General features: G+C 37.2%; 2 protein-coding genes and 2 long non-coding RNA genes across 5 annotated transcripts; 2 read left to right on the forward strand and 2 right to left on the reverse strand.

Moving 5' to 3' along the window:
- Nucleotides 1-1,554: 1,554 nt before the first annotated feature.
- Nucleotides 1,555-33,904, reverse strand: NSFL1C (NSFL1 cofactor). The gene is given in 11 exon segments (XM_031954171.1): nucleotides 1,555-1,983; nucleotides 4,219-4,383; nucleotides 15,407-15,544; nucleotides 18,948-19,057; nucleotides 20,574-20,666; nucleotides 21,754-21,919; nucleotides 25,367-25,441; nucleotides 31,944-32,041; nucleotides 33,535-33,680; nucleotides 33,683-33,722; nucleotides 33,725-33,904. Coding segments are annotated over 11 exon segments (1,374 nt in total). The 3' UTR covers nucleotides 1,555-1,820.
- Nucleotides 33,905-42,759: 8,855 nt separating this feature from the next.
- Nucleotides 42,760-59,566, reverse strand: LOC116421158. The gene is made up of 2 exons (XR_004231464.1): nucleotides 59,269-59,566; nucleotides 42,760-42,842 (listed from the first exon to the last, which is right to left on the reverse strand). It is a non-coding gene; the product is annotated as an uncharacterized LOC116421158 (long non-coding RNA).
- Nucleotides 59,567-59,697: 131 nt separating this feature from the next.
- Nucleotides 59,698-97,794, forward strand: LOC116421725. 2 transcript variants are annotated; one of them, XR_004232220.1, is made up of 6 exons: nucleotides 59,698-59,837; nucleotides 63,398-63,533; nucleotides 64,567-64,728; nucleotides 65,589-65,684; nucleotides 82,139-82,181; nucleotides 95,998-97,794. It is a non-coding gene; the product is annotated as an uncharacterized LOC116421725 (long non-coding RNA). The 2 variants fall into 2 exon arrangements; XR_004232221.1 differs by having other exon boundaries at nucleotides 59,717-59,832.
- On the forward strand, nucleotides 75,056-76,239 carry LOC100917991 (protein SET-like). Its single transcript, XM_003757045.4, has one exon. The coding sequence runs from the start codon at nucleotides 75,362-75,364 to the stop codon at nucleotides 76,184-76,186; it is 825 nt and encodes a 274-aa protein (XP_003757093.1). The 5' UTR covers nucleotides 75,056-75,361; the 3' UTR covers nucleotides 76,187-76,239.
- Nucleotides 97,795-117,165: the final 19,371 nt, after the last annotated feature.

Genomic DNA, 117,165 nt, shown 5'->3' on the forward strand with positions numbered 1-117,165 from the left:
ACATCATGACTCAGCACTAGGCTCATCTCTTTCTGAAGATGTATGATCTATATTGCTGATCACAAAATTGTTTTTCTTCCTTGATCTTGACTCAGTGCTAGGCTTATATTCTTTTTCCAAAGAGGTAGCTGGTCTATATCACTGATGACAAATTTTTTTCCCCCTTGGTCTTCAAATGTCCTACATCATTCCCTCTTGTTCTTTGATTTCTCCATATGCCTTAATATATACTGCCTCACCCCACTTCCATTTTAAAATTATGAATAAGGTATGCCTTTCTGGAGCCATAATTGCTATGCATCTCATCCAACCAAATTCTAGTTATACCTATGAGATCAAATTGTTTCCTTGTATTAGGATCTGATTCTTCTTGCTTCTGGTCTGTGCTTGATCTATCTTTGCACAAATACCTAAGGCATAGATTTCATTACTGGCTCTTTTCTTTGGTCTGATTTAAGTCTCACAACAACCCTATCAGATGATATATTATTTCTGTTTTTCAGATTAGAAAACTGAGGAAGAACTGACCTACTCAGCTAAATTCCCAGTAAATATAAGTTAGGATTAAAACCCATGTCTCTTTCTTTCCTCTTATGCCCAAAGTTCTAATTCTGTGTTCTAATCCCTTAGGATCACTCATATTAGTCTGTGACTAACACACCTTTTAGCTACTTATGTTTACATTGTTAGCTATATTTTGAAACCTGTTGAATACAAGAGAAATGGGTATGATGCTAGAAAACAGAGGAACAAATTCTTCTGGGACTAAGAGAATGGTCCAAATGGGAAGAAAAAAGTGTGACCTGCTATATTCAAGGCTTTATTGAATTCCATCTACATTACTGCAAGGGCCTCCTATTTGGTATCCTTAGCTGAGGTCTCATCCACACCGGGCCACTGACATATTGTTGTCCAAATGATTTTAAGAGGAAATCTGACCATGTGATTTCCTTACTTAATCAACTTCTATTCTAGGATAAAATATAAACCCTGTTTAACCTTTAAAGACCTCTACAACCATGTCCCAACATATCTTTCTATTCTCCTTGGACATTACTACCTTTAGCATTGTGATCCAGCCAAATTGGCCTTCTCTTGCATCCTCTCACACAACACTGCCTTTGCACTGGCCATTCCACATGGTGGCAATGCTTTCTCTCTTCACCTCTGCCTCAGAATCCCTCTCTTAAAATACAGCTCAAGCATTACCTTTTATTCATTTTTATACTTATGCTGTCTAATTTCTGTATGTATTTGTGTTTCCCTCCCTCCCTTTCCAGAATGTAAGCTCCTTTTGAGGGAAGATTGTTTCATTCTTTTGTATTTGTATCTTCAGAATCAAGGACACAGTAGGCACTTAATACATGCTTGTTGACTGACGATGCAAAATCTTGCCATAATACCCAGATGAACAGTAGAGGAAAGATAGTCAGAGACAAAAATTTCCATGCAGCATAATGGAGACTCACTTTCCCTGATATGGAACTATGTAATCTTAAAGCAAATGAGACCTACTTCAGTGGGAAAGGCTTTTCCCACAACAGGCTGGTGATGTTCTTTCAAATTTTTTTGTTTGTTTTTATTAAATTTTTTTTAAAGTTCACTGATCATCACAAAAACCCAGTAAATGCAACTAAAGATAAAACAAAATGTCCAACCAAGATCTAAGAATCCAGAGCTAAGGGGAGACGTGACACTGTGCTGCACGGTGCGCACATAGGGCAAAGTGACGCATATGTGCAGCAGACAGCTGTGGACAGAAACAAGAGGAAAAAGAGAGTGTGTGTGCAGGGGAATGGGGTGGGGGAAGAGGGCAGGTGTTATATTAACCGCTGGACAATGACAGCGTTGAGCAGGTTGGCCTCCTTCAAGGTCTGGCTCTCATCAGCCAGCTCTTTGTTCGGAAAGGTGGTCATAAGGACAAAGCTCATGGCTGCCATCGCTGGCCGGGCGTCGACAATGAAAAGCCGGATATCGCTGATCCTAGTACAAGAAAGGAGAACAAGAATGTCACCCTGGTACACTTTCTGATGCTTCAAGGAAGGTAGTAAAGGAATGGAAGAGACCCTTTGACCTCCCCTCCCCCTTCCCAGGGTCCTCCTACTATTGTTACTGCCTAAAAATGGGGACAGCACACATGACCATCATCTATGAATGTATTGAGGACAGCAACTTTTAAATTAAAAGAACCACAGAATATTAAAGCCAAGAAGGATACTTAAGATTTTTTCTAGCCATGGGATCAGAGTTCTAGACCTAGGAAGGACCTTCAAAGAAGGAACAGAAGCTAAGTATGAAAAAGCAATGTGCTCCTGATGCACTGGTGGAATTGTGAATACATCCAACCATTCTGGAGAGTGATTTGGAACTGTGCTCAAAAAGTTATCAAACTGTGCATACCCTTTGATCCAGCAGTGTTACTACTGGGCTTATATCCCAAAGAGATCTTAAAGAAGGGAAAGGGTCCTGTATGTGCAAGAATGTTTGTGGCAGCCCTCTTTGTAGTGGCCAGAAACTGGAAACAGAGTGGTTGCCCATCAATTGGAGAATGGCTGAATAAATTGTGGTATATGAATATTATTGTTCTGTAAAAAATGACCAGCAGGATGATTTCAGAACGGCCTGGAGAGACTTGCATGAACTGATGCTAAGTGAAATTAGCAGGACCAGGAGATTATTATATACTTCAACAACAACAATGATGATCAATTCTGATGGACGTGGCCATCTTCAGCAGTGAGATGAACCAAATCAGTTCCAATGGAGCAGGAATGAACTGAACAAGCTACACCCAGAGAAAGAACTCTGGGAGATGACTATGAACCATTACACACAATTCCCAATCCCTCTATTTTTGTCCACCTGCATTTTTGATTTGCTTCACAGGCTAATTGTACACTATTTCAAAGTCCGATTCTTTTTGTACAGCAAAATAACTGCATGGACATGTATACATATATTGTATTTAATTTAAACATATTAAAAAAAGAGCAATGTGCTCAATGTCACCTGATAAGTTAGTGGCAGAACTGACATTATGATCCAGGCCAGTACTTTCTTGACAGAAATGCCTTAGTAGTTGTAAACTATCAGATGTAGTTGGACCCTTTCCTCCTCTTTCCCCTTCCTTCAGGAGATAGGTTTCAGATTCCCATTTAAGACACGAAATCTATGTTATAAAATACTTTGACCTTAGAGAAGAACATAGTATATGGGTGTCAGGCCATTTCCTTTACAATCCTACAGTAGGATATAAAGTAGGATATATCCAATATATGCTGCTCCTTTTTTCTTCATGTGCTTAACTACTACTGTTACTAGTAGAGGAGTTATATGCTTGATGCATTCAGGTCTTTAAAACTCAAAAAAATAAAAACCTTCCAGCAAATACATTTTCCCCCCTGGGTCTACAGTATCAATTTTTACATGTCTGTGCACAGAGCACAGACTGATAAAACAGAGATTCAATAGTTCCAGTTCATAAAGGAAGGTCAACGTTTATGGGTACATATTCTCAGGGTTGAAATGTTCCCTGATCTGAGGAAATAAGAGGCCAAATGCCTGTTAGATTGCCAAGACTGGCATCCCTTTCTATACTAACTCTGTTAATGAACTGGGATGCCTGTCTGATTCTATTAGAAGTGGCATTTCTTTTTGCTCTTTTTGTGAATTGAGGAATGGCTGAATAAACCATAGCATATGATTATAATGGAACACTACATGTTATAAGAAATTGTGAAAGGGATGTTTTCAGAAGAACCTGGAAAAACTTCTACAAACCGAGGCAAAACAAAGGGAGTAGAACTAAAAGAATATTGTACGTAGTAACAGCAATATTATAATGATAAACAACTGTGAGACTTATTCCCTCTGATCAATAAAATGATCCATGACAATTCCAAAGGACTCATGATTATAAATGCTATTCACCTTCAGAGAGAATTGATGAACTTTGGAGTGTAGGGCAGTATATTATTTCTTTATTTTTCTCTCTTTCCCCCCCTTAGTGGGGCTAATGTAGGCCTGCTACAATATAAATAAAATGTATTTATATGACTTCATATGTATAATGGGTATTGTATTTCTTATCTTCTCAATTGGTAGGGGAAGGGCCAGAGAAAGGGAGAAAATCTGGAACCGAAAATAAAATTAAAAGGAAAAAAAAAAGTGGTCTCCACTCTCAAAGATAATTTTTGGGTAAGAAAAATACTATTTTACCTGTGACGATGGTTAAACTTCTGCACCAGTCTCCCGCCATCAGCAAGCCGGATTTGGATGTTGGTTGTGGGCTCTGATTCATCAATTGCGATGGAGGAACTGGCTTTGGCTTCGTTTTCAGCTTGCTGGGCTGGAGAGCTTGTGTTCAATACCTGGGGGGTAGTGCTGAGGAAGGAGAAATTTTTGCACAGAAACATTCACATTTTGGAATAATAATGCATTTTAAATTCTTATTAAAGTTTCGTACCAGTTCTCCAGAGATGTTTTCTTTCCTGTAGTTTTTGGTATTTTCACAATGACCCAGATATTGGGGGTATCCATTAAATGGCCAAAGTAATTAATATCTTTATTCTGTATGTCAAGTTAGCACTCCATCCTAGAATTTTGTTTGTCATTTAATTTCTTTTAAAATTTCTAATCTTAATCCTTTTGAATCCTTAGCTTGTGACAATTTGCTTGGCAACTTACCTGCTAAGCTTCACTTTAGTAATTGTTATGATTACTAAGACTGTAATAATTATTAAGACTGTTATATGGCTATAAATAATGGAACTAAGGAATTAAAAATGAGCATTCCATAAAACAGCAGTGAAAAGGAGATAGTGAGTATGAAATGCCTTCAACAAATTAGGAACTCTGAAGAAGGGGAGAAAAAATGTGTCTTCAGGGAAATGCATTTGATAGAATCTCTGTGATGTACTTTAAGACATAGTCAAAAGTTACACAAGATGGGCAGATATGGATGGAGTGTGATCTGTACTGCTGGAGGGAATGTCCAAATCAATGAAAACAGACCATTTTGAGTACTAATAACAACAAACAGCACTTTTTTTGGTTACAAAATACTTTATATACACACACCTCATTTGATCCTCAAAACAACACTTATAGTATGCAGAAAATCTTATTATCCTTATTCTAGAAACAAAGAAATTGAGAACAAGAAGGTTAAATTGACTTGCTCCAGGTTAGCTAGTAAGTGGCAGAAAGTAGACTCAAATCTGACTGTGCCCACACAAATCTATATCCCTTGGCTTCTCAGCTGCTGGGCTGACACTTGAAGGACAAGATATTTATTGAGATACCAAGGTACTGAATCAAATCACAAATATTTCTTGAATGGCTAATGTGTCAATAGAGGATAAAAGAGATAGGTCTAGTCAAGGAAGACAAAATATAAACATCAGTAGAATTAGACACATAACCAGACAAGATTGGTGAAATAAAGACTTGCTTGGAATAAATAGAAAGCAGCTAGAAAATAAGGGAACAGTACAAAAAAAAGTTAAAGAGTGAAAAAAAATGCTAGATGTAGAGTCAGAAGACCATGCTCTGAACTCCTACTCTAACTGCTCAGTAGCTATGTGACCCCTTGTACATGACCTTTTACCTCTGTGCCTCAATTTCTATATCTGTTCTAAGTCAGGGATAATAATGTGCCCCTCAATTTGGGGTATGACTGAACAAATTACATTGTATTGATGTAATGGAATTGCCCTGAGTAATAAAGAATGGGATAATTTCAGAGAAATACAGAAATATAAGACTTTTACGAATTAATACATAGGGAAGTTAACAGAACCAGGAAAACACTTAAATAGCAACATGGTAAAAATAAACAACTTTGAAGGACTTAACTCCATTCAAAGCAAAGACCAACTAAAGTACCAGAGGACCAGAATACATGAAGACTGACAGTTCTGACATGTCCTGATAGAGGTTATGGGATTCAAGGTAGAAAAACAGAACTTTTCTTTCTTTCTTTCTTTCTTTTTTTTTTTTTTTTTTTTGACAGTTTGAAAATTTGTTTTGCTTGATTATACATATTTATTACAAGAATTTTTTTTTTCCTCAATGGGAAAGGGAAAGTGAAAGGAGAGAAAATAAATTTCTGTTAACTGAAAAAATTTATTTAAAAAATGTAAAAAATTTGACTATCTATTTCTTAGTTGTGATAAAGTGTTTTCCTCGAATTGAGTTCATTATCATTTCTCCTAAATTCATTCCTCCTTTAATTACTATTTTTATCTGTGCTTCTACAAAATTTACCTAGTCTCTTATGTTTAAACCTTTAAGTTATTTTAGAGTTCTTCTTCTTTCTCACTTCTCATATACAGTTATCAAGTTTTTCTGATTCCAATTCTATAACATCTCTTGCATTTCTTTCCTTTTCGCTATTCCCATCACTAGCATCCTAATACAGGCCTTCATTACCATTTGCTTAGACTATATAGGAGTCCATTTAGACTTCCCACAAATACTCCTAAGTACAATTTATGTATCATACCATTAATGGAATAATCATTCTCATTCTTGATTTGGACATATCATTTATTTGCTTAAAAACCTTTGGAATTCAAGACCTAAAATTTATCACCATTCTAAACCTTTCCAGCCTTACTTCATATTATATACTTCCATGAATTCTACTCTGATGAAACTGAACTCTTTTCCTCTACCCCCTCACCAACATGCCCTAGTTCTCATGATGCCTTACTTTTACTCATGCTGTTCCCTATCTCTGAAATGCCTATCCCTATCTCAACTGTTATATATACATACACTTATCCTTTAAGGTCCAATTCTGGACCTCAGTCCAGTCAGCTGAAGATAGTCTCTGCTCATATTAAGGACAGGCAGTTGGAGTTAACTGCCAATGAAAGGTAGCTGAGCAAGGCTGCATCTTATTAAGAAAAGATAAAAAGGAAAAAAGAAAATGAAAAAATCGGGAAGGCAGTATGTCTGACAGTATCAAATAGCCACAATATGCATACAAAACACAGGTTGATCTGCCTCACAGAAAAGAAAGTAAATAGCTAAAGAAATGTCTTCTCCTAGGTTATTAGAGAAAATGAAGTGTTCCTTGAAGGAAGAGAATAAATGTTTCATGAAGAAAAAGTATTTGTAGAGGCAGAATGAAATCATTAAGCTGTGTAAGGAGGATGAAGGATTAGAAGAATGTAACTGGAAAAAGGAAGGGAAGAATGACCACTAAACACTTGGAGCTATCCAACAGTTATGAGAATCTTCCTTTAGAACAGAGAGCTGGGCCAGAGCAGGCATTCTGAGGTCCAAGAAATGATGATATGCATACAAAATGTGGAACCACCAGGAGAGGACATACAATGATGGTTAGAGAAAGAAGATGAAACAAATAGTGGTAACTTGGTTGCTACATGTTAACTTACCATAAATGAAAAATCTGTCTTCTCTTCTTTCTATATGCTCTTTCTTTTAGAGATATTATCAAACCAACAGGTTCAATTATCATCTCAAATCATATCATTCCCATATTTATTTAGCCAATCCTACTTCTCACTTGAGTTCATATTTTGCATTTTTAATTGCCTATTAGACATTCTGAATTGGAAGTCCTAGGTAAGGGATCTACTAAGTGTATGTTATTTTCATCACTGCAATCAAGAGAAGACAGAGATTTCAGAAGAGAAAGGAATACTTGAAATATAAAACTGCCTAAGAAGATTTCATATGAGAATGGAACTGAAATTTCTTGAACACAGCTTGAAACTTAAGATGATTCATAGTAGAGAAAAAACTGGATACTATAGCATATGAAAATAGTCTGAACGAACTAAGAACTTTTAGATTGGAGAAGAAAAAATTTCAAGGAAACATGATAGTTGTCTTCCAAGTGATCTGAAAGACTGTCAAGTGAAAAAGAGTTTAGACTTATTTTGTGTGTCTCTAGAAGGCAGAAATAGGAGGTATGGGTGGAATTTTCTCAGTGGTGGCTTCCTAAAATGACAACTGTGGAAATATGCTGTCTTAGGAAGTAATAGTTTCCGCTTGCTAGAGGGTCGTCGAGCAGAGGCTGAATGACCTTGTGTCAGGGAAATTTTAGAATGTTTTTTAAGTGGAAGGTCTAAAACTTCAGTGTGGGCAACTTCTTTTTAGGCATTCCTACTTTGGAGCTTGCAACTTATATTAATATTTTATTTTTACCAGAATTGCACATGATGTTCTCTCTTCTGATCAGAAGCAAACCTTCTGGGTATATTTGGTCAAGTTCTCATTAATATTGGGAGAATAAAAGCTACAACTGCTTCTAGGGAAACAGCAACCACAGCTGGAATGAGGTCGTATAGAAACCAAGTGGGGCATATTTCATCAGATTTCTTTGAGAAAAAGACAAAAGATAATTGTTGTGAAACCATCAGAAATACAGAAGACAAAGGAGCCTTTGACTGGGAAACCCAACAGAGAAGAGAAAAATTATTTGAAGTTTCCAAAATCCATGCCTTGTATCTCTAGGATGGCTATGCTTTTCGTGCATAAGGATAGTTAGAGAATCAGGTGACAATACCAGTCAAATCTGTTCCCAGTATGGTAGAGTGGAAAGGACACTGGACTAGAAGTCAGGAGACCACGAAGGGTTAAATTTTGGCCCAGCTGCTTATTAGCTATAGAAGTATGGACAAGTCATTTCCTCTCTTTCATCTTAAGTTTCTGCATTTGTAGAATCTGCATTTGGAATGTCTGCATTCTTATTGCACTGTGAAGAAAGCACTTTACTACCAAAAGGATAACTCCTTGTTTTACACTTCTAAACTGAAAGTCTTCATCTTGAACCACGTTTTTGCCAATAAGATGTTATCAACAAGAACCCCATAACTGTAGAATCTTGGAGTTGGAAAGGATCTTTGAAGCCTTTTAGTTCAATTTCTATTGGAACAAGAATCTTCTCTGCTCTACAGTATCCCTGACAAGTGATCTTCTAACAGACTAATAAACTTCTTTCATAAGTTTTTTTTTTTTTTTTTGCTGAGGCAACTGGGGTTAAGTGACTTTCCCAGGATACATAGCTAGGAAGTGTTAAGTGTCTGAGGCCAGATTTGAACTCGGGTCCTCCTGACTTCAGGGCTGGTGCTCTATCCACTACACCACCTAGCTGCCCCCTTTTTTGTTTTAACAGCCAACTCATTTTTAATGCTTTGATTATACTGTGATTTTTGAACACAGATACAATTCTTTATGCTAAAGAAGGGTTACACACTTTCTACTCTATGTGTAGCTGGAATCAGAGCTGGAAAGAGCATTAGTAAATAAAATGTTTAAAGCTAAAATAGAACCCTGAGGTTGTCTAATCTAATACTCTAATTTTTACAGATGAAGAAACTGAAGGACAAAGATGATTAGGGAGTACTTTTATCACATCACTTTCCTGCTCAATAATCTTATCTCTGCGGCATCCAAAATAAAGGTGCTAATTGGCAGACAAGACTCTTAAAATTCTGGCTCCACTTTCCCTAACATATCTACTTATTCTTCCCCAACACCCTCCTGCTCAATCAGTACCTTCTCCTGATTGAGGAGTAAAACCTTTACTTCTGTCTAGATTTGGTCTCTCTTCTATTTATTTTAGTTTCTTTTCCACATTAAAGTGGACCTTAAAATAAGGGATCTTTTTTTCCTGTATTTTTAAAACATTTTTTATTTTTCCTAGTTATATGTGAAACAATTTTTTACACGTTTGTCAAAATTTTGAGTTCTGGATCTCCCCCATAGTAAAAAGGCACATATAAGTTATGCAAAACATTTCCATAAAAATCATGTTGTTAAAGAAAATATAGATTTCCCCCCCCAAAAAGCCCTCAAGAAAAATAAAGTTTATAAAAAGTATGCTTCAATTTGTATTTGGACACAATCAATTCTTTCTTTGGGTATGGAAAGCATTTTTTGTCCTAAGTCCTGCATAATAGTCTTGGATCACTGTACTGCTGAGAATAGCAAAGTCATTCACAGCTGATTATCTTACAACATTGCTATTACTCTGTACACAGTGTATTTCACTTTGCTTGAGTTAATGGAGGACTTTCTAGGTTTTTCTGAGAAAATCCTGCTCATTCTTTCCTATAGAACAACAATATTCCACATATTCCACATACTCACATACCACAATTTATTTAGCTATTCTCCAATTGATGGGCATGCTTTTCAATTTCCAATTCTTTACCCAAAGGTAAAGAGGAAAGAGCTGCTATAAATATAAATAAATAAATAGATAGGTCCTTCTCCCTTAAATTGGGGAATGGCTCTTATATTTTATAAATCTGACTCAGTTCTCTATACATTTGAGAAATGAGGCCATTATCAAAGAAATTTGCTTCAAAATTCTTTTCACAATTACTACTGCTAAACTGCATTTCCCCTTAAAAAAGGAATCTTAATTCATTTGCAGGCGCAGTAAGAACAAAAGTATCAGAAGAAAGCCAAAGCATAAATTGAATTTTAGGCTACATTAACAGAAATCTAGTGTGTAGAATAGGGCAGCCAGAGGGTACAATGGATTGAATGCTTTGACTGGAGTCAGGAAATCTCATCTTCAAAAGTTCAAATCCAGTCTCAAGATACTTTCTAGGTATATGATCCTGGACAAGTCACTTAACCCTGTTTGCCTCAGTTTCCTAATATATAAAATGAAGTGGAGAAGGAAATGGTAAACCACTCTAGTATTTTGTCAAGAAAACCCCAAATGGGATGAGGAAGAGTCAAATATAATTTACAAACATAAAAAAGTGTAGAATGTGGGGATATCGTTCCTATGGTTTTCTGCACTGGTTAGATGTCATCTGTAAAGCTGTTATTTCTGGATATCAAATTTTAGGTGGGACTTTGACAAGCTGAACTTTGTCTATATCATATCACTGAAGAAAATAAGAATCATCTTAATTCTGACATTTATCAGCTGTATGGCTAGAGGCAAGTCTTTAACTTTTTTGAATTTCAATTTTCTCATCTGTACTGCTTAATGCATAGTGTTAAGAGGAAAATGATTTTTAAACCTTAAGTACTATATAAATCTAAGTTTAGCCTGGAGAAGAGAAGATTGAAGAGAAGTCTGGATCTATCTTTAAATATGTAAAGGCTTGTTAAGAGGAAATGATAAAGATAAGTAATTCACAATTCTCTGGTAAGGTTTACAAGATACTTTCTTCACAACAATTCTGTGGGATATGAAGTACAAGTATTATCTCCATTTACAGTTATCATAACTAAGAAGCTAAATAAGTAGTATGTCCAAAGTCACAAAACTAGGTTGCAATCTAATTCATACACATGAAGCTAGGAATTCTAAAAGATAGAGATGAGGAAGGAATATATTCCAGGAATGAAGAAAAATTTGTAGAAAAGCAAAGGCAGGAAATGGGAATTCTGGAATATAGGAACAGTAAATAAGCCAATTTGGTTGGAATGGAGAGTATATGACATAAGTAGTGTGAGAGCCCAGGCATTTGGTAAGCAATGTCAAAGGTAGGTGTTTCAACTACAGCATTCTTTCCTTTGGACCACATAAATTTTAATGGCCCTTTCAACTCTAAGATTCTTAGTCTATAAAAATTATTCCTAATGACCTGAGCTCACAATGCTTACATGTTTTCCTTTTCTACTTATTTTGTGCTTACTATATATTGTACAATATAGCACTTTATTACTTTACCTTGTTCCCATGTATATATCTTGCCTCCCAATAGATTATAAATTCCTCCTCTTGTAATTTTTGGTAGCTTATGCTGGTAAATCGCCTAGAAAGTCATCATTTCCAAATAGGCCTAATTTATGACCCCTGCTCCAGCATTTGCAGTGAAAAAAGTTGAAGTGGGAGTCAGGGAGAGCCTACCTACTAAAAAATCTCTTCAGTTCCTCTCCTCTCCCGAGAAAGATGACAAAACACTATTGCCACAATCTATTCTACATAGATTGTACCTACAGGACCTAGAATACTAATGCCAACCAGTAACAAGAAGACAAAGGCCTCAAAGGAGCAAAGGTGGATAGGATTGGAAATAGAATCATAGACTAATAAAGGTTTAGAAGTTTATCACATCCCTTCATAAGCAGAGGAAGGAGATGAAGCCCAGAGAAGGCCCAGAGCAATTTGCTCAAGATGATAAAATGAATCAGTGATGGTGTGGATCAAGTTTCTTGATTCAGTTTGGTGGTTAGAATTTATTTTTTACTATGATGTTGACTATGGACCTTGCTTCAATTCATGGATGAAGAGATGCTAGTTCTAACCCATTACTTCTAAAGTGCAGGCCTAATGATACAGTTCAATAACCTTCTAAGGATTCCCTATCACCTCCAGGATCAAATATAAAATCCTATTTGGCTTTTAAACTCCCTTACACCCTGAAGCCTTCTTATCTTTCCATTTTTCTTTCACTTCACTGCCTTCCTCATATGCCAGCAACCCTGGTTTTTTGGTTATCATTTCCCAATTCCAGGTGTTTTTAATAGTTGTTCCCCATACCTGAAATGCTTTTCCTTCCATCTCTGCCTTCAAATCTCAGCTCTAATATTCTACATAGATGTCAGCCTTTGAAAAGAACAAACTTTTGAATGTATTTTAAAAAATAATTACTGTCAATGTGATTTACTTAGGCATATCATTTTTGAACAGTAGTACTTTTTGCTTGTTTGTGCTGCTGAGTGGACTATATAATAGGAAGTCTGTAATGGGCTGAGGCTTGAGTTGACCCACTGAGGTCCCAAGCACGTGAGGCTAAATAGTAATTGGACTATATTAATATACATGCTTGGAGAAAGAATGGCCCCCACCCACTCTCTGTGCAAGTCCTGATGTGTTATATAGGAAATGACGATTTTGGTGGGTGGAGGCACAGGGGCAGGAAGAGAGGCAGGGAGAGACTGCTGGCTGGGTTCTATTCTGGTGGCTTCTGGTCTAGCTAGCTTCTTGACTCAGCTGCACACATTGCTATTGCCAATTCTCTTCCACCTCTGATCTTTCTTCACTGAGAATAAAGATTGACGATTTTCCCCTAACCTGAATTCCTGACTCCGGCTGATTTTAAAATATGCGGTCTTCACAGAAATCCTATGAAACTGTGGATAGCCAACTAGAATCTACTTGATGTCTTATCAATTCAGCAAATATTTACTAAGCATCTACTATATGCTATGGACTGAAGTGATAAAAAATGAGTATAAGACATAGCTTCTCCCCTTAGAGATCTTTCAGTCTACTCTGGAAGACAAGGCAATTACAAGACAACATGTTCAAGATTAAATTCAAGGTTATACCTCCTTTATTGACAGCCTCTCCACTGTCACTACACTGTGTAGTGGAGAGTCAATAAAGGAGATATAACCCTGGGAAAGCCCCTTTCTGTTTCTGAGCCTGCTACTCTTTTGTTAATACTGGGAGGTTAAACTTAGACTATCTATAACTTTTCTGTTAGCACTGATGTTCTAAGGTCCTTTCCAGCTTAAATATTCTACATATAGCAAAAAGAGACCTGGATTTGAAGCCAGAGGACCAATGTTTGACTTTTAGCTCTATAACTTATAACAGAGCTCAGGCTTCTCATTCCATTTAGAATATTTGGTTGCACTGTGTGATCTCTATGCTCTTGTCTATCTTAAAGCCATCAGCCCACAGGTTCTTGGGTTCTAAGGGGTCCACTACTATAAACCTTTTACATTTTAAGGTGCTTCCATTTTAGGTTGCCTAGGATTCTTTAAGTTAGGAGAAGAGGGACATAAATGAGGAATAGAGTCATCTGGCAGGCTCTGTGGATTTCACTATTCCCTCATTCACACTGATTAGAGAGTGACTGTAATATCCAAGCAGCAACCTCTCAGCACTGGCAATGTGCTTCTTTAAACATCACAGCAATACTCTTCTTAAGCTTGCCTAGACTCTTATGTTAAGGAAGAACAACCACCAGATAATAGAAATTTTTACTACTCATCAACAGGTTATTTCCTAGGATTCTATTTTACTCATATAGCTTATCACTATCATAACTTAATCAATTTTATTACCACACGCTAGAAAGGGAGGTCAGGAAAAGAATATATTTGGTGTTTCAAGTGTCAATCTTATTTTATATTTCTCTCAGCAGTATACAACTTTCAAAATCTTTTTTACTTTGCAAAATAGTATCATACTAAACTACCAATAGCCAGGTACATTTTACTCAAGAGCAGCTTCGTGCTATCCAAAGTGAGCTATTTCTCTAAAAAGGTGGGTTTTCTTAGTACTGATAGCATTTCACCTATAGGAAAAGTGGAGTACGTTCAAAAGGAGGAAACACGTGAAAAAAAAAAAGGGGACAATTTTCATGGTTCAGTGCCTTTTTTGTCTCTCTTTGCAAATATCTCACAATTAGGATAAAGAAAAATAAATCTGAAGTAAAATGATTTGTTTTTCTTTAAAGTATTTATTACTTTCCATTGCTTTCTTGCTATTACATTGCATGTTCTTTAAAGTCCTAATCTAACAGTTGCAAAGAACCTTCTATGACATGTAGAACTTATTTAATTAAAAAAAAAATACATTATATTTAAAAACATTTGTCTCACTACATCCATTCACAGGCCTCATCTTTATATCAGAGATGATCAGACAGATGTATAAAGCAAAATTGAGGAATCCCTCTCAATATCCAAACTTTAAAAAGTGCTATATACATGTGAGTTGCCATTTTAAAGAGATGTCAACTGAGGTCTAGAGAAATTAGATGATTTGCCCAGGTTAACAAGTAGAAAAGTCAGTACCTACTCTGATCTCTAAGCCTTTTCTTACATGGAGTTACTCTTGAACTCCTCAAAAGGGTGATGATGGCTAATGGAAAAAGGTACAGAGAATGAAAGTCACTGATGTAGCTGTTGCTGACCACTTCAGGCAGCTGTGGAGAGTGCTAATGGGGATGCCAATTAATTATGTGCTCCTCAGGAAGAATGATTTTGTTTGAATCATAAAGCAATACTGTAGTGGTGGGGTGATATAAGACTAAAGTTAATCAACAAGTAGTATTTATCAAGCACTTTTTAAGTGTCAGAGGTTGAAATTACAAAGAAAAATTAAGCAGCCTTTGCCCACGAAGAACTTATATTCTACTAGGGAACCTAAGTTTCAGTTCTGGCTCCATCACTTACTAAGTTTATGATCATGAGCATCACTTAACCTCTTGAGCTTTAATTTCCTCATCTGTAAAATGAGAAGGGAGGCAGTTGGCTGATAGGAATTTTAAAGCCCCATTAAATTTCAGAATTTTATTACTCAATCAAAACACGTTATGTGATGAGCCTTGATAAGTGTTTGCTCACTGAAGACCCAAATTCTTGACACTTGAAAGAGAGCCTAACTAGCACTGATGGAAGGCTGGTTATAGTTTTTGTCTCTGGCTTGTATCTTTCTTACCTGCCCAGTTTCTGACCCTCGCCAGTAAATGCTTTGAAGGTTCCCTTGGGCTTTACAAAGTCTTCATCACGATGGTCCTCCATGTCCAAGTTGACCTGTCCCCCACGTGATAACCTTCGCAGCTCTGTAGGTACTTCCCTGGAGAAGAAAGGCAGCCATGAGATTCAAAAAGAGAAGTTAGCAATTGTTATAGTAGTGGCAATGCAAATATAAGGGGGAGAAGAGTTATAGGGGTAGATTAATCTACAAGGTAACAGTTTGACCTTCTTCCTTCAGTCAGGTCAACAAACATTTATCAGTACCTACTATGTGCAATATATAGTGAGTTGATGCTAGGGGAGACACAAAATTTAGATAAGACAATTCTTGTCTTCATGGATTTTACACGCAAGTAGGAGCATAAGACAAAAATGTAGATAGATATAATATACAATCCTACACATAAAAAAATGCAATAGTGGGGTATTTTATAAGGTCTATGAAGAATTGTTGTTCTGTTTATTCAATGCCATTGCTGTGGATCCTACTGACTTCCCATGAACTACTCATCCACCCTACTCCAGCCACAGATAAAGGTGATCATATCCTTGATCTTGTCATTAGTCTCACAAATATACTACCTTCCATCTTCAAGAGTGCTGCAATCTCCTGACCCAACTATAATCTATTGGTTTTTATCTCTCTGACTTCTCTTACCAAAATCTACTCTTAGTTTTCACTGTGACTTCCAAACTCTTGAAGCTTTGAATTTTTTCCTAGGCCATCTCCCTTGAACTAGCTACTTTTTTCCCCCTATCTTGATTCCTTAGTGAACTAATTCCATACTGTCCCTCTGCTCTTAAATCCTTACCTCTCTTACCATCCATTTACACCCAGCCAAGCCTCAGCTTTGGATCACTCCCACCAATCGCCATCTTTGCTCCTTCACACATGCTGAATGAAGTTGGAAAAAAAAAAGGTATCACACTAATCATTCTGACTGGGTCCGCTACAAATTTGTTACAAAATTTTAACTGGCTCCTCACTGCTTTAAGATGATTCTTCTACACTTGTCATGTCAACTCACTATCCAACTCTTCACAGTAAAGCCTCCAAACTTTTTCATCCCTCCTTAAAGTTCTCATGGCATCCTCTCCTCTCCTCTCCTCTACTTGTCTCAAACCCGACCTTACAAAGAAAAAACTGAGGTCATTCACAGTGAGCTCCCTCTTTATACCCTATCATTTAAAGCCTTCTGCCACCATCTCCTCTATCTCCCACCTCCCATGATATAGTCGCCTTACTTCTTTCTAAGGATAATTCCTCTTCTGCTCAAAACAATTCTATTCCATCTTGTCTTTTTCAAAACTGCCCTGCTTTCATTACTCTTTCCCTGATTTTCCATTTCTCTCTCTTTACTGCCTTATTTCCCGTCACCTACAAATATACCCATATTGCCTCCATCCTGAAAAGACTATCACTTGATCACTCCATCTTAACTTTTATCCTTTATCTCCTCTCTCTTTGTAGCTAAATTCCTTGAAAAGGCTGGCTACAATAGGTACCTCTAACTTTCTTTTCTCTCACTTTTCTCACCCTTAACAATTTGACTTCTAATTTTATCATCTCACTGAAACTACTCTCTCCAATGATCTCCATAATTACTAAATCCAATGGCCTTTTCGCTTCAGTCTAAAATCTTCTTGGCCTCTCTGCAGCCTCTGACACTGCTGGACCCTCATCTATATCTACACCCTAGGTGTTCCTCAGGGTTCTTGTCCTTGACTTTCTTCTCTTCTCATTAATGCCCCCCAAATTTATTATATCTAGGCTAACATTTCTCAAACCTACCCATAATGCCCCAAACTCTCTTTTGATCTCTAATTTTGCATCTCCAATTGTCTTCAGACATTTCGAACTAGATATCCAGTAGACATATTAAGATAAACATGTCTAAAACAACTTATCTTTTCCCCAAACTCTCTCTCTTACAATACAGGACAGCACCATACTCCTAGTCCCTCAGGTGTGCAACCTAGGTGTTATTTCCTCAATTCTTCATTATCTTTTACCCCAGTCCAAGCTGTTGCCAAACCTGTAGATTTCACCTTTGAAGCATCTCCTGAACAGCTCCTTTCTCCTAATACTGCCACTACTTTAGTACAGAGCCATATCATTTCAAACTTGGAGTACTGCAATAGCTTGTTGGTAGGTCTGCCTGACTCAGGTTTCTCCCCATTCCAATCTGTCCTCTATGGAGCCACTCAAGTAATTTTCCTCAAGCTCAGGTCTGGGTGTGTTGCTCCATTCTGCTCCCCTACTCAATAAACTCCAGCAGCTCCCTAGAATCAAATATAAAATGTTCTGTTTGGCATTCAAAATCCTTTATTATCTATCCATTTCCAATTTTCTAGTCTTCTTATACCATACTTTCCTACCATGTACTTTTCATCCAGAGACCCTGCCCTCCTTACTATTCCATGAATAAATAGTCTCATGTCTTGGCTTTGAGCATTTTTTTTCTGGGCTGTCCTCCATGACTGGAATACTTTCTCTTCTCTGCTCTAACTACTAACTTCCCTAGCTTCTTTTAAGTCTCAACTAAAATCCCATTTTAAACAAGATACACTTGCCAACCACTCATTTCTAGGGCCTTCCCTCAAAATTATTTACAATTTATTGTGTATAAAGCTTGTTTGTATTTGTTTGCATGTTGTTCCCTGCTCCCCATTAGCATCTTAGCTCTTTGAGGGTAAGGACTGTTGTTGAATTCCTTTTGCATCTTTAGCACTTAGCATGGTATCTGGTGTATATTAATTTATTAATTATTCATTATATTATTTTAATTAATTTATTATCAATTTTAATCATATATATATATAATTTATATATATTTATTAATCAACTAAACTTACTACTTGTTTATATTTAGAATCTACTCTCTTTCCCCCCATGACTAGTTTCAAGGTTGCTGTATTATACTTCCAATTAATATTAGAACTAGAAGACCTTAGAGATTACTTAATTCAAACTTCTAATTTATAAAGAAAGAAACTGTGGCAAATGATTTATCTAAGGTCACAAATAGTTCTGCAAAGATGGTGTCTCCCTACAGACCCACTAATCGGAATTTTCTACCCAAGCCCAACCTCTCTTCTGCTCTTTTTGTAGAAATCGACTATGGCTTGGTGGCAAACTAGGTAGATAGGATTTTTACTCCCCCTCCCCCCCAAAAAAGTAACTTTTTGTAACTGATTCAATCAGAATTCATTCAAACTCTCAAAGGGATGTCCCCCATAATATGCAAAGTATCATATTAGACATGGTATTTTGGTTTTGGAACAATATAAATTAGATGGAAAGAAAGAGCTCCAGGGTGGATTTATGAAGAAGTCAAAATGGTTAACCTTATATATCTTTAGGTAAGATGCCTAAGGAAAAACTCCAATGATTATACAAATACAGGCTGTGGAATTGCCTTACAGAAGAATGCATACATAAGAAAAAAGCTAGATATCCATCACCACCACCACCCTTGTGTACAAAGGTTGCTTCTGCCTACCCTCTGCGGATAGACTCCAGAAACTGGGCATTAGATGGGTCTTGGTAGCTTCTCAGCTCACCACTGTCCAGGCTGAATCCACTCTTCCAGAGCTTCAATACTATATGCACCTGGAATTATAAGAAGACAGCACATTTAGAATAATTCAGCAGTAAGCCAAATAGCTTATCCAAATGACTAATTTCCATACTAGAAATTTAAACTCAAAATCTGCCAAAATTATCTTTTACTCCCAGAGCTTTTGCAGTCACCCTACTCTTAAGTGCCTAACACTAGTTTCATTCAGTTCTCTATCTTTCTGTCTTACCAGGGCTCCAACTATCCTTTCTAGACTGAAATAACTTGAGTTGAAAGGGTCTTTAGAAACACTTGAGCCTAAATTTTTATTTTTTTTCAGATAAGCACTATGTAAATACTAGCTATTATTATCACCACATCTTTACCTCCTGCTCATCTCTTTCTACTCATTCTATGATTTAACCAGGAGTCCTCAAACTACGGCCTGCAGGCTAGATGCAGCAGCTGAGGATATTTATCCTCCTCACCCAGGGCTATGAAGTTTCTTTATTTAAAGGCCCACAAAACAAAGTTTTTGTTTTTACTGTAGTCCGGCCCTCCAACAGTCTGAGGGACAGTGAACTGGCCCCTATTTAAAAAGTTTGAAGATCCCTGATTTAAGCCCTCATCTCCTTTCACCTGAATTATTTCTTTCAAATTGGTTTCCTTGTCTCAAGTCTCTCCTCGGCGCACTATATTTTTCACTCAGCTGCTAAAGTGGTCTTCCTAAAGTACAGGTCTAATCATCTCACTCCCCTGCTTAATAAACTGCAGTGGCTTCCCATTATGTAAAGCATCAAACAAAACTTTTTATGTGACATCAAATTCTTTTACAACTTGGTCCCAATTTACCTTTCCAGTCTTATTATATATTGCTATATTCCATACACAATGTACTACAAATTTGCCTTCTTTTTTCCTCTTCCATGATACTCCATTTCCCACCTATGTGCCTTTGCATATGTGTCACATGTCTGGGAGAAGAGAATTTACTCCTTAATCTGGGCTCTCAAAATCCCTAATTTCCTTCAAGGTTCAGTGCAGGTGCTATTTTCTACAACAGACCCTACTTGATTTTCACTACTTTCAGTGCTTTCTCTTCAAATTATTTCTACGTACGTACATACATACATACATACATACTGTCTCCCTCAGTTAGACTACAAATTCCTCAAGGACAAAACTGTTTCATTTCTGTTTTTTATCTCCTCAGCAGTCAGCACTGTGCCTGGTTATGCCTGGCATATACTATGTGCTTAATAAATGCTTGCTGACAACTTCTCTTGTCTTCTGCTCCTTCTATGCAAATACATTCAATATCCTCTTTTCTACTATTCATCTCATCTTCATCTTTCAATCCTATTCCTCAAATGACTCAGTCTGATAAGTTTAAAATGAGTCGTTGGAAATTTTTATTCTGTTATTAACTTTCATTCTATAATTCAGAAAAAGCTTCTTGTACTCCATTGCTATATTTCCCTTCAAAGGTGTCTAAGTAAGAGAGAATTTCCTTCTGACAAAAAAGAACATACTGAGGGGTATCCCTACAGAGGTTAGGAGCATACTCACATCTTGGCCAGAATATTGTCGTCTTTCTCCTGCTACATAGGCAGACTCTTCCTCTGGGGCTGCCCCAAGACGGTATCCACCCCCTGCAAATGGCTACAAGAGATGGATAAGAATTATGAGCATAATAGGAATTATGAACAACATCTTAAACAATGGCTGGAATTTTATTAAAGACAATGACTTAAAAGTAAGATAACTAATGCCTTTAAATATTTGAGCATAATGGAGATGAAATCAGATATCTTCAAACAAGAGACTGAAGTTTAATCTAGAAGACAAATGAAGATTAAAGTAAGAACTTTATAACAATTAGCATGGTCTGACAAGAGGTTATTTATCTTGGAGATGGAATGTTATTCTGTCATTAAGTCCAAGAAACAGGTTTTGTCTTAGAAGCAAAAGTGAAGTATCATCCAATTCCATCTCTTCAGGTTACAGATAAAGAAACTAAGATCCATGGAGGTTAAATGACTATCCCTAAGGTTGAAAGTATTTAAGTAATAGGATACACCATCCAAATTTAGTGTTCCTTTCATTCTATTACCTTGCCTCTTTAAGTAGAGACAGGGATATTGTTGGAAGGATTCCTTTATAAGGGAGAAAGTTGAATTGTAAGCTGTTTAAGGTCCCTTGTAATTCTGTGATTCTAAAACAATGCATTTTAGATGGAGGGCTATATATATCTTTTTCATATAGTTGTTTGAAAGTCGTCTCTTCATTTGACTTTGAGATCCTTGAGAGGAGAGCCTATTTGTGAGGCATTCTTTGTATCCCCAGTACTTAGCAAAGTATCTGGCACAAAGAAGGCACTTAATAAATGCTTACTGATTTGGCTTCTAATTTTTTTTCCAAGATGGAAAAGACTATAACTTTTTTAAAAAGGGGGTAATTACAACAGTTAATTAGGAACAAAAAGAAAGTCACTTTTGTGGTACAAACAGTCACTTGGGCAAATTAAATCATCTTTCTTAGCTTTCCATTTCCTCATCTGAAAACCAGGGCTAAAAAAAAAAAAAATCAGCCATGTATTCCCTATTGAACTCAAAGAATCAAGTTAGGTGAGGGACATGGAATGCTTTGCAGCTATTAAAACATGAGTTAAGTTATAGTTATTTTCAGGAAGAATTCCTTTACAAAAAGAAAACAGTGCAGAAAGCAAACATGACCGCAGCCGTCTCACTTTTGGCTTGCTACTCTCGCCAGGACTCTTGGCCATTCGATCAACAGCCACTGCTCCATGTTCCTTGGCACCTTTGAAGAGATCTTCCACCAACTCATTGGGGCTTTTCTTTCTTGGGGGGCCAACAATTTGCTGTCCACTTCTCTCTGAGCCTCCGGCATAAAACCTGCATGGAAGAAAGGCTTCTGATATTGAAGGTCTGGGATTAGATTGTGCACTGAGCTTGGAATCAACCAACCTGTTTGAGTCCCAGCTCTATCACTTACTAGCTGTGGGAAACTTCCTTTACTTCTCTGAACCTCAAGTTCCTAAAATGGGAATACTAATCCCTTCCTTCCATAGCTATGAGACAATTATGAAGGTCAAATAAACAATGTATGGAAAGGGCTTTTGAACCATCATTATGCAAATTTAAGTTATTAGTTATTCATTTGATCAATAACTTTCCAAGAGACAGCTATAGGGCTTAGTTAGCAAAGATATATTTTGGAAACCAAATAACCATTGAGGATTAGACTCAGAACTTTTTAACAGCTTTTTATTGGTAGTGCTAAATATGGTACAGAAGAAATAGTCTGTTATGTGAGCTTGGATAAGCCATCTCTCTCTGGGCCTCATTTTTTTCTTTGTAGAATGTCCTATTTCTCTGACAGGAATATAAAACTCAAATGAAATAATCATTTATATAATATAATATATAAACATATATATTATATATAACATAATAATATATATAAATAACTAAAATCTAAACAAAACTTAAAGATTACAAAGCATTTTCCTTATTTTAACCCTGTGATGGAAGCACTGTATCACTCTTCTTAATCTCAGTTTTGGGAGAACTGAAGCTTAAAAGTTATATGACTTAAAATTCAGGATTCTTAATTACAAAAGATATTGTAAAACTGTAGAGTATGATATGAAAATATACTATAATCACGATATAAATTCAGTACATAAGTCATGGGAAACACATCATTGTGGCAGGTACTGGGGGGAGGGAATACAAAGATGAATAAATGAAGGCTTTGCCTTCAATAAATGGAATTTATTAGTATTATCACATTTTCATCCTTGCAACAACTCTGAAGCACAGATATTGTCTTCATTTTACAGAAGAAGAAACTGAGGCTGAGAGAAGTCTCACAGTAATACATTTTTTTTAACCTTACTCCCTAGGTCTGGTCAGTATGACTAGGGGATGTTAAGAAGAGAAGGGCTAAGTGAGGTTGGAGTATCTATCTTGATTTTATTGACTTCATTCTCAAAATAAGGATAATTCAGAAATTTTGGGTTTTTTTTTTTTTTTTTTTTAAATGGGTAAGGTTTTCTCTTGTTATTTGCAGTACAACAAACGCTTGTTAAATGATTTGAGTATACAGAGCACCATGTTAAGAAGCAACAAGGCTTATACAAGATATGATTCCTGTCCTCAAAGAGCTCATAGTCTACATAGTCATAGTCACACAGATTAAATATACAACATCAACATTAGAGATGCAAAAAAGAAAAAAAAGCATGATGTGAAATTGGGGCAGATTTAGTGCAGACAGTGTCATTTGAGTTTGTGCAGTACCTTGTGCCATGGCCTGGAAAGTAAAGTTGCTAGCTTGTCAGGCCAGAACTCATTCATTCCTCTGTCCTGTTCCACTCCGTGATTCTGTCAACAGCACCCGGCTAGCCAGCTATGAAAACCAGTTTTTGCCTTTGGTAATCTGAGCTGCTAAATGATTTCTCTGACTTGTTCCTTTGGTGGTGAAGATGTGTGGCCAAAATCTTCAGCCAGCCTAATACAAAAAGCATCAGCTTCCCATGTGAAATACTGAGGCTACAAGGCAGGTGTCAGGATCAGAGTACTGAAATGTCTTGGGGGAGAGGAAGGGGGGAGGGAAGGGGAGGAACCATGAATTGAGGAAGGCACACTGTGTGGAAGTGGACAAGGGGAATGAAAAGTAGGTATTGACAATCAACGTACTTTGAACTCAGAGAGTTCAAAGTCCTAGTATAAGCTCACTTGTTAACCTAAAGTCTACGACTGCTTAAGTGGGGTCAGGGAATAACACAGAGTTGGCCTCAAACAGGTTGAGACCCTTCTGATACAGATTAGTTCAAGTCTCACTTCTGAAATGTACGGCTCTAAGAAATTCACTGGATCTCTCACTTCTTCCAAGGGTAACTTTCTAACTCCTCTAAGGAGGAGCTGCAGAAGAAGTGCTAAACTGACTTCGTACAAGCAATTATCCCCAGCAAATTTATTTCACCAATAAGACAGCAGATCTGGTCTGGAGTGATCAGAGGATTTATGGTTGATAAGATATGGTCGATAAGACCACCTTAGAGGTAATCTAGTTCAAACCCCCTCAACTGATAGCTGAGCAAAGTGTGGCTAGAGACATTATATAACTTGCTCAAGGTCCCAAAAGCATTAATGAAGTACAACAGTAAAGGTAAGAAACAGAAGCCGTCTGTCTCAATATCAAATTTTCTTGCAATCCCATCATGTAACAATTAGATTCTAAAACAGATTTTCTAACTAGTATAGTGAGAAAGGATCTAGAGATAGGCATCAAGAGTCTTAAGATTTTAGTCCCATCACTATCAGTAACTCAATATCTTATCTCAGACAAGTACCTTTCCCTCCTCTTTGGACCCCAGTTTTCTAATTTCTAAAAGGAAGAAGGTTGAACAAGATGGTCACAAGTCCCTAATATCCTACCTACTCCTAAGGTTATAATTCTCCAGTGAACTTGTAGACCACATAGTGAATGGTAAGGAGTCCCTTATGATCCAAGCCTTTCATTTGCTACCTGTATAATCATGGCCAAGACATTTAATTTCTTTCTACCTCTTCAGATCTCAGTTTCTTCACTTGTAAAATTGGGGGTGGAATCTAAAGTCTTTTCCAAATCTAAAGCTATGATTTTTCATTATATTTTTCAATTAAGTAGTAACCACGGAGTTAGAATATTTCCTTAAAAATATCATTTTGTATTCTCCTCAGTGTAAGAGAATGTTTTCTGCTCATAGTTTGGTGTTTACTGAATAAATAAACATATCAAAGTATATGAAAGGTGATATGATCAGCTCACTGCTGTATTTAAGTATAAGAACAATTTGTTAAATATTAAATATCACACAGCTTACTGAACTGCTGAGACTAATTTCCCCCTCATTACTCCCCTCCTTCCCCCAACTAAATCCCACTCTGATTTAGGATGTTAACTAAATGATTCCTTTCTTCTATTTCTCCTTTCTTTTCTGCTTTAGCACCATTTCTTCAGAACTGTCCCCTCTGAATCAACGAATAACATTAAGTAAGTTGTTATTCTTCTATTAAATAAATTCTGCTTACTAGGTTATGGAATTCTTATAAAATTATCTCAGAACCTTGAGAAACAGGAGATTGTGACCAATGTGAAAGCCACAAAGAACTTTTTTTTGGCAAAGGAGCTTATGGGGAACACAGATTGAGAAGGATTATCTAACATAACGAATGATATTAACTGGATTACTTTATGGATGTATCAATGGGACCATATTAACTGTAGTTCTCATAAGGCAAGTGTGTCCTTTTCAAAGGACTGATGGCATATTTTAATAAAGACCCACTCACCGTTGACCCTCTTCATCATCATCATCATCTTCTTGAGCATGAACCAGGTCTCTGAATGATGTCACCCTGTTGTCACTGCAGAATCAAAAAGAGATAAAATGATTTTCTGCACCAAAAGACACCAAGTTCCTACTTCTAGACCAGGTGTTAGGTTTTTTTTTTTGGGGGAGAGGTGAGAGGGGTGCAGTAGGGGTTAACTGAGACTTACCCAGGACACACATCTAGTAAATATCTGAGGTTGGATTTGAACTCACTCCAGGGCTGTTACTCTATCCATTATGCTACCCAGTTGCCCTTAGGGTATGGACTCTTAATTTGGGATATGTAATTTTTTTTCTAAATATTTTGTTTAAAATTCTTCCAATAAAAGGTCCAAAAGCTTGACCGGACTGTGAAAGAGTTCCATAGCATACATACAAAAGTAAACTTGTGTTCTAGAGACTTTTTATTTTAAATTAATATTATTACTAAAAATAACAATAGCAACTAATCACATTTACAAAGCACTTTCTTTATAACTCTAGGAATCAAGTAGTTCAAAAATTATTATCCTCACTTCACAGATGAGATGCAGAAGTATTGAATGACTTCCCCAGGATCACACAGCTTCTAAGTAAAAAGGGGATGGGATTCAAACCCAGGATCTGACTTCCAATCCAGTGCTCTTTGCACTATAACATGTTTCCTCTAGCTGAGAGATACAATGGAGCTATCTGAAACACTTGTGTTATGTATCCATGCATTAATAATATCCAGGGTTAGCTCAAAAAGACAATGTGCTATGGCTGGCCTTGAAGTCAGGAAGACATGGGTTCAAATTTCATCCCCAATATATTGGCTGTGACAATGAGCAACTTACTTAACCTTTTAGTTCTCTAAACCAGAGCTGTCAGAAACATGCAAGCTCACAACACTGCCAATCCATACCAGATTAAAATATAATTGGAAATTATTTAACAAAAATAAATAAAAATACAATAAAACATGGATAATGTTAATAGATGTTTTTCTTTTTTTTTTTTGGCAGAGGCATTTGGGATTAAGTGACTTGCCCAGAGTCACATAGCTAGGAAGTGTTAAGTGTCTGAGACTAGACTTGAACTCGGGTCCTCCTGACTTCAGGGCTCATGCTTTATCCACTGTGCCACCTAGTTGCCCCAATAGGTGTTTTTCTAAGTCAAAATGTGACCCATAGGATCTTTGCATATGGTTTAGTAGTCCCTATTTCTATCTGAGTTTGATAGCACTGCTCCAGGCAACTCTCAAAAACCATAATTGGCATTAAAGGTGCTGAGCTAAATGAATAAAGGGAATTACCTCACTTGAGATTTGTCTTTATCACTGAAAGGGTGGTTTCCATCCCTGTCTTGTTCAAAACAATGTTACATTTTTCTCCTCAAGGGACATGAGAGAGAACCAATGAAGAAGTGCTAATTTGGGGAGCAATGTTATTATCCCTTTTAAATAGGCAACCTTAATTTAAGCTCTCACAGAAGCTGGGTATATACAAGGTAAATAATTTACTTTTAATGGGCTGGAATTACTTACTAGTATATTTTTAAAAAATACTCCATAATACCATTATTAACATATGCAAAACTAAATTAGACTAGTCAAAAGGGGGTTAATTCACTTTCCATAATTTTGGTGCAGTTTTCCTAGTATAAATCTGTCCTCAAATATTACTCTGAGTTTTTCAGATGGCCAAGTTACAGACAAACTATCTTTCCTTGGTATTTTGGAATAAAGAAAAAAATCAGATTCACTGCAACATAGGAAAAGAAAAAAAAAAAAACCACACAGAACAATGAGGATAGATATAAAGGAAGGAATTGTTTCACTAAAAAGAAATCTCAAGCCGAATTGGAAGGGAGAGAGAGAGGAAAAGACCAACATTCACAACAATGAGTACGATTGGGTGAAAGAAATCTCTGAGGTTCCACCCTCTAGAAATAAGAGGACAATGATGGAGTGAATCAGCAAGTCGATTCCCTGCCAGGGCTGGCTGAGTTCCCCAGACCTTGCATCCAAGACAATTCTAATGATCTCAATAATGATGATTCTATGACTTTTCATGAGAGATAAATTTCACTAATTTATTTCATGATTAAGAAAGTTTTGTTAGATTTCAGTCAAACTCAAGCCCCCTTCAAAAAGACTGAACAAATCTTGTGTCTGTGATGTTAAAAGTTACCTAAATACTTTCTTTCTCTTTGAGTCATTGACTTTGGCCAATGGTCTTTGTCCCTAAGTCCATCCTCAAGACAAATTTTTTTTTAAATTAAGAGGCTTAAAACAATATCTATTAAAATACATAGAAAACCAGTCTTCAAACTGCCTACTCATTCTTTCCTCAATGCTACTATTCTCCCATGTTATCAATCTATATTATCTTTTATCCCAGTCAATGTGAAACTAGAAAGAATGAAAGGTCTCCATTTGTTTCATACACTTTACCACCTTTCATTCTTGAATCTCTTGTAATCTGGGCTTGTAACCCTTAAGTACTAGTACTTAAGTACTAGAAAGGCTTCTCTCAAGTCACCAATGACCTCCTAATTGCTAAATCCAAAGGTCTTTCATCATTTTTCTTCTGGGGACTGTATCTTATTTGCATGAGCTTGTATCACTGCTCTCTCCAGGTTCTTCTATTTCATTAACCTCCTACACTACCTCTAACTGTGGATACCTGCTAAGGTTCTTTTTTTCTTTTACACTTCCTCACTTGAGCTCAGATATTCCAGCAGAAACAATCATCACATTGCTATGTAGATGACTCTTAATTCTATGTATGTATAGAGGAAGAAGAGAACAGAACAGAAGCTCAGGATATTCCAGTATGACCTAAATGAAGATCCAGCAACAGAGACAGAGAAGGAATAGCCACATAGGAGAACCAAGACAGATCAGCCATGAAAACCCAGAGATGAGAGTAGAGGACAGGGGCCAGGAGTGATGAAGACTGAGGATAGGCCATTAGGTTTGGCAATTAAAAAATCATTGTTAACTTTGAACAGTCTCATTTCAGGTGAATGATGAGTCTGGAACCCAGACTGCTAAGAGTTAAAAAGTGAGAGGAAAATAAGAAAGTAGAGACACTGAATGCAGACTGCCTTCATATCAACTTTAACAGTTACCTTTTAGTTCTACTTTCTTACAGATCACTCCTCTTATGCCTAGAATGTATCCCTTTTTCTTAAACCCTTCCATCTTCAAATCTTACTAAAGTCCTCTGATTCTTTCTTCCCAACACTTTTTATCTTGTATCAGATTTATCTGTACACAAGACTAATTCCCCAAATATAATATGAACTTCTCAAAGGCTATAATTTTTACATCTCTGTATTCCCAGAACCAAGCATAGTGCCCTTGTACATTAGTAAACATTAAATTTTTGTTTAATTTGAACTCAGCAACATCAGGTTTCATCAGGTTTAGGCTGAGCAACAGCATATTGAGTGGGAAATTCAAAGGCTATTCAGGAGACTCTGAATAGAACCATTTGACTGAGGCAAATGGAAAAAGAAAGGTGAATTTTGGATGAAACTGGGAAGGAAACTGAGTGACAGACTGTGGAAAACTTTAAAAGCCAGAAGAACTTGAACTCTATTCTGAAAATAAATGGAAGGTTTTTAGGCAGGGGAAAGAAACAATCAAAGAAATGGAAGATTAATCTGGCAGCTTGTGTAGAGGAAAGACAAGTGTTTGAAGAGCTAATTAGGAGGCTGCTACCATAGTTCAAAGATAGCGGAGACAATGGACTGGACAGAGAAACGGTGAGATATGGGATTTAGACTTGGAAGTGACCTGAAAGATACTGAAGAACTAGAAGGCTTAGTTAATTTAACTAAATACTGAAATAATTGAATCAATAAGTATCCATTGATTGTCTAGCATCAATCATTAAGAATTAATTAATTATCTATATGTCAATTACTATGCTGGGTGCTGGGAATATAAGTACAAAGAATGAAATGATCCCTACTTGCAATAATGATCTGAATTCCTAGACTTGAATTCAGACTTTATGAAATTTCCAACCCAGACTATTTGAGGTTATTAGTTGTGATGGACTAAGGCTTTGATTCTAACATCCTGGGCACCTTAGAAAAAGAACAATGTCAGGAAACTATTACTGCAACATTAGCCTTATCTCATTCTACTCCCCTTCATGTACTCTGTGTTCTAGTCAAAACTAGATGACTTTCCATTTTCCCGTTTTTCTGCCTCTGTTCACACTTTTCTCTAAGAGTGGTACAGAATTCAATATTTTCATCTGTATTTTAGAAACCCTCCCCTCTTTCAAGGTTTAATGCTTATCATTTTACATCCTGGCTAATCTTGAATCCCAAAGAAAGTGATCTTTTACCTTCTTCATGTTCTCAAGATACTTTCTTTTATCATGCTAATTTTATTTTTTCCTTTGTTCCTAGAAGCTTTGGGAAGATTGCTACTGGATCATCTTTGTATCCCCAACACCTACTCAGCACAGTACTTCCTACATATTAGTGCTTTAAGAAAATGTGACCTGAATCGAACATTTCAGACCTGCAGAAGGCAGAAGTGAAGGACAGTAAGAGAGTCCAAGTTTTCCTTTCTGAGAGGTAAAATTGGCAATAAGAAATGCAAATGTCCAGAGGCAGAAATTGTGTGGGTGTGCATGCACATGTTTATGTGTGTAAGCATTATGTTCATGTACGTGTCTCTGGGGGGAAAGTAGAAGAGAGAAAGAAAGAAGGAGAGCGAGATAGACATACATGGAGAGAGAGAGGATGGATAATAAAAGTACATTATTTTCTGTACAAAATAAATCGTAGTGAGTAGAAGTGAATGAAGTCATAGTAGAATCTGGCTAATCTGTTCTTTAAAACAACTATTAAAAATACTTTCTTACTGGTGGAACAGTGGATAAAGTGCTAGGCCTAATATCAGCAAGATTTGAGTTCAAATCTATCCTTAGACTGTGACCCAGAAGAGAAGTTATCTAGCCTGTCTGCCTCAGTTTCCTCAATGGAGGTAAAATGGGGATAATAAAAGCACTTAACTTTCCAAGTTGTTGGGAGGCTCAAATGAGATAATATTTGTAAAAGCACTTAGACACACAGTACTATACAAATGCTTATTCCTTTTCTTTCCCTTCCATCAGGAAGTCCACAGGTATTTCACAAAATCATTCTTTGGGGATCGGATCAAGAGAGAATAGATATAGGTGAAAGTAGCATTGCTGACTAATGACTTTGAAACATTTGAAAGCTCACACACATAATTCTTTCATAAATCCAGTTCCCCTCATTCAGAGGAATGCCTGGAGCTCCTTCTTTCTACACACATGGTTTTCAGCCTACAAATTGTGCTCTTTTGAGACCTTTTTTCCCTCCCTTCAAGGAATCTTGTTCATTTTAACTTGACCCCAGAAACCCTAGGGATGATTCCAAGCAAGGATACCATACTTCAGGGAAGCCCTAAGTACAAAGACATCCTTAGAAATGATTCTCTGATAGTGAAAAAATCCCCAATATAAGTATGTTACCAGGTTGTACTCCAGTCTCTGCTGTAACATTTCCTCTGATAGAGAATTTAATCTCTTTTATTTTTTATGATAGCAGAAACTTAGTACTTAAACCTTTCCTCATTCACAGTCATAAATGCATTAAAAAGAAATATGGAATTTGAAAAATCCTATGCAGATGAGGGTTTTTCCTTAATTAACTTCAAGAAAAACTAGATTTTTCTGCTCTTATTCATTGATTCCAATATATTTATATAACATTGTAAGGCTTTTGGAGAGTTTTCTACCTTATTCCATTTGATTGTCACAAAGACTTCAGTGAGGTAGGTGCTATTATTATTGACATTTTACAGATAAGAAACTAAAGCTGAGAAATCATAAGTGACATGCTTAATCATATCACTACTATTTGAGACACAGTTTGAACTTCTTGGCTTTAGGGAGATCTACAAACTGTACGTCTCTAATAATGCAGTTACACCCCATACTTTTAAGAGCATTAACTGAATTATATAATCAAGAGTCTATTGAGTGTCTGGTATATTTACAAAGCTCTGACAGGTTCTAGGGGCAGATGCCAAAGAAAAGAGATTGGCAAAACACATTCTTTCTCTTTAGAGCTTATAGTTAAAAAGGCTAAATAAAATAAGTCAAAGAGTTAAAGTCCATAAGTAAGATGCAAAGGTCATATCAGGATGCTGAAAACAACGAAGACTGCATGATGGAAATGTCAGGGGAATTAGGACTTAAAGAAGGAATAAAATTTTAATAGGCAGCAGTGAAAATTTTTATGTTTGGAGAAGGAAGGGGAACAATTCATGGTGGTAATACTCCTAGAAAAGGAAAGCAGCTTGAAACAAAGGAAAAATTTGGGACATATTAAAGAATGGGAAATAGCAGAGTCTGGGCACAGAGTTTGCCTAAGAGAGCAATGTTGGAAATGACTGTGGATAAGTTATAGTCTTTGATACTAGGGTGAGGAACATAGACTTTATCAGGAACATAATAAATGACCCGTAAAACTAATTCATTTAGTATGGATTGATAAGATCAGAAACTGGTACTTACCTGGGGGCTGTGCCTCTGGACACTGAACTGGGTGTTGGCTGGGAAAGTGAAACAAGGTCTTCATCACCTCCATCCTCATAAAAGCTGGCCAGGGCAATCTGAAAGAGAGTCACTGGCCCCTTAGAAACATTCCTTCATTTACCTGATATTTTCATTTCATTTACCTGGGTATAAATCAGATATACCACAGAGAAATCAAATTCTTATTCTGGTGGCACAGATTTATTGAAGAGACTAAGAAGCAGCTTTGAGTTTTCTCTTCTGTAAAATCCATGGTTTCTAAGGTCCCAACCACCTGTGACGATCCGTAAGCTCTGCCCAAACAAAGTTTGCTTTTCTATCATCACAAACACAAATTCTAATTGATCCTGATTAGGAGGAAGTAAACATTATGCAGAAGACACAAACAGTAGTAACTGGGTCAGATCAAACTTAAAACAGTGTTGTATTCCCCAACACAAATTTGAAGTGGGGGAGGAAAACAGTTCAGTTCAGGGCAATTTAAAAACTGTTTTAACTGGGTATTTAAACTGGGCTAGCTTTCCCTACTAACTCTACTCCTGGAGGAAATTTTGTGTCTCTTTATTGGGAAATGCTACCAAGAAAAGGCCCCCCCCCAAAAAAAAGACTGAAGAAACCTTGAATTATTTAGAGCTCCTGAACCCAGCCTGGGCGGAGGCTGGGGGATAAACCAAGACGTCCCCTAAATACTATCCTGGAAATTGGTTTGAATTCTTTGAGGAGGTGTGGGTGTGGTAAAAGGTGAGGAAGCAAAGGAAGGCGGGGAGGAGAGGGTGAGTGAGTTAGCAATGGCTGAGATGGTCTGTGGACTCAATCTGCCACTTATTAGAGGTACCACCCTGGGCAGGTCGAGGTTGTCAGCCTCAGTTTTCTTATCTGCAAAACGCAGAGAATTTTTGCAGCGCCACCTCCTCCTTCGCCGGGTTTCTGGGGCTAACGGACCGGCCCCCTTGACAGCGGGGCGGCCATGGGGGTTATCACCGCGAGCGTACCAGCTCCTGGGTCTCCCCGGAGGAAGCCAGCCCCCGGGGGACGCCCCCCGGCTTTCCCGTCCGTCAGCGTTAGTACCGGCGTCGGTGGCGCTCCCCGTGTGTCAGCCTCTGCGCGGGCCGGGGGAAGGCGGGCGTCCGCCTGAGTGTGCCCATGTGTGTCCCTGCGCGCGGCCCCCTCGTGCACGGCGCGCGTCGCTCGCACACACGCACGCACACACATGCACCCCGCGTCTCCCTGGCCGGGCCAGGGCGGGGACGTGTCTCTCTCTGGGCTGGCTCAGGCCTGCTCGTCCCTAGACGCAGCCTCCCCCAGGCAGGCGCGTCCCGCCGTCTCCCGGGGAGACGCTGTCCGGGAGCCGGCTCGGGCTGGGGCTCTCAGGAGAGGGTGAGGGGCGAGGATGGGGGCGGGGCCTGGGACCGGAGCCGAGGGTCCCCGCCCCCGCCTCACCACCTCCTCCCAGTCCGGCCCGGCCTCCCCCAGCCCCCGGATGACTCTGCGCTTCGGTCGCCGCGGCCTCTCCTGCCCGCCCCAGCCCCACGTCCGCCCGCTCGCCCGCTCGCGCCAGCCCCGCGGCTACCTGCAGGTCCCATCCGGCTGACTCGAGGAAGAAGCGGGCCCGGTCCTCCTCGGCCCCGGTCACTGCCACGAACTCCCTCAGCGCCTCCTGCCGCTCCGCCATCTTGCCCCCGGTGCGCCGCCCAAACCGCTCCGGCCGGCACCGCGCTGCCCCCGCCCCCGCCGCGGCGTTCCGGCCGCAGCCCCGCCCCTCCCGCCCTGGGCCGCGCGTGGTGTCCCACACAATGCCCTCCGTGTGGGAAACGCCCGCGGCCGCTCGGACCTCGCTGCGCCCCCTGGTGGATCTCTCCGAGTAACTTCAGTCTCGTGGCGCGTTCCGGGCCACCGATGGCCTAGCTAGTAGGCTGGTTGTTTACAGCATCCCTCGCCATTTAGGGGGCGTCCCAGAATCACAGGCTATCAGAACTGGAAGAGCTCGAGCATGATACTCACTACTCCCTCCGTAGGGCATCCCCCCCCCCCCGAAACTCAGTTTCCCTACCTGTAAAATGGACCCCCTGGACTGGAGTTACAGCTCAGGCACTGCGTGCGGCATTAACTTTCCGAATATCTCTATGGGCGATTCGGGAAATCCTCATCAAACGGGACCCCGGTACCCACAGATGTAGTGGTGACGTCTTCACTCGTGCTCATAAAAAAAGCCCAAAGTCAGGGAAGGGGAGGGCGAGCTTAATGCTAACCCTCCTCCTTCAGCCTGGTTATTTGGGGGGGGAAACACCCCGTTTCAGCACGAGAACCAGAGAGGAGAGAGCATGGCCCCTTCCTCCCTCCGACCCCCGGAGGTGCGCGCAAAAACCGCCCAGGAAAGCTAGCCCTCCCACCATCTCCACCTAAAGAACCAAGAATTAAGTCTGCCAGCGTTCCAGAATAGGGTACGGCCATTTCTTCTCCTGTGGGGTTCCCCTCACCGTTCTAGAAACCGCCGGGACTCGACTCGTGCAGTTTTCCAAAATGGGCCCAAATTTTTCCCTAGAGTTTTCTTTCCCGCCACCCTTCCCAGTTAACATCCCGATTCCCTTTGAATCTCACTGTTAGCCCAAACACAGCCACTCCCTCATCCTCTGTACCTTAGGCCCACATTTAACGACGTTTTTAGGCAGTAGAGGGTAACAAGCATTTATTAAGCGCCTTCTGTGTGCCAGGTACTTTGCTAAGCACAACGAGAATACACCGAAAGGCAGATTTTGCCCTTGTCTTTAGAACCCACAACATGTTCAAACAACCCATGTTGCAAGACATAGACAGGATGTCATGGCCAGAGGTGATGGCAGAAGGTGGAATTTTAACTGAGACTTGAAGGGAGCCAGGAAGCAGAAGAACTGGGAACTTCAGAAATGGAAGATGCCAATGAAGATTTCAGGGCATGAAAATGCCTTGGACTTCCTTGTGAACAGCGGTGTGGAGCCAGCTAATGGATCATATCTATGTGGAGAGGAGAAAAGTAGGAACAGGACAAGAGATGAAGGGCCTTAAAGCAAAACAAGATTTTTATCTTTCATCATGGTAGCACGAGGGAGACACTTTCAGTGTCTCAAATAAGTCTCTTGAATAAGGGAGTGACATGGTTAGATCTTCAATTCAGGAAGATTATTTTAATAGCTGAGTGGAATTGAGGCAGGGAGGTAAAAAAGGAGGCTATTTTAATAGCTCAGGCATGAGATGATAAGGATACATATGTCAGAAGATATATGTGAGCTATGTTAGGAAGGTCAACTAGTTAGAGCTTGACAACAGATTCAAGAAGGAGGTGTATTATGGTGATTTGTATTCCTATTTATTTTCCTCCTTCTTTTGAACACTGATTAGATTTTTTGTTATCGCTATTATTTATTGTTCAGTCATTTCAGAGTCTTCATGACCTGCCCTGAGTCACACAGCTAGTGTCTGAGGTCATATTTGAATTTAGGGGTTCTGGACTTCAGGTCTGGCACTCTCTCTACTCTGCCACCTATCTGCTTAATCTTACTCTAATCCATGATCTAAGTATACTTTAAATTTCTCCCAGTTATCAGCAAAGATCTCAGCATGCTGTAAATGTTTGTTGAATGCTTGGAAGAGTAGGTAAAAGTTAAATGAATCTTCCTTCAACTAAGAGAGTACAATTTCCTAATAGGTAAAGGACTTTTTTACCATTCAGATGAAAGAACCCCAGGTCCAGTGTCCAAGAGTATGGGTTCTCCTGTAGCGGACTCTGTTACTAACTAAGCCATTCCTTAGAACACGGCCTGGCACATAGTATACTTAACAAATGTTTATTGACTGACTGACTGATGACACAGCCTTTTCCAGGTAATAGGGTTAATATTCTTTCCAGGTAAGTGGAATAAGTATTATTATCCTCCATTTGACAGTGGAGAAAACTGAGACTCAAGAAAGTTTTATGACTTGTCCATGGTCACCTAAAGAAGAGAGCAGATTATCTGCCTCCAAATGCTGTGCTTCACTATAACCTTATATCATTTTCTCTAATTATGTTTATGTGTCTTGACACAGGGGTATAATTCTGTCCTCACTTCAAAATCCTAGATATGCTTTGGGAAAGAGAGGTGGAGGTGTCAGAAGAGGAGGAGGGGGAAAGGAGAAGGGAAAAAGTAAGTAGGAAGGAGCAGATTTGAGAAGAGGGAAGTGATGGGGAGGATGGGAAGGTATAGGAGAGGGAAGAGGAGGAAGAGATGGTCTGGTTCTAAAAGGAGTTTAATAAAGAAGTTGTATATCCAAGAGGGCAGGGAACCTCTGTTTTGTAGAGGCTAGGGCAGGAGGTCCTCAGGAATCTGGGTGAATAGGTGAAAACACAGAGGCTTTATTTCAGGAGAATTGAGGGGAGAGAGACAGAGAAATGGAGAGTAAAAAAAAGAGAAAAAGAAACAGAGAGAAACAGACAGACAGTGATTGAGAGGGAGAGATAGATAAACAAAGATAGTTAGAGATGCTTCCCATCTCAGCTCCACCTTTCCCAGAGAATACTTCTCCCTCCTTCCTGTTGATTCTCCCAAGACACAAAAAGGTTTCAGGGACCAGCACTGGGAGTCTTGCATCATCTTTGCACTAATCAGTCACCAAAGCTTTTCCTTTGGCCAAGTGCCATCTTCTCTACCCACTTCCAATGTCTAGAATCCCTCCTCACCCTGCCCATATGTAGAATTTCTACCTATCTGCGAGGTGTTGTGCCAGTTTCCTTTTATTGTCTTGTCTCAGTTTCCCTAATTGTCCTGCCTCAGTTTCCCTAAATTGTTCTGCCTCAGTTCCTTGAATTGTTCTGCCTCAATCCTCTGGTTGGATCCCCCTTTCCTGACCATTAGGACTGAGATAATTAGGGCTATAGAGATCTGGCATTCCAAAAGATAAAACTCCAGATGTCCTAGCTCAGATACCTAATTGGTATCCTCTATCTCTAAGTTCCAGACTTTCTGTCTCTAACTAACTACTCCCAGTTTATCAGAATTTATGGTCCTATCCCCAACCTATCAGAACTAGATTGATGGTCCCTTTTTGGAAATTCCCACTCTCAGTGTTCTGACTCTGCCCCTGCCTTTGTCTACCCATATCGCTTAGAGCCATGTATATAAAAACCATTGGAATCTCATATTTGATGCTGCTGCTGCTGCTAAATGCTTTGAGACATCAACCCCTGGAGCCGAAATGGATCCTTTGGTCCCGGAAAATCTCTCCCTCTCAGAAATCCAAATAAAATATTAAAAACTCTTTAATTTCTATCTTGCCTCTGTTTCTCCGGCATTACAGAGGTTTAACTCAGGTGCCTCCTCCAACTAGATTTTCCTTAATTTGCCACCCTTCTCCCTTCCTGGCCTAAATGACCTCCAGCCTCCAGCCAGTAATGACCATGGCAGCTCACTCTGAGCTCACAGCACTTGGGGCTCTTTTTATAGCCTGATTCGAAGGGCTTGATGTGCAACAGGTACTTAATAAATGCCTGCTTGCTTAATTTATTTCCCCCAACCAAGCTGTGAACTTTTCACGGCTCTCTTAAGTGAGCGCAGTGGGCAGAGCACCAGGCCTGATGTCTAAATCTGGCCTCAGACCCTCGCTAGTTATGTGATCTTGCACAGGTGACTTAGCCCTATTCACCTCAGTTTCCTCATTTGTCAAATGAGTTGGACAAGAACATAGCAAACCACTCCAGTGTCTCTATCAAGAAAACCCAAATGGGGTTATGAAGAATCTGACAAGACTAAAAAAAACTGAACAACTCTCACAAATGCCTGACAATATTTATATAAATGAATGAATGAATATACTGGCTATAGCATCATAAGATTTTATTTAAATTAAAAATAGAATTATTTAAAAGCATTCATAATACCAACACAATAGCTACAGTGATTTTTTTTTGTTTGCAATTTATTATATTCTTCTGTTAATAGAACATATTTCATTATGCTGATGAAAATGACATATATAAACAAATTTGTGCTATAAAACAATAAGAATCTCTTTAAATTTCCATATGCAAATTTACCTCTCCTCTACCCCCATTATATACTAGACAAAGCTAATGGCTATTAAAAAGATCACTTTGACAAGGCTCTCTAAAGATAGTAGTGTGTTAGCTATTAAAAAATACATTGTACAATTTAAAAAACAAATTTTATCCAGCTTTACATTTTAATTTTTTTTTCTTTAAAATGAGTGAGTTGTGTACAGAGGGTTTAAATGCTTTATAAACAAGAAAGAAAAAACTATTCTAGAACCAACTTATTCGTTGTCATTTTCTTCATCTCCCTCATCATCTTCATTTTCCTTCTTTTCTTTCTTCTGCTTTTTCATTACCTTCTCAGCTTTGACAATTCCTCTCTTTTTACCTACTAGCAGGTGCTTTATCTTTTCATATCTTCCCTTCAGTTTAGCAGCCTTCTTTTGATAATATTGCTTGTCATCTGGAACAATGTTATTTCATGTCTCCCAAGTTTTTTGTCCACATTCTAATAGAAAGACCAGGATTTTCTATTTTGATTTTTGGATGACCCTCAGAACAGAATTTTTAAAAAGTTCAAAGAAGCCTCTTCATTGCAATGGGATTTTTGAACTCTTTTGTTTCTCCTATAGATGGTATGTAGGTTTTTAATTTTCTTTCAAAATGAACCTTATTAGTTTTTCCAGTGTCTTCAAAATTTTTTTTCTCTCTCTAACTGACCTTGTCTTCTATACTTTTGAGCATTTTAAAAAGTTTCTGAGAAGCTTGCAGATACATCTCCTCCTGGCTTCTTAGAATCTTTGCCTTTGCCCATTTAAAATTTTACTTTCCCTCAGCTCTGCATTGAGTAATTCAGTGCCTATCCAACTGTTCTTTGGCCCAGTATTCATTGTACTGTCATGGCTGTCGATCATGAATTTAGAGATGGAAAATACTTTATCCCTACTCAGGAAATAGATAAGTGGTGCAATGGATAGAACATTGGGCCAGACCTGAGTCCAGACTCAGGAACTTTTGAGTTTAAATTTGACTTCACTAACTAACTGTGTGACCTTGGACAAGTATTTGTGTACTTGGATAAGTTGCTTAACTTCTTTGCCTCAGTTTTCTCAATGGTAAAATGAGGAAAGCCGGGTTTTGAAGAAGATCAGATGAGATAATATTTGTAAGGTGCTTAGCATAGTTCCTGGCACAAAGTGGGCATAAATGTTAATTATTATTATTAATTTATTCCCTTCATTTTATTTTATCTTTATTTATTTATTTATTTTTGTTGAAGCAATTGGGGTTAAGTGAATTGCCCAGAGTCACACAGCTAGGAAGTGTTTAAGTGTCTGAGACCACATGTAAATTCAGTTCCTCCTGACTTCAGGGTTGGTGCTCTATCCACTGTACCACCTAGCTGCCCCCTCTTCATTTTATAGAGAAGAAAACAAGTGAAATTACCAGTCTAATAGAGGGCAGAACTGAAAGCTTCTGATGTCAAATCCAAAGCCCTATGCCAGGAAATTGACAGAGGAGCCAATTTTTACTCAATACATGGAAAAACTTCTTAGTAATTAGAGCTACCTTGCAGTAGAATGAACTGTCTTAGGAGCTATTGATCTTCCAAAAATGGGTGGTGTGGGCACTTGTCAAGGCTGTTGTGGAGAGATCACAGGATTTAGAACTTGGTCATCTAGCCCAATTCCTTCATTATATAGATGAAGAAAACAGGCTTGGGGAGGTACAATTACTTGTTCAAAATCACATGGTATACAATAGAGGTGGGAATACAACCCCAGATCTTCTTTCTATAAATCGATAGTTCTTTACTGTTGGAATAAAAACTAGAGGCCCTCTAAGATTCCTTCTAGTTCTGTGATTTTGAAACCTACATAGACATATTTAAATGAGTTTTTATATTATTTCCAGCTTCTGCTCATTAGAAAATTAATACTGACTTCTTTTAGTAAGCTGGATTTCCCCAAATCTCAGAGGCAACAGTACATTTCCTTTTTTAAAAAATCATTAGCATTTCATTTTTAAAAATTTTACACAAAATTGTCAACATTTATTTTCTGAAAAATTTTGAGTTACAAATTTTTCTCATTTCCTTCCCTACTTCCTAAGATAGTTAAGCAATCTGATATAGATTTTTGCAAATACATTTCTTCTTCTGGAAGTATACCTTTGGTACTTACTGCCTTTGTGATCTTCCAAACTATAGAATGGAGGATTGAACTCTAAGGTCCCTATTTAGTTCTCACAATCTATTCCTATGGTTTTATGACCTTAAGTCTCTAAGGAAAACTCATCCATTCATTTGTGGCACTCTTTTGCCATCAACTCAGATGATGAAATATAAACTAGTCCATCTAGTTCCAGAAGATGTTTCTTTTTTACATGCTACCTAATCACCCAGGCCATCTTGTCCCACCTTACTCAATTGCTTCTGTTATTTTCCCATTAGCTCACTAGATTCTTTCTTGGTCAGTTATTATTCAGTATTTTTTCAACTAGATTTAATTCTTCATGATATTATTTGGTGTTTTCTTGGCAAAGATACTGTAGTGGTTTTCCATTTCTTTCTCCAGCTCATTTTAGATATAAGAAAATTAAGGCAAACAACATTAAGTGACTTGCCCAGGATATACTTGCTCAGGTAAGTGTCTGAACTCATGAAGATGAGTCTTCCTGACTGCATGCCTGGTATTCTATCCACTTTCAACACTTAGCTTCCTTAGTCATCACTCTTCTACTTCTGTAGTGTTTCTCAATTAAAACACAAGCTCCTAAAGACTCTGTTTCTTTTTTCTTTTTATAAGGGCAGCAATTAATATAATTGCTTAAAGTTCCTTCTAGTCCTAAAACTCTCTATTCCCTGCTATTAAGGAATTCACAGTTTAGTTTACACACATTCAGTAATTAGGGAACAATCTAAGACAGTTTATAACATGAGCTAAATTTTGTGGGACTGTGTGTGTGTGTGTGTGTGTGTGTGTGGCCAGCATTCCAAATTGGAGAAGGAACTTTATATAGAGAAGGAAATTTAAGCTTCTGTACCAGACATTGGATGGAGACATTTGCTCATCAGATCTTAAAAATGGAGGTGGATGGCAGTGACTGGTTTTGTGGACCCCCATTACCATCACTTTTCACATTGATTATCTTCTCTGGAAGATAAAATGAAATAAAAAGAATTAGAGCGGCTGCATTCTGTATCAGGATGGCAAAATAAAATAAAGCGAATATTTATATAATGTCTACTATATGCGGGGCACTGTGCTAAGTGGTTTATAAATAGTATCTCATTTGTTCCTCACAACAATCCTAGGAGGTAGTTGCTATTTATTATCTCTGTTTTACAGATGAGGAAACTTTGACAGAGATTAAACTGTACAGGGTCACATAATTAATAAGTATCAGAGGTCAGATTTGAACTCAGGCTTGGGACTCTATCCACTGTGTCACCTAGTTGCCTTTTAAATGTGACCTGGATGATGAAATATCAGGTAGATGTGATGAAAAACCAGGTTGTAGGAGAGTGGGTTTGGAATGAGAAAAATCCATAACATTATGAACATAGTCACAAGGGCCCTTTATTGATGTGAAAAGGCTTACAGGCAAAATTAAATGATTTAGTGTGGGTTGTGAGTGAAGGGGGGCTATTTAAGATCAGAGAGAAGAGGGAGACAGGAAGTAAGGGCAGGGTCTAGAGAACTGGGGAGGAGTTAGGGAGAGTCATAAGTGAGAACAACTGGAATGCACATTGTCTGTGTGAGCAACTACATGACGAGACAGTTGAGTATGCCTTAGATATGCTAACAAGACAGTCCCAAGAATTTGGCCTCTTTTTGTGGGTGACTATAGGAACAAGATGGACTCAAAGTTCTCATCATTCTTGACAATAAGATAGGATGGAATGACTGGGTTGAGTTCACATCACTGGAGTTCATAGGTTCAGAGAAGAAATGCTCAGGAGAAACTATCATATCTTCATCACGTTCTTCTTTACTCTTGAATTTAGAATTATTGAACATCAGAACTAAAAATTCTAACATTAGGAATATATGAAGTATGACTTTTATTTTACAGAAATTGAGATCCAACATACTAAATAATTTCTCTAAAGTCACATAACTTTTTAGAATCAGGACTTTGTCTTCTGATACCCAGAACAGGTCTCTATCCACTTATACCATTCTGTCTAATGAGTTCAAGGCCAAAGGCAATGATCCTAATGACGTTCCTCTGACCCAATTTACATTGAATTTGGTCCTGCAATCCCAACTTGCATGAAGACCCAGGTAATGAAGTCTAGTGAGGATTCTTCCTGGAGCCAGTGGCACTTAAAATAAGCTTCAGAAATGAACAAGAAATGAATAGTGCAAAACTGGGCTGGGGGAGGGGAAGCAAGCACCAGTTTTACTTTCTAAGGCTTCTTCATATTTTTATTACTGCTTTTCTTTTCCTTTCCTTTCACTTCTTATTTTTCTTTTCCTTTCTCTTAATGGAACCAGAGAGAAGTTTTAAGAACATGAGAGATCAGAGCTGAAAGGAGACCTAGAAGATAGAATGTTAGAGCCAATTGAGCTGTTAGAACATGGAGCATAGTGTTAGAGTTAATAGGAATCTTTTAATGATTTGACAATTGACATTCATAAGATCTCCAAAATGTTTTATCCACATCATCTCACTTCATTTTCATAATAATCTTCGAAACCTTTCTCGATCTTCATCCATCTTCTCTTCCTTGATTCCACTCTCAGATCATGATGTGGTTCTTTTTGCCAAAGGTAATCTCTCTCTTTGTGTTCCTGATCCAGTCCTCTCTTGGCTCTTCTTGTAATTTGCTTTGTCACACTCTTTCTCCCATTCTCAGGTTTTCTTGCCTACTAGTGATCAAATGAAATTACATTTGTAAAAAGCAGTTAGCACAGTACCTCGTACATAGGAGAAGTAATGTAAATGCTTATTTCCTTCATCTCTCTTACTGATTTCTTTCCCACTGCCCACACATATGCTTAGGTCTCCCCCATCTTTAAAAAAATCCTTCATTTGACCCTGACAACTCCTCAAATGTTGTCCTATGCTTCTCCTTTCTTTCACTACTGAACTGCAAGAAAGAGAATCTTCACTGAATGCCTCCATTTCCTTCCCTCAACCCCTCATTTTGAAAACAGCTGATTTTTCAGGCAAAAGTTATCAGTAACATTTTAATTACTAAATCTAGTGACCTTTATTGAATCCTTATTCTCTTTGACTGGGCTCTGCACCTTTTGCCACTGTTGCCAGCCAGTCAACCCTTCTGCCTCCAACATCTTTTCTCCTGACTTTTATTATTTAAAAAATTTGTTATTATTATTTTTTTTCTGAGGCAATTAGGGTTAAAGGACTTGCCAGGGTCACACAGCTAGGAATATTAAGTGTCTGAGATCAAATTTGAACACAGGTCCTCCTGACTTCAGAGCTGGTCCTCTATCTACTATGCCACCTCGCTTCCCCACCTGATTTACTTTTAATGACATTAATGACATTGCTCCCTCCTGGTTTTCTTTCTACTTCTATGATTGCTCCTTGTCCTTCTCTTTGTTGGCTTATCAATCATTTTCTAAATATGGATGCTTCATAAGACTCTGTCCTAGGTCTTCTTTTCATCCTCTGTTCCTTTGATGATCTCATCAGTGTTTGTAGATGTTTCTCAAATTTGTAGGTGAATCTCAAATCTAAACATTACATTGTAATCTCTTTCCTGAATTCCAGTATACATAAATTCCAGAACACATACAAACCTGTTTGTAGGTGTCCTGTCAACATCTCAAATATTTCATGTTCAAATCCATCATCTTTCTCAAATCTGTTAATGGAACTACCATTAAAGTAGTCACCTAGGTTCAAAACCTTGGAGTTATCTTTGACTTTTCTCTTTCTGTTACATTATCCTCTTCCTTAGCCCCACTTCCCCACCATGTTTCCCCATGTCTTACTGATTCTACCTTCCTAACATTTTTCAGTTTTCCCCTCTATGCTTTCCTTCCATACTTTCTACCCTAGTTCAAGTGCTTATCCCTTCTTGACTGAATTATTATAAAAATCTCTTAATAAGTCTTCCTGTCTCCAGTTGTTTTCCTAGTCAATTCATCTTTCACATAGTTACCAATATAATCTTAAAATACAAGTTGTTTTTGTTTTTTTTACCATGTTTATTGTCTGACCTAGAAATTTTGTGTCTCTCCACTGCCTGTAGGTTAAAATACAGACTCATAAATCTGACATAAAATCTTTCTCAATCTGGCTCCAATCCATTTTTACAGATTTATTTCACATTATTACTTTTCATGTTTCAGACAAACTAGACTGCTCACTGAACTCAATATGCTGTCTCCCATCTCGGAATCTTTGCACAGACCATACTCCATTCCTAGAATAACTTTCCTCCTCATCTATTTTCATAATTCTTCTTTTCTTTCAGAGTTCAGATTCTTCTCAAGTGTTATTAGAACATTTTGACAGGATATTTCTTTTTCCTATTTAGCCTACAGCCCATTCCCTTCAAATATGAGCCTTTTGAAAGCTAGGCTCAATCTCAATTCACTAGTCTCTGTCATTATTTCTCTTTTGCCAGGACAATCAGAAAACTTAGTTCAAAGTAAAAGGTATTTAATTAAATGACAAGAAAAATAAACCATGTTCAAAGGGGTATACTTTCTCAATAATTCATATGTCGTGGAACACAGGAGAAAAGGAGACACATGGGAGATAGAGCCTCTTCTATCTGGGAATATACACAGAAAGAGGTTCATTTATAGGAAAACTGACTCTTAGAGATATGTTTCAGTGGCAACCTATCTCCAAAGACTAATTTTTTTTTTCTTTTCCCATTTAGTGGCAAGCTATAGTTGTTCTCTGCCAGATTATTATCCATGCTGACTACTTCTCACTGCATATTTATGGTATATTTGCACTAACTTCTGCTCTGCAGATCTTTTTGCTGTGTGAAGCTGCTGATATCTGCTGCTGTTTTGCTGAACTGTATTCATCATGAGGCTTCTTCTCTAAAATAGGGATGTCTCACCTCAATTAGCCCACACATAGCCTTAGGAACTATTCCAATTTTTGTGTGTGTGTGTGTGTGTGTGTGTGTGTGTGTGTGTGTGAATTAGATCCACATCTTCATTGATCTGTCTGGCAAAATCCCTAGATTGGGTTTAACAATTTAGATTCCTTGTCTTTTGAACTTTTACTTTCTTGCTCAAATTGCTAATCTGAGCCAATTGTTCAATTTCATTTGGGATTAGTATATTCTTTTCAATTCTTTCTTGGTCCTTTTTACTAGTCTGGGCGCAAACAAATTGTCTTGGGAGCTTTTCTTAGCAAGATTGTTGGGAGAGGTCCAGGGGCCTTGTTTTGCCTTCTTTCAGGCATCCAAATCATTGTTCTCCCTACACTGCTTGTCACTCTCTGTCTCGCACTTATTTTTATATGGATGGTAGTTCATCTAGCAGAATGTTTGCTTTTGGGGGGGAGGGGAAGTTTTGCTTCATTTTTATTTGTATCTCCAGTAGGAATTTAATGCTTGTTTAATAGGATTTAATTTTGGTGAGTATGGCGGATTTTAATGGTCTCCATTTTGCAGATAAAAAAACTGGGAGATGAGAGAAGCCTCAGTTAAGTGATTTGGCAATTTATTATTATTTTTTTTTTTTTAACAAATAATGTCTTTTTTGGAAGCAGGCTTCTTGAGAGAAAGAACATTTTTATTTTTGTCTTTGTATTTCCAGAACCTAATACAATCCCTGGCACATAAACAGGTGTTTGATAAAGGCTTATTGAATGAATTTTTAAAAAATGACTATTTAGCAGAGAATGTTGCAGAGAATGGAGGTACAGAATATTAGACTAGGCTCTGGGAGAGAGATATTTTGCAGAGAAAAAAAAAAAAAAAAAAAACCAAATTGAGGCTAACTGCAACAAGCTGATTCTACTGCCCAGTTCCACATTTCAAAAGTCCTGCATCATTTCCCATATTCTCCATGACTACTCCCAATCTCAGAGAATGAATTGGCTTTTCCCTTCACTAAGGCTAGTCTTTCTCATTATGCTTTTGACCTCCTTCCCTTCTGTCTCTTCCAGAGGCTTGCATTTGGTCATCCTTTCTCTCTTCCCAATTTTCAGTCTTCCCTTGTCCACTGATTCTTTTTGGTTGCCTGCAAACTTTCTGGAACTATTGTAACAGTCTCCTAATTAATCTCTCTGTGTCTGTTCTCTCCTTTTTCTAGTGCATCTTCCATACAACTGTCAAATTGGTATTCCTAAAGCACTTATCTGTATTGCTAATGAAGCTTTAGTGGCTCCACATTATCCTTAGGGAGTTAAACAACGCCTGGGTTATATATTTATAGCCCTTTACAAGCTGGTTCAGGGAACTAGGTGGTACGGTGGATAGAGTAACAGGTCTGGAGTCAGGAAAATTCATCTTTCTGAGTTCAAATCTGGCCTCAGATATTTAATAACTGTGATCTTGGGCAAGTCACTTAATCGAGTTTACCTCCATTTTCTTATCTGTAAAATGAGCTGGAGAAGGAAGTGATTAACTACTCCAGTATCTTCGTCTACAAAACCCCAAATAGGATCATGATGAATCAGATATGACAGCAATCACAACAAACTAATTCTAATCTGTCTTTTCAGATTGATGCAGTATTGTAGAGGACATGCTGGAACTTGACCCTGAACCCTTGATTAGTTTATGAAAATTACTAGCACACTTTCTAAAATCATTAACATAGGTATATTTAGATTGCTGAGCCCACAGAAGGAACAACTTGCTTAGGAAATACTTTCTTGAACCCAGGTAACCAAGTTGCTGTTTAACTAACTCAGTTTTTAACACAATCTGTTACTATACTACTATCTGAAAAAGATTCTGTTTTTAGCATCTTTAGTTTTCTTAATATGGATTAGAGCCAAAATTTTGGTCTAAAAGCTTTCTTCTTCCTAACCCTAATTGCCAATAGTTACCCATGTGATTTGGCCCACCTGATTTAGTAATAAATAAAAGAAATAAAACTTTGATTTAAAGAGAAGCCTGTGTGAATGTTCTTACTCTAACTCTGAACAAAATGTTTTCCTGCAGAAATATTATTCCCTTCTCTCATATACTCTATGCTCTAGCCAAATATGCTACTACTCTGTTCCCTTTGGACAACAACTTTTCTCTATCTTTACATGGGTGCCTGTAATCTGGTCCTTCTTTACATTTCTTCCTCTTGGAAAGGCTTTTTTTTTTTTTTTTTTCTGAGGCAATTGGGGTTAAGTGACTTACTCAGGGTCACACAGCTAGGAAGTGTTAAGTGTCTGAGACCACACTTGAACTCAGGTCTTCCTGACTTCAGGGCTGATGCTCTATTCACTGCATCATCTAGCTGCCCTGGAAAGATTTTTAAAAGTCTCAGTTAAAAATGCTTCTTCTATTTGTGACCAAAAAGATAAAAAAAATAGATAACTTTGATTATATTAAGTTAAAAGGTTTTTGTACAAATGAAGCTAATGCAGACAAGATTAGAATGGAAGCAATAAACTGAAAGCATTTTTATATTCAAAGGTTCTGATAAAGGCCTCATTTCCAAAATATATAGAGAATTGACTCTAATTTATAAGAAATTAAGCCATTCTCCAATTGATAAATGGTCATAGGATATGAATAGACAATTTTCAGTTGAAGAAATTGAAACTATTTCTAGTCATATGAAAAGGTGTTCCAAATCACTATTGATCGGAGAAATGCAAATTAAGACAACTCTGAGATATCACTACATACTTCTCAGATTGGCTAAGATAACAGGAAAAGATAATGATGAATGTTTGAAAGGATGTGGGAAAACTGGGACACTGATGCATTGTTGGTGGACTTGGTGAACAAATCTAACCATTCTGGAGGGTAGTTTGGAACTATGCTCAAAAAGTTATCAAACTGTGCATACCCTTTGATCCAACAGTGTTTCTACTGGGCTTATATTCCAAAGAGATCTTAAAGGAGGGAAAGGAACCCACATATGCAAAAATGTTTGTGGCAGCTCTTTTTTGTAGTGGCTAGAAATTAGAAACTGAGTGGATGCCCATCAATTGGAGAATGGCTGAATCAGTTATAGTATATGAATGCTATGGAATGTTATTGTTCTGTAAGAAATGACCAGTAGGATGATTCTAGAAAAGCCTGGAGAAACTTATAGGAACTGATGCTAAGTGAAATGAGGAGAACCAGGAGATCATTATATAGCAACAACAAGACTATACGATGATCAATTCTGATGGATGTAGTTCTCTTCAACAATGAGATGATTCAAACCAGTTTCAATTGTTCAGTGATGAAAAGAGCCATCTACACCCAGAGAAAAGACTGTGGGAAGTGAGTGTGGACCACAACATAGAAACAACATTTCTGTTGTTGTTTGCTTGCATTTTGCTTTCTTCCTCAGGTTTTTGGTTTTTTTTTTCTTGATCCGATTTTTCTTGTGCAGCATGATAACTGTATAAATATGTATACATATATTGAATTTAACATATATTTTAACATATTTAGGGAAAGGGGTGATGGGAAGGAGGGAGAAATTTGGAACAGAAGGTTTTGCAAGGGTCAGTGTTAAAAAATTCCCATGCATATATTTTGTCAATAAAAAGATAAAATAAAAAAAAATGCTTCTTCCATCATTAGACCTTTCCTGATTACTTCATTGTTAGTACAATCACTATTTATTGTAGATATATTTAATAGTTATTTATTTGTGAGCATATTGTATCACTTCCAATATAATAGATTGTAGGCTACTTGAAAACGGAAACTGTTTCACTTTTATATTTGTTTTTCTAGCTCCTAGAACAGTGCTTGACACATTAAAGGTACTTAATAAATTCACATTGGTTAATTGTTGAGAAGGAAATTCAAGTCCATTGTTCTTAAGTGACTTACTTAAAGGCATTTAGTAAATTTAGGGGGTTATGGGACCTCTTCTTGTTGAAACTCTGTTGGTTTTTTGTAATCACCACCACTTTCACTTTAAGTGATCGATTTATTATCCTTTTACTAATGTTTATAGAATTTTGGTAGGAATCCAACTTAAGTTCATTGGACTGTGTTTTTTTTTTTTTTTTTTTTTTTTAATAATAACTTTTTATTGACAGAACCCATGCCAGGGCAATTTTTTACAACATTATCCCTTGCACTCACTTCTGTTCCGATTTTTCCCTCTCCCTCCACCTCCTCCCCAAGATGGCAAGCAGTCTTATATATGTTAAATATGTCGCAGTATATCCTAGATAAAATATATGTGTGTAGAACCGAACAGTTCTCTTGTTGCACAGGGAGAATTGGATTCAGAAGGTAGAAATAACCCAGGAAGAAAAACAAAAATGCAAGCAGTTTACATTCATTTTCCAGTGTTCTTTCTTTGGGTGTAGCTGCTTCTGTCCATCACTGATCAATTGAAACTGAGTTAGGTCTCTTTGTCAAAGAAATCCACCTCCATCAGAATACATCCTCATACAGTATCGTTGTTGAAGTATATAATGATCTCCTGGTTCTGCTCATTTCACTTAGCATCAGTTCATGTAAGTCTCTTCAAGCCTCTCTGTATTCATCCTGCTAGTCATTTCTTATAGAACAATAATATTCCATAATATTCATATACCACAATTTACCCAACCATTCTCCAGTTGATGGGCATCCATTCATTTTCCAGTTTCTAGTCACTACAAACAGGACTGCCACAAACATTTGGCACATACAGGTCCCTTTCCCTTCTTTAGTATCTCTTTGGGGTATAAGCCCAGTAGAAACACTGCTGGATCAAAGGGTATGCACAGTTTGATAACTTTTTGAACATAGTTCCAGATTGCTCTCTAGAATGGTTGGATTCGTTCACAACTCTACCAATAATGCATCAGGGTCCCAGTTTTCCCACATACCCTCCAACATTCATCATTATTTTTTCCTGTCATCTTAGCCAATCTGACAGGTATGTAGTGGTATCTCAGAGTTGTCTTAATTTGTATTTCTCCGATCAATAGTGATTTGGAACACTCTTTCATATGAGTGGTAATAATTTCAATTTCTTCATCTGAAAATTGTCTGTTCATATCCTTTGACCATTTATCAATTGGAGAATGGCTTGATTTCTTATAAATTAGAGTCAGTTCTCTATATATTTTGGAAATGAGGCCTTTATCAGAGCCTTTAACTATGAAGATGTTTTCCCAGTTTGTTGCTTCACTTCTAATCTTGTTTGCATTAGTTTTGTTTGTACAAAGGCTTTTTAAATTTGATGTAATCAAAATTTTCTATTTTGTGATCAGTAATGGTCTCTAGTTCATCTTTGGTCACAAATTTCTTCCTCCTCCACAAGTCTGAGAGATAAACTATCCTATGTTCCTCTAATTTATTTATAATCTCGTTCTTTATGCGTAAATCATGGACCCATTTTGATTTTATCTTGGTATACCATGTTAAGTGTGGGTCCATGCCTAATTTCTGCCATACTAATTTCCAGTTATCCCAGCAGTTTTTGTCAAATAATGAATTCTTATCCCAAACATTAGGATCTTTGGGTTTGTCAAACACTAGATTGCTATAGTTGACTATTTTGTCTTGCGAACCTAACCTATTCCACTGATCAACTATTTTATTTCTTAGCCAATACCAAATGGTTTTGGTGACTGCTGCTTTATAATATAGTTTTAGATCAGGTATAGCTAGGCCACCTTCATTTGATTTTTTTTTCAATAATTCCCTTGAGATTCTCGACCTTTTGTTCTTCCATATGAATTTTGTTGTTATTTTTTCTAGATCATTAAAATATTTTCTTGGAAGTCTGATTGGTATAGCACTAAATAAATAGATTAGTTTAGGGAGTATTGTCATCTTTATTATATTCACTCGGCCTATCCAAGAGCACTTAATATTTTTCCAATTATTTAAGTCTGACTTTATTTGTGTGGAAAGTTTTTTGTAATTTTGCTCATATAATTCCTGACTTTCCTTTGGTAGATAGATTCCCAAATATTTATGCTGTTGACAGTTATTTTGAATGGAATTTCTCTTTGTATCTCTTGCTGTTGGATTTTGTTGATGTTGTATAAAAATGCTGAGGATTTATGGGGATTTATTTTGTATCCTGCAACTTTCCTAAAGTTATGAATTATTTCTAATAGCTTTTTAGTAGAATCTCTGGGGTTCCGCTATACCAATCAGACTCCCAAAAAACTATTTTAATGACCTAGAAAAAATAACAACAAAATTCATATGGAAAAACAAAAGGTCAAGAATTTCAAGGGAATTGAAGAAAAAAATCAAATGAAGGTATTAGCTATAGATCTAAAATTATATATAGAGCAGCAGTTACCAAAACCATTTGGTATTGGCTAGAATAGATTAGTTGATCAGTGGAATAGGTAGGTTCAAGGATAAAACAGTCAACAAATATAGCAACCTAGTCTTTGACAAACCCAAAGACCCCAGCTTTGGGGATAAGAACTTACTGCTTGATAAAAATTGCTGGGAAAATTGGAAACTAATATGGCAGAAACTAGGCACTGATCCACACTTAACACCTTACCAAGATAAGGTCAAAATGAGTTCATGACTAGGCATAAAGAATGAGATTATTAATAATTAGAGGAACACAGGACAGTTTACCTCTCAGACCTGTGGAAGGGGAAGGACTTTATGACAAAGAGAACTAGAGATCATTACTGATCACAAAGAGAAAATTTCATTATACTAAATGAAAGTTTGTACAAACAAAACTAATGCAGACAAGATTAGAATGAAAGCAACAAACTGGGAAAACATCTTCACAGTTAAAGGCTCTGATAAAAGGCCTCATTTCCAAAATATATAGAGAATTAACTCTAATTTATAAAAATCAAGCCATTCTCCAATTGAAAATGGTCAGGATATGAACAGGCAATTCTCAGATGAAGAAATTGAAACTATTTCTAGTCATTATGAAAAGATGTCTCAAGTCATTATTAATCAGAGAAATGCAAATTAAGACAACTCTAAGATACCACCAAACCTGTCAGTTTGGCTAAGATGACAGGAAAAATAATGATGATTGTTGAGGGATGTGGGAAACTGGGACATTGATGCATTGTTGGTGGAGTTGTGAATGAATCCAACCATTTTGGAGAGTAGTTTGGAATTATGCGCAAAAAGTTATCAAACTGTGCATACCCTTTGATCCAGCAGTGTTACTACTGGGCTTATATCCCAAAGAGATTACAAAGAAGGGAAAGGGACCTGTATGTGCACAAATGGTTGTGGCAGCCCTGTTTGTAGTGGCTAGAAACTGGAAACTGAATGGATGTCCATTAGTTGGAGAATGGCTGAATAAATTGTGGTATATGAATATTATGGAATATTACTGTTCTGTAAGAAATGACCAACAGGATGATTTCAGAAAGGCCTGGAGAGACTTACACGAACTGATGTGACTTACACGACTTACACGAAGTGAAATGAGCAGGACCAGGAGATCATTATATACTTCAACAACAATACTATATGATGACCAGTTCTGATGGACCTGGCCATCCTCAGCAACGAGATCAACCAAATCATTTCCAGTGGAGCAGTAATGAACTGAACCAGCTACGCTAGTGAAAGAACTCTGGGAGATGACTAAAACCATTACATTGAATTCTAATCCCTATATTTATGCCCACCTGCATTTTTGATTTCCTTCACAAGCTAATTGTACAATATTTCAGAGTCTGATTCTTTTTGTACAGCAAAATAACATTTTGGTCATGTATACTTATTGTGTATCTAATTTATATTTTAATGTATTTAACATCTACTGGTCATCCGCATCTAGGGAGGGGTGGGGGTAAGAGGTGAAAAATTGGAACAAGAGGTTTGGCAATTGTTAATATTGTAAAGTTACCCATGCATATAATCTGTAAATAAAAGGCTATTAAAAAAAAAAAAAAAGAATCTCTGGGGTTCTCTAAGTATACCATCATATCATCTGCAAAGAGTGATAGCTTGGTTTCCTCATTGCCTACTCTAATTCCTTTAATCTCTTTCTCGACTCTTATTGCTGAGGCTAGTGTTTCTAATACAATATTAAGTAATAATGGTGATAGTGGGCAACCTTGCTTCACTCCAGATTTTACTGGGAAAGGTTCCAGTTTTTCCCCATTGCATATAATAGTTACTGATGGTTTTAAATATATGCTCCTGGCTATTTTAAGTAAAAGTCCATTTATTCCTATACTCTCAAGTGTTTTTATTAGGAATAGATGTTGGATTTTATCAAATGGTTTTTCTGTATCTATTGAGATGATCATATGGTTTTTGTTAATTTGGTTATTGATATAGTCGATTATGCTAATAGTTTTCCTAATATTGAACCAGTCCTGCATTCCTGGTATAAATCCTACTTGGTCATAGTGTATTATCCTGGGGATGATTTTCTGTAATCTTTTTGTTAATATTTTCTTTAAGATTTTAGCATCAATATTCATTAGGGAGATTGGTCTATAATTTACTTTCTCTGTTTTCAGCCTAACTGGGTTTAGGTATCAGTACCATGTCTGTGTCGTAAAAGGAGTTTGGTAGGACTCCTTTAATCCCTATTTTTTCAAATAGTTTATGTAGCATTGACGTTAATTGTTCTTTAAATGTTTGGTAGAATTCACATGTAAATCCATCTGGTCCCCTAATATGCCCTCTCCCTTTTCATCCTCCCCCTCCATACCCCATTATCCTCCTATTTTCCTGCAGGGTAAGATAAATTTCTATATCCATATTGAATGTGTATATTATTTTCTCTTGGAGCCAGTTCTGATGAGCATAAGGTTCACTCACTTACCCTGTCCTGTACAGTTCTTTTCCCCAAGCCTTTTCTTACCTCTTTTTATGGCAGATAATTTACACCATTCCATCTCTCCTTTTCCCTTTTTCCTAGTACATTCCTCTTTCATCCCTTAACTTCATTTTTAAAAAGATATTCTCCCTTCATATTCAATTCATATCTTTGCCCCTGTCTATATATACTCCTTCAAACTGCCATAATAATGAGAAAGTTCTAATGAGATATGAATATCATTCTCCCATGTAGGAATGCAAACAGATAAACTTTATAAAGTTCTTTATGATATCACTTTCCTAATTACCTCCTTATGCTTCTCTTGAGTCCTGTATTTGAAAATCAGATTTTCCATTTAGCTCTGGTCTTTTAATCATGAATGCTTGAAAATCCTCTATTTCATTGAATGTGCACTTTTTCCCCTGAAGGATTATATTCATTTTTGCTAAGTAATTCTTAGTTTGTAATTCTTGATTGTAATTGTAAATTATGATTCTTGGTTGTAATCCTAACTCCATTGCTCTCTAGAATGTCATATTCTAAGCCCTCTGATCCTTTAATGTAGAGGCTGCTAAATCTTGTGTTATCCCAACAGTGGTTCCGTTATATTTGAATTGTTTCTTCCGGGATGCTTGCGATATTTTCTTCTTGATCTGGGCGTTCTGGAATTTAGCTATCATATTCCTGGGAGTTTTTATTTTGGAATCACTTTCAGGAGGTGATTGGTGGATTCTTTCATTTTTATTTTACTCTCTGGTTCTAAAATATCAGGACAGTTTTCCTTGATAATTTTTTGAAAGATAACATCCAGATTCTTTTTTTGATCATGACTTTCAAGTAGACCAATAATTTTAAATTTATATTTCCTAGATCTATTTTCTAGATCAGCTGTTTTTCCAATGAAATATTTCACTTCCCCCCTTGTTTTTTTCTTTTTTCTTTTTTGGTTTTTCTTTATTGTATCTTGTATCCATTTGCTCAATTCTAATTTTTAAGAATTATTTTCCTTAGTGAATTTTTGTACCTCCTTTTCCAATTGGCCGATTTTGCTTTTAACTCTACCTTTCTTAATTGCTTTTCAAAATTCCTTTTGAGTTCTTTTATAGCCTGAGACCAATTCTTATTTTTCTTGGAGGCTTTGGATGTAAGAGCTCTGACTTTATTATTTTTTTCTGAGTATGCTTTGATCTTCCTTGTCACCATAGTAACTTTCTATGAGAGGTCTGGAAGCTACCAGTATTGCCCCTGATTCAGAGGTTCCTAGACCCTTTTCTGCTTTACTGGCATAGGGCCAGGACTGGAATGGGGACTGCGGCTGCTCTGGTGCAGCCTGCCTGGGGCATGCTGGACTCCCATCCTGGTGTCATGGACTTTTTATGAAGATTTATATGACTTGTATGAAAACTAATTTGTCTTCAGCTGAAAAATATTTTATTTCATCTTTTTGGGTGTTTTGCTGCTCTAAAATTTGTTTACAGTCATTATATAAAGGAATTTGGAGTGGTCTGGAGGAAAGGTTGGGCACGTTCTTGTTGTTAATATTTTATTTAACTTTTTTTTCATTTATATTTATCAGATATATTAGTCTATTTTTTTCTTTTTCAATTCTTCCTGGTTTATATATCAAAACCACATCTATCATAGAAGGAATATATATATATATATTTATATTTATATAAAAATTTGACTATTTGATGGAATTCACTTTGAATGTATCTGGTCTTAGAATATTTTTTCCTTAAAAGTTTATTTATAGCTTGTTCAACTTTTCCCTCTGAAATTGGATTTTTAAATTATCTCTTTCTTATTATATTAATTTAGGGATCTTATATTTTTGTAAATACACATTTATTTCTTTTAAGTTGTTAGTTTTGTTGGCATATAGTTGGGCAAAACGGTTTTTAACAATGTTCTTTATTTCTTGTTTGTTGTGAATTTCCTTGTTTTTTAAATATTGATAAGGTGTATTTTTTCTCCTTTCAAAATTGTCATAGTTTATTTTCAAATAATTTTTATTATCAACTCAATTTTTGTTTTCAATTTTGTTATTTTGTTCTTTGATTTTTAGGGTTTCTCTCTTTAGTGCATTTTCAAATTATTGCTCTACTCTCTCTTTTTTCTTTTCTTTCCTTTTTTTTTTTTTTTGTTAAGAAGAAAGTTAATAAGGAACCTATTTCCTTGTAGTAATTGTGAGGATCAAAATGATATAATGATTCTGAAATGCTTATCACAGTGACTGGCATATGTGAAGCACTATTAACCATTGTGTATTATTATTTCTTGTAATTATATATCATGTATTTGTAATTATATATCATGTAATGTAATTTACATGAATGTAATTATATATCATGTTTTAGATATGATTAATATAAAGCTGATGATAAAATGAACGATTTTTTATGTAAGATAATTTGGAAATGCATTTAGTTGAATTGATGTCATCTGACTGGTAACAAGTTTTGTTTTGTATTTTAAATATAGAATTGTTTATTATTATGCCATGCTATTATTGTATTTCTAAATTTTCTTACATTGGGAAATTTGGGAAATCATTATATCTGAAGTGCTATTAGAAAGACAATAAAATGAAGGAGATTACATGTGGTAGCACAAAATGGAGTCATTGTTCATGATGCAGATTATAATTGGTTCTATTGATTTCTATACTAAACCAATTCCATTTTGTAGCTGTCCTTCATTCCATCTCATCATGTGCCACCTAGCTGTCTGGAACTATGAATTGGGCCAAACAATTGCTGGTAAGCAATTGGGAATTATGCTTAAAAAGTGACTAACCTTTGACTGGGATTCCAAGATACATACACACACATATGTATATATTATGGACATATGTTTTTGGATATATGTATGTATGTATGTGTTTCCCAAGGAGGTCAAAGACATAAAGATTTCCTATACAACAAAGTATTTATAGCAGCACCTTTTGCTATTGCAAAGACAGACCTGGAATCAAAATAAATGTTAGTTGTATGAAGGATGATTAAAGAAATTGTTAGACATAAATCTAATGAAATATTTTTGTTTTTATAAGAAATTATAAATATGGGAAGAATGGAAAGGCATAAATATTGAATCAAAGTGAGTAGAACCAAGAAGAAAAATATGTTTAATAACTATAATAATGTAAATAAAAAGAAAACCTGAAAATGAATATTGTTTAATTATAATGACTAAACTTGCTCCAGAAGAAAAGATACCAAATGAATACTGTCACATTTGGTGATATGTATTTTGTTGAACTATTTCCCTCCAATCCTCAACACATACATATTCTTTAAAAAAACAGTCTTACAGGGGAATGGCTCTTTGTCTAGGGAAACAAGGAGGGATATATTCAGAAATGAAGGTAATGTAGAATAAAATATATCAATATGCATTTTTAAAAGGAATTACAAATTAATTGGCTGACAGGAAACTCTTAGAGGGAGCTTTGGCTAAGTATCCTCTTATCGGTTTGATGGGGAAGGTCCACAAACTTTGATTTCTGCTCTTCTTCTTGTAATCTTTGGAAGGTATCACTGAAGATTCTAGTTCTGCCCTGGGAAAGGCACAAAAGCTTAGACTATCAAAGCACTGGAATCTCTCGATTCCTTTCTGGGAGTTAGTCTTCAAAGCCATTGTCTTTTCTTAATAATTCTCTTCCTATTTCTCTCTATACCTTCTTCTCCCCACCCTTGAATTCCAGAGGCACAGGAGAAGGGAGGAAAAGAAGGGAACACCTCTGGATAACTTCTAGGGTGACTAGGAAGCACATGTCATTCTAGCATAGGAAGAACAAAACCAGTGGACACAAGCTAGAGGCAAAAAGAGGTCCAAGGTGAAGACCCAGGGCATGGGAGTAGCTCCTGAGGTTGTAGCTGGAAATAGGGAAGAGAGATGAAGGCCAGGTCCCTCTCCCTCTGATATTCAGTTGTATAATCTTGTAAATCATTTCATAAACCAAAATATTTCTGCCTTTTAATTTTACTTTTATCCATTTGAAAAAATATCCCATTCTACTAATTCCACTTTGTACTCTCAGTGAAGAGAAAGATTCCAGTCCCAGCTTTGTCACTAACTTGCTGTTTTTCCTCTGACAAGTCATTTATCCTTTATGGATTAGATTTCTTCTCTGTTTAATTAAGGGCATGAACCCAATTGCTCCCATGATTATCATTCTATGTTCTATCTTTGAATGTCTTTTAGCTTTGAATTCTATGTTCTATAGTTTCAGGTCCTTCCCAAGTCTGACATTTTATATTCTAAAGTCCCTTCTAGACTTAAAATTCCAGGATTCTGAGATTTTGAGATGATTTCATTCTGATCTCATATTCTCTTTATTATTCAGCCTTTTAGGAAATTGTTCTATATAATTTGTTGAATTCTGGGGACTCTGTTGGGAGAAATATCAGGATACTCTTAAGGCTTCCAAGGATGGGGGAATGGAGCCCCACTTTTCCTAAGACCTTATGTAGTACATAAGTAGACAATATATAGTACAATTTAAAGTAGACCTTATATTGTACTACTAGTTATGTAGTACAATTTAAGTAGACCTTATATTATACAAGATGGAGTTTTTAGGAAATAATGTCAGACTCTTGGAACCATCATTCTTCTGCTCCTTTCACTTCCTCTCAAGCCAGTGCACTTACCATCCCTCCATCTAGAAAATATTTTTGAGGATCAACAAACATTTTTCAGAGGAATTGTCAAAATCCCTAAAGATCACTGAGGCTAAAGACTATTTTTTTTCTCAATATAATTATGGGTTTTCTTCCCTGAGGCTGGATCTTATCATTATGGGATAAAAATAATCTCTTACCTTTATATTTATGATGTTTTAGACTTAGGGACATGTGGAGCAAAATAACAATCTAATTTACTTTTGGGTCTAGTTTTACTCCTCTAAGAAATGGGGTTGGAACAGAGAGAGTGGCAATATTTAATCTATCTACTCCCTGCAAGGTAATATGGCATAGTGTTTAGAGAACTGTTCTCATAACCAGTAAGACCTGCGTTTAATACCTTTTTTGATATGTCCTGGGTGTATGACCCTTTTTAACTCTTACATTAACTTAAGGGCTGTAGAAGACTTTCTAAGACTGCAAATTTCATAGAAGATGCCTATTTGCATTAGGAGACAGTCACCTTATCTGAGATTTCCCTATATGTCTCAATTCCCAGGCCTAATGTCTGTTTCTTATTTCATATGCAAATAATTAGATTAATTCTGTATCAACTTTTTTCTGAGGTAATTGGTAATTGGTAGCTGAGGTTGCTAATAACTTGGGACCACTATGTGAGGAAGTGTTAAGTGTCTGAGTTCGAATTTGAACTCAGGTCCTCCTGACTTCAAGGCCGGTGCTCTCTATATCACCTTTTAATTGATTCTACTTATGGTTGATTTATTTTGTCCTGTTACTGCCCAAGTCATGATTCTTTGTACCTGAAATTCAGCTGCTCTGTTATGAGTTAAGTTTAGAAATCCAGTTCTCTTGCTATTCATTGTTCTGTTCTTGCCTCAAGGAAATCTGTTATCCTTGAGGGATGCAGATGGCTGCCAGAGATTCTGGTCTAATTTATTTATACCCCCAAGCTCTCCTTCAAGGACTTCTGGTTAGTGAACCAAGCTTCTTTGGATAACAATCTCTAACTTTGCAGGTGGAATCAAATAATGCACATTGCTTAATAACAAGAGGGAAAGAGCAGGCTATTGCTAGCTCATCATTTCCAATTTCTAACAAATCATATTGCCCCTCCTGCCTCAGCTCTGTAACCAATCATATTGATTTTGCCATTCATGATGTTGAGCTTTTTTAACCAATCATAACTTGTTCCCCACCTACAAAGTTCTGTTCTTTGTTTTGTACTCCTCAAAGCTATCCCTCATTTGAGGTCTTAGTTTTTTACTGAGTGAGCTGAGATCCTTCCTATTTATTGATAAATCATGCTTGGAAATTTGTACTTCAGTTTACTTTATTTTGACTGTATCAATACCAGACTCACAAAGGTGTGGTGAGTAAAGCATTTGGTAAACTTTAAAGCACTCTTTCACTTATTTTCAATCTCTCCCTCTTTATTGTCTTGCTTCCTATTGCCGACAAACATGCTCCTTTCTGTCCTATAATGAAAGTACCCTTACTTGATTCTTCCAGCCCTGCTAACTATTGTCTTTTTTCCCCTTTCTGCCCTTTGCAGCGAAACTCCTGGGAAAGACTGGCTACATTAGGTGCCTCTACTTTCTTCTCATTCTCTTTTTAACCCTTTATAATCTGACTTCTGACCCTATCATTCCAGAAAAACCCACTCTTTCCAAAGTTACCAATGATCTTTTTAGTAGCCAAATCCAATGGTCTTAATTCTCATTTTCCTTGACCTCTGTATTTTTTTTTTTTTTTTTGATACTGTTTGACATTCTTTGATATCTTTCTCTATGTTTTCAGGACACTCTTTTTTCTGGATTTCCTCCTACTTAACTTACTGTTTCTTCTCTGTCTTCTTTACTGAATCTTTAAGCGGCTCACCTTAACCCATTTTAACCATGGGTATCTTCAGGATTCTATACTTGGCCCTCTTCTCACCCCAATCACTGAAAGATTTCATCAGTTCCTATGCATTTAATTATCATCTCTATCCCTCCCTTTGTAAGCCCCCTCTTACCTACAGATTCCACAGTATGTTCATTTCTCATATCCAAGGAGCCTAGAGGTAGGTATTAGTCTGTAGGTAACTTTTCACAAAACTGATAAGAATCAGGGTCCTAGTCTATGTCAGCTACCCATTCTTCATTTATTCCTCTGAGTTTCAAACGGATTACCATCCTTTGCCTTATCCCAGCTATCTCAGGATTCACCCATACAAGTTAAGCTAGTCAGTGTGCTCAATCCAAACCAGAATTCCAGCTGGCATATATTTGGTGGACCCAAAATTTCCTTGAATTCCAGGGGTGAATCTTCTGTTGAAACAAAATAGGGAAGTGGAATAATGTTGAAGTAAGAGTTAAAATTAATCCTTCCAGTTTCTTAATTCCAAGAGGGTTGAGCAGAGGTGGGGAAGGAGGGCTATGATAGCTTAGAAGGCCATTTTCTTCTTCCCAAAAGGCCAACCTTGGGTACTGTCAGCTTGGGTAAATACACTCTCTTTAATGGGTCACAGTTTTATTCTCTGTAAAAAAGGAAGAATTTGAACTATGATCTCTGAGGTCTCTTCTAGGTTTTAAAGTTGCATGTTCTAAGGTTTTCCAGCTTTATGATACTAAATACTTGACTCTAGAAGTGGTTGCTGAAATAACTCAAGCCCTCATTTGTAGCAGTTCCAATTTCTGAGAAGTAAATGTGCACATTGAACATTGAACATTAGGGTCTTTGGAGATTGTATGAGCTAACATTGATATCCTTGAATCTGTCTAAATGTCTTATCTCCATTCCCTAATAGAATAAAAATTCCTTGATGAAAGGGATTTTTTTTTGGATAATACATTTGAGTGTGTGTGTGTGTGTTATCATGCCTTGTATATGCAACTTCTTCTTGTTTGACCTTTGTATTGAAGAGGAACATTGACATCATGAAGTGCTACCTTGACTCACATGTGATTTGGATTTAAGTGAGACAGAATTACCCAAAGTCATCACCATCACCCTCTACCTGAGTCATAGAAGTCCAGTGGCAAGACAAAAATCAGGAAGATTGGCAATGACCCAGGATTCAGGAGATGACCTTTGGGTTTTTGATGTCTGTCTGAACTCTAAGTGCTCCACAGAGCCTGATTCAGCTGCTTTCATGATAAGTGGAACAAATTGTTCTCTTACACTCATTTCACTAGAAGAAGTCTTTATAAGCTTTGGATTTGAGGTCTGTCAGCTACCCTTAATCTGATTTGTCCCACCTGCCAAGAAAGATTACCATGATGTGACTATTATTCATGTTACAGTTTCTTGGAGTCATAGATGAGAGCTGGGTGAAAAGTGGGCAACAAAGGTGGATGAACATTCTGAAAAAGGCTCCTACTTGTGTGAGGTCCAGAAAGGAAAACTAATTTGCTAAAGACCATCAACAGTTGTCACATGACCCTTTAGGCCCAAGGATTCCTATTATTTCATGTGAAGTTTAGAGAAAAGACTTTTGACTGAAGGTGCCGCCTAACAGGAACACTGTAGTAATTGTGATAGGAGGTTAGAGATATCTGGGGCAAGGGTTCTTAACCAGGGTGCACAGACCACCAGGTCAGTGGGTAAAATTTGAGGATGGGATCTTTGAACTTTCCATATTTATTTCCATATAATTGTTTTCTTTGACATTTTTCTTTTAAGATTTGAATTCCAAATTCTATTCTTCTCCCTCTCTCTGACCTTCTCCCTGTGATCATAAGCAATTTGGTATAGGTTATACATGAGCAATCAAGTAAAATAGTTCTCTAAAAATCATTTTGTGGAAGAAAACTTAAACAAAAAGAAACAAAGGAAAGAAGGAAAGAAGGAAGAAAAAAGGAAAGAATAAGTATGTTATGTGAAAAAATTCATAGAAGACAGAAATCAGCTTCTATAGAGATCTTTTTTGGATCCTGATTCTTCTAAATTGCTATTTATTCCTCCTGACTTTCTGTCATTTTTACTTGGGCTATCACAAGTATCACTAATGTATAGAATAAGCATCTATCAAATACATGACTTATGAGAGTTACTAAAAGATCAATATTACAATATATGCATGTATAAGAGGAAACCTATAGTTCGCTACAAATTGAGTTATTTTACAAATTGAAAGAGCATATTTTAAAGCATTCACAGAAAGAAGAAATATGATGCTTCTACAGGGAAAGTAAGTCCAAGAAGAATGATGAGCTCTCAAGAACAAAATTCTGAAGAAAGTGGAAGATTCCATTCTAATGAACTGGAAATAGGGGAACTTTCAGAGATTAAGTTGGATACATAAGATTGTACTTAACCTCTAGGATTTAATATATATATATATACATATATACATTATATATATGTATGCATATGTATATGTCTACATGTATACACACATAGATAAATTTAATTATTTCTCAATTAAGCCTTATTTTTTTTAACATTCATTTAAAAAAATTGAGTTCCAAATTCTCTTCCTCACAGATGGTAAGCAATATACTAATTATATAGGTGAAGTCATGCAAAACATATTTCTGTATTAATTATAAACAGTCTAGACTATTTTTGAAAGGCATATATGTATAATATACATACAGATATACACAAATATAATATATATTTGTGTATATCTATATATGCTTGTTAGAAATAGCAAGAACAGGTGATAATGCATGAATTAATATAAAATCATGGCAGGGTCCTTTGAGAACAGGGATAAAAGGTGAGAAGGCTAAGCAGGAGCTGAGGCTGGTAAGAAAAGCTAAATGCAAATGAAGAGAGTTTTTTTAAATGTTCATTTTGAATTCGTGTTGAGAAGACAGAAAAATCAAAATAGTTAGAGGACTACTTCTCAGTATGGCTAGAATGATGATAATAAGGAGAAGATGAAAATAAGACAGACTCAACTCATTCAATTGCTTCTGGGTTTATTTTTTTTTCTATTAGGAAGAAGAATTCTTTTTGGACAGAAGAGAAAAGAGCAAAATGGCTGAGGGAGCTGAGAGCCAAAAGAAGTTTGGAGATAATAAGCAAGCAGTAAGCTGCCTTTGATGAATTCAAATCACCAGAGAGTATATTCTAGGTTAGTGGAAAAAATAGGAAGATTTGGTCTTTGAAAGATCATGGAGTGATGGAATATTATTGGTTGTTATATGTTATTTTATTTTTTTCTGATTATACATGGACATTAATTTTTAATACATATTTCTTTATGAATCATATTGGGAAAGAAAAATCAGAACAAAAGGGTAAAACCATGAAAGAAAAAAAAAATAAGAAAAAGAAAAAAAAGGTGAACATAGCATGTGTTGATTTATATTGTCTCCATGGTTCTCTCTTTGTATGCAGATGATGTTTTCTATCCAAAGTTTATTGGGATTGCCTTGGATCACTGAACTGCTGAAAAGAACCAAGTCTTTCATAGCTGATCATTACACATTCTTGCTGTTACTATGTACAATGTATTCCTCATTCTGCTTGTTTTGCTCAATATCAGTTCATGTAAATCTTTCCAAGCCTTTCTAAAATCAGCTTGTTCATCATTTTTTATAGAATAATAATATTTCTTTACCTTCATATACCATAACTTGTTCATCCATTTCCCAATTGATGTGTTATCTATTCATTTTCCAATTCCTTGACACCATAAAAAAGCTGCTACAAACATTTTTGCATATGTGCGTCCTTTCCCCTCCTTTATGATTTCCTTGGGATACAGAGCCAGTAGTGGTACTGCTGAATCAAAGGCTATGTACAATTTTATGCCCTTTGGGCATAGTGATGGAATAATACTGTGTTATAAGTAATGACGAACAGGTTGGTTTCAGAAAAACATGGAAATTTGCATGAAATAATGCAAAGTAAAATGAGCAGAATCAAGACAATATTGTGTACAGTAACTGAAATATTGTTCAAAGAGTAACTGTGAATTACTAAGCTCTTTTGAGTAATATGATCATTCAAATCAACTACAAAGGACTTATGAAAAAAAATGCTATATTTCCAGAGAAAGAAGCATGTGTTTCATGGTTCCATCTATATCTATTTACATTTATATTTATATCTCTATCTGTATCTATATCTATATATCTATACCATATCTTTATATCTTTCAGATGCTTGCCTTCTCTAATATGGGGTTGGAAGGGAAGGAGGGAAAAAGGCAACTCAGAACTGAAAAAAGTAACGAAAAGAAAGACTGTGGGTGAATGAGAAACACAGTGGGACTGGAAAGAGACAAAAGTTGCCCCAGTCTTCACAAAAAGGAAAGCAGCAAGGTGGGAAGACAGTAATCTGTAAGTTATAGACTAATAAAGATTTGGATTACTGACAAAATTCTAGAATCTTCCTGTTATTGTTGTTGATCCAATGACATCACAGGATAATTCCTGATTTGCACAGGAATTAGATTTAAGTGAAGGAGAGCAGCACAAAGTCTTTATCCTCACTCTCTCTTCCAGAATCATTGAGGTACAGTAGCAAGACACAAATCAGCATGACAGGAATGGTCCAGGATGCAGTAGATAACCTTGGCATCTTGTAGTAATGTAGTGGTAAAGAGGTTCTATTATTGAGAATCTAGGTAAAGAGGTAATGTTTGAAAGGAGCAAAAATGGCTTCATCGCAAATATGTCAAATCTGGCTAACCTCATTCTCTTTTTAAAGACTTGGCAGAAGCACATAGTAGACCAGGAGAATACAATAGATAAGTTTTTTATGTAAATGATAAAAATTGATGTTGAACCAGAGTGGAAGTTCTAAAACATATTGGGAGGAAAAACAAATACAGAGAGAGAGAATGAGAGAGAAAATGAGAAAGAGAATGTGTGTGTGTGTGTGTGTGTGTGTGTGTGTGTGTGTGTGAGTGAGAGAGAGTGTGTGTGTGTGTGTGTGTGAGAGAGAAAGAGAGAGATAGAGACAGACAGAGAAGGGGAGAGAGAAAGGAGAGAGAGAGAGGGAGAGAGATGGAAAGAGTGAGAGACAGAGATAGAAACAGAGATACAGGGAAAGAGAATATAACACAGCTGCAAACAATGTGCTTGTATCTCTGTAGCTGGCTGAGGTATGTAGAAAAGCTCTATTATTATAGGCAAAGCATAGGAGCATCTGGTGAAACTCTTCCCATCCCATTTACTAGGTTGCTGTTCAGTGCCCAAGACCCATCTATGGGAACAAAGTACAGTTATATGGAAATCAGCTTAAAAGGAATTAGTGACCAAGCTGAGAAGAACAGGTAACCAGTATTTGGAATGAATCCTACCCTCATTCTCCAGATTGAGAGTTAGTCTATGGTAATAGTTTGACTAGAAGATACTGGGTTCTCAGTACCCTAGTCATTTGAATATTTAAACTAGGATAGGAAAAATCTGGAACCAGTGAGTTCATGGCTGCATTTTGGTTATTACTATGTTTTTGCCTTCTAATCAGTTTCTTCTGTAAAATGAGGGGGTTTGGCTAGGTGACCTCTAAGTTTCCTTGGCCTTATTGAGTATCCTATGGCCTTAACTAGGTAAAATGTTAATCCTAAATTTTACTACAATATGAATGGCTTTTATTAGCTGGACCCAAGTTGGAGGAATTTCCAGGAGAAGGGGCAGGCCTAAGAGTATACTGAGCCTGAGCTCCAAGTAGACTTTCAGGGAGTTAAGAGGGAGGTTTGTACTAGGGATACTGGCCACACTGACATGCCATAAGGATAAAGTTGCTTTCATCAAGTCTTTACAGTCAAAATGAGGGCCATCTCCAGTCATCCTGTTCTATATCTGCCCAGATATATTTTGGAGGAGACAGGCTAGTGACTTTTTGCAGCCCACTATCACTCAAAAGCGGCTCACTTGCATGTCATGGCATCTTCTCTCTGATGTCATGGTCCTCTTCAAGAACAAAGGATAAAAGACACCAGTTAACATGGAGAGATTTAGGCTAGAAGATGATACACATATTTAAGGGGATTTAGAACTAGTTGATGACTAGACTCCCCAAATGGTCCTTCAGAGTTTTGAACACAGCCCTCTTCTCTTTTCTCTCCACACAGTCTCTCTTATGTGATTTTTTTTAGCCCCTATAGATTTCTTGCTCATCTCTGCAAATGAATCCCAATTTATTTAATCCTTATCCTTCCTTGAGCTCCAGACTCAAGAAACACTCCAAACTTATCAGCCGCTTACTAGACATCTCAGCTGGATGAATCATATTGTTGCTGAGTTGTTATAGTTGTGTCTGATTCTTCATGGCCCCATTTGGGGTTTTCTGAAGGAAATATACTGGAATGATTTGCCATATCCTTCTCCAGTTTATTTGACAAATGAGGAAACTGAGGCAAATAGAATTAAGTGACTTCTGAGTCCACATTTGAAACCAGGTCTTCCTGACTCCAGAGTATTCTTCTACTGGGTCACTTAGCTGGCCCTATTCTAAAGTCAACATGTCCAAAAAAGAATTTGATACTCCTCCTTCCTTTTACTTTGTCTCCCTCAGACCTACATCCCATCATAATTGCATCCTTCTAGCTATCCAGGTTCATAACTTCTGGGTTATTCTTGACTATTCACAACTCCATCAACAATGTACCAGTGCCCTTATCTTCCCATAACCTCTCCAATATGGATGAGTCACATCTTTTATCAATATTATGAACTGGTAGGTAACTTCCTTAGGTATTTGTAAGTGGAACCTCACAGTTCATTTGATGTGCATTTCTGTTATTAATGATTTGAAGCATTTTTCATATAGTTGTTAATACTGTATGGTTTTTTTGAGAACTGTCCATATCCTTTGATTTCTTATCTGATGGAAAGAGGCTATTGGTAATCTTTCAACCAATCTGTTAATTGTTTATATGTTTGAATCTTGTTTGGCTATTTATGGTATCATGGATTTCTTGAAGAAATTTGATATAAACCCTCCCCCCCCAATTTGTTTACCTCCAATTGCTTACATTTCTATGGTATTTTTCATCTTAAAAAAGTTTCCTTATGATAAGTTATTGCTATTGCTTCTTTAGAGATGAGGAAATATGCTCAGAGAGAAAAGCAATTCACCTAAGGCCATATATGGTTTGGTTTAAGTCTCAGAGCTGGATTTCAAATTTCAGAATTTCAACTTTGATATATACTGATCTTTTCAATGAGCCAACTTTCTTAAGTTTGAAGAAGGGTTATCATTTATCACATCAGGCCTGAAAGAAAGGACAGAGAATACAATCAATAAACATTTAGGATGCTCTGTACCCATAATCATAGGACAGGGAAAGATAATTTCAGGGCTCCTAGAAACCCTTCCAAATACCTTAAATGCATCCTTATCACATTATAGAAAATATGGGGAGAGAAGATTGCAAAAACAAAGGGGAAAGTAAGAAAACTGCAAATAGAAGAGGGTTGGGGATATCTCCAATATCTCTTTATCAATGTCCTTTTTTTCTGTCATATTAGCCAATCTGACAGATGTGAGATAGAATTTCAGCGTTGTTTTAATTTGCATTTCTCAAAGTTGTTTTAAATTACATTTCTCTAATCAATAGTTATTTAGACTATTTTTTTTATAACTATAAATAACTATTTCTTCTGAAAACTTTCTGTTTGTATCCTCTGACTACTTATCAATTGGGAAATGGCTAATATTCTCATAAATGTGTTCTCTATTCTATTTGAGAAATGAGACTTTCATCAAAAAAAGTTTTATAAAAAATTTCCCCAAACCCAGTTTCCTGTTACCCTTCAAATTTTGACTGCATTGGCTTTATTCAAAATATTTTAAATGTGATATAATCAAAGTTATCCACTTTCCAATTTATAATGCTCTTATTTCTTCTTTGGTCATAAAATTTTCTTCTGTTCATAATTCTGATAGGTAAACTATTCCATGTTCTCCTAATTTGCTAATACTGTCATGCTTTTTGCCTAAACCAGATACCCATTTTGATCTTATCTTTGTGTATGGTATGAGATATTGATATATGCCTACTTTCTGTCAAACTGCTTTCCAGTTTTCCCAGCAATTTTTACTAAATAGTAATTTCTTGTCCCTAAAGGTCTCCGATCTTTGGGTTTATCAAACACTATATCACTATGGTAATTTACTGCTGAATATGATATATCTAATCCACTAATGCACAATACCACTCTATTTGTTTGAATAATTACCTTTTTGTAATGCAGTTTGAAGTCTAATACTGTTAAGTCACCTTCCTTGATATATTTTTTTTTCATTGATTCTCTTGACATTCTTGACCTTTTGTTCTTCCAGATAAATTTTTACATTTTTCTAGCTCTCTAAAAAATTTATTGGTAATTTGATTGGTATAGTACTGAATCAGTAAATTAATTTAGATAGAATGTGTCTTTATTATTTTGGCCTAACCTATCCATAAGTAATAATATTTCTCAGTTATTTAGATTTGGCTTTATTTTCGTGAAAAGTGTGTTGTAATTTTGTTCATATAATTTCTGGATTTGTTTTGTCTTGTCTTGTTTTAGGAGTCTTCCCAAGTATTTTATATTGTCTGAAGTTATTTTAAATGAAATTTTTCTTTGTATCTCATCCTGCTGGATTTTGTTGGTAATATGTAGAAATGCTAATGATTTATGTGGATTTATTTTATACCTTGCAAACTTGCTAAATCTGTTGATTATTTCAACGAGTTTTTTAGTCAATCCTGTAGAATTCTCTAAGTATACCATCACATTGTTTATAAACAGTAATAGTTTTGTCCTTGTTGCTTATTCTAATTCTTGTTGCTATAAGTAGCATTTCTAACATAATATTGAGTAGGTACGAATGTTATATTTTATCGAAAGCTTTTTCTGCATCTATGATTTTTGTTAATTTTGTTATTGTTACAGTGAATTATGCTATCAGCATATTGAGCCTGCATATTACATGCATAATACATGATCTTTTTGATATATTGCTGTAATCTTTTTGCTGGAATTTTATTTAAAATTTTTGCATTGATATTCGCTAAGGAAATTTGTTTATAGTTTTCTTTCTCCATTTTTGCTCCCATTGGTTTGGGTGTCAAAACCTTGTGTCATAAAAAGACTTTGGTAGGGCCCCTCTTTACCTATTTAAAAAATAATTTATATAATATTGAGATTGTTTCTTAAATGTTTGGTGGAATTCACTTGTGAATCCATTTGGTCTGAGAGACTTTTTTTCTTAGGGAGCTCATTAATGGCATGTTCAATTTCTTTTTCTAAGGGAGGGTTATTTAAGTATTCTACTTCCTCTTACATTAATCTGGGCAATTTGTACTTTTTGTAAATATTCATCCATTTCACTTGGATTTCAGTTTTACTGGCATGTATGATTGGGCAAAATAACTCCTAATAACTATTTTAATTTCATCTTCATTGTTGGTGCATTTTTTTCATTTTTGATACAAGTATTTTGGTTTTCTTCTTCTAACTAATGGTATATTTATCTTATTGTTTTTTTCCTCATAAAACCAACCCTTTATTTATTAGCTCAATGATTTTCTTACTTTTGATTTTATTAATCTTTTTGATTTTCAAGAATTTTCAGTTTGTTTAACTAGGGATTTGTAATTTTCCCTCTTGGATTTTTAATTGTTTGCCCAACTCATTGATTTGCTCTCTCTCTTTTATTGATATATATGTATTTAGAGATATAACATTTCTCCTAAGTACCTCTTTCACTGCTTCCCATAAAATTTGGAATGTTGTCTCAGCATTTTCACTCTGTTTATTGTTTCTATGATTTGTTCTTTGACTTTTTTTTTTTTTTTTTTGCAAGGCAACTGGGGTCATGACTTGCCCCTCTGGTGTATGTTAAGTGTCTGAGGCCAGATTTGAACTGAGATCCTTCTCAAATGCAGGGAGGCTTAAATGAGTTGAGGTTGATATATAGGTGACTTATAGTGTTTCTGAAAAGACTGACTTATCAGCAACCCTGATAAAGATGAGGAAGATTTTAGTTCCATTCTCCTTTTCATTGACTTTGAAAACATCCCTAACCCAGGCTCTCATTGTGTTTCCCTTAAGACTTTTGTTAATTGGTTGACATTTTCCTGCCTTGTCTTCTTCCCTACTCAATTCATCTTGTAACAGACGAGTTTCTTTCTAATATTCACACCTAAACATGTAAAGAGTTGGAAGGGAACTTGGAACATAGACTGTAAGATGTAAGGGGTGGAAAGGATTTTTTTTTTTTAAGTCAAGACCTGTAATCAATATAGAAGATTCTCTCTTGAAGTATCTCCTTCTACAGTTAGAGATAATCAATTGTAGACTATCAAACATTACCAACTTTTTCTACCACACTGCCTTTGGAGAGGCAAAAAAATAATGGCATGAAGGTTGGTAGTTGTAGGTAGTTGTTGATATTCTTCTCTCAGTTGCTTATTATTACTAATAATTAAATGTGATTTCTCCTAATTTAATCTTCTCCTTTTTATCTTCAAAATTAGTTCCCAAGTTGTTTTCAAAAATGAAGTTATTTCCAGTGAGGATTTCCTTTGCTTCTTCTACTTGGTTTACAATAGTTGCTTTTCCTGATATCTTCTTAAATGTCATTTCTCTTCCTTTATATAGATAATTGGACACTGAAGTGTTGAGTCTAAATGTGGTTTTCTACTTTGTATTTGATAATCAAACTAGAGAACTATGGATTACTGGCAAATCTGCTAGACTAACTGATGACTTTTCAATTTTCTTTAGCAATGCTTTTAGAGTAACCTGATTTAGTTGTGTGGCATGCCAGGTTCTCTATAGATTAAGTCTTTTCTACTGCTTTCCATATGTTTTAAGGAAATATTGCTCTTAATCTTCTAACATCTTATTTAATGTTTGCACATAAGTTTGTATTCCAAACCAATGTTGCCTTTCCCTGTGTCTCTCCATTTTATAAGGAGATCATGTGTTTGCTGGCTATTTTTGGGTTCATGTAGCCTCCGAGTTGTAGCTACGTTTCACATCAGCTGAAATGTAATAAAAAGAGGCAATCAGTCAAGATCTTGGCTAAATTAGAGTCAAAAGTTTCTTACAACTGGTCAAGCTAAAGCTGTTTTATTTAGCAATGTGTCTTTTCATTTTTATCCTCTTGTGTAAATTGTCATATGTTTACTTTTGATTTAACTACTTGATGCTGACTGCAGAAATGACTCACTTTAATAACCAGTTGTTTTCTATTAAATTCAATTTTTGTGATTATCAGTTTTGTGATTTTTGTGCTTAGCAATTGTCAGTGTCATGTCTTAAACCTTCAAATTCTTTACCATGCTATCACTTTCTCCTTGGTCTTTCCTTTCCACTGTAACCTCTAGAACTACCATTTAATTATTAACAGACTTCCCTTCACTATAGATTTCTTTTTCATATTTTTCATCTTCATGTACATATAGAAACTTGGTCCTTTTTAGAAGACACTGGCCACCTATCTCTAATGCCAGATATTACTTCTTTCACACACTTTGATAATACCATGGATAGGAATAATTGACACACTTATTTTCCCCCTCTTCACTACTTCCAGACTCTCCTGAGGTTCAAATCATGTGATCTACTGGTCCCAATGTAAAACTCCTTTCTCAAGGAATTCAGTACCCCACTTAACTTCTTGCTCTCTATTATAGCTACTAGCTGATGTGCCCCTCCCCCATGCTAAATACTCCAACCTTTAAATAAAAAAATAAACTTCTTAAACTCCCATGTCTTAGAGATTCACCTTACTCAGGTATCCACAGGGATAGACATGTAATGTCTCCTTATCACCCATAAATGTGCCACCTCCATAATTTGGACTCTGACATTCCCCTTTCTGATTATAATAACCTGTCCTTCTGTCTCTTCCTTTGCCTTATTCCTTCTAAATTATTTTTTGTCTTCATTGTAACCAATCACCTTCCTTTGTCTTAACTCCTTATTTCCTTTGCCTAATTATCACTTATACTTTAATCCTATTATCATTTATACTTTGCCAGTCCTCAACCATAATGCCAACTGGCTCCATCACATGTTATCTTTTCTCAAATGTGTCCTCATTCTTCAATATGATAACTTTTTTTTTTATTGTCAGTCACCTTAATGGTTCAAATCTTTTCTTCTTGCCTCAAACCCCACTGCCTGTTTCACCTATTTTCAGTGGATGTTCTCACCTTCTATTTTGCCTACAACAAAGACAATATACAATAGAATACTCTTTTCTTCCCTATTCCAATACCCCAAAGTCTCTCTACAATCTCCTTCCTCAAACTTCCAGCCTTGCAGTCCTTTCTCTCAAGGGAGAGGGTAAGGATGAAGAGCTCCTCCCAGACCCTCCACAATTTAAGGTGAGTACCTAGAGAATTTTTTTTATTATTCCCCCTCTCTCCTAATTCCTATCTCCTAATATTATCCCCTTTTTCTGATTGAATAAGGTGGAGGATGGACATTGTATAGCTCCTTACAAATCTTCCACTAATTAATTAGCTAATTCAAATTCTCTCATCATTTCCTCATTTCTTACCCACATATTTTTCTGGATTCCAGGAAACTTATCCTTCTGCAAGATGAATTCAAGTCAGAAACTCACACTTCCTCAGCATTTCTCACCCCTTCCTTTCTTTTTCTCTCTGGTTGGAAAGAGTAGGAAGTGGGCATCTAGTAGATTCTACCTGATTTTCCTCCATTTAAGTATGACACCCAGGAAGATCTCATATTTCCCTCCTGTATATTTTTCTGGGCTTCATCTTTTTCAAAAACTCACCATTCTGTAAGATGAAATAAACGTGGCAATTCATACTTCGTCAGATTATTTCCCACCCATGACAATCTCTGGCTCTTGTTTATTGATTCTGACCCATTTTCTACTTTTTTGCTTTTATTTGATGAGATATTGACCCTTCTTTTTGTCAGTATCAAGCTTTATACCTAATCTATTGATCTCATTCCCTTCTAGCTCCTTCAGGATTTTGTCCCACTTGTCATTACCTTTCTATCTTCTCCAATATCTCCCCATTTACTCTTACCCTCACTGTCTAAAAAAGAAGCTAAGATTTACCCCAACTTAAAAAAAAATAGCTCTTCAAACTATTAGCCCTTACCTCTTTTTAAAAATTATTCTTAACAGTTCCCAGAATCATCTGTGGTACAGTGTTTAGACCAGGATTTTTAATCTTTATTTTTGTGTGTCATGGCTCCCACAGGCATCTCCTATGAACCTCTTCTCAAAATATTTTTATATAAATAAAATAAAATACATAGCTTATGAAGGAAAATAATTATATTGAAATATGTTTATCAAAATACTAAAAAACAAAACAAGTTCATGGACTTCAGGCTAAGAACTCTTATTCTATCTCCTTACCATTTAACCCTTTTCTTAATAATACATTGTGATCTAGCTTCTGACCTCACCACAACAGCTATTGCTGTCTCCAAAGTTACTAACAATGTCTTGACCGGTTTATCTGATAACCTTTTCTGGGTCCTGGTCCTTCTTCTCTGCAGTTTTGTATACCATAGACCATTCTTTCCTCTTGGACGTTTCCCCCTCCCTTGACTTTTATGACATAACTCTCCTGATTCTCCTCCTACCTTTGTGACTGTGCTTTAGTTTCCTTTGGATCATAATACATCTCCAGCTACCTAATTACTGGTGATTCCTTGAGTTCCTTCCTGGGTTCTTTAGTCTTGCTTTTCTCTCTCCTTCCCTCCCTCTTTGTCTCTCTCCTCCTTTTTCTCTCCATCTTTCCCCCCTCCCCAGATCTTTTAGGTTTTTATGGGTCCAAGAATCTTTAAGAAGATGATTCCAATATCTATACATCTAGTCCCAATTTCTGATCCTTTATCTCCAATTCTTTATCATCATTTCCCTACTGGATATTTCATAGGCATCTGGAACTCTTAACATGCCTTCCATTTCTAAATCTACTTTATACCCCAAATTGAATTTATTTCCTTTCATGCTAAGGCTATCCTTGCAAACATTCTTATTTCTGAGGGCACTGCCAGCTCCGCAATTACTCAGATCCATAATCTCAGAGAAGCAGGAGACAAAAAGGAAGAGGACAGGGACAAAGGGGAGAAGAAGAGAAGGAATTTGGAGAGAAATTGGAAGAAGGGGAGGAGGCAATGAAGGAGTGAGGAAAGGTGGAGGGTAGAAGAAAGAGGAAGGAGAAAAAGGAATGGGGAGGGAAGGAAGGGGAGGAGAGAGAGGAAGGAAATGAGGAGAAGAAGGAAGAAGGAGAAAAAGGGAATGGGGAGGGAAGGAAGGGGAGGAGAGAGGAAGGAAATGAGGAGAAGGAGGAGGAAGGAGAAAAAGGGAATGGGGAGGGAAGGAAGGGGGAGGAGAGAGGAAGGAAATGAGGAGAAGGAGGAGGAAGGAGAAGAAGGGAATGGGGAGGGAAGGAAGGGGAGGAGAGAGAGGAAGGAAATGAGGAGGAGGGGAAGAGAAAAAGGAAGAGGAGGAGAAGGAGGAGGAAGGGGAAGAGGAAGAGGCAGGGCAGGATGCGAAGGAGGCAATGATTGAGGTGATGCTGATGGCTTGGGGATGACAGAGTTGGCTGCCCCCAAACAGGAGACGGAGCACGTTAGTCCCTCTGTCTTCTAAGCAGCCCAGCTCCTAAAGAGTGCGCCAGAGCTGAGACCCCGGCCCAGACAGCCGCCGCCCCTCTTCCTCTCCTTCTCCTCCTCTGCCCCGCCTCCCCTTCTTCCCTGGTCCCGCCACGCGGAGGGATCGAGGTCCGAGGGAAGCCGGGGACGGAGCAGGAGTCCGCGGCATCGGGGACTATCATATCGGCATCGGCATCTGCGCAGGCGCGGAGAGGGCGAAGGCAGAGCCGAGCCGGAGCTGGAGCCCGAGCGAGCGATCCCGGCGAGGGCGGGGCGAGGACTTGTGGCGTGTGAGGTGAAAAAGCAGCCGCCCCCGCCGCTGGCGCGCTTAGGAGCCCGTGAGCGCGGAGGAAGCAACATGTCAGCGCCGGCGGCTAAAGTCAGCAAAAAGGAACTCACCAACAGCCCTAGCGAAGCCCTGGAGACCTCGGAGAAAGAGCAACAAGAAGCAATCGAGCGCATTGATGAGGTGCAGAGTGAAATAGACAAGCTGAACGAGCAGGCCAGTGCAGAGATCTTGAAAGTCGAGCAGAGCTACAGCCAGCTCCGGCAGCCTTTCTTCCAGAAGAGGTCCGAGTGGATCGCCAGGATCCCGGACTTCTGGGTGACCACCCTCGTCAGCCACCCGCAGATGTCCTCGCTGCTGGGGGACGAAGATGAGGAAGCCCTGCGCCACCTGACCAGGATCGACGTGATAGAGTTCGAAGACGTGAAATCGGGTTACAGAATAGATTTTTATTTTGGTGAAAACCCTTACTTTGAGAATAAAGTGATCTCCAAAGAGTTCCGCCTTGAAGAAGGCGGGGACCTGGCTTCGAAGGCAACAGAAATCCATTGGAAGTCTGGGAAGGACTTGACGCGGCGCCCGAATCAGATCCTCATCAAAGGCGGCCGCAAGAGGTTTCTGGAGGAGCCAGACAGCTTCTTCACTTGGTTCTCAGACCACGCCGATGCCGGGGCAGACGAGCTAGGGGAGGTCATCAAAGATGACATCTGGTTAAACCCCTTACGGTACTACCTGGTCTCCGACCTTGATAACGAAGAGGCCGTGGGAGAAGACGGCGACGAGGAAGAAGCGTTCGAGGAGAGTGATGGCGACGGGGAAGCTAGCGAGGAGGGGGACGACGGAGGAGAGGGTAACGAGGTAGAAGACCGAGGGGAGAACACTGGACAAAATGACTAATAGAACGTTGATGGATTCCAAAGCTTCTAGCTTTAAAAATTCTTCCAGTCCCCGGGAGCGAGTTTCAGTCTTTTATTTTCATTTCTCACTCACTCCCTGGGTTTTGCCGCGGGTTCCTTCTTTCCTCATCCCGTAGTTCGCAGCTTTCTTGTTTGCTTGTCTCTCTCTTGGGGGTCCCGGGCGGGGGGAGTAACTTGAGCAGAATGCAGCGGGACCGAGACTCCACCATTATCTCTTTCACATTCATGTTTACTCTCCTCGGGGCCAAACCAAGCTACGGATCCAGAGGATATTCATGTTCGTGCGTTTGTACATTTCAGATTCACAGCTATAAAAGGGGACTGTTCGTGTTAGGCATGGGAAAGCCGGGACTCCGTGCGGCCACTGATTTGCCCAAGGATACAGAGATACTGTCAGAAGCTATGCTCGAAGCGGGGTGCTTTGGTTTTGCAGCCAGCGTCCTTTCTAGAATCACTCATGTAAAACTCAGTGAAAAGGTAGGGGCAAAGTAAGAACTTCTGTGGGTGTTAATGCACAGAATCATCGTCTCCTCCTCCCCTCTTTTTCCTATGTGCTACGCTCAGAGATTGCTTTATGTCTCTTTGTAGCTATGGAAAACTAGCATTTGCCAACACGCACCTGCCCGCTTTCTCTTAATGGGGAAAACAAAAAACAAACCCCAAAACACCTTTAAAAATCCATGGGGGTATAGCAGCTCAATAGGGCAAGCTTGAGATATTTGGATGGGTAAGTAGTGATTTTGATAACATCTCTTCTTCTTTGGTGCATTTAATTTCACATCATGTAACTGTTATCGAAGTTTAGGATGACAGGTAATGAAATAAAAATCTCTTCTAAAGATGAACAAACAAACAAAAAACAAATAGAAATGTAACCGGACAGATACTTCAGGATAAGGGAGATGCGGCTAGACAGTGACTGCAAGTTGGATATAAGTCAAGAATACAAACTGGCCACCAAAAAGATCCACATGGACTCGGGCTGAATTAAGAAAAAAAGAATCATAGTATCCAGAACAAGGCACGTAATAAAGGGAATTTTATTCTACTTGGTCATACCATAAAGAGGTGACACCAGGGTGATACCATCTTTTAATGAGGATATTGGAAAAACTGGAAGATTTCTTGAAAAGAGCAACCAAGATGTTGAAGAATTATATGTTGTGCCATTTTGAAAGAATTGGGGTTATTTATTTAGCTCGCTGGGAGAGAAACATATCCTCAAATATTTGAAAGGCTTGTGAAATGGAAGCAATAGATTTCAGAGAGGTAGAAGCTTGATAGAAGGAAAAATCTCAAAAATTAATAGCTATTCAAATGAGAAGTAAGCTATTTTGGGAGAGACTAGCACATTCATCTTTTGTTAGAGATCTTCAAAGTAGGAAATGTTAAAGAAATATGTCTTAGGATGGGTTGAGCAAGATAGTGTTTAAAGTGTCATCCAAATCATAGAATTTAGGATTCTTTCAAATATTACATCCTCCAAGAAGGCTTAGCTAGGTGGGGGGCCCCTATTTTTTTGTTCTGCAGTTTGGAGGATGAGATTTTCCTTCTAGGGACATGAGAAACTCAATAACCAAGATTCTGGAGGAAACAAGACAGGAAAGCATGAAAAATTATTTAGTTACTAGGGAAGGATTTCTGCTTTTTGTAGAACTGGAAGAAGCCTATGAACTCTAAGCTAAGAGAGACTGTTAACACCCATTTTTCCCTAAGGAAGAGCTAGTGAAGGATTTCAGTAGAGCCAGAAACAAACAGTATCTGATGTAGACTTAGGGTTCAATAGAGCAGCATCCCAGAGAGCAGACATTAGGAGAGAAGTGAGGTGGCAGTGATTCCTATGACTCTAGTACACTACAGCGTGTACATCTATAGGTGTGAGTGCATATGTTGATTTACATTCAGTCTACATAGTTCTTTTTCTGGATGTGGATGGTGTTTTCCATCTAAAGTTTATTGGGATTGCCTGGGATCATTGAATCTCTGAGAAGAACCAAGTTTGTCATAACTGATCATTGCAGTCTTGTTGCTGGTTTGGCTTGTTTCACTTAGCATCAGTTTTATTTAAATCTTTTCAGGTTAATTAAAAGTTATTATTTTATTATTATCCTATTATAATTGAGAAAAGTGAGGCAAACAATGGTTGTTACTTGCTCTTACTTGCCAGGTAGTAGGCGAGTAAGGCTATATTATACTCTGATCACACTGATATGAGAAAAATTCCTTTCTAGATTCCCACCCCCTCATAGTTAATAATGTAAATTACCCTTTAACTCATAAATCCTGGTCCCTTTGAATTCCAATAGAAGATCCGGACCTGTCCCAGTCCCATCTAGATCTGAGCCAACTTTGGAGCTACACCCAAAAGCCCCTTAGCTCAAGGGGCCTTTGAGCTAAGTTCAGGCTTAACAGCCCCTTGAGCTAAGTCTCCTATTATAAAAGGGCCACACTGGGAACCCCTCTTTGCAGAGATTCCAAACATGCTGGCTAAGTGAGGACCCTCTGTTCACTGGACCCTCTGTCCAGTGCCCTCCTTATCTCTACCTTCACCTATCTCCTACTTCCAAACCCAATAATAAACCTCTTTTATCAATCTAGCTCTCCGGGCCAATAAATTCCTTTGCTGGGAACTCGTGCCTCTACTAGACCTCATTTCCTGCGTATCCATGTGCCGAATCCAAGGGGGTTGCAGAGGAGCTCTGTTTGACTCCCTGTACCCCAAACCTGCCACTAGACCTCAACTAAACCCTAATCTCATTTAGGTACCCCAAATCTAAACCTCAACAATACCACGTCTAGTTTTCGATGTGGCACCACATTTTAGGAAGGACATTATTAAACTGGACAGCATCCGGAAGATGGTGGTCAGGACATGGACTACTGACTGTTTCATAAAGAGAATCAGTTGAGGAGCTAGGAATAGTTAGTCTGGAGAAGATTTCGTGGGAGCTGAGAGTATAATAGAACAGAATATCTCATCTTCAAGTATTTGAAAAACCTTCATATGGACGAGGGTTGCAGAACTAGAAGCAATTGAAGAGAAGCTGGTTTGAGCTCACACAGTTTAAGAAAAAGCTTTTCACCTGTTAGAGCTGTCTAAGTTACAATGGGGAAACCTTTGGAACTAGTGGATTCTCCTGCACTTGAAATGTTCAAGGAAAAGTTGAGTAGCTACTTGTCAAGAAAAGAGGGAAGGGGAGAGGAAGTACAACTAATTCTCAGGCAGGTCCACATTAAATTTCCATGAAGGTTTTTTTTTTTTTCCAACTATGAGACTCTAGCTTTTCTAACAAGAAGCCAATGGCCGTGTGTAGTTCAACTAGATTAAAATGTAATTGGAAAATATTTAGTAGAATAAATAAAATATAATTAAACAGATAATATTATGAATTGGACACTGCTGTTACAACCTCTTGGCAAAATTGAGAAGGAAATCAAAAAGTGCAAGTTAAAAAAGCATTGGGCTGGGAGTCAGATTCTAGTTTTAATTTTGCCCTTTAACTTTCTGCATGATTGGCAAATCATATCCTTACTCCTGCTCTCAGTTTCCTCTTCTACAAAATGGAATTGGACTAGATGGTCCTGAGTGCACATTCAAGCCTGGACTAAGCAGAGATGAGAAAACAAACAAGCTAGGAAGACATGCAGACTGGAAGTACACATTTTTAAGGATTTACTATGTGCTATGTACTATGCTAAATACTGGAGATATAAATACAAGCAAAAAGCATAGTCAGCCTGGGCTAGTCCTCCAAATAGAGTGTGACAGAGGGTTGTTTCAGAGTGAGGAGACCCAGGTGCAGAGGGAAGTTCCAGGTGAGAAGGCATCAAGGTTATTATGGTAGTTCCTTAGTTTCCTCATCTGTAAAATGAGCTGGAGAAGGAAATGGCAAAGTGCCCCAGTATCTTTGCTATGAAAACCCCAGATGGGGTCAGAGAGTTGGACATGACTGAAAGGACTGAGTAAAAGCAACAAACACCTACTATGTGCCAGGAACTGTATTAAGTACCTTACAAGCATTATCTTATTTGATCTTCATGACAACAATAAGGAGGTACATGCTATTATTTTCCTTGTTTTATAAATGAAAAAATAAGAGATAAAATGACTTGTCTAAAGTTACATAGCTAGTAAGAATCTAAGGCCAGATTTGAACACAGAATTTCTTGACTTTAGAGTGCTTTATCTACTGAACCATTTGACTCATATCTTATTAAGCTGTGTGATTGTCATATCTTCCCAAGCACTTCTCATGAAGTGGGAGGGAAACTGTTCCCTTTACTTTAAAGGATAATCCTTTAAGATTATCATTCTGAAACTGTATATCTTTTTGATCTGTGATCTCTTTTGGGTCTCAGTCCCTCCTGGGGAAGGCATATTCCCCCAGAGAAGTTATCTTTCCAGGATGCCAGAGCCTTTGATTCAATTAGAAATCCCACTCAAAAAGCATCCCTTTGAAGTGTTATTAATTCCAGTAGGAGATCTGTGCTGGATACTGATAAGCATCTAGGCTGAGAACCTGAGTCCTGAAGTCTCAAGACTCTTTTTAAAGGGCAGTCTCTGGACTCATTCCTTGCAGCAGGCCTAAATAGCTTGCTCAGCTGCTAGGACCTTGCGTCCACTGAGAAGGCATTCTCTTCTCAGTGCCAGATTCCATTTCCCTAATAGGACTTTGCCACTATAGAAGTCAGTCTCTTAGCAAACTGGTCATCCAACAATAACCTTTCATTTTGCCAATAGTAATTTAGGATAAGTGAATTCTTTCACTTTGAACCTGCAGGCCAACCAAAAGGTGATTTTAATAACTCTCTTATTGCCACTAACCTCATCACCACCAGGAATCGAGGGGATACAAACATCATCACTCAGAGTAGAATGTGTCCTTCTCCTTCTGTGTCTTCTTCATTTTCTTCATTATTTTCTTCATCATCATTGTCTTTTTCTTCTTTTTCAAGTTCACACAGTTAGTTCATGTTAAATGTCTGAGTTCAGGTCCTCCTGATTCCAGGACTGGTGTTTACCCTAGCTGCCTTTGAGCAGGTCTTCTTAATTTAGAATCCATGAACTTCTTTTTTCTAATATTTTCATAGCTGTTTTTCGATATAATTGGAGTGCTTTGTGATGCTATGAATTTTATTTTATGCATTTAAAAATATTATTGTGATGAAGTTGCATAGGCTTTATCAGATTGCCAGAAAAGACCCAGAATGCACATAAATTTAAGAATATCTTCTAAGAGACTGGTGGGCATATTGTTTTTTAATCTTTTTATCATAGGTAGCTAGCATAGGACCTTGCACATAACAGGCACTTAATATTTGTTCAGTTGAGTTAGCAAAGAACTTAAAGATTGTATTCAAAAGACCTGGGTTCAAGTCTAGCTCTACTACTTAGTATTGAACAATGTCTCAGGAAGTTTGCCTAATTGCCCTGTCTCATTTTTCTCCTTAATAAAATGCGATGATAATAAACACTCTATATTTCATGTGAATATTATGTATGAAATCATCTTGTAAAGGAGAGGCAACCAGGTGGCATAGCAGATAGGGCATCAAACCTATAATTAGGAAGATTTATTTTTAAGATTTTAAATCCAGCCTCAGATACTGACTAGCTGTGTGATCCTGGTCAAGTCACTTAATCCTCTTTGCCAGTCAGTTTCTCATCTGTAAAATGAGTTGGAGAGGGAAATGGCAAACTACTCCTGTGGCTCTGCCAAAAAAGCCCTCATGGTGTCATAAAGAGTTAGACACAACTGAACAACATTGTGAAGACCAAAGCTATTTTAAAATGCCTGATTGTTGAAAAAGCTCTCATGGTATCACAGAGTTAGCGTTAGACACAACTGTACAACATTGTAAAGAGCAAAGCTATTTTAAAATGTTTGATTGTTATTTTATTATTATCTAGTGCACTTCTCTCATTTTACAGATAAGAAGACTAATATCTTGGGAGGAGAGATGATTCATCCAAGGTGAGAGATGGAGTTAGTCAGACAAAATCCTGGGTTTCCTGATTCTTGATCCAAAGCTCTTGACACTACCCTTTGTACCTATATTAATGCAGAATACTCAGAGAATGGCATGCTACCTATAGAAATTTCCTAAAGCACTGACAATGGGACTTTTCATCCTAACAGAAAGTCTATTGGACTTGGGATCAAAAGCTTATATTCTGTATCATCACAGATGACCATCAGTGTTATTAGAAATATAACATTTTTTAAAATAGCTTTTTATTTACAAGTTATATGTATGGGTAATTTTACATCATTGACAATTGCCAAACCTTTTGTTCCAATTTTTTCCCTCCTTCCCCCCATCCCCTCCCCTAGATGGCAGGATGACCAGTAGATGTTAAATATATTAAAGTATAAATTAGATACACAATAAGTATACATGACCAAACTGTTATTTTGCTGTTCAAAAAGAATCGGACTCTGAAATATTGTACAATTAGCCTGTGAAGGAAATCAAAAATGCAGGTAGGCAAAAATATAGGGATTGGGAATTCAATGTAATGGTTTTTAGTCATCTCCCAGAGTTCTTTTGCTGGGTGTACCTGGTTCAGTTCATTACTGCTCCATTGGAACTGGTTTAGTTCATCTCATTGCTGATGATGGCCAGGTCAATCAGAATTGATCATCATATAGCATTGTTGTTGAAGTACATAATGATCTCCTGGCCCTGCTTGTTAGAAATATAACTTTGTGCAACACTTTCTCCCTTGAAAAATGGGGATTTAATGTCTACCTTGTTTACTTCACTGGGGACACTGGAAGTAAAGAGTCCCCAAAGTGCCAAAAAATAAGTGAGTTATATATGAGCTATATGAGCAAATAGTTTTTTTTTAATTCAATAATATTTTATTTTTCCAAATACATGTAAAGATAGTTTTTAACATTTATTTTTGTGAAATTATGAGCTTCAAATTTTTTCTCCCTTCTTTCCTTCTCTTCCTCCTTTTCAAGACAGCAAACAATCTGATATAGGTCATCCATGTACAATCATTTTCAACTTATTTCCATATTAATCACATTGTGAAAGAAAAATCAGAACAAAAGGGGAAAAATATGAGAAAGAAAAAGCAAGCAGAAAGAAAAGGTGATAATAGTATGCTTCAATCTCTACTTAGTCTCCATAGTTCTCCCTCTGGATGCAGATGGCATTTTCCATCTCAAGTTTATTGAAATTGTCTTGGATTACTGCATTGGTGAGAAGAGTTAAAATTCACAATTGATAATCATATAATATTGCTGTTACTGTATATAATATTCTTTTGATTCTGTTTACTTCACTCAGCACTAGTTTATTTAAGTAAGTCTTTCTAGGATTTTTTGAAATTAGCCTTCTCATCATTTCTTATAGAACAATATTTCCTTACATTTATATACCATAATTTATTCTCCAATTGATGGATAGCCACCCAATTTGTAATTCCTAGACACCACAAAAAGAGCTACTAGAAACATTTTTGTATTTGTGCACATTTTATACCTTTTATGATTTCTTTGGGATACAGACCCAGTAGTGAGACTGTTGGATCAAAAGGTATGTGCAGTTTTAATAGACCTTTGCACTGCAGAATGGCTTAGAACAACTTTTGTTGAGAGAGTCTGCTCCCAGATCCTGAGATTGAGCTCAATCTAGCAGGGTCAGGATTGGGAAGGTGAAGCCAGGCAAAGAGACAGGTTGTCTGGGGAGATAATGGACTATGCAAAACACCCTTCTTGCTCCTGAAACACAGAATACCCGAAATGGAAAGGACCTTGGGCCAACCTTTTAATTTTTCAGATAAAGAAACAAACTTCCAGAGAGAAAAATAATTTCCCTAAAGTGATAGAGGTAATAAGCATCAGAGCCAATCCTGAACCCCAGATCTTTTGATGCTAAGTTCAACATTGATCTTTCCCCTTTGAACAAGTAGTTAAGGAGAAGAATAGTGGATAGGTGGTATCCCATTGAAGGAGGCTGGCTGATGAGATCTAATATCACATTTACTCCTCTGTGGAAAGATGGAGAGTCTTTTATCCAGTTGTGGGCTTATCCCACCGTAGACCCAGATGATGATGATATCCAGATGATGAATTTGGCCTTGATGGTAGAGACTCAGTGTTGGACTTAGAGCATATCAGAAGCCCTGTGTGAGATTCCTGGAGAGCCCAATTAGGATGAAATGATCAAGAGTAAAGATCACTCGTGATTGAAGACTTGAGAGTCCCCTCTCTATATGGTCTGAGTCTGGGCAGGAGACCACAATTATATTATGAAAGCTCTTGAAGAAATAGTAGGAGTTTAAAGGACAGGTGCTGTGGGAGAGACACTCACAGTGAACTAATTCTGGGATAATTGGGGTTGGGCCCCTTGGACAAATGAAATTTTCACAAGAACATGGCCCTTAGAGCAAATAATTTACCATTGCAGGGGAGCCACTTACCCTCAGATTAGGCTTAATTAATGTATTAATTCTTATCTTATTTAAGGGTCAAATTAAATTTCTAAGTCTCTTCTCCTTGGCAACAGAATTGGGTTCACTCTCTAAGAATGCTATTTATATAATTTTCTCTAGTATCTAATTCATCAAATAACATTAGAATTACTCCAGGCTCAGGAACCCCAAGGATGGATTTTTCTTCTTCCCTGCAGTATACTTTCTGACACCACCAGGGGGAAGGCAGGAAGCACATCAAGCAAGCAATCATAGGTACTAGAACAACCTCCCAAGAAAAATGACAAAAATGGCATCTATTCATCTTGTTTTAGTTCTCTCTGGAGCAACTGTTTCCAAATACCTACCCACATAAACATGATGACCATTCCTTGCTTTAGCAGATTTGTTCCAAATTATGCAGGGAACATTTGTCTGGAAGAGACGTGTTTGGAATGGGAGAATTATCTGTTCCCACAAGGTAAATGGGAATGATTCCCTGTAATGTTCTTCTCTAAAATATAATGTTCTTTGTGAGCAGATTCCTGGGGCTTCTGAGGCAGCCTTAGTTTCAGTTCAGAGTAATAATCACCTCAAATTCAGGCAGGAGTTAAAGTCCAAATCCTTTATTGTTTCCTTTTAAGTCTTGTCTCCTTCCTTGGCCCCTTTTAAGTCTCTTAAGGAGAGAGAGGCCTATCTCTCTCCTTGGTTCCTGCTGCTAGTCCTTTGCCTCTGCCAGCTTCAGCCTCTATCTCCCTCCGAATCCCCACCCAGCACAGAGGTGGAAAATGGAATGAATCTGACTTCACCTCCCAGAATGGGCTTGTCTCTTAGTGGGCTCCTCCTTATATATGCTCTCTTAAAAGTGTGAATCTTGTGGAATTCTAATAAGTACATTAGTGAACTAGAGAACTGTTAAATACCATGCTAAAGAATTCTAATAATTCCCTGGAAAGCTCACTCTTGTATAGCCATTCTGGGCCAAAGGCAGACAATGTATTCATCTGTTGGATAGATATAGGGGTCCTCAAACTATGCCCATGGGCCAGATGTGGCAGCTGAGGACGTTTAACCCCCTCACCCAGGGCTATGAAGTTTCTTTATTTAAAGTCCCACAAAACAAAGTTTTTGTTTTTACTATAGTCGGGCCCTCCAACAGTCTGAGGGACAGTGAACTGGCCCCCTATTTAAAAAGTTTGAGGACCCTTGGATTAGAAGTCCCAGATTTCTGATTGTCTCTCTCCACTTCCCTCCTCTCTCCCTCCTTCCCTTCCTTCTCTCCCTCTCTCTGTCTGTTTTTTTTTTCTGTCTTTGTCTCTCTCTCCCTCATTTCTCCTTTTCCCTCTTTCATTCTCTCTCCATACAAACACACACACATATGTACATTCACATATGCATACCCAGGTACATGTGTGTATATCTATATATCTACACCTTTAAGATTTGCCAAACACTGACCGTATATCATTTCACTTGTTTCTTACAACATCCTCTGATATAGGGATTACTCTACAGTACTAACTAGCATTTCTATGTGCTTTAAGGTTTGTCAAGAGTTTTACATGTATTTCATTTTATCCTTATCACAATTCAGGGAAATAAGTATTGTTATCTCTATTTTACAAATGGAAGAGATATGTGTTTTGTCCCTGTGGGTTAAATGTATCCACATGGATCTATCTAAAGGTGGCCCATGGGGTGAGATGAATAGACATTTTTATAATCTTTTCCTGTATTCTTCTCAAAGGGATTCCTGTCAGGAGGGGAAGCAGGAAGCTTGGGGTAAGAGGCTGACCACTTTGCTCTCCTCAAAGAGAGGGAGGTGGCAAACTAGAAATGTATTTATCCATCTCCTTAAATATTAATGGCCTAGGAGTAATAATTTTTAGGTACAAATTGAGTTCTTGATCACATTGTCTCCTAATAACAAATGAATATTCTAGGTAATCTATCCAAGATTTGATTTCCTTCCTACCAAATGCCATTTGCATAATTAATGCATATAACAATTAGCAAATAACCCCATTTATCCAAATTCTGATAGTAAACAGAAATCCAAAAAAATATACCTATAAGAATTTATACCAGACAATACAAAGAGAAAATGGAATTCCTCACTGGGAGCAAAAGACCTCAGCTCAACCAAGAGAGCCCTAGATCTTACTCAAGGAGAAATCCCCCCAATCCTCTAGTATTAGTTAAATTGGGACAGAAACATAGCTGAAGAACTGGCTTCTGTACATGTAACTTTCTTCTCAGAGTTCTTCTCTCCTTTTAAGAACCTGAAGAAAGTCTGCAACAGCTTTTCTTCTCAAAACTGGAAGCCAGAAGACCTTGATCTCCCTTCTCTCCCTGACAGCAATTCTGCCCCTTACATTGGCATGGAACATTGAATGATCCATCTCTACAAAGGAGGACATTTCTCAAATGGATTTTGAATCATAGGTTATGTAAATGAGAAAATGGAACCAAGTCACACAGCTAGTAAGTGTCTGAGGTCAAGTTTGAACTTGGTCTTTCTGATTCTAAGTTCAGCCTTTTATCTATTTCACTACCTCACTAACCCCCTCTTGTCCCCATTTTATAGATGATGAAACTGAATCTGGGAGAAATTAAATGACTTAGGGTTATATAGTTGTCTGAGGTTTGAGTAAAGCACTTCCTAACTCTGAGTCTAGTTCTCTACCCACTGCAGACCTAGACATTGGTGAGTCAACTATTCTTGGTGAATCAAGGGAATCCTGTTTCCCACCAAGTAATAACCTCCCTGATTTGAAATAATCACTTCTGTTCCCATAGGACTGGAAAACATTGATATTGTCATTCTTTTATGGGTTTGTTGTGGGAAAGCACTCAGACTTTGAAAATGATTGCATAGTAACTCACCTTCCTTCTTATGATTTGTGTATAAAATCTCTACCTTCCTGCAACAGGGGAGATCTCTTGCGCAGGAGAACTTCTAGTTTGCAAACTGTATTCCTCACTCTGAAAGTGATTCAACACAGTGTCTGGCATACAGTAAGCATTTAATAAATGCTTATTGACTGACTGACTGGCATGATAGATATAACATTGGAATTAGGAGTCAGGAAGACTTAAGTTAAAATCCTGCCTGAGACATTTATTGAATGGCAAGCTATTTATCCTTGATTTCCTTAGTTATAAAATGGGGCTAATAATAGCACCTATCTTATAGAGTTTTTGTGAGAGATAAATGAGATGATATTTCTAAAGTACTTTGTAAATCGTAAAGTGCTATAGAAATCCTAGATAGTTTTATTAATTATTGTATAATTACGGAAACTGAGGACCAGAGAAGGGAAATGAGATGACCTGCTTCATACAGTCACAGAGCTCATATTTACACCCTTCTCTAACTCTTCAAGAACAATTCTTTTTCTTCAAGCCTTCCTGTACAGGGTGAGACTTAATTAGAGACCCTTCTTCCCATCAGTTTTTTTGAGATCTCAAAAAATGATTTCAATGAAAATGTTGTCAACTGCTAAGGATAAGAAGGCTATCATACACAGCCTTCTCCTTTGAATGGGACATACGTCCAGTTATTCCATTCCTCTGTTTCCAGCTGCCTTTTGGACATTTTAAACTGGATGCCCCATAAGTATCTCAAGCAACATGTGTCTTGCTCATAATGAATACTTCATACTTAATAGCTTGTTGACTTGATTTATTATTGGTATGTTCCAAACAGCTCATATTTCCTTCTTTTGAACTTCCCTATTACTATTGAGGTCAATATCCTTTCAGTGATGCAGGTTCAAAACTTCACTCAGCCCACAATCAGTGTGGCAACAAGTTGCCAAATCTTATTTCTACTTTTAAAACATCTCTCAGATAGATCTCTTCCTCTCTGCTCATACAGCTACCATCTACTGTCCACCCTCATTATTTCTCACCTGTTCAGTCCAACCTGTTCTCCACACAGTTAACAAACTTGTTCTCCCCAAACCCAGATCTACTTATGTCACATATTCTTTCCACTTTCAATGAATTGTAATGATTCTCTATTTTCTGTAGGAACCTGATGCTCCTTTACATAATCTCTGGCCTCTTTACCTTTGTACTGGATGTTCCTCATGAAAATTCTCTCTCCTCACTTCTGCCATTTTGGTACCCCTCAAGATTCAGGTCAAATGTTTCCTTCTACAGGAAACCTTTCCCAATCCTCCAAGCCACTTGAGACTTTCCTTTTAAGGTTACCTTCATTTTACTCTTTTTACGTATTCTATGTAGCTATATATTTATAAATTTTTTTTCTCCATTAATACTTAAGCTTCTTGAGGGCAGGGGCTACTTCTGTTTGTGTTTTCTCCTTTCTTTGTGTCCTTAGTGCTTGACATAGTATCTGGCACATGGTAATTGTCTGACAAATATTTGTTGATTGATTTTGTTCCTTTCAAAGAACAAAGTTTAGCTCAGAAGAACTGAGGACCTAATTGGTGAGAAAGTTGGTTCCTAATGATACTTCAGTCCTACCTCCCGGAATAAGAATTTTTTATGAGGAGTGGTTCCCTACAAGTAGCAGAGATACTGATTATGGGTAGTCTAGATACAAGTAGGGGATATGAGGAAAGTGGAAGTTTCAAAGACATCTATGCATTCCCTATACATAATCTATCTGCATCCACTTTATCTGATGGTTCCTTCTATTTCTTTTGCTTACTGTGGGTAGCTTGGTCCATCTGAGGACTTTATTCCTGGAGATGAAGATCTGTTTCTTTTAGGCCTCTCTGAGTCCTCCATGTTCAGGAAGCACAGGATAACATAAGTGAGATTGGGTTTCTGAGGAGATACTTGGAATAGCAATGGAGCAAACAACCTTAATGCCACTGAAAAAGTAGTAAAAGTAAGGTTGCATGCCCTCAACCAAGCCAAGATCCTGAATACATCCATTTCCAGTGTTCTGCCTCTGTTTCTGATAATCAATCCTCCTGGAAGTATGAGTTAATCCTTGGGAAACCAAAGTGTTTATATTCTTTTGTTTGCTTGAAGTGGGCACAGCCATAGGGAATTAAACGATCACACACTATTCATTTCCTAGAACCCCTGTGTCCAGATGAAGCCTAGAGCCAGGGTCTGCCAGATATTTTATTGTTTTATTATGCACTACATTCTAATTATTATGCACCTACAGCCTAATTATAATGCACTATTTGTCTGCTTAAGAATTCTATGTGAAGAATAAATCCGTGAATATGTTTTATTTCTGTAGAAAGTCAGTTTAGTTCTACTATGTCAATATCATTGATATTCATTGAGAACACTACTTGTTCAAGAAAGTAGGCACAACTTTCAAATTAAGGGGTAGGTTTTTCATAACTTTTTAAATTAGGTATGTCTAAAACCATAAGCAAAAGTCGCTTCCACCCCATGGAGAGAAGCAGAAATGCCAAATATAAGATTTCTGACTCTCCAAGAACCTATAGAAAGCAAGGCAGGTGATCAGCAGGGGATAATGGAAATTCCCAGTGAGTGACTAAAGATGGCACCTGATGGTTATGTGGCAAATGGAGGTCATATACTTATACTACCTACTTCATAGGTTGGTATAGGGAAAGTATTAGTTCAATAAGAATATAAAAAGTTAATACCTCTGCCACTAAAGGCCTCTCACTAATGTAGAATAACTTATAATTGTCCAGGAATAGAAATTTTGCTGTAAAATTGCTAACATGTTACATCAAAAATAGAGAGACTTAGGTTCTGTGCTGGTCAGACTCTACGATAAAAGTTAGGGGGCATGTTTTTTATTGTTGTAATGTAGGCTTTGTAATTTGTGTGGAAGGTAGATTGGAGAAGTGAGGGGGAAAATGGTAGCAGAAAGGTCAAGTGGAGTGAGGATGGCTTGAACTGATGATATAGCCTGGTGAGTCAAAAAAGTCCTTTCTGCCCTTCTCCCATCAGCAGAGTTAGAGTTAGAGCATGGCACCCACAAAGTGGGTGACTGGATGGATGATAGTGCCTTGGGAACCTCACAAGTCCATTCCAAAATCCCACGGAAGGAGCTTGGACCCAAGCCTAGGACTCCACAAGCAGATGTGCCCATTGGGAAGAGATGAGGACAAACAGAACCAAAAATCTTGGAAAAGGGTAGCTCTTGTGCAGTAGCTAGAGAAAACCTTATGGACCTGAGAACATAGAGATTAAAGGATCATTTCCTCTCTCATCAAGTCCCAAACTCTTTTTTGGATCTGAGGTAGACCCTAGGGATATGGGAGTTTGAAGACCATTATTATACCATTTTTCAAGCTATGGTTAAAAATAATTCCCAAACCTAAACAACCACCAAAAAAAGGAACATATTTATTTCTTCTTTTTCAATTATAGATACCGTCATAGTCAGAGTCTAATTATTTATGAACATCATGCCCTAACATGATGAGAGATTTTATTGGCTCCATCCCTTTTAGGCAGTATCAGAGAATCATCCAGATTGACTAGCACAGATAGAGGGACTGTGCTCATTCTCCGTTGCTTTCCCAGTTCTATTCTGATTTTCCTGTTACTGACTTGGTTTTGAGGACTGTCCAGTATTTGGGACTACATTGTAGAAAATTTTGTAATCTAGATAGCTTCCAGCTATAGTGTTAGAGAGGAAAGAAGATAAATAAAAGGGGAAATGAAAGGAAAAATGCCATGTAATCAAGTGTGGAATTATGCAAATTTCTTTAAATTAAACATTCTTATTTCCTTCCATGGGGAGCATAATTTTTAAAATAAGAAGCTAAATAATATTCTTTATCTGATTGTCTTGTAACTTAATTGATGTCAAGGTTTCTGCGATCTAATAGTCACATTGATCCCAACTGATGATGCTACTTTAGAGAAAGCTAGTTGGATCAAAAATTCCTGCATTTGGAGTCAAATGATCTGAGTTTCAATATAAGCTGTGGGACCAATGGGCTAGTAATATCTTCTCTTTTGGCCTCAGTTTCCTCATCTCTAAAAAGGCGTTATTATATCTATCTACCTTACAGGGATGTTGTGCCTAGAAAAAAAAAGATTTTGCAAAAAAAGATAATGTGCTATAAAATTGAAACTCTTATTTATTCATTAATCCCTTCAACAAGTGTTTGCTAAGTATTTATTATGATATGGCATAATTCTTGCCCTCTTGGAACTTATAAATTTGAAGAAAATGAAACACAAATGCTTTACTTTACTTTTTCTGAACCATTTGAATAACTGGGGAAGTAAACTATGGCGAAGTGAGGTGTACTTGGAAATGGGTGGATTTGGTAATTGGGGAAGATTAAAAAAAGAGGAGGCCTTTTGTGTAAAGCAATATTTGAACTGTATTTTGAGAGAAGGACAGCGAGGTGGCACAGTATAGAGCTCTAGTTTGAGCTCAAGAAGACCAGAATTCAAATCTGGCCTCAGATACTTATTACCTGTATGACTCTGGCCAACTTAACTCTGTTTGCCTTAGATTCTTCAGCTGTAAAATGAGTTGGAGAAGGACATGACAAATCATTCAAGATCTTTGCTAAGGAAACCCCAAATGTATTCACAAGGAGTTGAACACAACTTTGATTCATTTGCAGCAATTATAAGCAGTTAAACAATAAAAATCTTGACAGAAACCAGGGACACTAAGAACCCAAGATGAGCAAGGAAAGAATTTGAGGCAAGGGAGGTATGAAGTACAAAGGGATGGAGATAGGAAATAGGGTGTCATGTGTGAGGAACAGCAAGTATAGCAATATAAATGAATTTGAGTATGAAGTGGGGAATAAAGTGTAAAAAGTTCAGAAAGGTGTATAAAAAGGTCAGCTTATAAAAAGCTCTAAATGCCAAATAACAGGATTTTAGGAAAAGATAGTGCATTCTGTTGGGACATGTTGAGTTTGAAATTCCCATGAGAGACATGTAGTTTAAGGTGTTCAAAAGGCAGTTGGTGATGTGGGATTTGATGTTAAGAGAGAGAGAGAGAGACTGACTAGGACTAGATACACAGATCTGGGAAGCATCTTCATAGGCATGGTAATTGCATCCATGGGGGCTGATGAAGTCACCAAGTGAAATAATTTAGAGGAAAAAAAGTAAAAAAATCTAAGACAGAGCCTTGAAGAATATTCATGGATAGTAACAGAAACAAAGAATTAGTAGAGTCTGAGAAGGAGCAGTCAGACAGATAGAACAACCAGAGTTGAGTAGTGTCAAGGAAATTGTAGAGAGGAGAATGTATCCTGCAGAACAGGTGATCAATAGTGTCAAATAATGTAGAGAGATCAAGAAAGATAAGAATTGGAAAAAGGCCATTAGATTGGGAGTTAAGATATCAGTAACTTTGGAGAGATGAGTTTTATTTGGATGCGGAAAGTGGAAGCCAGATTGTAGAGTTAAGAAGAGAAGTGAAGGAATCAATTCTAAATGATTTTCTCAAGGCTTTTGGCTGAGAAGAGAAAAGTTATAGACAATACCTAAAAGGGATAAATGGGTCATGTGAGGGTTTGAAAAGGTGGAGACATGTGCATGCTTATAAGTAAAGTAAAGAAGCCAAGAGACAGAGAGTAATTGAAGAGAGAAAAGAGGGGGAACAGAGAGAGTCAGAGACAGAGAGCAGACATACACAGAGAGAGAGAAGGAAAGGGGATGATAGTGATAATCTGCAGAAGATGAAAGGTTTTGGGGGTCAAGGAGGTTGATCTTAATGAGGAAAAGAACTGCCTATTTATGCCACAAATGGAATGGAGATGGTCAAAAAATGTTTGAGTGATGTGAAATGAGGAAGAAGGCAGAGGGAATTTAGGTTAATGTCCTCAGTTTGTTTGCTGCACTATATCCCTACATCTTAAGCTGAGAAGTAGGTAAGGGGACATTATGCAGGAGAAATGGGAAGGTTGTAACAGTCATTGTAGAGAGTAGGATAGTGAATGTATTAAGGAAAAGTAGATTCTAAATTTGCAATAGATATAATCAACAAGAATTCATGATTTCTTTCATGTCTGTTCCATAGCATATGAATAGGAATGAAAATAGTGAATGGTGGAAATAATCCAAGTTTGGGGATTGAAAAATCATGCTTAGCATTAGCACTACAGGGCAAGGATTCACAGTATGCAAAATGGTGTAGAATTGAATTGATCCCCCTATGAGCTGAAATGGGAAAAGAAGAGTATAACCAGTGCAGGGATGATGTTCTGGGAAAGGACTGAGGGATGGAGTGAGTGAAGATATAGAACAAGGGTTATGAAGCATAGAAAAGATGAAGCGATAAAAATAGCATGATGAGATAAAAGGCATTTCAATGTTCATGAATATGGAAATGAAACATTTGGGGTGAGGGCAAGACCAAGGGGTGTGAATATTTCTGTGTGTAACTGAAAGGGAATGAAGGAATTGGGAAATGAATAGATTAAGGAGAATTGAGAAATTAGGGTCCTTGAGAGGTGTATAAAAATGTATGTTGAAATGCCTTAGTCTGAGCACGAAATTGGAGAACAGAGAAGAACTGCTGGCTGGGCACTAAACTCATTGAAGAAAGAAAGAAAAGACTGTTTTGGGTGGATTGTTAATAAATAAAACCAGGATCTGGATTGGGTAATATATTTGGATAGAGTGAACCTTAAAGGAGAGAAAGTTGCTGAATGATGGTAAGTTAGTAAGAAATATTCTGACATTCCCACCACAATCAGGAAATAAGGGATTAGGAAAGAAAGAAAACCCAGTACTTACAAGTGTTGTAAGTCAAGAAGAATTTTAAGATGGCTTACTTAGAAGGCCTCAGTTAGTATTAGAAGATGGAAGGAGTGAAAAAAGGAAAAGGCTTACCGTGAAAGGAAATTTCACAGATTTTCTAATTTCACAAAAAGATGCGAATGATCATTGTTAATATGTTATTTGGTGGAACTTCTAATTAAGCCATCTTAAAATTCTGGAAGGTACAAAAGAAGGTTTAGGTAGAGAATGGGGATAAAGTACATGTATCAGATACCATGTTGAATCTCAGCTGGATAATAAACAAGCATAATAAAATAATTTTTAAATGAAAAAAATGAAATAAGATTGACTTTTTGGGGAAGATACTTTTTTATTTAACAAAATAATTATTAGGATCAAGATAGATGTACTTGATAATATGAAAATAAATAAATGTGTCACAAAACATCACATATACATTATATGTATATCTCGATATATATTTTATATATGTATATATTCGAAGCAAATAGTATTCATTTAAATATTATTTTACATAAAAGAAAAATAACAGATTGATGAAGTGTTTAATGGCAGATATGAAAGGTAAAAACTTGATAAAGAATTAACACACGTATATATACATATATGTTCGTATATATATGTGTATGTGCCATTTTCAATAGAAAATTGACCAAAGAATATAAACAATTCTCAAAAGAATTACAATAAAAATATTTTAATATATGAATAAACATAGGAAAATTGCTCCAAATCATATTAATAAATGAAATGAAAATCAAAATAAATGTGAAGTTTTACTCATGCTCAACAAATTGGCAAAGATGTCAATAATTGACTGGAAGAGCCATTTTTTCCTGTAGAGCAAAGAACTAAAAGCAAAATATGCCCAAATAAATTGTTATACATAAATATAATGATATTTCTGCAATGTGATAAGCAAAGATTGTGAACTATAAAAATAAGCATGGAAAGACATAAAATTAATCAAATATACAAATGAACATAACAATATAAATGGAGAGAAATATCAATGGATTGAAAGTGAGTGCTGTGATTTCAGTGCTCAAACTTGGCCTTGATGAGGTGATATGAGAAAGAACCTTCCTGCATCCTTTGCAGAGGTGGGTGGGTGGGTGGGACTATAGGTATGTGATACTACAAATATGTCAGTTTTGGTTTAAGCATTGGTTAGCTCTGCTGAATTAGTTTCTCCCCCCCCCCCCCTCTTTTTCATTCTTTATTGTAAAGAATGGCTACCTGAGTGGGTGAGAGAAGGGAGATCATATTGGGAAATAAAATTGATGTAAAAAAGAAAAGACATCAGGTTTTTTGGGTTGGTTGTTTTTTTGTTTTTAAAGAATGAAAGATAAGGAGCCATGGGACATTTGAGCAACCCATAGGTAGCTGTGCAAAATGACTGGGTGGGCTGTGCAACTGGATAATTCTCCTTTTTGCTAATCAGAAAGAAGCAGTAGCAGAAACTTCAAGAATCAGAGCTTGGTGGTCACATCCCTTCTGCCCTGCAGAGAATGTGGATGCTGGGGTGTCAATGCTGGGAGGCTAAGACCAATTACTTGCTCTGGCACAGCTCTTGGACCAGAGGCCTTCAGGGGTGAACTTGGGGCCAGCTGTCCTTTCCAAAGAGAAATGGGGTGGAGAATACTTTGTTGGTTTTTCAGTCCTAGGTCAATACCCTGCTTGAAGGCAGAAGGAAGCTGAAGCTGAAACGTGGGATGAAGAAGTCAGCCTTTGAAACTGTAGAAGGAAATGGAGATCAGAGATAAAACACACATTCAGATACCATCCATCCCACTCCTTATGTATCTCTGCCCCAGGCTACCATTTCCAGCCCCCATCCCTCTACTAAAACTTCTCTAAGAGCTAAGAGCTAAGAGCCATGGTGAGGATTCCAGGGACTGTTGGGAAATCCAGGAGACCTTGGGCAAAGGGTAGCTTCTCTTCCCTTCCCTTACACTACCCCTGCCCAGCTATTGCTCTGAGACTGAGATACCTGAACCACTCTGGTGGTAGCTTCTTTGGACTGGTGGTGACTGGGTTCTAGGGCCTTCCTCCCTCAGTTCCCAGTTGATCAATCACAGGTTACAAACCTCCACTTACCTCTTTATTTTTTGCTTTTGGAGGACATAGAGCAAGGATATGCTGAATAACAATATCACTTTCAGCGTCAGGAGGAAAATTATAAAGAATTGTCCAGAAATTCCCCTTTTCCTGGAGGTTAAAATGAGAAAAGGAACTATTATAAAGGAGGTGAGTAGTGGGTAATTTGTGAGCAACTGATATCACATAGTCTAGCTATTTTCTTATTCTGAGACCAATTGCATCTAGCTAAGAGTCTGGAGTCTCAGCTAATCTTCTTTCATGGGAGCCTCCTACAGTCATCCTTAGATCAACATCAATAATAAATGGATCAAAAACCATTTATTAAAACACTGTTATTAATGCACTGTGCTAAGTGCTAAGGTCCAGAGCATGGGCACATATTACAGGGAATGACTGACCTCACCCCATTATTTATGTGATCTTACTGGATAAAATCTTGTTCTTGGAAGGAGATGAGGCTATTATTGTTTAAATCCAAAGACCAAAAGAAGATCCCTTCTTTGTTACTTACTATCAAGACTTCTTTAGGAAAGTCACCCATCCTCCCTTGGCCTAATTTTTGCCATCTCTGTGACATCTGAGGGCACATTCCAATTCACATGGGTTGTCTCATAACAAGCTACCTGATGAGCCTTACTATATTTGTTTTTACTGGACAGAGACCATAATTAATCAAATTTTAAAAAAAGACATTTAATGAAATAGTATAGTGAAAAAAAGTAGCAATTTTTCTCCCTTAATCCTGGGGTCTATTCTCCCATAGATACGCATACCATCAGTGAAAAGAGTAGATACCCCAAAGGAACAAGAATGATTCGATCATACTCATAAAGAGCACAGAAATGCAAAATTTTTGACTAACACATATGTGTAGATGGGCACACACATAGTATAATTGAACGAATAAGAGATGTTGAATCAGTAAAGACACAGAAGTGACTTCCTCTAGATGGAGGAGAGGTTAGTATGAGAAGTCAGCTATCATACCCAGGGTCATTTGTACTGTAGAGAATATCGTTAGTCTTTGACCCCCTCCACCTTCCATACAGACATTTAAAAAATGGTAATTTCTTCAGAGGTAATTTTCCCTCAATGTAGATTTCTGGATGATTGCCACTGAATATGTCTCTAATGACAAGATGCCTATTCACTGCCACAAAGCCTCTTCATATCATTGACATGGTTCTTTAAGTTCAAAGCCACATGGATCCTAATCTGGTACCCTATCCATTGTACCACACTGCCCCTTTGGGACTAAGAATTAGGAAATTAGGACCACAGCCATGTTACTTATTTCCTCAGCAAACCCGAACAAATCATTTCCCCTTTGGCTTCAGTTTTCCTAATTGTAAAATAATAAAGTTTTATAATAATACCCCAGTTCTAACTGTCTGCAGTCTAATGTCTCTTGCAGTCCAAAGAGAGGTTTTTTTTTAAAAAAATCTTTATCCCTATCCCCATCCCATCTAGGATTGTGAGACCACAGTGACTCATGGACTACATCTTGAATAAGTCAGTTTTTAAGGTGACAAGATTTGCAGCAGTAGTCGCTAACCTGAGGCCCTTAGAACAGAGGTATTTCTTTGGGAGCAATTCCTGGAGCAAATTTGAAACAAAAAATATATGCTTATAGTATTCATGTATGCTTATAAATTCTACTCAATATGAAATGTCATAGAGATCCTTACTATATTAATTCTAGTTTGTATTATGAATATAGTATTAAAATTTTGGAGGAAACAATTATTGCAGGGTTTGTCAGTGACCTAGGAAAATTCTGGCTCCTCCCAAAGCCACAGTTTGTAATAAAGAAAAGAATTCTGTGTTAGGTCTCAAAGAGAATCTAGGCCTGGTGGTACATACCTGTTATTCTGCCTACCCCAAAGCCTAAAGCTACAACAAAGTTTGAGCTTGGAGGTCCTGAGCTGTGACAGAGTAGGCTATGCAATCTTGGTAGCTGAATGAAATTTGCCACCTGAAGGTAGAGTTAGTGTGGTAGAGTGAAGGGTCACTCCTACCAAACCTCCTCCAAAAGCATCAAGAAAAATTCCCAATCAATTTCTAAGTGGGAGTCTTTCCCTCCAGCCCAAGGCAGCTTAGGAAGACAGAAAGAAAAAATCTAAGGATCTACCCTGTGTAGGGAACTGGCCAGAGGTACTGTGGAGGTAGCAGCTGCAGTAATAACTGCAGGAGCACCAGGCATGGCAAATACACACAGGGATGGTAAAGGGACTAAACATCTGGTCAGAGAGTCCAAGGGACCCCTGTGCTAACACTAGATGCAGGATTGGGAGACATTTGGCAACTCTGCAGCCTATAATATAGTTCTGGGATGCTATTCCAGGGAAGACAGGAGCAGTTGCCATCATGAGGTCATCAGAGACTTACCTGGGCAAGGAAGAAAGTGCAGACCAGAGGGGCTCTTCAGATTGAACTATAGAAATTTAGGCCAGCCATCCCCACAAAGGTGAGGAGAATCCAACTCTAACAAAGTCAAAAGTCAAGAAATAGGCTAGAAAAATAAGAAATAACAAAAAGAAACCTAGAAAAATAAGAAATAACAAAAAGAAACCTGACCACGAAAAACTTCTTTGGTGATATGGAAGCTCAAGACAAAAACTCAGAAGGAGACAATGACTTGAAATCATTCACAACAAAAAATCTCAAAGTAAAATCTGGATCAGACACAAACCCAATAAGAATACCCAGAAGAGCTAAAGAAAGAGATTAAAGAAGAGCAAAAGAATAAATTCAAATATCAAATAAGAGTAATAGAGGAAAATTTGGGGAAAGAAATGAGAGCCATACAAGAAAATTATGAAAAGAGAATTAACAATTTGGTTAAAGAGGCACGAAAATGGGAAAGAACATAACTCCTTGGAAATCAGAATTGGACAAATGGCAAAGGGGTTATAAAAATGCTCAAGAAAATAACTCCTAAAAATCAGAAAGGGAAAGAAGAAATTGAGGGCATAGAAATTGAAAAAATCTACTGATCGTCCTGTGAAAGAGATCCCTAAAAGAAAACTGTCAAAAAATATTATAGATGATTTCTAGAACTCCCAAGAGAGTTCTCTCTTCAAGAGAAAATAGTGAAAGCTACCACAAAGAAATAATTCAAATACAATGGAGAAATAGGATCACATAGGATTTAGTAAGTACTACTTTAAAGGAATATACTTTAATGGAAGGCTTATAAGATTCTGGAAGGCAAAGGAGCTACGATTACGACCAAGAATGACATACCTAACAAAACTGAGTACAATCCTCCAAAATTTGGGGGAAGTGAGCATTTTAATAAATAGAATATTTTTAAGCATTTCTGATGAAAAGACCAGAGCTGAACAGAAAATTTTATATTCAAATACAAAAGAATAAAAAAAGAAAAAATAATGGAAGGAAAGACTCACATAATTCATGATAAAATCACATCAGCTATTTAGACTAAAATTTTTACATTTCTGAATGGGAAGATGATGCATGTAATGCCCAAGACTTTTATCATTATTAGAGCATTTAGAAGCAATCAACATATACAGCAGGTATGGATGTGAATTTATTATGTTGAGATGATTCCAAAAACATGAAAGTGTGAGAAAGATATACTAGAAGAAGGAGAAATGGAGAGGAAGAATGTGAGGAATTATTTCATATAAAAGAGGAGAATAAGGAAGCATTTTTACAATGAAGGGGAAAATTGGGAAAGGGGGTAGGCAATTTTTAATGGAATTAGTTCAAAGAGGGAATATATATATATATATATATATATATATACATACAATTGATGTATTAAATTCATCTTAGTTAAGAGAAATTAGTGGGGAGATGATAAGAGGAAGGGTAGTTTAAGGATGGTGATGTGAAAAACAAAACAGACTTTTGAGGAGGGTACAAGTAAAAAAAAGGCTAAATAGAAGAGAATAGGATGGAGGGGGGGAAAAACAGTTACTCATTGCAAATTAAATGTGAATGGAATGAACTTATTCATAAATTGGAAAAGGATAGCAGAATGTATTAGAAATTAGACTCTAACAATGTGTTGTTTATAAGAAAAATACTTGAAACAGAAAAACAGATATAGAATTAAAATAAGAGATTGGAATAGAATTTAATATGACTTAGCTGAAGTGAAAAGGCAGTGGTTAGGAATCATGGTCACAGACAAAGCAAAAGCAAAAATAAATTAAAAAAGATGATCAGGAAAATTTCATTTTGTTAAAAGGAACTATGGAAAATGAAGTAATAACATATGGAATATATATGCTCCAAATGGCACAACTTACAAATTTTAGAAGGAAAAGTCAAATGAGTTACAGGAGGAACCACAGTAGAACTATACTAGCAGCAAACCTAGAAGTTTTCCCTCAAAAATCTAGATAAATCTAACCATTAAATAATAAAGGAGGTGAACAAAATTTCAGAAAAGTTAAACATCTAAGATCTCTGGAGAATAATGAATAGGACAGAACCAGGTGAACATTGTACATAGTAATAGTAACACTTTAATGACAATCAGTTGTGAAAAATGTGGCTAATCTGATCAGTACTATGATCTATGAAAATGCTAAAGGGCTCATGATGAAAACTGCTATCCACCTGCAGAGAGACATGAAAGACACTTTTGAGTATAGCTTGAAGCATATTTTTTCTTTATTTTCCTCTCCCCTTCTCCCTCTTCCTCTCCCTCTCCCTTTAATCTCCCTGTCCTATTTTCTCCTCCTCCTTCTCCCTCTCTCCCTCCTTTCTTTCCTTTCCTTTTTCCCTTTCTTCTGTATCCATGAAGTATCATGTCCCTGCCTCTGAGTTCTCTGCCCAAAGGAATCTACATAAAAAAAACCCACACTGATGAAACCTTCCAGGATATCTTGGGGTTTAAGGACTAGATTTCTTTCTTAAAGACTAAACCTTAAACCCAAATTACTCTGGTTTTCATTGATTTGGCCAACAATAAATGCCAGAACAAGCTCCAGTTGGTCATTTTTTGGGCCCTGATTAACTCAGAGTGAATGTAAATAGCAATTGTTTCTGTTTTTACCAGAAAGCTTGATTCTCCCAGATTTTTTTTGACTAGGTAAAAGAGGACATTCTTTGCCTCAATCCTCACCTAGTTTTAAGTACTGAACAGGCATTGCCTCAATCAAACTGAGATCCAATAAAGACCTTAGCTTAAAAAGACCAAGTTTGCCTATAGGATCCAGGACCATTTCCAGTTATCATGATCATGATATCATAATCTGTTTCTTGCCATTGGACCCAGATGGCTCTGGAGGAGAAAGTAAGGGTGGTGACTTTACACATCCCATCCTTATTTAAATCCAATTCACTTGCATGTCTTGGCAACATCTTCCTAAAGTCATGGTCCTCTTCGAGAAGGTAGGACAAAGAACAACATATGTTTACGCAATTCATATTTAAAAATTCACTAGAAGCAGTATTCTGTCAATTTTTTTAAAACCACAAAATTAAGTAAAAGTAAGGCAGGGATGGAATAAATCCTACCTATTCTTTCTAAAAGGGTTTTCCTTATTTTACCTGTTGGGAATGAAAGCCTGACAACCCATCTGCCACCCCCACTTACTGTCCTCTTTGTTAGTTCATGAAGAGGTCACCCCCTCAGAGCACTAAAAATGGAACATTCTGCAGTCATTATTTGTCCTCCTCTTTTCCTCTCCCCTTATATCCTTACATGGTCATACAAACCAGTAATTATGTGTCAAAATTATGCTATTTCTTCATATTCCAGGGCTCATCTCCTATTAGTTTCCTCTATTCTGAAACTGGAAAGCGTTATAAATCACAAAGGGCTTTGCACCCAACACATCCGAGTTGAATAGTTACATTTCTCCCAGATATTTGAAATTTTGCAGTTTCCTGAAAAAAAATCAGTTATAATAGACTTGGCAGTTGTATAATAGCACCAAAAATTAGAACAAAAGTTAACATCTTATAAAATCATCTCAGAACATTTTGTATATGAGAACTACAATAATCAATAATAGTATTGAAAAAACATAGCAAAATGCAGAGGAACATTAGGCAATCTGCTTCAAATAGAATAACATGCAAATTAAATGCAAAATATATTATAAATGCATATTTCATAATGATGAGCACATAAATGTCCGTGAAATAAAAGCAAATAAGCATAAACAACATTGGTAGACCTACTAAATAGAATGATAGACCACAAAAAACTAAATAAAGTTAAAATAAATGAAGTTATAAAACATATAATGTTAATACAAAATAAAAAGTAATAACACGATAATCTAATAAGTGTAATCATTTTTGAAAAATACATGCATCTACGAACAAATGCAATTACATTCAAGACAAACAGTACAAAATTAAACAAGACAAACAGGCATTCAGTTATGGCTAGATATATAACCATTTCCCCAGTTTCACCTGTATTATTCTAAATGAGTCTCATCACTGGATAGTCTTAACCCTCCTAGGTCTATGATCTATTTTCCCCTAAATCTCTGTGCTAGTTGATGTTATGACTGATCATCCTAATCAAAATGAGGTGTCACAGGGAAAAGTTAGAATTGGAGCTAGGAGGACCTGAGTTCATATCCTGACTCAGACATTTACTAGGTATGAGACCATGGGCAAGTCACTTATAGTCTCTTTGCTTCAGTTTCTTCAGTTGCAAAATGGGGGAATTATAAACCCTGATTCCCAAGGTTGTGGTGATGATCAAATGAGATAATATTTGTAAAGTTTTTAGTGTAGTCCAGGACACATTTTCAGTGATATGCAAATGCTAGAAGCTGCTATTTTTTTCTTCCTGGATTACTGCCTTGTCATGGAAGACTTGCAAACTATGAGTTATGCTCAAAAGGAACAAGTCATGATTGAGAGTTCTGACAAAAGGTGACTGATCCACGGGAGAAGGAAATAGCAAGCTACTTTGAAATCCCTTATTCTGTTGGAATTCCCTGGCAGACTCAGTTTGGGGAATGATTTTTTTAGAAACAACCAGAAATCGGATACCTGTCTTGGGACTGGCAGTCTCTCTGATGTGTTTCTCCACCCCTGTTACCCCAGGTCCTTAATTAGTATTTCAGTGTACTTAAAAGGGTTCAGGCCCTTAAAAGTTTGGGGTTTGCTTGCCTTGGTCTAACTGTGCATAATCTGCTCAGAAATCTGATCCTTTCTGCAGCCTTGTCTGTTCCTCTGGGCAGGATCAGGTGGAGCTACTTCAAGCCTCAGCCTTCTCCCCTGAAGCAGGTTGCCCCTCTGAATGGGCGGCACAACTGTCTTGAGCCCTGCTGCTCTGTAAGCAGAGACTGAGTCATGCACAAATGACCACAGACCTAACTCACAATGAATTGTCCATACGCTCCCCAACTACAGAGAACCTCACATGATTGCAATAAGGAACTTTGTGTATTGCTGATTAACTCAGGGGTTATCAGGGAGAGACTTGACCTTGCTATAAGTCCTTCATTGTTCTAGCTTTATTTTGATTTTTATTTGATCTATTTACTTCACATAGGGTTGGTCAAAATTATGGTGCTAAGACCTTCTAGAGGAAGGTAATTCAAAGATTTGAATAGTTAGAAGAGAAAGAGTGTGGAATGTTGTGCCACAGTTCTCTTTTAATGTCCTGACCCAGTTTCCCAATTGTCCTATTTAGTTACTCTGCCTCAGGTTATAACTTTTCCCTCTTAATGTTTGATGAGATAAAGGTTTTATATCTTTAGGCTATAATCATTCCTTCTTAATGTTTGACAGGATAAAGGTCTATCCATTTTAAACATCATTAGAATATCAGTAACCTCTCCAGTACCTCCCTCCATTATTTCATGCTAGGTGCCTCCCCCATTAGGTTATCCCCATTCAGGTACCTCCCCTATTATGTCATTGTTCTTGTTACCCATAAAAGAGTTTTGCTATCCACCATTCAGGGCTGGATTCTTTGAGACAATAGTCTCATTCAGCTCTGGGATCATTTGGTCCCAGTAAATCTCTCCCATTTAATAAACTATTAAATTGTTCTCTAATCTCTGTCTTGCTCAGTTTCTCTGGCATTACATTTATGATGGTGATTCCAGTTGAACCATTTAAAATACTGAAAGATGACATTGTTAAAGTGCTGCACTCAACATATCAGAAAATTTGAAAGCCTACACAATGGCCACTGGACTGGAAAAGATTAAAATTTTGTGTTGTGATAGAGTTGTGAAATGACGAAAGGGCCATAAAACTGTGCATTCCTTTTGATCTAGCAAAGTCTCTACTAGATCTATATTCCGAAGAGACCATAAAAGAGAGAAAAAGACCCACATATGCAAAAATATTTGTAGCTGTCCTTTTTGTAGTGGAATCAGAAATTATATGGATGCCCCTCAGTTGAGGCATGATAGAATACAAGTTATGGTATATGAATGTAATGTGATATTATTGTTTGGTAAGAAATGATGAACAGGCTGATTTCAGAAAGGCTTAGAAAGACTTATATGAATTGATGCTAAATGAAGTGAGTGGAAACAAAAAAATATTGTACACAATAACAAGATGATCAACTTTGATGGACATAACTTTTCACCAATGAGATAATTCAAGACAATTCCAATAGACTTGTGATTAAAAGTGCCAGAGAGAGAAATATGGAGACTGAATGTGCATCAAAGCATAGTTTCTTGTTTGTCTCCTTCTTTTTTCCCCTTTCTTGTCTTTTTTCTTCTTTTGGTCTGATTATTTTTGCTCAGCATGAAGAATATGGAAATATGTTTAGAAGAATTGCACATATTTAACCTGTATCAGATTACTCACTATTTTGGGGAGGGGGAAAAGTGAAGGAGAGGGAGAAAAATTTGGAACGCAAGATTTTACAAAAATGAATGTTGAAAACTATCTTTGCATGTATTTGGAAAAATAAAATACTATCTAAAAATAGCAAAAAAAGAGAACTCAACATGGAATAAATGATTGTTTTAAGATTGGAAAAGAACTATGATAAAGCGGCCTATTGTCACCTTTTTATATAATTTACATATAGAGCATATCATGTGAAATGCCAGATTGGACAAATTAAAAGTCAGAATTAAGTTTGCGAGGAGCAATATCAACGATCTCAGATACCACTCTGATGTAGAAAATGAAGAATAATTAAGAACAGTAATTGTTGATGAACGTGAAAGAAGAAAATATAAAAGCTGGCTTTAAAGCTTATCATAAAAAACACTCCTAAGATCATGTCAACTGGTTATAACACTTCTAGGAAATAGAGAGAGAAAAAATAGAAAGTGTTAGATTTTGTGTTTTTAGGCTCAAAGATCACTGCAGATGGTGACTATGGCCATGAAATTAAAACATGCTTGTTCTGTGGGAGGAAATCTTTGGTAAATATTAATAGCATACAAAAAAGCAGAGAAAGCACCTCGTTGACAGAGATGTAAATGTAGTCAAAGCTGTAATTTTCCCAGTAGCTGTGAGAACAGGATGATAAGGAATGCTGTTGCAGAATCATCCCTTTTCAATTGTGGTGCTGAAGAAAAGTTTTGAGAGTCCCATGGACAGCAAGAAAATCAAACCAGTCAATATTTAAAGAAATTAACTCAGACTATTCATTGGAAGGTCAAATAATAAAGTTGAAGCTTAAATACTTTGGCCACATAATGAGAAGAGATGTTGGGAAAGATTGAAGACAAAAGGAGGAGGAGATAGCAGAAAATGAGAGAGATGGAAGTCATGGTGTCATGGAAGTCATAGTGTCATGGAAGCAACAGACATGAGCTTGCACAGACTTTGGGAGATAGTGGAGGATGGAAGGATTTGGTGTTCTATGGTCCATAGAAGTAACAAAGAGTTGGATACGACTGAATGAATAGCAAGAACAATAATCTGATATTCTGAGTGGTCCATATTCACCTGTGTGTGGTTCAGACAGCATTTAATAAAAAAAAAGCTGGGGAGATCTCTAGAAGCAAAGCAAAGTTTATTATACAATCTCTCGAGAATTGGGCGTCCCACCCATCGGGCAGACAATCGAAGGGAGGAAGCACCATAATAGGGGGCAGGGTCAACACTTTTTATCCCTAACGCAAAAACCATCTCCCACCACTGACCCTCGTCCTTATTGGCTGAGGATCTTACATTCTAAACTCAGGTACTACCCAAGAAATTGAACTTGACCAATAAGTACATAGTTGCCCATATTTGACCTGAACAGAAAGACACTGATGTCATAGGAGGATAACAAGGGGACTTAAGTATGCCTTTAGGGGATAGCAGGGAGGGGACTTAAGTATGCCCTTGACTTGATGCTTAAAGTCCTTCAGGCCTACTTAAACTTTGAAATAGATAAAGCCTTACTTGATTTTCACAAATGTCTTGAAAAATCTCACCTCATCTCATTCACCTGGATATGCTGGGTAGTAGATGCATTTTCTTTCTTTCTTTTTTTTTTTTTAATAACTTTTTATTTACAAGTTATATGCATGGGTAATTTTGTAGCATTGACAATTGCCAAACCTTTTGTTCCAATTTTTCCCCTCCTTCCCCCCATCCCCTCCCCTAGATGGCAGGATGACCAATATATGTTAAATATATTAAAGTATAAATTAAATACAAAATAAGTATACATGTCCAAACCGTTATTTTGCTGTACAAAAAGAATCGGATTCTGAAATAGTGTACAATTAGTCTGTGGAGGAGATAAAAAATTCAGGCAAAGAAAAATATAGGGATTGGGAATTTGATGTAATGGTTCTTAGTCATCTCCCAGAGTTCTTTTGTTGGGTGTAGCTGGTTCAGTTCATTACTGCTCCATTGGAACTTATTTGCTTCATCTCATTGCTGAGGATGGCCTGGTCCATCAGAATTGATCATCATGTAGTAGTGTTGTTGAAGTATATAATGAGGTAGATGCATTTTCACCCTGCAAACCCCTCCCAACACTAATGAAATCATAGGTTTTACCAGCAATATCATCATATTCCAATGTGGAACTAGGCAGTATTTTAATGTACATGTTAATGTCCCCTCCAACATTATGATTTATCATTTCAATGTTCAAAATTTTTATGACTTATATTTCCATTCTTTTTCATTTTCCCACTTATTTTTTCAGACTCAGGCCTGATATTTCATGACCTCCTAATTTTGGGGCATCTTGTCCTGAAACTGGAAGCTCCTTTGTCCTACTACTTTCTTCCTCAACATAAAAAAGACAACTCAAAAGAAGAGAGGCTTCTTTGGCTTCCTGGGACTGGAATTCAGACCCAGAGCAGAAGGAAAGGAGTGCCAGGGTTCTGTACTTACCATTCACAAACAACATGATATCCTCACCAGATTTAATCTTTTCATCATAATTAATCCTCTTTATGAACTTCACACAAAAATAGATGCCAGTATCCTCTGGAATAATGTGGTGGTTGATGATAGAGAAATCTGTATTGGAATATGTAGTTGTTGCTTTTATCTGGTAATGGATACCTCCTTTGAAATTATAAATTTCCTCTCTCTGGGGTCCTTTTCCCTTGAACCATTTCCCTTGTCCTGATGGTGCAATCCCAAGCAATGTGCAATTCAGTCTGACTGTCCCTCTCTCTGCCACATATATGGGATCCTTAGGCTGCAGAACTTGGAACTCCTCTTGACCGCCATTTCTTAAAAGGAATGAAAATTTAACATAGTTTTCTTGCTCTTACCCATCCAGTACTTTGACCTGGGTATGTGCGTCTAGTTTGGAGATACCTCAGGCATCCAGATTCTGGGTTCAGGGAGAACTAAGAGGGAATTATGGAGGAGGCATGTAATTCTGGAAGGAGTGATAATATTAGACAAACACATTTGAGCTGAGTTTAAGTTGCACCTCCCTTGTGCAGCATGTCTTCTTTCCTCTTCCAACATCCATCCCACTCCCTGTTAAAGCCAATTTATTTTATTTTAGGCTTATTTTGAATTGTTTTCACATTTCTGTGCTATTTCCCTCCATAGAAACTGGAACACCTTGAGAATAAGAGCGCTTGGTTTTCTTTTGTCTGTGAACTATACAGTCAGTACATAATTAAGTTTTATTGTTTAATTCTCTTTGACTAGCAAGCACTGGACTTAACAGCAAATTAAGAGCTGGCCTCAAATCCAGTCTGCAATATTCATGGTGTTACACTTGGAAGTCACTTACTCTGCTTCCTTCTCAGGAAAATGAGGTTAATAAGATTTCAAGTAATTATTTAAAAATTTCACTCTGAGGATTTAATGGGGAAAAAAAGTCCATGTAGCTCTTAAACTGCTATGTACATTGTCAATTATAATTATTCTTGTTGCTTGTTTTTAGTATTATTTGAAAATTATTCTCATTTTATAGACCAACAATGAATTCTCCTATTTTTCTTTTTCCTTTTCATATTCTAGGAATTATTGCAAGGTAGTTAAAATAAGTACTTTACATGGTAGAATAAAAGCATTCAAATGGAAATTTGACTTTGGTAGACTGACTGGTAGCATCCTCAATTAGAGCACTACTCTAGGAAGCCAGAATTTTATACTTTCCATATACTAGCTATTTCTTGATCTTTTTCTGCCATCCTTCAATCTGTGCATCTCCCATCACAGACTATCCCAATGCCTGTAATATATTTCTTATTTTTCTCAAACTGCTGAAGTTTTTCTCTTCCTGCATGGTTCAACTCAACATGCAGAAAGAGAAAAACTGAAGAGGGAGAGATCGTTTTCAGGTAAAGGTTTTGGGAAAGGTTCATGAAAGATGAAATCCTTTACCCGAAAACGATCTCTGCCTCTTCAAATTTTTCTGGACCACTTTGTTTGAATCTCTCTTTCCATTCATTCATTTATTCATCTAGCATTTCTTGATCATCAACTGTGTTGGTTATATTATTTTATGAGTGCATCATATTTCTCCCCCAACATACAATTAACTTTCTAGTGCAGAGGGACCAAGTTGTTTTGCATCTTTGCATCCCTGATATTTAGCTCAGGACTTTACATATAATATATAGTTAAGAAATACTCAGATAATTGAATTGGAAAGATAAAAAAAAAATCATGTCAGAAGACCTAGATTCAAGTTCCAGGTTTTACCATTTCTTTGGACAGATCCTTTAATATCTGTAAGTCTTCATTTCCTCACTGGTTAAATGAAAATGATTATATTTGCAATATTTCATTAAATTATTTTGTGTCAAAACATTTAAAATTGTAAATCCTTTTAGATATGTCAAATACTGCTAATATAGTATTGTTATTGTTATCTAATTGTCATTTTAAGTCTAGAGAGGTTCAGTGATTCACCCAAATAAACACATCGTTAGTGGCAGAGGCAGAGCTAAATTCTAGGCCTTCTGACACTCACTTCACAGCACTTGTCACTATAACACACTTCCTCCCTCTGCCTCTTTTAATTCAGAATAAACCAAAGGTGTCACTTATGGAAAGTTAGAGAAATAATATCATTTTGGGAATCTCATCACATCAGAATGACCACTAGACTGGGGTCAAGAAGATGGAGATTTCATGACAGTGATGTTAATGAGGACAATATAGCCTCGTCCAGAAGAGCATCTGCATTCCCTGGGAAAGACTCTCTTCCCATACATTATGCACCTTTTGGATGCAAAACCTACATTCCCTGGGAAAGACTCTCTTCCCACACATTATGCACCTTTTGGATGCAAAAACTACATTCCATGGGAAAGACTCTTTTCCCACACCCTATCTCAAGTATGTTCCTTTCAGATGCAAAACCCAAATTGTTTTGTTTCTGTATATAAGTAAGCCCTAAGAAAATGTCTCTTTGTAATTCTTTGACATTGCCCACTAAGAGAACATCTTGGTGTGTCTCTCTTTAATAAAGTGCCTTTTCTTATCACAGCCTTTGGGAACCTGCCCTAACTTGGTGTTTTGGAGAACTAGGAGACCTACCCATATTCCTGCCACGATCCATACCTCATCATTGTCACTTCAACAGAAATTTTCTGAGTCTCATTTTCCTGTCTGAAAAATGGAGACAGTACTACTTGGACTTTCTACCTCATGGTGCTCCTGAGATGAAATCATTGCATAAAATAGCATTCTATAGAAAGAAGAGCTATATGTAAATTAGGTGAGCAAATATTTTCTAGTCCTTTTCAGCACTTACCTATCCCTGCAAGCCCTTGGGATGGTATCCTGATCTGTTCCATAATGATCTTGAACCATAATGATCTGTTCAGATGAACTTCTGGATTCTACCTTTTTTTTCCTCAGGGTTACCCACTCACCAGAAAGGCCAAGGAGGAGAATCAGTGGCAGAGAAGGCAGAGAAGAATCATGTTAAGTAGAGGATGCTGGACATTTCAATGGGTCTTTGGTGCTTTTTTTCTCTGTGTGACTCGTTGGCTTGGATTCATAGAATGGGCAGGGAAGCAATTAGAGTCAATAACATGACTCACCTAGCTAGGTAAACTTTGGTGGCTAAAGGGAACTTCTTAACAGAGAGATGAAAAGTGGGAGGAATTTAAGTTCAACTTCCTTTAGACTCATTGTTTCAGATCTTGATGTGAATGGTAATAATAGTCCTGTTTTATGCAAACAAACATACCATTCCATTAAAAAAAAATCGTTCAGAGGCAGCTAGATGGCACAATGGATAGAGCAGCAGACCTGAGTTTAAAACCACCTTCAGACACACTAGCTGTGTGATAGTGGGCAAGTAGTCATTTAACCCCAATTGCCTCTCCAGAAAAAACAAAACAAAACCATTCAGTGGCTTTCTACTGACTAGGGAGAAAACGCTCTTTAATTTGACATTTAAAGCCATCTACAATCTGTCTCCAATCTCTTTTTCCTACATTATACCATAGTACTCCTTTATATATTAAATATCCACGAAAAAACCAAACATTCTTTCTAGCATCTCTTGCCTCTGGGTACACGCACATCACTCTTGCCTCCTCATGTCTGACTTTTGAAATACTTCTCTTATTTTAATGCTGAATTTCCGGAATACTTTGTTCATGAAATTTTGCTGAACCCTGTCTAAAAGTGACTGTCATAAAATTTACTTAAGAGTTCTATCTGAATCTCTTATTTGTCTCTATCATACTTGCAGGATGTTTTTGTTGTTGTTTTTTTTCAGTCATGTCTGACTCTTAGTGACCCCATTTGGGGTTTTCTTGGCAAAGATACTAGAGTGGCTTGCCATTTTCTGCTCCAGTTCATTTTATAGATGAGGAAACTGAAGCATACAGGATTAAATGACTTGCCCAGGGTGACATAGTTGGTGTTTGAGCTGGATTTGAATTCAGGTGTTCCTGATTCTAGGTTCAGAACTCTTATCCATTGAGTCACCTAATTGCCCTGAGTAGTTTGTTAATTGCATACATACAATAAAACAGTAGATGGCAAACTCTGTCAGGACAAGAATTCTTTACTGTTTTTGCCTTTGTTTGTTCAGGATGTATTACATAAAGTAGTCAAATAAAAATTATTTGTTAAATTGAATTGAATTGAAAAACTAACATCTGATCTCCACTAAGATCCATTACCTAGAATTAAATGATAAAGAGGTAACAGATGATGGAAACAAAAGAATAAAGATTTCTCAGCTGTCCTTATGAGAGAGTTGTAATCTAGGAATCTAGGATACACTATGAAGAAGGAAGAAAAGAATGATAGATGAAAGGAAATAAAGCATGAGTCATTAAATGAAGATTGTCAAGAAAGTTAAGGTTAACAAAGAAGTGAGTAGAGATCTAGAACTCAGAGATTTAGGATAATGAAGTTCATAAATTCATTGAGCAAGACTCCATGCAGGAAACTGTAGTCTTCCATCCATCGTTTTTTGTTTTTTGTTTTTGGCTTGACCTCCTTTGTCTTGTGTTTATATGTGTTCTTTTCATATCCCCACTATTAGGCTTTAAGCTGAGAGAAGAGATTGTGCTTTTCATTTTTCTCTTTTTTAAGGAGTGCATTTCATTTTTAAAGGAGGTTTGTTGTCACAAGACAAGTCTTCACTGCTGAGAAGACTGGAAATGGGAGGAAAGACTAATTTGCCTGATGTTCCCATGTTATCTTTGAGTGGTGTCCACAGGAGTAATTAGAAAGAAAGGAAGTCTGATGTTTCATCACGTGGTTACACAACAGGGTTTGGGTGTGAAAAAGTAAAGGGGGTTCCTTCATCTAAGCTTGGCTGTTCACTTATTAATACAGGGAAAATGAGAGTTGATAATCCAGGGATCTCAGAGCTTACAGAGCTTGGGGAACATATCTGCTCCTGGCATAGTAGCTACAGGTAAAAGTAGGTAAAAGGTGGTCACCAAAGATGCATGTCTAGCCCTTAAAAGGGCTCAGCAAGCCCTCATACCAGAGGTGTTAGTCCTCTTTAAACTCCCCATGAACCCCTCACCTAAAGCTTTAAGGAGCTGCAGCAGCCATTCCCCAGTAAAACCATCTGGGCAGATGGGCAAAACTAGGTTGAGGGTAACTAACAGGCCTCAGATCTGCTGATGAGTTAGGGATATGTCTAGCATTGTAAAGTATGTGGAGACTTCTCCCAGCTGGAAAAAGTGGATGAGAATAATTTGTTCCAACGACCATGAAAGTAGCTGAAGTAGGAGAGTTTAGACTTTGGTCAGACATCAAAGATGCCAAGGAAATCCACTGCACCCCAGGCCATTGCTGCTCCTCCTGGCTTTTGTTTGGACACTGGACTTTGATGAGGATGAGAACTTTGCCTCACTTAGATCTACTTCATGAGCAAGTCATCATTCTGAGATGTCACTGGTCCTTTTTGAAAATGAAGGATGAACAATAGTAACCACTCATTAGCCAGGGTGAATAAACTGGTGTCACATTGACTGAATGAACCCCATTCTTCCCTTTTTTTTTGTAAGTAGGAAAGATAAGATCTTAAAAACACAAAGGACTTCAGAGACTACAGCATCTAACTACTTCAATAGAGGAAACAAACTCAGAGAAACTAAATCAACTAGTCTAAAATAAAATAGATCTTACATAGGTACCCAGTGAAACTTCCAATATGCTATGCAACTTTCCCTCTCTGTCTTCTCTCCATGAATCCAAGACTGTGAATTTTTGTTCCAATCACAGGTGACCTTGGAAAGAGGTGTTCCAGGGAAAAGAAGGCAAGGAATTGTTATTGCATGGCTTTCACCATGATCCTCCATGTTGACAATTTTCTCCAGTTCTAGCTTCAGAATCTCTCACTTTAGTATCTCCAATACAGGTCATTTTTAATTGTATCCTATTTGTAATCCTATTTGGAGTTTTCTTGGCAAAAAACTGGAACCGTTTATGGTTGGTGGTGTCCTTCATTCTCGAAGAGAACCAAAAATGACATCATAATGTTAGAATCAAATTACAATGTGTCTGACTGTGATCGATCAGATCAATACGAGCTCAGAATGTTCTGTCACAGGTTAGCCACAAATAGTCCCTATGAACATATGGGGTAGTTTCTCTAACTTTGTGCATCTCACCTTTCTTCAGAGCTAATTCAATTCTTCTTTGCTCATAGAGCAAACAGTTTACCATTTCCTTCTTCAGTTCATTGTAGAGATGAGGAACTACAGGGTGTTGCCCAGGGTCACACAGCTTGGACATGTCTGAGGTCACATTCGAACTTGGGACCTGGTGTTCTGGGCACTATGGCACCTCTTAGCTGCCTCTCACACTTTTGCCCTTTCTCAGAAAGTAATAACCATTATCTGTCATCTTCCATTACCCAATCATTTCTATTCTCTAGAGCCCAATTCAAACCAGGTAATTTCTTCTCCTCTCTTCTGATTTTTAAGCATTGACAACATACTCCTGCTAATATCTCAAACTCTAGTTCCATGTTGTTAGCTCAAGTTGGACATCCCCACTTGACTCTCATAGTCAACATGTTAATAGAGTAGGAGGGAAAAGGAATGAGAGAAATGGGGGGTTGATAGAAGAGAGAACCTAATGGAGGAAGGGTAGTCAGATGCAAAATAATTTTAAGGCGGGACAGAATAAAAGGAGAGAGAGAATGGAATAAATGGGGGGAGAAGCACACATTAGCAAGAGTAATTGTGAAAAAAATATTTGAAGCAAATTTCTCTGATAAAGGCCTCATTTCTTAAATGTAAGGAGAACTGAGACAAATTAAAAAAAAAAAAGATCCATTCCCCGGTTGATAAATGATCAAAAGTTAGGAACAGTTTTTAGATGAAGTAATCATAGCTATCTACAGCTATATGAAAAAATGTTTTAACTCACTATTGATTGGAGAAATGCAAATTAAAACAATTTTAAAGTATTAGATTGGTTAATAGGACAGAAATGATGAAAGGGATATGGAAAAATGATTCACTGTTGGTGGAGTTGTAAATTGATAAAACCAATCTGTAGAGCAATGCCTAAGGGTTATAAAGGAATACCACTAATAAGCATGTATCCCAAAAGAAATTTTTAAAAAAAGAAGGAAAAGGTCTTATATGTACAAAATATTTAAAGAAGTTCTTTTCTGAAGGCACAGAATTAGAAAATGAGAAAAATTGGGCAATCAGAATAAACTGTAGTATGTGATTGTTATTATACTATTATAATAACTATACTATATATACTATAATAACTATTATACTATAAGAAATTATAAGTACGATGCTCTCAGAAAAATCTTGGAAAGTCTTCTACAAGCTGATACAAAGGGAAATGCTCTGTGTGCAAAGTAATAGTACTAATGTGGAACGATTAGTTGTGAATGACATAACTATGCTCAGCAATACAACAATTCAAGACAACTCTGATGGATTTATGAAAAATGGTATCCAAACTCAGACAAAGAACTGCTGGTGACTGAATGCAGATTGAAGCATACTTTTAAAACTATTTTTCTTCAAGACTTTTTTTTTGTGGGGAGGCCTATGTTTTCTTTCCCAACATGACATTATAGAAATGTATTTTATGACTTATACATATATAACCTATATTGAATTACTTGCATTTTCTTTGAGATGGAGTTGAGAGGAATGAAGGGAAAGAATGTGGAACTCAAAGTTTTAAGAAAAATATTGAAAATTTTTTTCCATGTAACTTGAAAAGAATAAACTAAAAAAGTTTAATTTTCTTATATGTAATTGGGAAAAAATAAAAAATTTCAAAAGAAAATAAAATATTAAATAAGATTTAAAAAAACTACCAGAAATGCTATTTTGTTATATATCATTTTCTAACCTTTCTAGACAAGAGGAAAATGTGTTAAAAAACTAAGCATGTCTATCTTACAGGGCAAACAAATCCTTGATGTTCAGGTCATTTGGTCATGATTCAGTGAAACAGAACATAGGTCTTCAGAGATGATTTTGATTGGATAAATCTGAATTAATCATAACCTGTTTCTCCCAGCATCCATTTGAGCAACTTGTGACCCAGAAATCTCAGATACAAAGTAACTATTTATGAATAAGAGAAGAAGAATCATTGGATGGGGATTTAGGAGGATATTGAAAGTAACAAAGAAGTGAGACCCAGAACTATTTAGGAAGAAAAGGACTGAGTAATTAATTCAAATTGAGTCAAAAAAGGACACTGGAGAGCCTTCTTTCAATGTTTCTAGAACACTTTATCCTGATTTTTCCCTTGTTTCAAACTTACATGTGTTCTTTTCACATTCCTGCTACTGGGTATTAAGTTTCTTGAGGGAAGGAATTGTGTCATCTGTCATCTTGGAAGGGATTCTGTTGCCCTAAATATAAATAGTTGCAGATTGGGTTGAGGATGTGATTCTTTCCTGGTGAGGAGAGGATCTGAAGTTAGGAAGGAATGTAAAATGATTGTCTTCAAGTAATGGCAGCAGAAGTAACAGCAGAGAGGAAGTATGTCATTTCATCACCTGGTTACACAATATGGTTTATGGGGTTGGAGACTCAAAGGACTCTTTTGTGTGGGCTGGGCTGCCCCCTGATTAATTCAAGGGATGTCGGAGTTGAGCATCCTGGGAATCTTGTGCTTCACACATCTGGAGGGTCATACTCACTCCTGGTGTAATACCTACTTGATGATTACTATGACTACACTGAAGTCACAATAATTGAATCAAGCAGATTCGTCTCTTTTTCCCCTGAAAGTTAGAAGGGATATCTCATAAGAAAAAGATTTTAACTTGGAAAGGAGGTCAGAGTATCCAATTTCCTCATGGAGGAATCAAGCCCTGAGAAATTAAATTGACTTGTCCAAAATAAAACATCTAGTAAATAGCAGAGCTATAATTGGGGTTTGTATCCTTTGAAACTCAAACTAGTGAAGGCACAATCTAGTAAACCACATAGTCTAGATTGCAAAATGTTGTGTTCCGATTTCCACCCCCTCCACTTCCCCTAACTCCCTCCTCTTGATGGTAAGTAATCCAATATATGTTAAACATGGTAAAAATATGTTACATCCAATATATGCATGCATATTTCTAAATTATCTTGCTGCACAAGAAAAATCAAATCAAAAAAGAAAAAATAAGAAAAAATAAAATGCAAGCAAACCATAACAAAAAGAGTGAAAATGCTATGTTGTGGTCCACACTCAATTCCCACAGTCCCCTCTCTGGGTGTAGATGGCTCTCTTCATCATAAAAGATCATTGGAAATTGCCTGAATCATCTCATTGTTGAAAAGACCCATGTCCATCAAAATTTATTGTAATATAATCTTGTTGTTGCTGGGCACAATGTTCTCTTAGTTCTACTCATTTTGATCAGCATCAGTTCATGTAAGTCTCTCCAGGCCTTTCTGAAA

This window comes from Sarcophilus harrisii, chromosome 2 (assembly GCF_902635505.1).
Source record: "Sarcophilus harrisii chromosome 2, mSarHar1.11, whole genome shotgun sequence".
Taxonomy (NCBI): domain Eukaryota; kingdom Metazoa; phylum Chordata; class Mammalia; order Dasyuromorphia; family Dasyuridae; genus Sarcophilus; species Sarcophilus harrisii.

What these genes read in the sequence shown, in the direction of transcription:
- LOC100917991 (XM_003757045.4), top strand. Translation starts at nt 75,362, where the DNA reads ATGTCAGCGCCGGCGGCTAAAGTCAGCAAAAAGGAACTCACCAACAGC.